This window comes from Diospyros lotus, chromosome 6 (assembly GCF_014633365.1).
Source record: "Diospyros lotus cultivar Yz01 chromosome 6, ASM1463336v1, whole genome shotgun sequence".
NCBI classification, from domain to species: Eukaryota; Viridiplantae; Streptophyta; class Magnoliopsida; order Ericales; family Ebenaceae; genus Diospyros; species Diospyros lotus.
The window spans coordinates 8,541,905-8,665,063 of record NC_068343.1 but is presented as its reverse complement, the minus strand read 5'-3'; the positions used below and the strand labels follow the sequence as shown (position 1 = coordinate 8,665,063).

The window sequence follows — 123,159 nt, the reverse complement described above, 5'->3', positions numbered from 1 at the left end:
GATGACAAACAAGGAAGCGGTCGATGGAGCACAAGTAGTGATGGTTAACAACAGCAACGGCGATGGCAACAGCTATAATGGTTAGAAACCCTAGTTATGGAAGATGACAAAGGAGTATAGATACAACAAGTAAGATCTGTCAAAAACTGATGATTTAATCTAACAGCTCTAATATCAGTTTGCTAAGATTTAAAATCAAAAACAAATAACTCAAACCATCAAACATAAACAATACAAAATTTTACGTAAAAAAACCTAAATTAAAAAAATTTATTAGTAAAAAAAATAAAATATCACTATGATAATATTACTATTACAATAGTAATATAGCTACTACTAATTCTAGGGTATTGGATATGTATTTATAAATTCACTCATTTATAGATATATACAAAAAAATATTAAATAAATCTACATTTTAATAAAAAGATTTAATAACAAAAAAAATAAATTTTCACTTATAAATATATCCTAATCACAATTAAATTTGACATCCCAATCACAGTCAAATTTAAATATCTAATCATAGAAAAATTGAAGTTTCAAATGACAATTATCACATTTTGCAGGTCATCTAAAAAAACAGTGCAACCAATACCCCCAAAGAGTGGATAAATTAGTATAACGTGGTAACACAAATTGATAAAATCCTTCCAATATGGAAGCCCGTGTAGAAGTGGACTAGTCCAATTTGTATCAACAGCAAAAGCTTCCTGTCATGTCCCTAAAAGTAATGGAATGTAAATATTGTAATAAAAATATAATAAAGAAGTAATCTTATAATAGATTTATAATAATTGTTGGGATATAGTTTAGCAAATGATTAAAAGCACATGAGAGCATGTGCTAGGTTGTTAGAAGGCAACTATGCATATATACGATTGTTGTAATGGGTTTGTTTCTTTATTTAAGAATTAATGAATTGAATCTGATTTATCTTGCTCCGAATTCTCTCACATTTCTTGATCTTCATCTCCTTCTTTTCTGTTCTTCTAATCCCCTTGACACTTCTTATAATCTCTCCCTCATTCTTTCAAATTCCCCCATAATTTCCTTATGTTCTTGGCCTTAGCAAAATCAAATTCTTCCAATTCTCAAACTGATGCTAGGTTAAGCCATAGGTTCATGACAAATTAGTATTAGAGTCAACGATTCTCGATTGTGATTCTGTCGATTCTAGTAGTGAATTCGGTTCAACCACGTATTGGAGGCAGATCCGAGCCATCAGAATCCTAACGATCGTTATTAAATAGGTGAATTGCGGTGACCCATCGCGATTGGCTGGGAATTGTGGACTGTCAATCCACATGGTGAGATCGAATCCAATCCATTCAGGAGGCAGTGCTGGAGGCGCTTCCTAGCAGCAACTCTGATTGTCAATTCAACAAAAATTATCAAGCGACGTGTGAAGGTGAAGCAGATTCCAGCGAATTTCATGATTATGGCAAATCTGAGTCCTGAAGACGAAGCCAATGGTTGACTCGAGGTTGGAAATTCAGAGGTTGCACAACTTTTGGAAGTGACTTAAAGGACGAGATCTATTTTTCAGATTCAACCGTGACATACGAGGAGATTCTGTCTATCCTAGTGGCTGGATCCAAGTCGTTGCATGGGATAAAGGCAAGCAAACCCCGACAATCTTGGCCGTTGTATCTTAGCAACGGTCCTCAGCCTCCTACAGTGATCGATCCTCAATTCCAGAAAATCCCGTTAGTTGCAACATAGTCGCTCAAGAAGTCGAGCAGCCTAGAGGATTCTAGTGTAAAATTCTGACAGTTAATGTATGAATCTCCGCAGGCACAACAGGAGGCGACTCTTGGTTGGAATTCCGACACTCCTCGGATGATGATTGGGTAAGCGATTTTTCTGGGCTGATGTGAAGCGATTGTCGCCTAGGAATTTTGGGGACTCCTGTCCGAGTCTTGAAGAGGAAGACAACTATTGATTCTCAGGGTTAGATTTTGATGCATGTAGGTGATTGACGACGAATAGGCAATTGCTTCCAATCTGATTTTGAGGGTTATTGGTGGCCAACTCTCTTCAGATTTAATAGAGTCGTTGCTGCTCAAAGTGGAAGGGGCGAAGCGGATTCAACGGATTCTTTTAACTTATCCAGCTCATTGATTGTAGGCGCTTGAGACTATGAATAAAGGGAACAAGAGGTTGATTTAGTCTCGAAATTTGGTTAACTTTGTTTGAAGTAGAGAGGCGAAAAAGAGCAGTATGTATATAGCTCCTTGGTCTTCAAAATATGCTGATTGTGAAAAATCGACTAAGAGGAGCAGTGCACGTAGGAGACCATTGGAGCCTCAATTACAACAGAAGAATGCTTCATTTTCAGTTGGAATGGAGCCTCAATGGCAGCCAAAGAAGGCTGCATTTTCAATTAGCAGCAACAAGGATAAGGAGCAGTGTAGCCGAAAGAATCAAACATAGGGAAAGAAGTTTGAGAATGAGTCTAATTGAATGGACAAAGGAACAAGTAGTAAATTTCATGAAGAGTGCGAGGAATTTGGTCGTATATTCTGCAAGAAATTACAGGAGTTTCGATGATACTGATTAAAAAGTATCATTACAATTTTCTCGCTGAACACTTTGATGATTATCGCAGGAGTTTTAACAAATATAAATTCCTTAAAATAGAGTAGTTGAAGGAGAAATTGAGGAGGTGGAAAGCTGATTCACTGCCTACCTCCAATACGGAGTGGAAGAAGTATACCGGCCTAGGTGGAATGGACAAGAAAGGTGATGATAATGATAGTGTTGGCAGTAATAGCAGCTTTTGCGGGGGTTCGGTACAGGGTGTGTGGGTAAAAGGAGAATTAAAGGAACACATTCGTTCCTTTGGAAAAGAAATTCCTGATGAGGATGTTCCAAATGATACTCATGGAAGGCCAAAACTACAGCTGAATGATACAACTAGCTGGATGATAGAGATAACAAGAGGCAACTAGGAGTTTTTGGAGTTGGAAAAAAATTATCCAATAAGATTGACAAGATAGAAGAAGAATTAATACATCAAAAGACAATTACCAAAAGGTTGCAAGGGGAAAACAGGGAAGTATTGGATCAAGTGACCAACGAAACCAAGGCCAACTTGTTACCCATGGCATCTAATGCATAGACTAAAGGATTAGGTGGTATGTCGAATCAAAATACTATAAGAAATGGAATTGAGAGTGAAGTTCCTAACGATATTGTTCCATTGCCTTTGATTTCAGATAACGTGGAGGGTTCTTTATCAAACGATAAGAGGAAGATAGCACTAGCAAAAGGAACACTTATTGATCCTAAATGATACCATCGTGTTGCTGTCAATTTTGAAGATGATGAAAGGAAGGGAGCATATGTGGTAACCTGTCGAATGGGTGAATTTTGAGATAAACATCATTTGAAGACTTTAGGGTGGCAGGTTTTAGCTGCTACCTACGACAAAAAGCGACTAAATTCATTAAAGGCACTAGCTGTGGACATATTGACGAAATTTGGCATCATGTTGGATCCTCAAACTATAGGTACCAACAATCTTAATTTGGTAGCTATTGCAAACCCAAGAGAAATTGTCTGTTACTCCTTGAAGAAAGGTGCAACCTTGACTACAATAACCATCAATTTTTTTTAGTAGATGAGAACTTAAGAACGACGAAGAAGAGACCTAGAAATAGGAAGAAAGAAAGAAGAATGATCCACATAGAGAAGACTGGAATTAGATGAAGGACAATTGCTACTTGCGACAAGTTCTTGGGGACAAGATCTCTCTCAAGGAGAGGAGAATTGTCATATCCCTAAGAGTATTAGAAGGTCAATATTATAATAGAGATATAATAAAGAAGTAATCTTGTAATATGTTTATAATAATTGTTAGGATATATTTTAACAAGTAGTTAGAAGCACATGGGAGCATGTGCTAGGCTATTAGAATGCAAAAATGCCTATACAAGATTGTTGTAATGGATCTGTTTCTTTATCCAGAAATTAATGAATTGAATCTAATTTCTCTTCCTCTGAATTCTCTCCCCTTTCTTGATCTCCATCTCCTTCTTTTATGTTCTAATCTCTCTTAACACTTCTAATTTCTCCCTCGTTCTTTCAAATTCCCCCCTAATTTCCTTCTATTCTTGGTCTTAGGTGAATTCGACTCTTCCAATTCCTAAATTGATCCTAGGGTAAGCCCTAGGTTCACGACACTTCCCTCCAAAAAGGGGAAAATCAGTTAGTAACATCATACTCAGGGGCATTCTACAGGGAATATATACATAAAACAGAACTACATTATGAAGATGTACAATCCACATATACGTTTACAAAAACGAAAATCAACATAAAAAACACAATTAGTCCATGTCAAATAAATCAAAATTTTTATAGCAACACATCAAAAGGGCGGATAAGGGTTCGTGCAAAATTTAAGCGAGACTCCCAACTTAGACCCACCAGATAACAATTTATGAAACCTTGACCATCAGTAATTTTTTTGCGTAACAATTTATGCTTTTTCCTCTACTTTTTGGGTGACAAGACACTTAATCTACTTTCAAAACGAAAAAATATATAACGCCTTCTCTTCAATGATAAAAATATGTAAATCAAATGCATACATGAGGTGAAATAGAGCGCAACCTAAATAATAGCTCATACGATCTTAAATGCTTATCAAACCTATTCAAAACAGAGACAACTAATGAAAGGCAAAGTAATGCATTAACAATAAATCAACAATCCAAAGAGTTGGTCAGCTAAGAAAGTTTGGACTGTCTGCAATCCCTACAACCCTAAGAATTCCTTCTGATCTGGGAATTGGGGGACAAAAATGATGCACGCATCACCCCATCGTTCTGTCATGCCTTTGAGTTAGGTGCCATGTTAAAGGGACAGCAAAAGGAAGGTTGCTAAAAGGGCAGCCAAAAGAAAGCTATATAAACCAGAAATTAAAAACAAAATAATACATGAATATTTTCACAGATAGCATCAAAATAAATCATGGATAGGCAAAAGTTTATCTAACTTCAAACTCTATAGTCGACGAGTACATAGCTAGAGATGGCAGAAAAGACAGGTTATATGAGAATATTAACTGGTGCAGTAAATACGATAATAATCTAGTCTAATAGCCAGGTCAGACAACGAGGCAACCAAATGGTAATCCAGCTCCAATCAGTATATCAGACTCCAACCTCGTCCTGTCCTTGATACTTCCAACAGTTTACTCTCATGGCATCCAAACACACATCAACATCAAGAGGCTTTGCCATCACCATTATCAGGTGCAGGGTCTAACCCAGGTTTCTTAGTTGGGTTGGAATCTGCTGTACCTGAATTCATGAACACTCGCTTGACTCCTCTTCCCACCACACCAAGATGTGTTACTCCAGCAGCCTCATTTGTATGAGCAGTGGAAACAGTAGGAGATTCCAGATCTCTGCTACTGCTAGCAACACCCAGCTGCGAAGAGCTGATAACTGAAGGAGCATTCTTCTCAATGCTTCTTGCCTTGGCAGACAGCATACCCAGGATATCCGAAAGAATTGATGTTGGGTTAGATGCAAGCTGCTGGAGATCTTCAAGCTGCAAACAGAAAACAAATTAGTACAGCACATTGAGACATTCGGGCTATAATATTTATTAGGAACCTCTGATACACTTGCCTTCTTCTCAAGCTCAAGAGATAGGCCAGTCAGTATTTCAATGTCTGCCTCTTTATCCATGTCAGAACCATTAGACTGGGATCCATTTGAAGACATTTGGACTGCATGGTCGGACACTGAAACAGCTGATGCTCCTGTTGATCCTGTCGAGATCCTTACTTCAGTTGTCAGCCTCTGCACCCTAGACTTGCAAATTGATATAGCCTTTTGACAGTATGGAATGGCTTCCTCAGCTTTTGACCCCATCTCCAAGCACAGGCATATCCTAAAATTTCTGAACCCTTCTGTCAAGGAAGTGCCTAAAAAATGATAAAACCACATAAAATGGTGAACCAATAAATAGAAATGTAAGAACCTGTCAGAACCACTTATGTCATCTTAAAATATAGTTACAATTCACTGAAGGATACAGTTCAGCTATATGTCGACTGTCTGGCTCAACCAGGCGTTCCAAAATGGCTAGTGCTTTCAGGTAATCACTAAGAGAAGTATCAATATCCTCTGCATGAAGCACAACAAAGCATATCTCATTCAGACAAGAGCATTAGGGAAAGAGCAGCATAAGCCATAGAGAATTCATTCAGAAAAAATACCAAGTCAGGGTTCTCAAAAAAATAAATAATGACCTCTTTCCAGAGCAACTTCAGCCAAAGCGGACAAAATGTCCACTTTCTCCATTGTATCACCGGACTGTTTTTCAACGATTGCCCTCGCAACATCCAACATTTTCCATGCCAAATCCAGATCAGATTCATCCTCATCTGCTTCAGCTAGGTCCTCAGCATCACTTTCCTCAGTGTCTTCCTCCTGATCCTTCCCATCGGTAACTATCTCACAATAAACAGAAGGCCAGGCTAAATTAGGAATGGGCCACATAGAATCGTGAATCCTATTAAGACACATTATTCAATCAGTGCTCTATATAAGTATCATAAGAGTCTCTGGTTGACTGGTGCTGGATTCCAGCAATAGTGGAGAGGAATTCATTAACAGACCCAATGAGTACAATATCAAAAACAGACTTAGCTATGCTGTACGGTTTATATAAAGGATGCCACCAGTGCATGAGGCTCCCCACTTTGCAAGGTCAAGAGGGGGTCATTTTTGTAAACAGCCTTACCTTTGCTTTGCAAAGAAACTATTATCACAACTGAAACCTGTCACCTTCCAGTCACAAATGAGCAACCTTACCATTGGCGCTAAGGGTTGCCCTTGAGTCAACAGATTTATATAACTGGGCCAAATTAATGTAAATTAGCTTTCATAGGTACTATGTTCTTCTAGTCCACATGGAGGGGGGGAAAAGAGATCAAGCAAGAAACTCAGTGATCTAATCATCCTGCCTTTTCTACAATAAAAGATGGATAAATCCCTGCCTAAGTTAAACAAGCAGAGTTGTAAGATATAGTATCAATTAAAATAGATCAGGTGGAATAAATAAAACAAATTATCAATATACAGTTATTATTTTTCCACGTCAAAAATAAGTGGTTCATAACTCCCAGTTAATGGTACAAAAAAAATAAAAAAATTAAAGTTGAACAGGAGAGTGCAAATGTCCATCAACAACAGGAGAAGGTATGGAAAAAGAACACTGGCCAAAAAACATAAACATGATCACAAAAGGAAAAGAAAGAAAGTGCAAATGGGCAATATCTCAAAGCATTTGAAAATCAAGTCAGTAGTGGGCCTGAATTGTCATTTATAAACATGACCGGTAATAAAACATAAAAATGTTGTAAAAGAGTCACTAACCATAATCAGTGGCTCCTTCTTGAGGATTTGAACTCCCTTCTTGTTCAGCATTACTAGAAACAGAAGTTGCAAGTGATTCTTCATTTACTGCTTCCTTGAAAGGTCCATCTTTATTGGAGACTTGTTGGGGCTCATTCTCCTTCTTTGGCACAGTGCCAAGTGGATCAGCCTCGTCCTGAGCTTTGTACAGCAGCACACAACCATACTTATAATATGCATTAACACATTCAGGAGCAAGTTCCCCATAGTGAGCAGCCCTGGTTGGGGTAATGGCTAAAAATCAGTCACAATAGGACAAGATGGTAAAAATAATTATCTTCAAGATAGTGGAAGATCAGAAAGAAAAGGAAAAATATCTATAATGGTAAAGGAACTGGGTACAAAAATAGTGACACAAACAACTAAAAAATACACGATACACCTTGCCACACTGGATCAAAAATTGTTCCTGCGTCTCTACATACTGTATATCACATAATTGGAATATATAAAAAGACTAGCAAATTGGCATGCCAGCTGAGCACTGATTCACAACCACATGCTTCTAGGGACTGTGTTTAGGTTGGTGTTGGGTTTTTGCATGGAGAATTATTTCTAGAAGATGAAGAATAGAACCTGTTAGAATGAAGATGAAGTGCGACTGGAATTTTTCTAAGTTAGATTAGTTAACTTAGATGTTATATTATGAGGGATATTTTAGTCCTTGTATAGGCAAAATAGTTAGTCTTGTAATTACCGCCCCTATGGTTTATAAATAGGAGGTGAGGGGACTGAAAGTCGGACATAACAATCATTCTAATTGTTTTCTCTAAATGCAAGTGAGATTGCCGAGAGAGAGAGAGAGAGAGAAAGGATTAGAGGGAAAGTTTGTCTTTGTATTCTCTTGTGTGAGGGCAGTGAACCTGTGTGAGAGAAAAAAGAGAGTTCTTGTAATCTTGTTCAAGCGGTTTCTAGTGGAATTGGCTCTCGAGATCAAGGTTGGATGTAGGATTGCATATTGCAATCCGAACCAGGATAAATCAGCGCCTACGGTTTGGTTTGATTGCTCTTTTACTTTAGTTTCTTTTCTGTTTTTCATTTCCAGTTTTATATAATCTGTTGTGGGTCGATTTCCGGGTGAGGAGTGGAGAGAGATTGGCAAACTAAAGTATTGAATTGAGTTTCTAAGAGCTCCTAATCCTAACAGTTGGGATGAAGTTGAGATGCATTAAAGATGATTAAGCATCAGTACTTCAAGAATTAGATAATAAGTTATCAGCCCTTTTTCAGGGTAATTTGCAACTTTGCAAAACACACACTTCGCTCAAACATTAATATTGTGAAATCAGCCAAAAGATATTCAATCAACATGCAAATAACGGGGGCACTTTATTTTTTGTTCTTTTCTTGAAGAATTCAAAACAAAATTAAAGAAGAAGAAGATATACTGCAACTAGAATGCATATTACTTGGATGAGTTCCACAATCGACAGAAGAAGAAGAAGAAGAAGAAGAAGAAGAAGAAGAAGAAGATATACTGCAACTAGAATGCATATTACTTGGATGAGTTCCACAATCGACATGTTGAACATTGAGCATTAGTCTCTCAAGTGGTGAATTGATATATTCACCTGCATGCATCTTATTCAAGCTTGGAGAACAAAAGAATATGCGTCCGTCACCACTATAATCAATTTTAAAACATTTAATAAGTAAAATGAATACACGGTTCCAGAAGACGAGAGAAGAAACTATCAGGTAGCACCATCTCTGACTCCAATCATAGGCTAACATCTCAACACGGGTGCAGACTAATCTGCTGCCGCAGCCACTGGCAGTTAGCTGAAGCGCTAAAACCCTAAGCCTGCTTAGTCCCGACAAAAACTTCGCTAAAATTAATTTATTGTTAGGGTTTTAACTTCCAGAGCTTAAAATAAGCCAAGGCTGACTAGCGACAGCGAAGGGCCATCAAACCCTCAACTTTTCAAACATCGAAACGAGATGAAAATGATATAGACAAGAATTAAGCAAACCTGATTTCTAGGGCACGGCTGTAACATTCGGCGGCTTCGGCGTAATCGCGCTCCCTACTGGCCTTGGATCCTCTCTCCATCAGTTCCTCCGCAAACTCCAGCGACTTCTCGCGGTCTCCATCTGTCGTAATAGCAGAAGTCTCAAGGCCGTTGTTATTGTTGTTGTCGTTACGAGAAGAGTCGGAGTGGGTGCCTCCCACGACATTCGATTCAATCGTTGCTTCAACAGAAGACTGCCGTTGCTCCTCAACATTTGGTTGCGTGGCTTCTGAACTGGGAGCATCTTCCGCCATTGATGCCTTCAATTGGAACCGATTTGAAATACCCTCGATAAAATGGTTTCTTTCCTCTTCAGGACTTCTTCTTCACTTCAAAAACCCCTCCCCCTCCTCGCGGCGGAAAAAAATTAAAAATAAAAAAAAAAATTGAAGAAATTAAAACGAAATTAGGGATGTCAATGGGCAATGGGCATCTTAAATCGCGTCGTATGGAGTATCAAAAATAAGTCACCAAGGTAGTCAGTATGGTTAGCGTCGCGGAGATAAAGACTCATTCATTAATTACATTTTTAATTTATTTATTCAAAATTATTATTATTATTATTATTAAATTAATATATTTTTTCTTATAAATAAAAATTTCTTTAAAAAAATAACTAAAAACGTTTACAACTTTAAACTAAGAAATTCTTCAAGCCCCAATTAAAGATCACACTAAGAGACCTAATATAAATAATAAAATATATAAAAAAAAATTATATCAAAAGAAATATATAACTATCAAAAAAAAAAATTATCGACGTCACCTCTTAAATATATTAAAAAAAATTTACTTCTATTAATTATGTTAACTTTGTAGTAGTTATGTTAAATAAGTAATTTAATGATTGCATGTGTGAATAATTGAATTAAATTGGCACGTCAAAATTATATATATTAATACCTCAAATTTTTAGAACATAAAGATAAAGTTACATTTTAAAATTTTCTTATTGAACCATTTTTTTAGTTTAGTGTGTTAATATTACCCACGGCCACGGGTCTATGCCCATATTACTCCAATTATGGTCAATTTGAATTTGTGCTTATGTTGGAGGAAAATTCAATGTGTAAAAACTAAAAACTAAGTTTAGAAAATAGGGGTGGGATATTATTACTCCCTGACTCAAATCGGAACCCATACTTATATTATTAACATTTCAGGTTATATTTCAACTTATAGATAAGTTATAAATGATCAAAATATATTTAAAATATTTGCTTGACCTACAAATTTTAATTTTTACAATATTAAATTTCGTTAGATGTTTTAATCTTAATTATAAATATATTTATTTAGATGTTACTATTTATCTTGTTTTAATATTATTTTGGTTATAATAAATATATTTGTGTAATCGTTGAAGATGGATTTAAGGTGAACTTATGGTTCACTGAATGTAGTTTGAACAAGTGATTTAGAGAATGAAATTTGTATAGGTCTCAGAATCTCATAAATATGAGTTTGAGTTTGAGTATGAGATAAAAGATGACACTTTTTTTCACCCCAACTCACCCATTGTTATTTTAAATTAAAATCACTAAAATTAATATCAATTTGAAATGCATTAATATTGCAATCTCTCTCAAGTTTTATCTCTTATGGTGCGTTTGGGAGGGGAAATGGTGTTGGTGTGAACTTGGGTGGGAGAAAGAAGTTGTTTGGTTTGAAAGAAAGGAGACAGGAAGTAGAGCTTGGATTAGACAGAAATGAACACATTCTATTTATTTTCATTTCTAAACATGAGAGAATGAATTGAATTGAATAGAATGGAAATATAATTTTGTTCTGTCCATGATATTCATTTTAATAATTTTTTTAAAATTCAAATATTTGTCTTTAATATCATTTCATTTGATCCAATTTATTTATTGTTTAATTATTTTCCAAAATATTAAAAAATATATATTTTAGATTTCATTTCACTTATTTTAATTTAATTTTATATTTATTTCATATCACGACTAAATCCCTTCCAAATAAAGCATTATTGGAAAAAGGTTCAAATCAACCATCCAACTATTTCAATTAGGTCAACTGAGCTCAAAATTAATTTTTTTGGTTAAATAAACACATATTTTTTATTTATAAACCAAATAAACTCAAATTTTGCTCGACTCTCATGCATGACTTACGCCCGCTAAATACAATGCATAAGGAGGAGGAAAGATTAAGCCCTAAGTGAAAGGTTTATTTGGCCGCATAGGAGTTAAGCAAAAATTGGATCCTCTTGATCATCTGTGAATTCCATTATCTGCTTCTCCAACTCCATCATTTGTTGCTACTTCGAACTCTTAATGCTCTCATATAATTCCCTAAACCTCATAGTCACCCTGGCCAATTCCTTGTACATATTCTCTTTGGAAAAATCCATGTCATCCACCCTACTATGCTTTCTCACAACATTCTTTTGTGTTGTTTTTTGTTTCTCAAAGAGGCCCAAGGCTATGACGAAATATTCGGATTTATCTTCATAGGTTTCGGCCCGGGATTGAAGTACTGTCCAAAAAATACCACCCATTGGCAGCCCATTAAAAGTCGGGCCATAAGCCCTTAATTAGGCCTTTTGGAGGAGAAATGGGCTGAGCCCATTTGCTCAAGGCCTAAGGAAGCCCAAGCCGAGCCCAAGCCCAAGCCAAATGGTCCTTTGCAACCGTGCCCTAGTACCACCATATAAAAGGCATCTTTTCTGTCTTCTTTGTCCTCATTTGGCGGCCTCTCTCTCTCTCTCTTCTTCTCTTTGCTCTCCCGATCCTTTCCTTCGATGGCTGAGATCCGTAAGCTGGTCCTTTCCTTCTTCGGTCAGATCTCATCTTCTTGGAGTGATCTTCCTTTCCTTTGGGAAGCCAATGGTCGGTCGGTGAGTAGCCTCTATTTACTTGGCGCGACAGATCCGTTTGAGGTAAGTTCTCGGATACTGTTCTTCGTCTCATATCTCTGTGATCGTTCTTGTTCCTTGGTGGATCTTGTGGTGAACGTTACCTGTGTGATTTTTGGGAGAAGATTGGTGTACTGGCCGAGAGGGTTTAGGGTTCCGATTTGGGGGTCTTGTGTGGCTTGTCCCTTGTGAGCTTCCGTGAGGCTTGGTGTCCCTATTTTGGTGTTACCTGGGTGGTATAATCTGGACTGACCCAGATCTGAGCCTTGACAAGTTATTTACAGGGAGTTTCTCTTGTTCTATCATGTTCTTGGCTGATTTGTTCGATAACTATTTGGTTTGATTATATATTGCTCTAACCTCTTTTTCTGTTTTGAACATTTATCTTCCGCAACAAATGGTATCAGAGCCTTGTGTGGCTCCTGGGTTGTGCAAAATCAAACCCTAATCGAAAAAAAGCCCTCTGGTTTCTTCGATCAATTTTTTCACGGTAAGTGGTTCTAGGGTTTACTTGAAACTCGAATCGGTTAACTCATATTGCTTTGTGCAGTGAATGATTCGGGGTAAACCAACCCCAGATCCGTGATCATCAGTCCGAGTAGCTTCGCCCTGACCGGCGCGTGCCAGTCTACACTCCGACTGGTAACGGCGCGTGTAGTGATAGACTTTGGCGCGTGAAGGTTGGCAGGCTCGAGAGATCCGACCCTATTTCATTCTAGATCTCTCTCTTGAGATCTAGCTCGGTAAAGTTTGTATCAGCTTTAGTTATTTGTTCTGCTGTTACTGTTCTCAATTTTTTTTTTTTTTGCCGATACGTTCCTAGTGCATTCTGAAAATTTACTGTGTGTGATATCAGTTATTCTTGGCTGTGTGCAAATCTATAATACTGATTACCTTGTAAATCAATCTTCACTACTCTGTTTAGTCCTGATCAGTTCTGCTTTATTAACCTCTTGAGAATTTGCTGCCTGAATTAATTTTAAAACTGTGTGTTTGTATTAAATTTAATTAGGCTGCATATTCTGTGTGAAATTCATATACTTAGTGAGTATGACTACACACTTTGAACTAGGGGTTTTCAATGGGAAGGGGGACTTTTCTATTTGGCAACAAAAAATGAAGGGGATTTTAGTACAACAAAAGGTATCTAAGGCCATAGATGGTAAATACCCTGAAGGTACTAAAGAAGAACAAATACTAGAAGCTGATGAATTGGCATACACTTCAATAATCTTACACCTCTCTGATTCAGTGTTAAGAAAGGTAGGAAAACTTAACACAACTAAAGAGCTATGGAAAAAATTGGAAAAATTATATGTAAAGAAGTCTACACCAAATAAACTCTATTTGTTAGAAAAATTTTTCAGTTTTAAGATTGACCCCTCTAAGGATCTAGATGACAACTTAGATGTCTTCAACAAATTAGTTCAAGATATCACTAATTGTGGTGAAACAGTATCTGAAGAATATAAGGTTGTGATCTTATTAAATGCAATTCCAGATATCTATAAAGAGGAAAAAAATGCCATTAAGTATGGTAGGGATACCTTAACACCTGAAATTGTTATAGATTCTTTAAGAAGTAAAGAAATGGAACTTAAACATGAGAAAAGGCATGGTGAGGTCCATATGATGAGAGGTAGGTCCCAATTTAAAAATCAAGAGGGAGGTAGTAAGAAAAAGGGTAGAAGTAGGTCCAAATCCAAAAACCGAGGAAAGGGGAAAAAGTGCTATGGGTGTGGTAAGATTGGACACTTTATTAAATATTGCTATGCAGAGAAAAATAAAAATAAAGAAAAGGGTAAGGATCAAGAAGAAGCTAATGTAGTAACCTCATATGATCCGAGTGAAGTCTACATGCTCTTAGATTCTGATTCCACTGAAATTAATGTTGCTGCAAAATCATACATGCATGAATGGATCTTAGATTCAGGAGCATCATTTCATGTTACATCACAAAAACATTGGTTTGAAAACTTACATGAATCTGAAGGTGGGCATGCCATAGTATGCAGTAACTTAGCATATAAAATCGTTGGGGTAGGAAACATCTCTGTTAAGTTAGACAATGGCTATGTCTTAAATTTAAAAGATGTTAGATATATACCTGAAATGGCTAGAAATTTAATTTCAGTTGGAGAATTAGAAAAGAGTGGTCTTACTGGAAAAAATGAAAATAGGGTGTTAAAAATGTTTAAAGGATCAATGGTAGTATGTAAAGGGGTAAGGAGAAATGGGATCTATGTATTAAATGCTGAGGTAATTAATAATCTAGGATCTCATATAGCATCAATAAATCCTGATGTCACTATCAAGTGGCACAACAGGTTAGCACATGTAAGTGTTAAAGGGCTTAAGTTGCTAAGTGATAAAGGTGTTTTTGGTAAGGACTTTGTGTCTGATATCCCTTTCTGTGATCATTGTGTCCTAGGAAAACATCATAGGCTATCTTTCTCCTCAAATGTTCATAGAGCCTCTAGAGCCTTAGAATACATTCATTCAGACCTTTGGGGGCCAGCATCAAAACCCACATCAGGTGGTAATAGGTATTTTTTGTCTATGATTGATGATTACTCTAGGCGAGTTTGGGTTCTTCTCTTAAAAGATAAATCAGAAACTTTTAAAAGTTTTAAAAACTGGAAAACTCAAATAGAGAATCAAACTGACAAAAAAATAAAATACCTTAGGACTGATAATGGCTTAGAATTTTGCAATTCTGATTTTGATAACCTATGCAAGGAGTATGGAATTACTAGGCATAGAACAGTTCCCTACACTCCTCAACAGAATGGAGTAGCTGAGAGGATGAATAGGACCCTCTTAGATAAGGTTAGGTGTATGATGATTAGTTCTAATATACCTAAGTCATTATGGGGAGAAGCAGTTATGACTGCATGTTACCTAGTTAATCTTACTCCTTCAGCTACATTAAATGGTGATACCCCTTATGAAAAATGGCATGGAAAATGTGCCAACTACTCAATTCTTAGAACCTTTGGTTGTGCAGCCTTCACTCATCAAAATGAGAGAAAATTAGAGCCAAGAGCTAAGAAATGTGTTTTCTTAGGATATCCTGAGGGAGTCAAAGGGTATAGGCTATGGGATAGAAACCAAAAGGGAATAAGAATTATTATTAGTAAAGATGTCACATTTAATGAATCAGAAATGCCCTGTACAAAGCCTTGTGGTGACAAAATTAATGAGGACAAGAGTCCTCAAGAAGAGTTGAAAAACTCAAGCACCCAAGCCCCTACTAATTCAGATCAGGTGGAGAACACTTCTTCCACCTCTAGTGAAGTAGAAAGTCAAAATCAGCCTGAAGTAAATGAGGAGAGTGAAACAGTAGAAGATTTTCAAAACGACCAGCCATCAGTTTCTGATTACCAACTAGCTAGGGATAGGGAAAGAAGGTCTCATAGGTTACCTCAAAGATTAGCCTCAGATTTTGAATTAGCCTATGCAAGCTATCAAGACCTAGCAGAAAATGAGCCTAACACATATGAGGAAGCCATAAGAAGTAAATACTCAAAAGAATGGACAGAAGCAATGAAAGAGGAGATGAGTTCCCTTAACAAGAACCAAACTTGGGAATTAGTCCCTAAACCTAAGAATAAGTCCATTGTAGGTTGCAAGTGGATTTATAGGGTTAAGGAGGGTACAACTGATAGAGAACCAATAAGGTTTAAGGCTAGATTAGTAGCCAAGGGATTTACACAAAAGGAAGGGGTAGATTATAATGAGATTTTTTCACCAGTTGTTAAGTACACTACCATTCGTGTCATGCTTGCATTAGTTGCATATTTTGATTGGGAACTTGAACAACTAGATGTAAAGACTGCCTTCTTGCACGGTGATTTAGAAGAAAAAATCTTTATGTATCAACCAAAAGGTTTTGAAGACAAAAGAAAGCCTGATTTTGTGTGTTTCTTAAAAAAATCCTTATATGGTTTAAAACAGTCCTCAAGACAATGGTACAAACGTTTTGACTCCTTTGTTAAAACAATTGGTTTTAAAAGAAGTGAGTTTGATCATTGCTTGTATTTTCAGCACAAAAATAATGATGACTGTGTGTTTCTTTTACTTTATGTTGATGATATGCTTCTTATTGGTCCTGATATCAAAAAGATAAATAGCATAAAATCTGCATTAGGTGGAGAATTTGACATGAAAGACCTAGGAATGGCTAAGAGAATCCTAGGTATGGAAATTGAAAGAGACAGGTCAAATTCTATATTATTTTTGCATCAAACAGCATATGTGTTAAAAATTTTAAAAAGATTTGGTATGCATGATAGTAAATCAGTATCATTGCCTTTAGGAAACCATTTCATATTATCTAAAGATAAATCTCCTGATAATGAGGAAGAAAAGGAATATATGAATAGAATCCCTTACTCAAATGCTATAGGTTCTGTCATGTATCTCATGGTATGTACTAGGCCAGACCTAGCCTATGCAGTTAGTACTCTCAGCAGATTTATGACAAACCCAGGTCCCTATCATTGGGAAGCAGTGAAATGGTTATTAAGGTATTTAAGAGGCACCTATAATGTAGGATTAATATATAAGCATAAGTCTAATAATGTGATATTAAAAGGGTTTACTGATTCAGACTATGCTGGTGATAGAGATAATAGGAAGTCCACATCATCCTATGTATTTACTTTGTGTGAATCATGCATTAGTTGGAAGTCTCAACTTCAACATATTGTTGCCCTCTCTACCACCGAGTCTGAATACATTGCTGCTACAGAGGCCATTAAGGAAGCTCTGTGGTTTAAGGGATTGCTAAATGAACTATGTGTTCTTAATGAAAATGTGACTGTTTTCTCTGATAGCCAATCTGCAATTCATTTATGTAAAAATCCTGTTTTTCACGAACGCACCAAACATATAGATGTGAGACTGCATTTTATTCGTGATATCGTATCTCAAAACATAGTTAGATTGGAAAAAGTGCTTTCTGAATATAATCCTGCTGACATGGGAACTAAAATTCTGCCTATGGCTAAATTTAAAAGCTGCCTAGATTTACTTAACATTGGCAAAATTACTTGATAGTTGCTTATGCATCATCTGCATTATGTTGCATCTTGCTGTTCATGTTTCTGTTTGTGTTTGCTGGCCTCTTTGGGAATCAGGTGGAGATTTGTTGTTTTTTGTTTCCCAAAGAGGCCCAAGGCTATGACGAAATATTCGGGTTTATCTTCATAGGTTTCGGCCCGGGATTGAAGTACTGTCCAAAAAATACCACCCATTGGCAGCCCATTAAAAGTCGGGCCATAAGCCCTTAATTAGGCCTTTTGGAGGAGAAATGGGCTGAGCCCATTTGCTCAAGGCCTAAGGAAGCCCAAGCCGAGCCCAAGCCCAAGCCAAATGGCCCTTTGCAACCGTGCCCTAGTACCACCATATAAAAGGCATCTTTTCTGCCTTCTTTGTCCTCATTCGGCGGCCTCTCTCTCTCTCTCTTCTTCTCTTTGCTCTCCCGATCCTTTCCTTCGATGGCTGAGATCCGTAAGCTGGTCCTTTCCTTCTTCGGTCAGATCTCATCTTCTTGGAGTGATCTTCCTTTCCTTTGGGAAGCCAATGGTCGGTCGGTGAGTAGCCTCTATTTACTTGGCGCGACAGATCCGTTTGAGGTAAGTTCTCGGATACTGTTCTTCGTCTCATATCTCTGTGATCGTTCTTGTTCCTTGGTGGATCTTGTGGTGAACGTTACCTGTGTGGTTTTTGGGAGAAGATTGGTGTACTGGCCGAGAGGGTTTAGGGTTCCGATTTGGGGGTCTTGTGTGGCTTGTCCCTTGTGAGCTTCCGTGAGGCTTGGTGTCCCTATTTTGGTGTTATCTGGGTGGTATAATCTGGACTGACCCAGATCTGAGCCTTGACAAGTTATTTACAGGGAGTTTCTCTTGTTCTATCATGTTCTTGGCTGATTTGTTCGATAACTATTTGGTTTGATTATATATTGCTCTAACCTCTTTTTCTGTTTTGAACATTTATCTTCCGCAACATTTTGCCACCATCGAATGAGCTCCCATTGTAGTCACTTGAGTTCATCCTCGAAGAACCACTAGAGTAAACCATGACCTAACAACTAGGGTTTAATTCCGACCTTAATTTGATAATGAAAATAACAGTAGTGAAAGGTTTTTGAAACAAGAGATAGCATATGTCAATTTTTTTGTTTGGCGAGGTGATGGCAAATTTAACGAGAAGATTGAGGTGGAAGTAAAAGGGCCACTTGGAAGGGAATAATTTTCAACTTCTCGAGTTTATACTTATTTTTGAGCATGTCGATGCAATTCTTGCATTGGATGTCAGTCTAGTAGGGCTCGAGGCCATTGTCGCAAACATTGACTACGTCGATGACCTCTTTCAAGTCTTTAATTTTGATAGAAGTTGCCACAATTGAGCTATAGATAATGATCATCTCAAACATCAATCAACATCTAGGTGGCATTCTCACTCCAATAATTATTCTTGTTGTCGCTTACTCTATTATGAGGATGCGAAGCATACGGATGAAGGTGTTATCATGAACTAATCAATATCTCTGCGACAATTATTAAGGTGGTGAAGGTAACACTAGAATCGAAGTTGAGAGAGAGGGGAGAAGAGGAAGGAGATCAGTTGGATGGGAAGAAAGAAACGCAGACCTAGAAAAAAGGAAAGGGTGAAGAGAAAAAAGATGGCCGCACATTTCCTCATCAAAGGGAGGCCAAATGGCAAGTTTTGCGTGCTCATGATTTTGACAAATAAAGTTTATTAGAGAGTTAATAATGCATGCAAATCAATCATGAGAGTCAGACAAAAATAAAGTTTATTTGACATGTAAATAAAAGGTTTGGGCTTATTCAGATAAAATTTTAATTTTGACCACAATTGACCAAATAATTGGATATCGATTGGAACCTTTTTCCAAACATTACTTATTGCCGTAGGCAAGGGTTAGTTTGTAATTTCGTCACTTTACAACCAGACCACCCGTATAAAAGCATAAAACATTATCCGAGAAGATGAGCTAAGAACAGCTGGGCCAATGGCTTCCACAAGTTTGCACGTCCTGGCGCTCCGTCGACTGCACTACGCGCCTCCAATCTCCTCCACGGCGCACCCTCCTAAACCTGCGCAACCTTCGAGCACAACCGCGCTTCCCGGCCGGAGGCAGTGGTTGCTCTTGCTGACGGCGACGACGACGCTGAAGGCGGCGGAGCTGCCGTCGAGGGCGGAGGACATTCCGCTGTTTGGACTCCGGAAGAAGCTGAAGCAGGCGGAGGAGGAAGCCGAGGAGGTGATCAAGGAAGGCATCGAGACGGCGGAGAAGGAGATCCAAGCTGCGGAGAGGGGAATCGAGACGGCGGAGAAGGAAATCGAAACGGCGGTGAGCTTCGGGAGCTTGGCGCAGGCGGTGGCGGTGGCGGCTGCGGAGGCTATCGGACTTGTGATCGCTACTTTGGTTGTGAACAGCATTTTAGGACCCGAAGGTCAGAAATCATGAAGGAATGTAAAAGTAACTGTGGAAGATGATGAATAGAATATCCGCTTTTGATTGAAGAATAAGTTGTAATGGAATGTATGTAAGTCGACAAGTGGGAATTTCGTTTCAATTTTTGATACCATTTCTTCTGCTTGTCAATCGATAACAAATTTCAGGTTCCAACTTCTGCAATATCTTGTCATAAGATGCTCATCTTATCTAACAGACAGGGATTTGAATTTCAAGTTGTTATTTGTGTTGGATTCATTTAAAGAACCCTAAAACTGATATTCTCTTTCTAAATTTATATATAATAATGGATAATAAAATTGAACTCTTTGCAAAAAGAAAAAGAAAAAGAAAATTAATTTGGTGGCATCCCATCTATCTTAACTGACAGCCACAAACATCTAGAAATAAAATCAAGGTTTATAGATGCTAGTGGCGTGGGCAATCCTAGCGGTATTGTGCAATTGTTAAGAGCAGTTGTTTGTCACCAGTTTAAAAGTCTGGAAAATTTTTCTAGAATGTGTTTAATAGTCACGGAATTATTATATTATCTATGTATGTTAAAATAACATTTACCCAATATAAGCAACATCAGAAAGGGGGTCACGCCCCCTCCCCCACCCCTTTACATGTCTGCATTGGATTCGAGACTGCATTGGATTCGAGATGAACAGAAGAACATTTTTGTCAATAATCAATACTATAACTTTACTAAAATTTTATATGATAAAAATTTGAAAGAATCCAAATATGGATTCAATTAAAAAATTTAGACTTGTTTTTGTTTTATTTTTTTCAAAATTTGGGTTCAGCAAAGGAATTTGAGGAGGAACTCAAATTTGGATGGAATCCAGATTTCCTCATCATTTTTTTTCTTCATCTGTTATTGACCCAGCTAGGTCTAAAATTTTTACAAACCCAAACCTGAGTGTGCCATCCAGAAGAAAGAAGAGGAAATTACCACCAACATATTTGCTTATCTTGGTTGGCAATAAGAAAAGGAAATCCAGCCTTTTCTTCATCATTTGATTATTATTGGGTCAATTGCCCTAAGCAGATTTGATGATTTTGGCAGTCTTGTGCATAAGTGGATAATTGGAAGAGGTGATCTGTTACGTGCCATCACCTAAGGAAATTTAGCACATTTATTTTACTCCTTTGATTCTTTTAAATTCAGTTACTCATGGGCCATGTCTTTTCTGTTGTGGCCATATTTTGAGGCCACGTTTGTGTTTTCGGTTGTGACCTTGTTGGGAGGCCACGTTTCCCATCTTTCAGCTTCAGTTATGCATTTTCTTAGGAAGTAGACGCTTGTTTCAGTTATTAAAAAAATTTATAAAAAGGGGAAGAGTAATGAGAACTAGATCATGAAATTTTTCCACCAAAAACTATTCTTTAATTGTTGAATTCACTCTCTTTTTGAGAGCTTCTTCATGTGGAGAACCATTTCTCGACGAGGCAGAGGCCGAGCGAGCGCCCGCCAGTATTGGGCACGTAACATGATCAAATGAAATACAAGGAAACCTGGTTTATTTGTTGGGGAAAATGTCTTCATTATTTGGTTGTAGTTGGGTCAATTATTTGATAGAAATACCATATTCCACATGAGCATCTTTTGAATTTAAAATGAAGAAATAAGGATAAACCAATAAAGTGGTTAGCAAGAAAAAATGAAGGATAAAGTGTTGTCCACCTCAGATTTACATGATATATAGGTTAAATTTATTCTTGTATATCTAAAAGTACGAAAAATCAAATACATTTTGATAACATATTTAGCTGATATCGTCCACTCCATAATCTACCTTAATAAGAGAAAAACTTAATCAGTCAATTACTGAATGCATTTGTTGATCATGATAGTCAAGGGGCATACACAGATAGATATATAATAGGGAGAAAGGGGGTCGCACTTTGTAGCAAATCTTTCTACATCCTCCGGTATATTTCACAAAGAATTATGAAAAAAAATAGAAATAAGAAACACAAAACTGTAACACATCTCTATTTCGATATTCACAAAGAGAGACGAAGCTGAAGAAGAAAGGTTTTTATAGCTCACTTAGCCACATTACCCAGCAAGCTGTTTGCTGAAGGTGAGCTATGTTCGCTTGGCCAAGGGTCCTGCACAGAAACAGGGGAGCTGTCCTTCACCTCCTCCAGTGAAGTCAGAGAATCGGCAGTAGCCCTTTGTGGGACGACCAATCTCCTGCTCCCGACTCCGGCCCCGGCCCCAACCGTCCGAGCAGACATGCCACCGAATGACCTCTCACTTCCATTGTACGGCGATGAGCAAGACGATGCCATGCATATGTTCTCCTCCACGGGTGCCCACCCACTGAGCCTGATCTGTTCTAACTCATCTGCCACTTCCATCATGGAGGGTCTCATCTCCCTGTGGAAAGCAAGGCATCGAAATGCCAGTTCGGCCATCTTGTGAATGGATGAAAGAGTCCAAGCATCTCTAGTTGGCTCAAGCAATGGATCTATTATCTCATCCAGGCGACCCTTTCCAATCCTGTCAATTGCAAGTGCAGCTAAGTTCACCTCAGTGTGAGATCGAGAGAAATCAACCACTTTCATTGCGGTTATGATCTCGACAAGAACGACTCCGAAGCTGTAGACGTCACTTTTATCAGACAGATGGAAATTTTGATGGTACTGAGGATCGACGTAGCCTGGAGTCCCTTGCGGGGCTGTTGAGACGTGGGAATCATCAGGCATGCCAAGCCTTGAAAGGCCAAAATCAGCTACCTTGGAGTTGTAGTTGTAGTCCAAGAGTATGTTACTGGACTTGATATCTCTATGGTATATTGGGGGATTCATGGCAGAGTGGAGATAGGCAATAGCACGAGCAGTTTCGGTGGCAATGGTGAGGCGTATAGTCCATGGAAGGCCTGTACCCCTTTCCCTTTGCAGATGCTGAGATAGAGTTCCATTGGGCATGAATTCGTAGACAAGAATCTGTTCACCATTCTCTATGCAGCAACCTAAGAGGCGGACAAGGTTCGGATGACTCACAGATGACAGGAGCTTGATTTCGTTCATGACTTGTTCTATACCATCAGCATCTCGGTGTCTAATCTTTTTAATAGCCACCCATTCATCACTGTGGAGTTTTCCTGCATAAACGGTACCATAGGCTCCTGTCCCCAACCTTTGTTTCTCCGAGAAGCTATTAGTGGCTCTCTCAATGTCTCTATAGGAAATGAATGGAACACTGGAGCTGCCTGCTGCTTCACAGAGGAGGCGCTTTGCGCTCATTTGGGTTCTTAAAGAACGTGACCGGCGTTGGATGCAGTAGCAGATAAGAGCTAGACCAGCCATCAAAATAGCTCCAACAATAATACCTAAGGAAAGACGGCATAAGTAACAAAAAATTAAATAAATGAAATACAGAGGTCAGTGATGCAAAATGTACAAAAATAACCTGAACTTCTGATGCTGTTATAATACATATTTAGGCACAATCTCCTTGTTTAGCAAATGGAATGGGTTTTTCTGTTTTGAGTTGAGAATGTGAGGACAAATCACATAGAAGAATTTCATAAGCTTAGTAACTCGTTATTAAAACCAACCACAGATTTCTTACTTTGTAACTATAATTGCACTGACAATATTTTAGCTTTTCTCTAGCTGTATTGAAGAGACATGAAATGGAGGAAACAAATTGTAAAACATTTGGTAGCTTGTCAATGTCCATAGTAATCTAGCACTAAAGCTAATGGAATCTCTTAAGTTGAACAAGCAAAAAAAAAATTCTGAAGGACCTCAAAATTCCTACCATGACACCATTTTTACAAGTCACCAATAACATAACTACTGTGTCATAAGAACAGAGGAACAGGGAAACCACTGGGATGACTACCTAAAAAGGGGCTACGCATCTCAACATGGATCAGCAGTAAGGTTAAAAGTACAAACCTATAAATATGAAGAAATTCGTGAGGACAAAAAAAATATATCATTAAAGCTTATTTATGGTTCCATGCATGGTATTTCAAGAGTTGGAATCCTACTACTAGGGGATGCAGAGACATAATGGTTGATATCTTGCCAACAAAGAAGTAGAAACTCACCTGCAATGAGAACACCGACTCTAGTTCTTCCTCCACATTTGCCAGACATGTACCTTGAAGCGCTGCAATGGGGAGCTGCTGATTTGAAAATCAACAGTTAGTGCGGGTGGGGGGAATAAAAGTTGTGGGAAATCAAACTAGACAAAACTTGATAAGGTTGATAGCTGAAATTGAGTTAATTGTCTCTAAATTGCAAGTAAAGGGGGGCATTCTGAGAAAAAGTTTCTAGGCATATAACCTATATTTCCAGCTATTCCACTTCTAACAGTTTGATGTACTTTCATCACCAAATATAACATGCGACTGGATTAAATGTTTAGTTTGTAAAATCAGTAGCCTGATGAATTTACAGTTTATTTTCAAAAATACTATTGTAGAGTGTGGGCTGAGTGTTGGTGCAAGCAGTAGCTTTTCTGTTTGAATGGGAGTCATTTTAGACCGAACAGACATGTATTTTTAGATAAATAATAATTGGTCCTAACAAGATGTTTGCTCTCTCGACTATTTCAAACAATTTTTTTCATATTAGAAATATTATTCAGAATTTCTTCTTCTTTTTTATGCTATGAAGCATTGGCAGAATGTTTCTGCCATTCCTTCCAAGTACAAATGATGTATGATCATTGGATGATTTTGGTAATTGAGGCCACTTAATGGTCTCAACCACAGCCAAAGGAGAATATTATTGTTGATGATAATACACGTTGACCTGTAACTATAAACTCTATCTTTCCTCTGCTCATCTAAAATTAAAAGCAATGTATTCAGCAAAAGTCCGCGCATTTATCACTCCCAATCTACATATTAAGCTCTAGAAGCTTTTGTTTTTACAATTTATATGGAAAGTGAGAATTAAAAAAAGGTAGGATAAGTGCTTCTTCTTTTATTTTTAATTTCCTAAATGGGATAAATTCAAGAATATAGAGTTTATTGGTCAGGTCAAAGGAAGGCTTCTGACAGGCCAATCTCAAAGGATTTAGCTGAAAGAAAGAAATATCAGCCAATCTCAAAGGATTTAACTGAAAAAAAAAAGAAAAAAAATATCATCTAGAGCATGCCCCGCAACAAATTAGATTGGGATATGCAGTCCTCTCAGTGTTATACCGATCAAATTAACCTGTAAACACACTGAGATTTTTGCTCGATTAAACTATCTTGCCTCATCTTGACCAAATCATATTCTAAGCCATCCCACAGGAAATGCACAAGAAACAGGTGGCAGCTGTTTAAAAAGTTGACTCGCCATCTCAAAGAACAAACTTATCTTAACCCTGAAAGAGAGTCAAATGCATAATGGCTTTAACAACTCAGGTGATGCATACCAGTTCAACTCAAGGTTACATAAATAAACCAGACAACCTATCGAATGTCTATTTCTTTCTCTGTTTGCTTTCCCACTCTCTTTTTTTCAATTGTCAGAGAAATAAAATAAACACAAATCAATAAAAGTGCGTCACATGCTTTTATTTTACAAAAACAGTTGCTTTTACAACTCAAAACTTACGACATTTGTCACAAAAATATCTCTTACTGTTCGTCTCAAAACCCGCCCATTTACAAAAAACGCATACTAATATTCATAAAAATGAAACAATAAATCAAGGCAGGCAAGCGTCAGGCCATGGGAAAGTGACGGCGTTATCGCCAATCAACAACTTTGGCCGAGCCAATGGCTGGACCAACTAGGTTCTAATGACCGATATGCCTCTAACAAACAGGGGATTGATACAAAAGCCCCGTTAAAGTTTCATGGCTATTTTGGACATTGGAAATAACGGGATGACGTGGCCTACCAGAATTGGTCAACAGACAGAAATGACCACACAACCGTTGCGTTCCCACTAACCATTTGCGACGAGTCAAAGGCAATTAGGCCATCCACCAAAACAAATATAACTAAACTATTTCATCAAACAAAAAAAGTTTTAGAAACTAAATAAATATTAAGTAATCGAACGTAAAAAAAGATTCCGACCAGATGGACTCACCTTTCCGGCAACCGCCGGCGCCGGCAAGGGCAAGGTTAAACCCGTCTCCCTCGAATCCCGTCTTACACCGGCATCGGAAACCCGGGCGACCGTTCGGAGGCGCCAGTTTTATGCACTCCGCTTGCTGCGAACAATTGCACCTCCCGTGCAACCACCACCCCAGCTCCGCCACCTGAAATTGAAGCGCAACCGCCGGATTCTGATTCGAATTCTTATCAGAGTTATTGCCGGCGTCCATAACGATCGAAGTGAACAAGAATTGACAACCGGTCTGGCTCAGATTCTTGCGAGTCATGAGCTCCGAATTTCCAACCACCGCAGAGTAACATTGGAAGCTCTTGTTCCGTAATCCACAATCGGGCAACCGGAACCGAGCCTCCACCATGCTCGTCGGTATCAAGCAACTTTGATCAGGCGATAAACAGTTCTGAAACATGAAGCTGTTCTGCCAAGTCGGAGCGTAGTTGTCGCCGAAGAATGGATCGATTTCCTCAACGCTCCGGTTGCATTTCGGTGGAAGATTGATCAGTATACTGTCCGTGGTGACATTTTGGACTTGATATCGACCGATGCTGACTTTGCCGCTCTTGCTGCAATTCAGACGGATTGAGCATCCTGCAGAGAACCCGAAGGGGAATGGAACGCGAGTCTGATTCCCTTCATTGGATCCACAGGTTCGAGAGCATTGACCGGACTCATCAGCTTTGGTTGAAGAGGCAACCAAAAGTGCGATGATAAATCCGATAAGTGCCTGACGATGAAGCATCTTCAACTCGAATTGAAGTGGAAGCGAACAAAGCGATCATCACCTCGCTGCAATTGGCGAGAATTGAAGGGAAACGAGATCAGACACGAAACACCTAGAAGAGGATAGTGATTTTTTAAAGATTGGATGAAATTTCTTCCGCCAAGAGAAAAAATAGATTTTTCACATTTATTGGGATAATAAAGGGCGTAGTTGATATGGTTGGGGAGATCATGTAGAGAGAGAGAGAGAGAGAGAGAGAGAAATTGTTGTCTGGTGGAGAATTAATGTGAAGTTGATGCTTACTCTGCAACGGCTCAATGGCTGTAATTGCTCTGTGGAGAGCGCAATTAAGTAGTTGACTGTTGGCACCAAACCCAACGGTCTTCTTCAACCTCTCGCTACACCTGTAAATTAGGGTTTCTACCCTGCACATCCAATACGCTACGCTACTGTAGAGAAGAAGAAGAGAAGCAGATAGGAAAATGAAAAGCAGCGAAAGCCACTGTTTTACAAGCCACTTTCATTCGCGGCCCCGCAAGCGTAACAAAATAGAAAATACGCTGGAGAAAATTGTCATATGCTATTCCTTTTTGTGTGAATGACCTTCCTCCCCCTGTGGCTCTCCAAATTAACAATTCAATCCAATCCAAACCTAAAAAGACGAATCAAATTCAAAGCTGCACTACTTAATTAATTACTGAAAATTTTTTGAATTATTAAAATAAGTAATACGGTAAATAGAACTAGATAGATGTTTTGTTTTTGTAATTAATTAATTAATTAATTGGGAACATAATACGTAAGATGGCACCAAGGCGGTTTCCAAGCAAATTTGGGCCCACTATATATATATATATATATATTTCCTATGCTTTGAGGTTTGAGATCATGGAGATCTGAGATTATTCGGTGATACGTTGGAGACTTTGGGTTCCAACCTCCAAGAGCCAAGAGGAGCACACCTAAGCCACTTGTAGTACAGCCAATGGTAATCATAATGGAATAATAATAATAATAAACATAAAATAACTTATGGACCCTAGATTATAGACCCCTTTTCTTTATTTCTAAGACTTTACAATTATTATCTTTTAATTCGATTGTATCACCGAGGGTGTTTTGATAGTATTTAGGTGGAAAGGAAAGTGTTTTCTAATTTATATGAAAAACAAAAATCATCTCCCCTTAAATGAAATTTTCTATGAAAATGAGTCAAAAATAAGCTTTAATGATTGTACCATGAAATTCAATTCTATGAAAAATATAATGTGTCAAACACCCAAGATGAAATTCAATTCCTTGGATGGAACATTTTTCGTACATTTTTCATGCTATCAAACACACCCTAACTAATATAGTTTACAAATCCTATGTATTAAACAACTATATACAAATTTATATACAATAAATTAACCCTTAAAGTAAACATTTATAATAAAAAAATATTAAATACATGCAAAAATTTATTTCCGAAATAGTTAATGAATTAAACCAAAAGCTCACATTTTTCCGGGTATGGTATAGTTGGACTTCTACTTTTCAAAGGGAATATGAGCCACTTGCCAATAAGCCAGCTTTATTGGCTGACGTATTAGTCCAAATAAATGCTAATAAGCACTGGGCCTGAGGGTAATTTTGTCTTTTACCTTTTGAATCATGACTCCCGTCTCTTTCTCTTCTCGGAATTGTTTGGCAAATATCAAAAATTTGCAGAGTCACACAATTTTATTATTATATTATCAAAATAGGAAAAAAGAGCCTTGCTATGGTATCATATGCTACATCACTTTTGAAGGGTGTAATAATAATAATAATAATAATACAAATACACAAGTTACACAAAATTCTTAATAAATAAAAAAATCACAAATTCAACGTATGTTAAAAAAATGAGAAAATTAAAATAATGACTACAATATTTGAAAATATTATGTTCTAATTTAACAGCAGTTATCACCTTGAATGTTTAAGATATTTTAATAAATATCTTCTAAGAATTATTTAATCCATTATCAGCTCACTTATCTTTAGACTTGGAAAACAAATGCTCAGTGCTCAATCAAAATAATTATTGGGCTATGAGGTTGGAATCAGAGACTCAAAATAAGGTGTAATTTCAACTCAAGATATTTCAGCCTGGAAACAATAATATTATCACTATGCTAATACTAATCTTCACTTTAATTTTACTTAAAAAAAATTAATATTACCGAACACTATCTAATGAGTCTTCATTTGAATTTTTTTTTTTTACTTGCACCAACACCACTAGTATATAATAAAACCAAGCTAGACTAAAATTTTAAAAGGCCGTCTTGAAGTAATAAAAAAATCTATTATAAATTTAATAATAAATGAAATTACTAATATTGTTATGATAGATATGAGTGTAGGCTGGAAATAACAATAATTTCGTAGGAGGATGAAGCAAGAGGAGAAGAGGGACACGGTTTGGAAGTTGGAAAAGTCTGAAGAAAATTCACGCAACCATCCATTTCTACATCCCTTTTGAATTTGGCAGACAGGCAGCACATGCATGGGGCGTCAATGTCATTCCACTCTTTGCCACCCCCCATTAGTTAATGCAGCTCTCCTCCCTGTCTGTCTCACGAACTAAGAAATCGAAAGTAATTTACTATATTTGTAATTTAATAGAAGTTAGTGAGATGGGTGAATTTAGGATTTTTTTTTTTTTAAGTTTTAACTGATTTTATATGTTTTAAGTGGTTAGTCTTATTTAAAGATAAAAAGAAAAAAACAAATGACAAGTGAGAGTGAATTCAGTTTGCATTCCGTGGGCGGTGGTTCAACGACTCCGACTGAACTTTTTTCCCTGTTGACGATGACGATGGCGTTGGCGTGTGCGTGTGTGTGGGTTGGGGGGTAGGGGCCAGGCAGCAGCAACGATCCGCTCGGTTGGCGCTGATCGCAAACAGGGGGATTTATTTAATTGCAGCACGCTTGATGGAAATGTTAATTTTATTATTATCAATTCGACGGTCAAGGAAACAACGTGGTGAAGATGACATTTTCAAATGGAAGGGAGACGTTCAGTTGATCCAAAGCCAATGGGGCCGGACAAAGCAGAATTGTTTGACTTGTCCGGGCGGGGTGAAGATGACGTCTGTGCTTAGATTTTTGCCCAATAGATAAGGCATTATTATCGAACTCGTAAACCGTGCCCCTCTTTGACTAACATAATTAATTCCAAAATCAACGTTTACATACCCAAATAATACTATTTTCACATTTAGCTACCTTATTAATTAATTATTAATATATTTTTTATTTAAATAAAAAATATATTAATAATTAATTAATAAATATTAATATAAATATCATACAAATAACATTATTCTTAAAGTAATTCCCGATTGGTGATTGGTAAATGCCGTGGCATTTTGTTTCTTTTTTATGCATGCACCAGTTGAACAGTTAACAAACTTCAAATCAATGGCCGAGGAGAGGTTATATCCTTTTCTTTTTTATTTTAATTTTAAATAACACCTAATTGCAAATATTTTGTGATGGTTGGTGATGATATTGTGGCCGATCACCCTCTTTTGCCTCTATCAAAATACATGTAATGGAGATAGGGACTCACTCCCTTAATTTATTTCCAACGATCAAGTCAAATTACCGAATTCAGAATCTCATAATTACTTCTTATGCATGAGAAATTAAAAATTCGATCTTTTACCTTATTTTTTTCTCTTTCTTTTATTCTCATGTTGAGATAAGGATCCTGGAGAGATTTTTCGGATCTCTATCCCGTTTTTCCTTGAGTCTTATTGATAAGAATTTCATAATCGTAACTTTTTTCAAAGAGTTCGAGATAGCTCATTGTCTACATGATCTTCGACGGGATGCTTGATCTTGAAGAACTTGGAGAACTCCTTGCCAAGTCACAGGCCAACTAGTGTGGTGATATATATCTATCCCGTGTCCCTCCTAGACCCAAGCAAGATAACGTCGGTAAAGTGCCTTTTTAGTGGAGTGCAATTTTGTTCACCCTCTTTAACGGGGTGAACATCACCCTCACACAAGTGTGAGGGTGAAAAAGCAACGAAACGGTAATTATCTCATTGCATGTCGTTCCGTTACTTTTTTCACCCTCACAAAAAGTGTGAGTGTGATGTTCATCCCATTAAAGGAGATGAACAAAATTGTACTCTTTTTAGTGGACACGTGACACTATTGTCAATGATTACATGCTCTGAGTATTAAAGTAATTATGAAGTCAAGAATATTCCTCTCATCAATTGATTATTATTGAGGGGAACGAAGTGATAGGGGAGAACATGGCAACCAACAATTGAAGATTTTTCATGCAGTGATTACTTTAAATTGAATTTCACACAGCCACAGGCACACGCGTAAATTGACCTAAACGCTCGTCTAGAAGTTTTATATTTTTTGGCCTATTTTAAGTAAGCAGAAAGCTTCATCTGGACTGGATCTGGATGAACACAAAATTTGACCCTAGAAGAACAAACCCATTTTTCCCTTTTAGATCAGCCCTGCCCCTGCCCCTGCCCGGTTCTCTATATCCTATTCATTTGTAATTTTATGTGATTCTTGAACCAACATCGAGCTATACCATAAATATTTGTAAATTTTGCCCCATGTTCCAGTCTTGTTACGTGGAGTGAGTTTTTGTGTAATTATTTATTCAACTTCCTGCTAATCTTGTGATGTTAATTTAGGTTTTGACTTTTTCAAAGAAGAAGAATAATGGTATACTGGGTTACTTCCCAATTCATCTATTATTGATCAAGAGATTTTTTTTGTCAAACATGGTCTATCGGGCCCACTCGTGGACCAGCTCAGTAAAGGCGCATCACGTGTCCTATGATAGGCATACTCTTCCATTGCTTTTCCCTTCCTCGATTTTTTTCTCATTAGCCAATAGGAGCACATTATATGTCCTATGAGAGACGTGCTTCTTCTTTTCCTTCCTTTCTCTCTCATGCGTCAATTATAACCTCATTCAATAGTCCCCCCCCCCCCCCCCCCCCAAGTTGTAAAAATATGAAGAATAAAATCTTATGCTATTATTATATTAATAAATAATATTTTAATTATTGGATTAATTAAAATGCATAATTTCAATTGTATATGCAAGATTTTGATTGCATGAGTAATATTTTGAACGCTGTGATTAAAAATATAAGATTTTAATTATTGAATTAATTAAAAATATAGAATTTCAATTGTATAATGTTTCGTTACATTTTAAATTATTTGAAGTTGAGAATATAAAAAATATTAGAAAGTGAATATAATATCAAATTTTTAGTAAACATATTTAATTGTAATAAGAGTTTTGAATAAATATTTTATTAATATAATAATAACATAAGATTTTATTTTTTATTTTTTTCCTCACATTTCTCCATGTTTTTTCTACTACTTGTGCCTTTTTAGAGAGAGAGAGAGAGATAGAGAGGGGGTGGCGGGAGAAGGGGTGCACCTGCCACAGGACATGTGGCATGCCTTTATTGGCCCGATCCACAAGTAGGCTTGGTGGACTGGTTCAACATAAAAGTAGGCTTGGTGAACTGGTTCAACATAAAATATCTCTTATTGACCTGTCTATTAAAAATTAAGACAAAATTAGGGCGCCTTTGATTGTAATAGTGAAATTTGAATAGAAAAAAATTAAATTTTAGGAAATTAAATTACAGGAAAAATAAATTCCTAAAAATTGAAAGTTTAAGCTATTTGATTGATATAATTTTTTACCTGAAAAATGATGTTATTTTCCATCTTTTAGTGTTTGATTGGTAATATTTTTCATAAAATTTGATTATTTTCTTGGTATTTCGTGTTTGATGGGCATTATTTTTCATGAAAAATGATACATTTTCCATGGAATTCAATGATGAAAATGTATTAAAAAATATTAAATCTTGTAAAAAAAATTAAAATAATAATATATTTTAAATTAATTAAATTATTTTCTCAAAAAATGAAACTACAAAATTAATTTTTTTTGTTTTCCAAAGAAATAATTTATATATAATTTTTGACATATTCACTTTTTATATATTTATATTTATTAATTATTAAATTTTTAACATATTCACTTTTTATACATATGTTATACATATATTTATTTTTATTAAATAATCATCCCCCCGCCAGCCCTCGCTCATCCCAGCGGTTCAACTGCATTTTCTAATTCCCTGAAAAATTCCATCTCTTCTCCCAAGAAATTTGATTTCTTTAATTTGAAGAAAAATGCCCTCACGTGACCATTGCAAAGAAAATGATTTCCCTAGAAAAGAATGACTATCAAACAATGTATAAGTTGAAAATTGGGTGAAAAATTTAACTTTTCCATAAAAAAAAATGACTATCAAACACGTCTTTAGAGTTTGTTATGGCTTATGATGAAACAATCAAAAAATATATTTTTTTTTCTTTTTTATTTAAGAACACTTAAATGATTTGCCTAAATATATGGATTTGCTCTTTGGTTCCCAATTCATCCATTATTGATCGAGAGATTTTATGCAAAACTCAATCTATTAGGTCCACTCATAGACTAACTTAAAAAAGGTGCATCATGCCCGCATGGACAGCTCAGTTGGTCAAGAAGAGGGGTACAAAGTGCTTTTCGTGGTGAATTTTGGACCAAGACCAAGGATCGAGTCTCGCAAGCGACAATGTGGGGTACCTCTCTCCAAAGTGAGGGGGGCTCCTTGTACGCGGTGAGCTCGGGTTTAGTTACTGCGTCCGACTGGGTCACCATGATTAACCTCCTCTCACGTCCTATTGGGTCGGATGTGGGAGACGTCTAGGGTGAGCGATTTTACCTTTTAGACAAAAAAAAACACATCACATGTCTCGTAATAAGTGTACCTTTGCATTGCTTTTCTCTTTCTTAATTTTTTTTGATTGGCCAATACGGGCACATCATATATCTTATGGTAGGAGATGTTTCTTTTTTTCTCACTCTCTCTCATGCAGCAAATATAACCCCATTCAATGGTCCCGTCCCCTTTCCACTCTCAAGTTGTAAAAAAAAAACTCTACAAGTATTCGAAAAATATGAAGAATAAAATCTTATGCTATTATTATATTAATTAATAAATAATATTTTAATTATTGAATTAATTAAAAATGCAGGATTTCAATTGTATATGTAAGATTTTGAACGTTGCGGTTAAAAATTAATGTAAGATTTTGATTGTTAGATTAATTAAAAAATATAGAATTTTAATTGTATGAGGTTTTGTTACGTTTTAAATTATTAGAAGTTGAGAATATAAAAAATATTAAAAAGTGAATATAATATCAAACTTTCAATAACACATATTTAATTATAATAAGAGTTTTGAATAAATATTTTATTAATATAATAATAACATAATATTTTATTCATATTTTTTCCTCACATCTCTTCATGTTTTATCAAGTACTTGTGCCTTTTTAGAGCAAGAGCGAGAGAGAGAGAGAGAAACACTGGGGAGAGGGAAGCAAAGGATGAGAAGAGGCGCACCTGTCACAGGACACGTGGCATGTCTTTATTAGCCCAGTCCACGAGTAGATTTGGTGGATTGGGCTCAACATAAAATCTCTCTTTATTGACCTATCTGTTAATGTTATTGTAAAAAATACAACAATTAAAATTTATAAGACGAAACGTTGGAGCAATAGTAGAGCGAGACGAACAGCCGGCAAGTGTCTGCTTGTGGAAGTATGTGTCAGGTAGCTCTAGTCTTTGATCATTTGATCGAGGTCTAAAATAAGCCCTCAGGAGTATTTTCAGTAGCGGGTTAATCTTTTTGGGAGTAGCCTTTTGTGTGTTCAGAGTACAACTGTGCTCACAATAACATGTTAGAAGGCACACAGAGATTCATCACCCATATATGCTCTTTAATGCTCAAATTAGTACGTGTGAGAAAATAATGCATTAAATAAATAATGTAATTAACGAATATAAAGAGAAACATTTTTCGTCGAGGCTAAGGTTATTTATAGTATTATTTACCAAATATTTGGGATGAACATGCACGCAGTGAGCACCAAAACAATTGTTCTTAGTCTAATTGGGATGGGCTTAAAGGGAATCTCCCTAACCTCAAAGGTTTCGTCTTAAAGATGTTTGTCTCAAGGATCTCACCTTAAAGATTTATCTACAAGGATCTTACATCAATGATTTTTTTCTTAAGGATCTCGTCTTAAGAATCTCACCTTAAAGATTTCACCACAAGAATTTTGAATTAAGGATTTCACTACAAAGATTTTTGTCTTAAGGATTTTTGCCTTAAGAATCTCACGCACGATAATTTTTGCCTTAAGGTTTCGCTTCAAGGATCTTTATCTTAAAGATCTCGCTTTAAAAATTTTGTTGCAATGATTTATAACACAACAATTAAAAATATAAAATACTCAAATTAGAGTTGTTACCGTTTATGATGAGGCAGCCAAAAAGTATATTATTTTTTTTATTTTTTATTTAAGAACACTAAGCGATTGTCAAATGATTTGCCTAAACATTTGGCTCAATTCATTTTCTTAAAATTTCCATTATTTCATTAATGGATAATCTAATCATCAAATTTCATATAAACACATGTAAAGGTGATGATTTAAACTCTTTTCATTTTCTTAAAATTCCAACTTTTTGCTTCAATCCCTCCTAGTCTTTATTATAATATAAAACACTTTCAGAAAAGGAAAACCTAATCTCTTAGTTTGCAGGAGCATTAGCTAAGGTTTTGGTTTGTCTGGTTGTTCTCTCTCAGTCTCTCTCTTTGCTTCTTTTTCATTCTTTTATCTTCATCTTCCTTATCTGCCCATTAAACCATGAAAATGGCAGATTACCAATCATCCGCCTCCTCCCCCCTCTATACCTTTTAGCAATACACACTTCCAATTACCATTTCCCTCTCTCTATATACACCTTCCTTGTCTCTTTGTTGTAAAATTATTTGATTAATGATGGTCTAACGTTTCTATTATGTGCCAATTATGTTAATTAAGTTGTAAATATAATTTCTTGATTGATTATGGTCCAAATATTTTAAACTATTTGATTGAATTGTAAAGTGATAATAAATGCAGGTACTTATTTTATATTTGAGTATAGACATATTATATTTATATCAAATTCTAAAAACTGAAAAAAAAATAAAGAAAATGGCAAAGCGAAAATGGGTTGTATTAATGAAATTTAAAAGGAAAAAAGAAAAACGGAAAATGAGTTGCATTAATGGGGAGAGAGAAGAGCATAAAGTTTTTAAATTTAGGGACATTTTCATTCATTTAAGAGAATTTAAAGTGTCTTGGAATTAATTTATCTTAAAGGGGTGAATACTGAATAGGATAATTTTATTTCATATATATTTATGAGATAAGTTAATCTCAAATTTAACTAATCTCTATTTTGCCTCTTTAAACCGGCTCCGTGAGTGAATATTAGCCATTTTAAAACCAACCAAATAAGGCGTATGTATAACTATTATTATTGTATCCCTCCGCTAGGGAAAAAGATGCAAAACCCTAACCTTAAAACCTCCGCTTTCTTTTAGAGTGAGGGAAGAGATAAGGGTGTTGCAGAAAGCGATGTCGGGAAGAGAAGAAGACAGCGACTCCGACGCTCCCGAAGAATTCACATCGGAGCAGGTTCCCTTTCGGTCTCTCCTCCCCCATTTTTATTTCTTTTAAATCGAAATCAATTTTAAGTATTCAATTGGGTTTGAAATTGATCCCAACTTCGTTCATTACTCTGGATACGAATTCGACATATTTAATCGCAGGGACTCGAGCAAGATGCAGAGATAAGGAAAGTTCAGATGGAAAACAAGGCTAGGTATGCTTTATATCTCTTCCCTTTTCAGGCTTCGTAGACTACAGATCGCAAGGCATTCACTGTACCTCGTTTGGGAATTTCGCATCGTATGATAGCCACGGATTCGATACTAAATGTCAGCTATTTTGTTTTAGTTAATTTAGGGGAAATCCTGTTGAAATACAGGCAATTTTGTGCTTATGCACCTAAAATAACATCTGGATAGCTATGGCCTTGGGTATTGTAGCTCGTTACTTATGAGGTATAGTCTTTATTGTTTTTCATTATTCTTTAGCCAAGTGAATCTATGTTATTGGTATTTTCTGGACTCAATTTTTGGGGTCTCAAACGTAAAAGGGGCTCCCTACATTGTGAGGATTGGGGGAAGCATAGTTGTAATCCTGTTTCGTATCAGATGAAATTCAATACTAAATGTTGGCTACTTTTTTTCAGTTAATATGCTATTCAGTATTGATCAATATCGACATATTGCTAGTATTTGCCAAATGGATTTCTCTAGTCAAGAACAAATTGATATCCCACAAAATCCCACCATCAGATGGATTTGTTCAGCCAACGATAACCAGAAAATCTCACCACCAAATGATTTGTTCCAATTGACAATAAACTAAAAATTCCACAGAGAAATTAGATAAACAAGATCAAAAGCCTAATAAGAAAGCTTACATGTTACCACTCAACTACTAGCTAAATGTGCACCTCTCTCTCTCTCTCCAAGTGAATTCAAAGATTTTGGAAGAAATCAAGTAAATGGATGTATATTAGCTCAGTCAGACATGTGTGGGTTAAGGAAATCTAATTTGATGGTGGTGATGATCTACCTTTGTGCTTCTTGTCAAGAGTATTGGACGGTGAGAAACATAGTTCTGAAAGGCGATAGGTGCATCGAGGCGCAAAGGGTCTTGGAGCCTGAGGCGTGAGGCACACGAGACGAGGCGCACTTTTTAGAAAAAAAACTCAAAATCTTGTAAAATCATAAACAACTATCAAATTATCAATAATAACACATGCATATCATTCAGAATTCATCATCTTCAAATTCTAAACTAACAACATTAAAGTTGATTCATTCATCATGCAAATTCTAAACTAAAACATCATCAATCTCAAAGTCTCAAACTCAAACAAGTACCAATTATCATGCAAAGTTCTAAACAAACACATAAACACTATAAATCCATAATCAATAAAGAAGTTTTAATCAATCACCATCAAGAAGATCATCAACATCAAGGTCAATATCTTTATCATCCCCTTCAATCACCCCTTCATCTTCTTCTTCCTCTCCCAATTCTTCTCCCTTTTTCAAGTCTTCATCATCTTCGGTCTCTGTCTCACTTTCCTCCTCTTCAATCTCCCGAGTTACTCGCTGCTTTGAAGTCGAAGCCGAAGTTGAACTCGATTGTGATTGAGTTTGTTTAATTCTAAATCGATAACTAGGCTCTCCAACTCCTGCAGCTGCAACGACATTACTCCTTGTCAACCCATCCCCAACGTCATCTGGAAAAATAGTTTCATCATTGCTATCATTCTCCTCATCAAGCTTTCCAGTCAACCATTCATTGCTTTCATCAATGTGGGTCAATATGACAGGGTCAATGGTATCACACATTTGATAACGGCGCCTCAATGCTCTATTGTATTTCACAAACACCAAGTCGTTTAAACAAAGTTGATCAAGGTTGTTTCTCCGTTTAGTATGAAGCTGCAACAATTTATGCAAAAACATACTAAGAATAAGTTACACGAAACAAACTAACTACTAATAAAAATTGTAAGTGCTATATGTACAATGCACTTACATTTTCAAACACACTCCAATTACGTTCACACCCAAATGTACTACAAGTCAAGCTAAGAATTTTAATTGCAAAATTTTGCAATGTGGGTGTTAACATTCCATACCCACCATTCAGTTGTCCAATAAAATTCATGGGTTAATTATTATCTATTATCTAGAATGATTATATATATAATGTAATATATATATGTGTGTGTGTGTATACCTGGTGATTTCTCAGCTCTCTTTCTAATAGCCATATAGTTTCTAAAGAACCCATCTGCCTTGTTATACATTGAAAGCTTAGCATTAATTTGGTGTTGAACCTTAACATTTGGATTTAACTTTCTAATGCATTCATATAAGCCAGTCATGATCTCTGGATCTATACGTTCAACCTTGTAGAAATATTATGGATTCAAGTACCAACCAGCAGTGTGTAGGGGGCAATGAAACTAAATATCCCATCGATTATCAATGATCTGAAAAATGGGTGCATATTTCTTTTCATCCCCATTAAAAGAGTTAGCAATCGCTTCTTTGGCCCTATCCATGGCCTCATATATGTATCCCATAGCCGGCTTCTTCTCACCATCCACTAAGCGCGGGACATGCACCAATTGACCGGCCACCTTTAAAGCATATACAACATTGTTCCAAAATAAAGGCATCAAAATCACTTCTACAACCTTTTTAGGCCTCGCTTTGTTTACCCACTTGCTTGTCATCCACTCCTCGGAGGTAAACATCCTTCTAAGGTTGCTTTTCAAACTATGCATCCTGCCCAAAGTGATAAAGACAGTTGCAAATCGTGTTTTTGTAGGCTTGAACAACTCTTTCTTGTCAGTAAACCTTCTAAGCATGTTACTAGACCCGAATGAGTATAGATGTAGCTATTCACCATAATAGGTCTCTCAAATGTCTTCTTCATATTAGGCAACTTGAAAATATCTTCCAACATTAAATACAAGTAGTGCGCTGCACACGGTGTCCAAAACAACGTAGGATATTTTGCCTCCAAAAATCTTTATGTTATTATTTAGAGTGAAATTAACAAGATATTAGTAAATAATAAATATCTAATGAATATTCAAATTGTTCTATTTATAAACATAATACAAATTGCAAAAATGAATTTCATACTTGCTAAAACATTGTTTTAAGCACTATTAGTGACTACTTACACCACATTTCTTATTCTAATCTTTTCCACACATTTTCTTAATAATTGAAACATCTTTTGCCCAGTCTTTGAATAGTTGGAACCATCAACAGACTCCAAAAACATACTTCCTTTAGGAGAATTGACTAAAAGGTTGAACATCCATATTTGGCCCATGCATCTTCGTGATCTTTCATCATTGTACGAGTGGCTTCCACCTCTTGTTTGAGAAGGGGAACCCTGACTTCATGGTAATTAGGCTGCTTCACACTCGGACCATACTAACCAACTGCTTCTATAAAGACTTTAAAACTATCATATGTCACTGCATTGAATGGAATGCCTGCATCATACATCCATCGTGCAAAGCTTCTACAAACTCGAGCTCTTAACCCTTCTTTTAAAAAATCATTCTCACCCAACCTTGTTTGCCTTCCTTTGCTCTTGCTTTTCAACACAGTAACTTCTGGGTCTTTATGAAAAACATCAAGTTGACCCTTTTGTGTTGACCCTTTAACACTACCAGTATCACTTCCACTTCCGATAGATACATGGGGTCTTTTTCTACTTTGTGGCGGGCCTGGTGGCTCCTCATCATCATCATACCCTTCATCAAATTAAAAATCATCATCTAACGGTGTCATATTTCACTCATCCCTATCATTCTTCTTCTTTTGCATGTACTCTCCAATCTCTTGTTTTACTAATGGAGGACATTTTGGACAAGTTTTAGTATTCCTAAAACCACCCACAAGATGATGTTTCGCCCGAAATATGCCACCTGTCGTTACTTTACGACAAAATTTACATGTGGTGGTATTTTTGTCATTAGGATCAGCTTCAAAGTAATTCCATGTTGGGTCAGTTTTGGAAGTTGTCGATGACATTAACTGGGCTACTGCAACACAGTTTCTTCTTCCACAAAATTCTCCAATCAACAAGAAAACAACAACCGTATAAAGAGAGAGCAGCAACCAGCAAGAGAAATTAAGCAAGTAGGCAAGAAATAATCAAATAAAACAAGTAAAGAACTCATGAGAGCATGCTGGAATCGAGAAGAGGGGAGGCTGGAACCGAGAATGGCAGCTAGTTTTAGTGGGCGGCAGGCTGCTTGACAACTTGAAGAGCAGAGGAGAAGAGAGGAGAGGAAGAGAGGAAAAGAGTGTGAGTCGTGAGTTGCAAGCAGAGAAGAAGAGTGTGAGCCATGAGCTACGAGCATAGGAGAAGAGAGGAGAAGAGCGTGAGCCATGAGCTACGAGCAGAGGAGAATAAGTGAGGAGAAGAGCGTGAGCAAAGGAGAAGAGAAGAGAGGAGAGGAAGAGAAGAGGCGGGCGCGACTTGACAGCAACATGGAGAGGAAGATCGGGCCGATCGGCGGCTGACGCTAGAGAAGATGGGAGTTTCCGACGACTGGACAGCTTGAGGAGGGTGTTTCCGGCGGCTCCCAAGGTGTTTCTAGCGGTTGGCTTAAAGGTCGGAAGGAGAGGGAGAAGATGGGAGTGACGTTGGAGGAAGATGGGAGTGTTTTGGCATCTAGCTTGAAGGTTTTATTTAAAACTTGGGCTGCCTAGGTTTTAAATTAAACCTAGGTCATGCCCCGCGCCTCGCCGTGCAAGGCGAGGGCCTCCCAGAAAACATGTCGCCTTGGCCCAGTCTAAGCGCCAAATTGGTGCCTTACGCCTAGGCGCGCCTTTAACATCTATTGTGAGAAAATACTTTGTTTGTGTTTTCTGAAATTAAGTAAATGGTGGAGATATGAAGTTGATGTTTGGATTGGATTGTGGTGTTCCAATACTTGGTTCTCATTGGTGGAGTTGTTTATGATGAATGCAGTGGTTCAAATCGTTCCCATATTGTATACTGTGGTGCTATGTCCATGGACTCAGCAGCTTCAGGTGTTGTACCGGTGTTGACACGACATGACACTGGTACACACATGAGATATGTGTCGGAGCCAGCTATATCAAGTCGGACACAGCTGGCTCCATCCTCCTAATCTCAAAGAAAAACCCAGATCTGGTTTTGAGTGAACAAAGATCTGGATTCATCTGGATTACGGGAACCCAGATCTGGATTTCTTATTTAAATGATTCATATAAAGTTTGAAGGAAAAATACATACTTGAGTTTTGTTGCTCCAGCTTGTGATAGAGACGGACAGATGGAGATGCAGATGAAGAGGTGAGTGTTGCTGCTCCTTCTACTTCTCTTCTTTAGGGTTTGTAATGTTGTATATATCTTTCGCAAGACTTTTCTTACAGTTTAAATATATGTAAATACTTTTAATTGGTTGTGTAATTTCCCATTGATATCGGTAGAAGAAAATAATGAACAGTAGAACAGCTGGACAAATTTTCATTGGGACTTAACAATAGGCAATAGCTACAGTACAATCTTTAGTCTTGTACAGTTGAACTGCTGCAATAATTGTATTCATATTATGACTTGTAACTCTTCACATTCTATTAATATATTTTCTTTACTTTAATTAATTAATATATTTTTTTCACATCTTAAGGCGTTGAGTTAACTACTTTTTTTATTAAGAGAAATGACCAAAACTAAAGAATTGTAAATTTGTAATTGAATATTAAAGAAAGTAAGTGAATATAAACATATTCCATATATTTATTAATAAATCTCATATATATCACATATTTCATATTTTGCCAATGAATCTCATATTTGCATCAATATAACCTATGTCATATCCTCTGGATACATACCCATATCCAACACCCATACCCAAGTCCATGTAACATTGTTATGGTGGGGCCTAGTAAGAAAGGGGCCTATAGTGGTCATGATTTATAATTATTCCATTTTTCTTCTTATGATGTATGTTTTTTTCGGGTTAATAATGTTATTGTTATGTTCCAATCCAAAATGTTTGTTTGGGATAGTCTTGAGAATAATGACGGTTTTATATATTTGTATAATGATATTTTGTATAAAAAAAATTATTATAATTATACATATGTTTTATAATTTAATTTATTATAAGAAACTATGAAAAATGGTTCCCCGTATTGTAGCATACTACTATCATGATTAGCAGAATTAGAAGATAGGAAATAGCAGAAAGCAGTTATAGTTGTTTCAACTACAATTATTACGGTTACAATACTTATAACGAACAACTGCAACTGTAATAAGTTGTTAGTAGAATATGTTACAATTTAACCAATTAATTATTGTGGATAGCCATATATAAGGCTATGCCACTTTGTACAAAAACATTATGAATGAATTGATTTCAAGTTCTCTTATTTTCTCTCTAACCATTCTTTGTTTCTCTCAAATTTTCTCTATATTTTCTCCCTAATTTCTTCCACATCTCTCTTTTTCTTTTTTCTTCCACGATTGTCAACTGGAAACCCTAGATTTGAAACCTAGGGTCCTTACAATTTGGTGTCAGAGCAAGTCCTAGGCCATCAATTCAATGTCTGTTGAAAAATTGCCATAGCTGACGAAACTCGGATGAAGTAGTTCGAGGCACAGTTGCAACAAGTTAATGCGACTGTTTCTGATCTCCAAGCTCAAGTAGATTTGTTGGAATCTAGATCCAACTGAAATCATGATGAGATCCTTGCATTGGACGGGAAATTTGAGACTTCCATGGATGGATTAGCAAGAAGATTGGACGACTTCATGCTTATGTTCTCCAAATTACCTCAGGTGAGTCTTCCAAATGATTTTCCTTCTAAGGAACAAACTGATCCAATTATCCAAGGAAATGGAACAGTTCCTTGGATAGCTGGTTCTTTGGAGTTTGAAATTGAACCTGTGATGGAGCAGTTCCTTGGATAGCTGGTTCTTTGGAGTTTGAAATTGAACCTGTTTGTCACACCCTTGAATTAGGGATGATCGATTTCAGTAATTGCAAGAACGAGATAAAGGGAGAGATAAAACGAGAGAGAGAGAGAATCAAAGGGAGAGGAATTGATCATTCATTCAATCGATACCCTCTCATAATGTCGTAGGTTCCTGTATATAGAACCTCTAGTCAAATCAACAACACTTCTAACTACTTTAATAGCCTAACGAATAGTTGTTTATACAATCACCCCTTCTTGCCTATTAACCAATTGCTTCTTTAGTTAAGACCCTAAAGGTTTACAAGGTTAGTTCCCTTCCCAATTACAATACTGACCCTAGGGTCGTGACAATCCCTACCTGTTCAAACAATCCTTGTCCCCAAGAATTGACAGCGACAGCTATGGTTCAACCAATCTCTACCTTCAATACTTGTTACCTTATTCTCTTCTTCTTGATACCAAGAAGTGTACCAGCATTTGCCTCTGCCTGTTTCGTTGCTGCTTCAACCTTTCCCTCAAATACTTCAGTCTGTATAGACAGTAGCTGTGATTCCTCCTCGAGGATCACCCAGCATTAACCTATTTCCTCATGGGAAACATCTTCTTCTTCTTCCCCATCATAACCCTCCATATACATCAGTTGCCTCTTACATTGATAGTCGGGGCTCTATTTGTCCCCACACCTAAAGCATAACCCTAATTGTCTCCTCTACAATTTCTCCTTCAAGTCGTTGATGAAGCTAGATACCAAGTATTGTTCAGTAAGCCCTGGCTGCACAGTGCACACCGTGGACCTCAATTCCTCAAATCAGGCTTGGTATTCCACTACAATCTCTTCTTGCCTCAATTTACTGAATTCTTCTACAACATCTACCATATTCTTTTCCCCATAGCGCTCACATAGCCCTTTCGAGAAATCTGTCCAACCCCTTTGCAACCCTTCATCTTGGACCCACCCTTGATACCAAGAATCTACCACTTCATTCAAATAGGCAGTTGCTAGGTTGATCTTCTGATCTTTGGAGATCCGGTAGAATTGGAAGAACCTTGCACCTCATTTTCTACCATCGTGGTTTCTTCCCCTCAAACATTGAAATCTCTAACCTTGGCATTGGGACATGGGCATGAGTCCATTGTTGCGGATTCCTCATCTGATCTTCTTGGATTGCAGGCTGATCTTCTTTTTCGAGGATCCCTTGCGTTCTTAATTGATTGCCCTAATACAACAAAATCGGATCAGATGGTTGTCTTTGCGGGACAACTGTAATTGGGGCAGAGAGGATAATAGGGTTAACATATTGTCAATCCTTTACCCTTACTGCGTCACCGTTTCTTAGCATCTTTCGATAGCTTCTCGTTGCTTCTCCATTGTAGCCTGCATCCTTCCATTTCACCAAATCCTCCTAAGTTTAGCGCATGGTATCTTGGGTACTGGACATCCCGAATTCCACTGCCTCCAATCAAATCTCCAATTACCTCAATCTTGTACTTTCTGCCATTTCTCCTTGACCCTCAATCACGTTGGCTCCCACAATTGATTGTTCTTCTCAGTCTGCGTTAGAACAACTATTCCTAGCCCCAATTGAGATCGCTTGTGATTCTGCAATCGTTGAAGCCAACACCTTTTCCTTACCTGATCACTGACCTCAAATTGTAATCGTTGCCACACATGCTCTATGCTTCAATCAAAATCAAACCCTACAACCCAATTGATCCTGGGTTGATCTCAATCAGACGAGTCGGGAGTGGTTTGGGTCGATCTCGCTTAGTCACCCGCTTTTGATTCTAGGCCGAAATTCACCCCCGTGGACTTCCTCTTCTTTGTCTTCAAGTTGCGACCACTAGAATTCAAGATCGGCCCAAATTAAACCCGTTGAACTCTGGGTTCGCTGTTGGATTCTGTCACCTGAATTGTCGGAATCACCACCACAACCAAGAATGTTGGCTCTGATACCACTTTGTCACGCCCTTGAATTAGGGCTGGCCGATTTCAGTAATTGCAAGAACAAGATAGAGGGAGAGAGATAGAAAGTTACAAAGAGAGAGAGAGAATCAAAGGGAGAGGAATTGATCATTCATTCAATCAATCCCTCTCATAATGCCATAGGTTCCTGTATATAAAACCTCTAGCCAAATCAACAACACTTCTAACTACTTTAACAGCTGTTTATACAATCGCCCCTTCTCGCCTATTAACCAACTGCTTCTTTAGTTCGACCCTAACTGTTTACAAGGTCAGTTCCCTTCCCAATTACAATACTAACCCTAGGGTCGTGACACTGCTGTAATTGGAGAAAATATAGTTTAACGAGCTGTAGAAAGAAGGCAAGAAGTACAAGCTGCATCTAATCAGCCTTATTTTCCATTGCCAAAGCTAGACATACCAATGTTTGACTTTCAAAACCCTAGGTGGTGGATTAGGCGATGTCAAAAGCTCTTTACCTTGTATAACATTCTAGATCAGCAGAGAATTACTTTAGTGTCTGCCTATTTGAATGATGTTGCAGATGCTTGGTTTCAAGGATGGATTTGATTTCAAGGGACAAATTTTGTGGAGGATTTTTGTGAAAGGTTTGGTTATAGAAATTGACTGATGTTATAGAAGAATTTAATAAGTTGAGACATGTTAGAACGATTTTGGAATATTAAACTAAATTTGAAGAACTTAAATCACTAATGACCATTACCAACCCCTCTCTTTCAGAAGCATATTTTGTTTTGAGTTTTATAAGTGGTCTTAGTGAACAACTTATGCCAATAGTGAAGATGCTACAACCTGCAACAGTTAAGTAATTATTACAATTACAGTAGTTGTAACAAACTACTGTAACTGTAATAAGTTATTAGTAGAATCTGTTACAATGTAACCAATTAACTACTATGGATAGCCATATATAAGACTATATCACTTTGTACCAAGACATTATGAATGAATTGATTTCAAGTTCTCTCACTTTCTCTCTAACCATTCTTTGTTTCCCTTTATTTTTCTCTTTGTTTTCTCCCTAATTTCTCTCATCTCTCTCTTTCTTTCTTCTTCCATGATTGCCTACTAGAAACCCTCTAAACCTAGGGTCCTAACAACTACTAATGGTATTGACAATTTTGAGGGAAAAATCTCTTTTGTACACAACCTTACCTTGTCTTTGTAGAGAGGTTTTCATAACTTGAATTCCTAGCCTCCATTAATGAATTATATGGCTCAGAATGTTAGGGACAATAAATACTAACATGTGCAAAATGTGAGCGTAATGGTGATGGGGATTCTAGCATGGATGTATTGTTATACAAGGGAAAAAAAGAAGATAAAATAAAAAATGAGATTTTTCATAATAATGTTGGACTAACTCCTATTGAAGATAAATTGCACGAGATATGAAAGAAGATGATTTGGTCATGTAAGAAGAAGACCAATAGATGTTCCTGTGAGGAGAGTGAATAGAATGAGTCTTTAGCAAAAGAGGTGGGGGAAGACCAAAAAAAACTTACTATGAGACTTGTAGGCATGACATGAGTTATAAAGTCCTTTTAGAAAATAAAGTCATAGATAGAAATATTTTGAAATCTGGAATTCATGTAACCCTATCCTATGCAGTAGGATTAAGGATTGATATGTTTTTTTATGTGAAGGGCAGATATGTGATTGTTTTAGGTTATTGCTTGTATGCAACTGCAGTGTGTGTGCATGTGTTTTCCTAGAGTGTTTGACTTAGCTTAAATTTTGGTCAAAGGTAGCTTAAGAGCTTGAAAATTTCTTCTACCTGTTTGGCAAATCATGAAGAGGTTATAAGCTATCCAACAACTTATCTGGTAAGCTGGTACCCTATAGCTTAATTTTTTGGTAGCTTATAAAGCTACATCTAAATAAGATGGTGTTGACTAAGTAAATATCCAAATTACCATCATCAAATAAGTTCTTATTCTAAACACTTTAACAACGTAACAAATAAGCGCATATGATTTAAACTAAGCCAAATGTGCTCATAGCAGTGTTTAAAAAGTGCGTGTAAGCACGCTTTAAGTGCAAAGCAAGAAGCGCAACATGCTTGGGACTTTTTTTTTGTGTGTGTGTGTGAAGCTTAGTGACGTTAGCTGAGCATGATTAAAGTGCGCTTAAGTTGCTTTTACCTGAGGTTCAAAGCGCAAAAAAGTGTGCTTCAAAATACACTTGAGTTTTTTTTATCAAACAATATAAATGTTTAGATTTGTTTAAATTTTTTAATAGTGTGACTATTTATATGGAATCCTTACCCAAAAAAACTATTATCAGATCTTAGAAAGTTACATAAAATTATGTATACATTTGTTAAAAAAAAATGAAGAAAAAGACTCAATTGTATTTACCAAGCAAAAAATATTGAATGAAACATGTAATTAGGGGTTTCTAATTTATTCCTAATTGTTGTAAATTAGAGGTATCGGAAAATCAGTTTGGTTTCATACCTGGTAGGTCAACAATGGAAGCTATATACCTACTGAGGCGCCTAATGGAAAGGTATCGAGATCATCAAAAGGACTTACATATGGTGTTTATAGATCTAGAAAAGGCCTATGATAGGGTCCCTAGAGAAGTATTATGAAGGGTTTTAGAAAAGAAAGGAGTCCAAATAGCCTATATACAAGCCCTTAAGAACATGTATCACAGTGCAGAGACAAGGGTCAGAACATGCTGAGGGGACACTGAACCGTTTAAAATTACAATAGGACTGCATCAAGGTTGTGCACTAAGTCCATACTTATTTGCCTTAGTAATGGGTGAACTCACTAAAGATATCCAGACAGAGGTGCCATGGTGTATGCTATTTGCAGACGACATAGTGTTGGTGGATGAAACAAAAGAATGAGTGAACACTAAACTTGAGTTGTAGAGAAACAATTTAGAATCTAAGGGATTTAAATTAAGTAGAAAGAGAACATAATATATGGAATGTAAATTTAGTAAGAATGCAAGAGTGGAGGATGTTATAATAAAATTGGAGGACCAAATCTTACAAAGAAAAGACCATTTTCGATATTTGGGATCAATGATTCAAAAAAATGGATCAATTCACGAGGATGTCACACATAAAATTAAGGCAGGTTGGCTAAAATGGAGAAATGTATCGGGGGTGTTATGTGATATTCCATTAAAACTAAAAGAAAAATTCTATAGGACAGCTATAAGACCAGTCTTGTTATATGACTCAGAATGTTGAGTAGTCAAATACCAGCATGAGCAAAAGACAAGTGTAGCGGAGATGAGAATGTTAAGATGGATGTGCGGCCATACCAGAAAAGATAAAATTAGAAATGAAGTTATTCGTAATAAGGTAGGAGTAGTTCCAATCGAGGAGAAGATGAGAGATAATAGATTAAGATGGTTTGGTCATGTGAGAAGGAGACCAAGAGACACTCTTGTGAGGAGAGTTGATGAAATGGAACAATTAGTCAAAAAAAGAGGTAGAGGCAGACCCAAGAAGATTTTGGGAGAGACATTAAAATTTGATATGAAGTGTATGGATCTAAATGAAGATATGACAAAAGACAGAAATACATGGAAATCTAGAATTCATGTAGCCGACCCCACATAGTGGGATAAATGCTGGATATGTTGTTTTTGTTGTTGTTGTAAATTAGAGATTGATTGATTGTGGATTGCTATAAATTAGGGGTTGATTAATTGGAAATTATTGTTAATTAAGGATGAATTTTTTTTCCTTTTTCTTCTATTTGATCAAATCATGTTAACGAAATAGAATGGGTTTTTGCGCCAAACTTTTACTAAAAACAAAAGAAGACTCACCAAAATAAAAAATAAAAAAAAGAAGCCTTTGCATATTCAGATCCTCTCAACCAAGATTTCAGCTAGTTTGTCTTCCAAATTCCATCAAGAACATGAACTAACTAGATTGTATCCTTTTTATGTTCCTTATGTGTTTTTGATATGGTTGCATGAACTTGTAAACTGGTATAAAATATAAAAGAAAATTGATATCTCATCTTTTGTTAAATTTGCAGCTTTCATTCTTATTTAGTTTTTTTTTAATGATTGCTTGTCAATAGTTTATATTTTTATGCTTATAAAAGTTTATACTCTTTATTTTATTTATATGACCTTCACTTTGCTTAGGCGTGCTCTTTGCACATAAGCTTTGTAGGCCTTCTGCACTTAAGTGTGCCTAGTGCTTTTCAAAACACTGGCTCTTAGTACATATCTGCATTGACGCCAAAGATGCAAGAAGGGAATACTGATTAGGCATTCTTATAGAGACTGTTCTTGGTATAGAAACAATGTGCACCATATTTCGATTGGAATTTTGTTTACAGAAAATAATAGAAGGCCATGTTTAGTGAGAATTAGAATTTAATTTCTGGGACTAGGAGTTTTGGACTGTTTCTAACGTTGATATTTAAGATTGTCTAATGAGGGGGACTAGGACACTTATTAGAGTTTGATGAAGAGGTCATCTTTGCAACTTAAGGTTACAACCTGCTGAGAACTTTCAATTTATTTTCGGCTCCATTTGTTTCAACTTAAAATGTTTTCCATTGGAAAATAATTTACATATGAAAATATTTTACCCAAAAATTTACCTTTTATCTTATTTTTAGTGCTTGTTTGCATGAAAAATGTATTCCAAAAGGTTATTTTCTATTATTTGACAGAATGAAATATATTTTCCAAATATTAGCTATATCTACACATCTATTCACAAATACATATCTATGTATAGATGTGTATATATGTATTTGCATGTATATTTTTGCATATATATGTATGTATGTATGTATATGTATATTAATGTATTTTTGTATGTGTACATGTATGTATATGTGTGTATGAACACGTAAAGATGTTTTGATGGAAAAATAGTTTATTACTTTTGATGTGAATAGGAAAATAACTTAGGTTGCATTTGGATAGAGGGATTTCAAATGATGTCATTGGAATTTGGAATGGCACCTATGTATATGATTTTAAATTCACTCTGGAGTTCGGTGCAAGTCCAAATGCTTTCAACAAAAGATCATCCTACAATGAATTTGGAATTTCAAAGTCTAAATGATAGGGTTAAATTACCCTATTCAAACACCACCGTACAGAAATTGAATTGGTAAGTCAGTTTCCACCCTTCTGAGGTAAAAATTTTTTGTTATAAAAATATTTTCCATATTTTTTTGTCATCCGAAGAACCATAAAATAGTTGAAACAAATGGAGCCTTCCTTCGACAATTAGCATACATACTAGCATATTTAACAGAATCAATTCTCTTGCCCATGAGTCAAGTTCTAAAGCAAACCACCTCTTCAGTAGCTAGGCTTACACAACCTAGGTGTTGAAGTGATTTGAAACCATAATAATTTGAAAGAGTTCGTGGAAGGAAGGATTAGCTGTTAAATATATTATACTGCTTCTGACTAGTGATGTTTTCCACGACTACATTTCACACTTTTCTGCTTGTGTTACTCTTTGCTAATAGTTTTATTTCTGACCTTTTCTCTTTGCAGGGTAGTTCGTGAAGGGAAAGAGCGCCGAAGACAATGGGCTCAAAAGAAAACACCAAGAAAACCACAAAGTGAAGAAGTTGTCCAAGAGGCGGTAGAAATTGAAACGAACCAAGAACCTCATGACAATAGGGGGATGCTACCAAATGACATTGTCAAAGTGCTTGCAGCTCGGGAAAAGTATGTACCTCTCACTCTCTCTCCACTCCAAACCCCCCCCCCCCCCCCCCAAAAAAAAAGGAAAAATAATTGTCTTGATTAAGAATAAACATTCATATACAGGCAAGTTTTTTTATCAGACTCTGAGGAAGAGAAAGAAAAGAAGACTGAGGAAAAGACCAAGTCAAAAAGGAAAAGAACTAAATATTCTAGGTGAGGAATTACTGCTTTTTTGGTGATGGCTAAATAAACATTTTAAAAACAGCTTTTGGAGTAATTAACTTTCTGTTAATTGTGCTTGCACAGGGTCGAACCTGTTATTTTGAAGGATATACCACCTGCTCCATGCCTGCAGAGCTCCTTGGAGTTTTTAAAAAAAAGGAAAATGCAGGTTCCAAGGTCATCCTCTGTCTTGAACAACTCCAATCAAGCTCTACGCCTGCTTTCTGGTTCTGGCTTGTTAAGTAAAAAATGATAGATTAATCCATAGGTATTTTGGCGAATCCCGAATCTGCTGGATATTCTTTTCTTCTTTTTGACTTTTCTCTGTCTTCATCTTGGTTTTTTTTTTCCCCCTTTGCCTCTTGTTTCTCCTGGTCTCCGGTAGCACAATTTTATGGATGATCAACTAGGGGAGCCTGTATCTGTCAACTGTTCGGCATATGGCTTGCTTATTTGCGTCGGTGTTCCTTTTTGTACTGTCACTACAACAAATGTGTAAGATTATTTATATGGCGTAGAATGCATTGCATTCCTTGATGGCGTGGAATATCTTCTTTTAATTAATTCTATAAACAATGCCCTTTTATTTAATTGGCAAAATTTTGCATTTTGGACCTTAATGATACATGAATGATGATAATACAACTGAATCTTTCACCGAACTTGGCCAGCTCTAGGTAGAAAATTTTCCAGGCTCGCCAGGGCGTACATCCTTGGTCGATCCTTTTCTTGTGAGAAATTAGGTAAGCCAACGAGCAGGTCAATTGCATTTTGCGTTTTGTGTCTTCATTCGTACACCTTTCCTCCTATTCTTGATTTTCGCCTTATTCTATCCTCAGTAGTAAGTTCCACAAAATGGTAATGTTGGAAGTTTACACAGATGGCTTAGTGTCAACAGAAACGGAGATATGCAAGTATATATATTCAGCTTCAACCATTTAAACCAACGCCCGAACGTAGGCAGCCCAATATCTCGTAAGCCATTTTCACAATCGTCAAGCATGGGAACCAACATTCGTGCAGGCGTCATGTGGGTTAAAATATGATGGTTCAGAGTCAAAGTCTAGGATTTCTACTTGGTTTTTTATAAACTAGAATCCGCAGTCATTATTTTTGAGTGTAAATATATATATATATATATATATATACATATAAAGCAAATGTATAGAAATCTATGGGGATGTAATCCTTCTTTTTATGATGAGCAAGGGAATATTCCATTTGATAAGTTGGCTTGGTCTAGGCCATTAATGGTCTCCCAAAAGCCTTTTGTCCCGGCTTCCTTCCTTGAGTCGCTGGTGTGGACATGGCTCGTCATATCGCATCGACCATACATGATTTGGAGAACCAAGTCGCACCGAATAATAGTTGCCTTGGAAACTTCCGCCGCGCGTTTAATTTGTTTCTTGAGGATCACGTCTCTATCCCTTATGATCACACGTTGTTAAGATATCTCACCATTTCTCTATATTACTATATTATTATTATTATTATTACATATGAAACTATATTTGGACCTTCAAGGATTCTCTCGACAGCTCCCTTCCCTCTCCAACCTTTTGATTAATTATTTAATCTTCGCTCCCCTCCCTCTCCAACCTTTTGATTAATTATCTAATCTTCGCCCCCTTCCTTGACCATTTACGTACTTTCGGCTCTCCTTGTGATTAATTTAATTTCTCGTCTTTTTTCTTTCTTTTACTTTTCTTGTTAGTTGTTCCTTCACCACCAGCTAGCACATCATTTCTTCTTCATATCAGAGGAAATTTAGGGGGATGAAGATGATCAAAACTGAAGGAAGAGGCAAAATGATCACAGAAACCAACAGTTCAAAGGGACCAATAAAACTTGGAAACCTATTGCAGTCTGACCCGAATGATACCCATGAAGAACACTCCTTCCGTTTCAGCAATGCTTCTTCTGAACCAGTTCCTTCTAATTTCCATGGACCTGATCCTCTAACAAACCTCTATAGCTCTCCTCCAGACCCGCTCTCATGGCAGCAATTCTCTCCACTTTGGGCACCTCCATGGGACCAAACACCTCCGTCATCAAAGTCTCCATGGTCCTCCCATGTCTCTCAGCCTTGTTCTAACTGTTCTTCCATCAGCCTAATCGGCTCCCTTGTCCGCGAAGAAGGCCACGTATATTCATTAGCCGCTTGTCGTAATCTGTTATACACGGGATCTGACAGCAAGAACATCCGGGTATGGAAGGACCAGGAAGAATTTTCAGGGTTCAAGTCCAACAGTGGCCTGGTTAAAGCCATTGTTATTGCGGGTGAAAGGATCTTCACCGGTCACCAAGATGGCAAAATCCGCTCGTGGAAGGTTTCTTTGAAGAACCCTGGCGTGCACAAACGGGTTGGAACTCTACCAACGTTGAAGGATTACGTGAAAAGCTCCATCAACCCTGGCAATTACGTTGAAGTGAGAAGAAACCGTAATGAGGTCTGGTTCAAACACTTCGACGCCATTTCGAGCCTCAGCTTGAGCGAAGACCGGACCCTCTTGTACTCGGCTTGCTGGGACAAAACGGTGAAGGTTTGGAGGATTTCGAACTCCAAGTGCCTGGAATCGATCAAGGTTCATGACGATGCAGTAAACTCGGTTGTCGCCGGCTTTGATGGATTAGTCTTCACGGGCTCGGCCGATGGAACTGTCAAAGTATGGCGAAGGGAGATGCAAGGCAAGCGGACCAAACACTTCTTCTCGCAGACTCTTCTCAAGCAAGACCCTGCGGTGACTGCATTGGTGATTAACCCATCGGTCGAAGTTCTCTACAGCGGCTCGTCGGACGGGCTCGTCAACTTCTGGGAGCGGGAAAACTTCCTCTCCCATGGCGGCGTCCTGAGAGGCCACAAGCTGGCGGTTCTGTGCTTGGCTGCGGCGGGGAACTTGGTTTTCAGTGGCTCGGCTGACACGAAAATATGCGTGTGGATGAGAGAGCTAGGGGGCGATCATGTGTGCTTGTCTGTGCTGACCGGCCACGGCGGTCCGGTGAAGTGCTTGGCGGTGGAAGAGGACCGGCAAGGAGGGGAGGGTGACCGGTGTTGCATTGTGTACAGTGGCAGCCTCGACAAGTCGGTGAAGATTTGGAGAGTCTCGCCAGAAATGTCAGGGAAAGAAATTTAAATTTAACTTCGTGAATATTTGATTATTAAATTGTGACGATTGGCATTTCCTTGTGCCAGTGGCGGCCCCGACAAGCCGGCGAAGATTGGGAAGTCTCGCCGGAAATGTTGGGCATGGACAGGCAACCACCGGCGGAAGAAGTTTAAGTGTAACAATTGATCGATACAAGATGAAACAAACCCTGATGGAGGGATTATGTAATATTAAGAAAGAAAAAAATTAGGTTGTAAAGGCTTTTAAGTTTTAATTTTTGTTGTATATATTGGTGTACTTCTCATTGATTGTTTGATTGAAAGTGATATTCAAACTTAATTGTAATCTTTAACGTATGAACAAAGATGATTTCCCCTGCGAAATTGTTGGTTGCATGACATGGGGCATGGCATTCAATGAAATGAAATTAACCTGAAATGGGTAGAGGAAGAAGGCTTTTATTAGAGTCGAAAGACAAGTTTCTTTTGGTTTATTCAATTTGACGATCTATGAATGTTGAGATGCATGGCACAATTTTCAACGTTGTCTGCATCAAATCAATGGTTTCACCTAGAAACCCCTTAATTTCCGTTGATGATTGATCCCTTGGTGTTAGTTTATGCAATCATTATCATCGTCAACTGCATCATCGCCACGGAGTAAAACTACAAGAATTCTCCATGTTGATCGTTTTGTTTCCTAGCTATGTATATGTTATGTTAATAGAACGAAGAACACTCTTCAAAATAACGCAGAATTAATATATATATAATAATTAAATGTCTAAAGCTTCCATATTATCCAAATAATCTGCTGTATAATTGACTCTTCATCCAAAGTCTTCTCTTTTAACATCAAGAGATAACTCGGCCACGGCACCGGTAATCAAAAGTCGTACAAGTAGATGAAATGATATTACGATCTTCGGTTGACTATACATCCAATTCGGAATAACAATTCAAAACTTATAAATACATACGTATATTTAAACCAACCAAGAAGTCAAAGTAATTCAGAATCCCGCCAAGCCATTCAATCATCTCCACTTGCAAGAGATTTTTTTTCCATGCAGCCGCCTTTATTTTTTTGCAAGAAAAAATTAAACAGTTATTTCCCCGACTCAAACATGTGATTATAAGGAAACAACTTTATCATTGCTATTAACACTTTCACTCGCTACAAAAAAAGGGTTGAATTTCAAAGGATGAGAAAAAAAAAAAAAACAAGTTTATATCAGCAGCCTTGTAATGAGGATAGACAAGCCCTTCTAGAAATGTAGATATTCTGGCAAAACGATAGCCATATTTAGCTGCTGTTATTCATATAATTGGTGCATCCAGAATTTGGCAACACTTTTTTTACATGTTCAACAAATCTCTCTCTTCTTTGAGGATACTTTCAAGTAAATTTCTGTAATTGAGCTGAGGCTCTGTTCATATAACATCAGTATGTATTGTCTTACTCTTCTTTAAGAATCAAAGCTCTTATCCAGTCTTCCATTGAACATGGTCACATTGATTTCATTCACCACGCCCATAGAAGAAGAAGGAAAAAAAAAAAACTCTCTTATGTACTTGTATCAGTCATCTACCAAAGTATATCGAACTTGCTCCTGTGTGCTCAATAAAATATTTTTACAAGCCCACCCTGACGCCAAGATCTGCTCGTTTAACATGTCAAAATCCTGCTCTGCACATCGCTTGCTACATTCAATCAATTCAAGCCAATGCCGCGGATCAGAATCAGCAATCTCCCATTTACACCTGTTACATAAGTTAGATCTGCGAATATGGCATGCCTACATGGTAACAGATTCATATCAGATGAATTCAATCAGGCATTAGGGTGCAGCAAATTGAGACAAAAGCCAGAGATGGGAGCCAGATGTGACATAATGACTGTTTCTTCACTAAGGTACTAGTTCAATGAAGTGAATTTACATAAACAAAGTCTTCTACCTGCAAGAGACCCATGATGACATCTGCAGTACCAGCCCCCTCCCGCAAACAAAGAACAAGACCTTGCTGTAAATCAACAACGGAAAGAATATGAGGATTCAGATAACATTTTCCTGCAAATGACTACGTTAAGAGTCCAGCCCAAAAGCTTCTTTCATGTACAGATGTACTCACTCGTTGAGTTCCTGCCAATACACTGCCAAAGGTCTCCAAACATATGAAATAGAAGTCCTTGTTATTCAAAGATCTCATAGTCATCATTGACAACCTTGGCAATTGACTTTTTGGATTTAAGCAACCAATCCTTATGGGCCATGATCCTCTGCCTGACACACATCTTGCCATATGTTTATATCTAATTCTGAATAGCTCGTGCAAAAGCACAAGACAGTGTGATGGAAAATTTTAAGGCCTCACCTTTTATCCACAGGAAATCAATACCTTCCTCTTTGCTCACATCTGCAGGAGAGGGGACATAATCCCTCTGAATCCATGTATTTATTATAATCTCTAGCCTATCCTGAATACATGAATTGGAATGGTAAGTTGCCAACTACAGACCATTATAAGGAAAATATGAAAATTCTCTTGATCCTCAATAAAAAGTGTGTTAAGAGAACATGCATGAAAGATAATTTAGTGAGTCACTTCAACTACATACTCAATAGGACAGACAGGTGGGCCTGCACCCCACCCCAAAAATTTGTGGGAGGCCTTTCCTCTTTCACAGGTGAGGGGGCAGGGACGTTGGTGCTTTAGGCAGTTGATAGGATACTGATAATCGAAAGGAACTACAAACTGGAAATTAACAAAATGACAAGAAAACTGGGCATTCGAGAGGCCCTTAACTCTCCCAAGAACTCAATACCAAAATCTCCCCACCCCACCCCACCCCAACCAATAACTTCACCCTCTACATATATCCCTCTCTTCTCCTCAACCGCATTCTGTTACGCACGCTTGTTGGGTTGTTACATAACCCAGCAATTTCCCCACTCTATCCCTTACGCATATGTCTGGCTATTATGCCAGCCAGCCAATTTTACCACTCCACCCTTGCCTCTTCCAATGAACCGGGACCTATCATTATTTCCCCCCCCCCCCAACTTTCACCTTATCCTCAAGGTGAAAAAATGGAAATTGTTGTTGAATCAAAAGGTAAGGCTCCCAAGGTAGCTTCCAATGGGGGTAGCCCCTTCCATTGCATGAACACCTCTAACACATATGATGGGGGTAGAGACCGCTTGTATGCCAGCCCCCCAATCCTTTCCTCCACCTCGTTGATGATCTCCACCTTGTTGCGAACAATCAGTTTCCCTTCTAGGTTGAGAATTTGGTCAACCTCGACCATCAAATGACATCTCTTTTTAATTTTGGAGAAGAGATGGTCTTGTTCATAAACTATAGGTAGTGTATCCAAAGAGCCTATTGGCACCCTAAACATGCTCCACACCTTCAAGTTTCTTAGAGCAACATTAGCCCATCCTCTATAGATAACTTTCATGCCCAAATTCCCATCAATATTTAAGATCTTTGGGTCTATACCATTGGGCTCCACAACAAAATGCAAATTGAGTCCTAGACTTCTAGAAACATGCTGCCCTACCACCATCATGACCTGCTTGGACGAGGCACCCACCCCCTTATGATGGTGAAAATACATGGGGGGCCCTCCATTATCAACCAACCCATTGTAAAATTTCTGATAAACCTAGCTAAGAGTCAAACCAGCTTTCTAGACAACATGGACTGTTGATGGCGCCCCCTTCCTCGACAAGATGCTCTCCTTAGCTATCACCGGATCGACCGTCTGTGGCATTTTAAATGGATCGATTGTCGGTTGCCCTTCTGCCTAGCCGAAAAACTCCCTAACACCATTGTCGACGGCAGCCACTCTGCCTCGCGACACCATGTTCTGCTCAACCGCCAATCCCCCTTCAAGATGCAACTCGTCCGACTTCTCCACCGTGCCTTCCTGCGTGGATCCTAAGTGATTCCTCAGCAGCCCCTTTAACTCTTCCTAGCTTCTCACTCTTGGTCTTCGTTGCTTCCACTTGAATCATGAAAATGCAACACCTTCCAAACACAAGGTTGTTGCATCTAACTTCTCCTCATCAATCATCCCAGCCACTGCAAAGTAATATTCGACTCGGAATATCCAGCTGTCAAGTTCTTTGCCTTCAACGAGCGACATCTCCAGCCTTCTTCCCCGCACTTCCGGCCGCCAATTCCCTCCAATTCCACCCTCGAACTCCCTGCCCATTTCGATTCCAAGTGACCCCTCGAAATTCTGGGTAAATTCCGAAGGACTATCTCCCTTTTTCGCTTTGCTCTTCCTCTTCTGTTCTTGATCCTCCCCTCTTATGGCGTCGACTCCCTTCTACATCCCCTCCATCTTCTCCTCTGTTATGATCCCGAGGATATGATTGTAATTGGGGGAAATCCATAGCGTATAAGTTGTAGAGCTAATTGAAGAAGTTTAGAGGTTAGGTGGAAATAACTAACTCTTGTATAAACAGTTAGCAAGGTTGTTAGAGTAGTTAGTTGATTGTATTTTCTATTATTTCCTTCAATTGTAAGCCTATAAAGAGGCTGGCATAATTAGAGAAAGGTATGATTTGAATAACAATTAAATTCCATTTCCCTCTCTCAATTCTCCTAGCTTTCCCTCGGTTTTCTCTCTTCTCCCACCATTCTTTATGTTCTCCTCTTCTTTACCTCCTTTTCTGCTCTTTCTTCCTCTAATTCTTACCAATTTACTTCCTAAACCCTAGCCAAACCCTAGGATCGTAACATTTGGTATCAGAGCCAATCATTCATCAGCTGTGATTATGGAGACTTTAATAGCTGGATTCATATTCGATTCTTGAAAGGCGGTGATCAAGAAGTTCTTAGCAGTTAGCTAGGGCGATTCAAGCATTTAATTCCGACGAGCCAGGTGATTTCCGTTGCTTCAGGCAAGTACAATTTGGCTTGGAATTGAATCGAAATTAGAGGCGAAGTCGTGCGAAGCAAACATCCACTCGATATTGAAGGCGACATTGGCCAAGATAGTTTCGACAGTGATCGGACTTGAATGTTGAAGGCGACGCTCCTCAGCAAAGAGATCTAGGCATCCGATCCTAATCCTAGCCGCAATCTGGAATTGACGATAAACTCAAGTGTCCTTGATCGAGTCCCAAATCTGGTCGTTGCATGTGACCAAGGTGAGAAGGAAGGCACGACTGAAGTAGACTAAGGCATCAAAGAGAAGCAGATTGGAGCGATCGGAGGCTACAGCGATTGCGATCGAGTCCGAGCAATCTCGAATCCGCTGTGAATCGAATGTGGAACAGGAGGATCGTGATCTACATGCGGCCATAGGTTATTGCTCTCAGTGACGAAGTCAAATCAGGTAAGGAGGAGTTACGCAGCAAAAGTTGTTTCAAAAGCAAGACGATGGACGGTGATTGGGTGGCGACAGTGACTCCAAGAAGATTGCAACAAAAGCTAGTGGTTCTCCAGGCCTTGGACGGTGATCGGGTGAGAGAAAAAGGCATCGAATCCGACGAGAAGGAAGTAGTGATGAGAAGCAAAGCTTTGGGCCATTGAAATCGGAAACCGTCCAGAAGCAGAATTCCGCTAGCGACGATTCTCATGTTGTCAATTTGGAGAAGTCGACTTGAAGGTAGAAAAGATGAACCGGAATTGAGTGGGCTAGGCAATCCAACCCAGCGACCAGTTGCAAGGTGGAATTGAACGCGGATTGGAAGCTGATAGTAGGTTGACTTGAAGGCCGAACAAACTGATCAGATTTCGAAAATTGATTTGGAGGCCATTCAGCAGCAACTAAAAAGATGATTCAGATCTAGGCTACTGCTAGGGCAATGTTTGAAGCGGATTAAGGTTGCTGAATTGGAAGCAGCAATTGCATTGGCTTGGGTTGCTGATGTTTAGTACCGGAATAAATTTCTGAAGAGATCCTTAGAAGCTGAGCAAGAGGTTGTTACAGCAGTGAATTTTCAAGGAATTGGATAGAGGAGATGGCTGATGGACTATGTGCTGCAACAAGGGAAGGGGAGGTCAGGTGGATTGACTTTGCTAAAGATCTGTGTGACCAATTTGGGGAGAAGAACATGATTGATGTGATTGAGGAGTTCAACAAGCTTAAGCAGGAAGGATCAATGACTGAATATCAAGAGAAGTTTGAAGAATTAAGGGCATTGATTTGGAGCCTTCAGCTAGCCTTGTCAGAACATTACTTTGTATCAAGATTCATTAATGGTCTTAACGATGCGTTAAGGCTCAGTGTGAAAATGTTCTGCCCTACTACAGTGGAACAAGCTACGAAGAAAGCGAGGCTACAAGAATTGGCACTAGAAGCCATTTGTAGAAAGCATGGACTGCCACCAGAAAGTTATCGTAAGAGCAGCTCGCAAGTTTGTAAAGAACCATATGTAGCTAAAGGAGCTTTAACGGAAAAATCTGGGCTGGAACTACTTAACGACAATTCTAAGGAAGCTGATACTGAAGTTGTTGAAGGGAAAAATGCAATCGATGAAGACTTAGACCAAAGGCAAAAAACTGAAGGCTGGAGGCAAGAATGATTATGAGGAAGCAGATTCTAAGAGAATGGCTTCCTTGCCTTTAGTTTTGGAAAAGACGGAGGGGTCACAGGTTAAGGTAATTTTAACCGAAGAAAATTCCCCTGTTGTTGTGAATAATTTTAATAACGGGCACTATGATAATATTGCTGCCATGTTACTTGGTCTAGACAAGATTTGGAAGGTGAAGGAAGAGGAGGGTGCTGCCATTTGGTTTGGGAAGGGTGCTTCCATATGGTTTGGGAGCTTTGATATTGTGGAAGAGGAGGTTGCAGCCATCTGGTTCGGGAGATTTGAAATTGGAGAAGGAAGCCTTGATATGGTAATTCTTAGAGTTTACACTCCGTTTGTGCAGGAAAAACAAAAGCAACAGAATGTAAGGGAAGACGGGACAAAGCTTAGAAGTAGAAGGGGCGTCAGGAAAAAAAAGAGAAGAATAAATCAGATTGTTAAGGCCGGTATTGGATGAAGAACAGGTCAACAGCTGTCAATTCTTGGGGACAAGAATTGTTTGAAAGGGTGGGGATTGTCATGACTCCGAGGATATGATTGTAATTGGGGGAAATCCATAGCGTATAAGTTGTAGAGCTAATTGAAGAAGTTTAGAGATTAGGTGAGAATAACTAACTCTTGTATAAATAGTTAGCAAGGCTGTTAGAGTAGTTAGTTGGTTGTATTTTCTATTATTTTCTTCAATTGTAAGCCTATAAAGAGGCTGGCATAGTTAGAGAAATGTATGATTTGAATAACAATTAAATTTCATTTCCCTCTCTCAATTCTCCTAGCTTTCCCTCGATTTTCTCTCTTCTCCCACCATTCTTTCTGTTCTCCTATTCTTTAACTCCTTTTCTGCTCTTTCTTCCTCTATTTCTTACCAATTTACTTCCTAAACCCTAGCCAAACCCTAGGGTCGTAACATCCTCATTAGCCAGCCCATTCACCGCTACTCCCAACTCTTCACCTGTCGCCTTAAGCTTCCCCCAACTCCTCACCTGTCGCCTTCGCTGCTTCTACTGGAACCACGACAGAGCCGCTCCTTCAAAGCATAAGGCTGTTGTCTCCAGCTTCTCCGCATTGGACAGTTAGTTCACAATGAAGTAACGTTCAGCCCTAAAAACCCAGCCATCTGGATCATCTCCCTCGAAGATGGGTATTTCCCAGCGTCTCCCACAGTACTCCTGCCTTCCGACACCATCGATCTAGTCGCCCCCTTCGCCACTTCTCCCTCCAGCTACCGGCGTTCCCTCCCTTGACAAGGGCGAACCCGCAGGTTGGTCTTCCTCATCTCGCTTCCCCTTTCTCTCTCTCTCTCTTGCTGCTCCCGTCTCTCCTCGTTCTTCCTCTCTCATTCCTGCTCTTCCAACCTCGTTCTCATCCAAGCGAACTGTTCCAGCAAGCTCGCTACCTTCTTCCCCACCGATTGAACCACACCCCTCATGGCATCAAGTTCCCGTTGCATGCTTTCCACCCTCCCTTCCATTTTTCCTACTCAATCCGTCAAGTTCACCATTAGGATCGATGATGCTTTGATACCAAATTGATAGGATACTGATAATCGAAAGGAACTACAAGCTAGAAATTAACAAAATGACAAGAAAATTGGGCATTCGAGAGGCTCTTAACTCTCCCAAGAACTCAATACCAACATCTCCCCCCCTAACCAATAACTTCACCCTCTACATGTATCCCTCTCTCCTCCTCAACCGCACTCTGTTACGCATGCTTGCTGGGTTGTTACACAACCCAACAATTTCCCCACTCTATCCCTTACGCACATGGCTGGCTGTTATGCCAGCCAGCCAATTTTACCACTCCACCCCTACCTCTTGGACCTTCTTTGATAAGTCCAATGAACCGGGACCTATCAGCAGTCTGTTGCAGGGCAAAGTTATTACTGACCAATCTTTACCAACAGTTTTGGGAGTAAAACAAGTGTAATGAACAACAAAATCAGTGTAAAAAAAACCAAAGCACAGCTTGACTAACAAACAAGTAAAAGTACAAAAAAAAAGTTATCCAAGGGAAAGGTAAATATCCAAACGTTTCTAGGGGGTATATTGAAAATTTTCAGAGCAATTGCTTAGTGGGGAGAGCAGCAAGAGCTTACCCACAAAATGTTTAACAGACCAACCAAAAAGTTGAGATGCGAAAGGATCACTTGGCAAAACTGGTCAAAAAAGGAGTGGTAGAAGTACAAAAAGTAGTTGCAAGATCTGAGCAAGTACTTCATCATTAAAGCTCTCACACCCCCAACAATATCAATGCTGGTAAGGTTAGTGCAAGAATAAAAAACCAACCTTAGTTAATGTTTGCAGATGAACATGCTTCAACCCTTGATAAATTCCAATGAGGTCAACTGCCGAGAAGATAGGGTACACAATAAAGGGCAAACCTGCTTGCAACCTTTCATATTGTTGAGAAATTAGGGTCAGTTCAAAGTCCTAAGTAAAGCAAAAGTGTCATAGTCACATCAGCACATTGATTATAAGAATTGATTTGAGTCAAGCACTTCTGGGGTCTCTTTGTTTATTTATTTTTATAAGTAAAAACCTTTTGGAAGCTCTGAACACATATTTGTAGAGAGGGCAGTTAAAAACAAAAAGAACTTTTAAGTAATACACATTGAAATGTATGGAAATTTTAAGGCAAGCAGGGCAAAATAATTCTTCAATGTGAAATTGAAGCAAGAAGATATACCATAAGGTCAATTTAGCAGTCACAAATGGCTGGGAAGATCACAGAATATAAACTTCAACAATGACAAAATTGCAATGTCAAATGACTTTAGAAGATGAATATGGAAAGCAAAAACCTTTCATGATTTCTTAACAGAATATTCAAAGCTGCAGCAAGCATGAGACCAAGGTTATCGAAGCACACTGTTTGAATCTGAAACCAAAAACCAAAACAAAGATCATTTCATGTAACATCGAAGCACAATGTAAGAACATGGTATGAGGACCTGCACCTGAGACTTTGCAGAAACTTCACCAAGGTTATCTGCTACTGCAAAGCTTCGATGGACAGCAGTCTGCCATTCAATGTGACAACATTTAGGCTCCACATGACAAGAAATCAACTTTATGATTATCCAACAAATAAAATGCTACCTGAATGTCCAATTCCTTGGAGCAAGAATTTTTTCACATCATAAAGTTACAGCTAAGATCGTTGAGAAATAGCATGTGAAATGAAAGGTGGCAATAAGTATGCTATAAATTTCATGTGTTATTGTCCAGGACTACATTAATAAGTTAGTTGATGTTGGTAACATGTCAAGAAGTAGATGCTTGATGATGAAAAACTGCAGATTAGGCTAATTAACTTCATGATAGAGGAGGAATGACAGCATTACAACATTATGTTTACATGTTCACTTTCTTAAATTTGCACATGGTAATAGAAAAATAAATTTGCATATAGTAGATGCTATAAATTCCATGTATGACTGTAAGAAATATCATGTTGCTTCCCTTTCGAACTGTAGTGATAGAAACACAAAAGCAGCATTAAGAAGATCAAAATACTTACACCAGTTGCTAGATAACATGCTAGACTAATTTGTTTGGCGATGTTGGCTACAGATGCAAGAAGCAGGAAATACTGAGGAAATGCGGGAGTCAGCAACTCAACCCCAATGCTCAAACTGAATAGCACGGATGTTGAAAACCTAACTCTCTACAAAAAGGAGAAAATGAAAAAATTAAGTATTGTTCATTAAAACTCTAGACATGAAATTCAAGGGCACATATTCTGGAATGTCTTACTTTTGCAGTTCTTTCATAGTCATTAATATTTTCAAAACATTGTGCATTTTCCACTATTCTTTTAATAAAGAGCATGTTAGTTTTTCTCCAAAACAGGTAACATAGTTTGGTAACTTGTACTGTATATACAAGGCTATTTTGGTCCAAACTCAAAAATGATGTGGGAAATTAGTAACTGCTGGACATTCCCAAATTCTGTGCACCAGTAATTGCAGATCATGTGTGACCCTCATTTTGGTGGAAGAGAGCACACCTTCAAGTTAGTATCAAAAGCAGATGCTAGGCTAGCAGTGTAGATGCACCTGCTGAGCCTTCCAAGTCCATCTTTCAAAACCCAGTTCAGGGCAGCAGCTGACGGAAGTGAATGAGAGTATCCAATTCCAATTGCTCGAAACATTGCCTAAAACCAATGCATTTGCATATAGTGAGCAGTAGTAGTAATATCCAATTCATCAACAAGAGGACAGAAGAAATTAATAAAAGAAACATAGCACATAGCCTTATCAAATTATCCATTGAAATCATCAGTTTCCAGTGTCTGATCTTAACTTATAAACTACTTAAAACTATCCTCTAGTAATGTAAATGTGTAAGCCATTTACAAGTATTTCATCCATTGAAAAAAAAAATGACAACTCAAGTTCTTTGGCCATAAAAACCCATCCATCATTAATCAAAAAAATAGATTAACATTAACTAGATAATTTCATTTGTGTATATTCCTATTTTTCTGTCAATACATTGTTCATAACTTCATATATTTATTAAAAACAAAAAACGTTCACTAGACAATATTATAGACCATATACTCTAAAAAGTGTCTTATCTTCAGAATTGTAATAACCATCCACTGTTCCACAGCGTATGAATCGTGTAAGCCACGATCAACGATGTAAAAGTTTCCCTATTGCTAAAACTTGTTTTTATGCACACGAATATACAAACATGTACATATCAAGCACACAAATTACCTGGGTGGCAAGAACCTGCAGAGCAGAGCTGAAGACCCTGTGAAAGAACTTCCATTTCACATACTCTAGGTAATTCCAAGTAACCTCTCGGGGAAGAAAAAAGTTCCTCACACCCGAACTACAGAGCCTGAACAATCTTCGGAACCCATCTTCGAAATCCAAACAGAAGGACGACAAAGAAAGAGAATTTCCATCCACAGAAACCAACTTCAACTCACCCCCGTCCCAGTGGTACCGAGATACGCTACCGGACCGACGAATTACAACCGGAAGGGGAGCCGGCGAGGCGGGTTCATGTTCATCTGGTTTTTCGATCCATTCATCTTCGAGTTCGCAGTAGAACGAGGTCTTGAACGAGTTTGAGAGAGTAGAGGGTTTAAGAGAGGTTCTGGATTTGGCGGAACAAAAAGCTTCGCTCGGTTTCCGCAGGAATTGAAAGTATGGTGGAGAAGTGGAAGCAATATACAAGGTGGATTGCATTAGAGAATCGATATCTAAGCTACTGAAAGATGTATATACAAGTACATATGTAAATGCTTTGTGTGTATAAATGTATGTGTTTTCGTATAGATGAAGGGATGAGAGGGCAGAGATGAAGAACAGAACCGCCACTCCCAATCGTATTGATTTGTTTCCTTCTTTTCGCGGAATTTCGGCCGTTTTGAAATCCTAGGGTTTTAAGATGGTACTGTCTTCGGCCGGACGGGGATGGTCCGGTGGGCCCTTTGGGAGTAAACAGTCGCACAAAAGTGAGATTCGTCATGTAACAAATTATGATAAAGTGCATAATAATACTATTTATCGTGAAGTGTTTAGTTAATATTATAAATTTATTTTAAAAAATTATTAAACATTCTTTTATCTTTTTTAATTAAATATTTTTACATAATTTATCACATCACTATTATTTATTTCTATTAAAAATAATAATATTATTTATAATAAAAAATATTATTAATACATTATGAACTACACTTTAAACTACATAATATAATTAAAATGTCTAAAAAAACCTTTCACTCAATGCAGTATATTGAGGCGCATGACTAAAATACTCCTCACTCGAGACGATGAGATGCGAGAGATATTTTTACTATTTATAATACATTGCATAGTTTAAAGTGTAATCCAAAGAGTGTTAATAACATAATCACTCATAAATTTATACCCTAGAAGTGATGTAAAAATATTTACAATTCACGATGAGTTGATTATTTTTGCAAATATATCTACCAAATATGTAACAAATTACATTTTATAGCCACCAAAACATTCTTTACATGCTTGTCTCATATTTTCATAATAGAACAATGCTTAATTTTTTTTAATTAAGTCTATCTAATTCATCCGCAAAACAATATCAACATCAATAAATTCTTAAGAACTATATAACACTCAAACTAAAACTTTGGATCAAGCCAAAGCCTCAAAGAGTTGTTGAGACTTTATATAATTTCACCTGATGAAGACAAAGGGATTTATTTAAATTATGTTAAGGAAGTTAAATCACAAGAACATTTGTTAAAACTAGAAACACTTTTTACATGAATAATTTTTAATATTTATAATTTTAGAAGAATTATTATTAATTCTATGAGTGTCAAAATTGAGGATCAACTTAACATTATCCTTACAACAATAGTTGAATATTCTTTGTAAATGGCGCAATAGGAATAGGTAAAACATTTTTGTATCATGTGTTTGTTGATAACTTTGCAAACCCACCTTCATATTGCAATCACAACAACTCTAGGAATAGCAGACATATGTTTTTTTGGGTCTAAAAATTGTACATTCAAGGTTCAAAATATCATTAAATCTAAAATTAAGGTTTACATGCTTCATTAATAGGCAATTAGATTTCACAAAACTTATTAATCGAGTGGTTATCTTATATGATGAAGTCACCATGACCTATTGTCTTGCATTTGAAACTCTTTATTGAACTTTTGTGAATATTATGGGTATTGATATGCCACTGAGAGAAAATTAATGGTATTTATGGTGATTTCCAATAATACTTTTAGTTGTCCCATAGGATTTTAGGGTAGAATGAATTAATGCATATATAGTAAAATTGACACTATAGATGCATAATATTCAAGTGATAAATATGCGATTAGTGAATATGATAAACAGTTTTTAAAATTTCTCTTTGAGTTGGAGGTGGATTCAAATATATTGTTAAAATTAACAAAATAATGATATCACCAGTAACGTCTATAGTATAAGATGGAAGTCAATCAATTGATCAACTAATTAATAAAATTTATCCAAAAAAAATTCTGTAAATAAAATTTATCAAAATTTAAGACATCATGTTGTTGATGGGTTATTCATGATTTCTATAAGAATAATCAAATCTCGCAATAAAAATGTTGATACGATGAATCGTAGAGTTTTGATTTTTTTTTTTATAATAACAAAACATTTTATTACATTTTTTTAACTTGAAAGCCTTCAAACTTTAAAATTTGTCTAATTAATTATTAATTTTTTAAAAAATTAAGTATGATACCTTTTTTAACTTTGTTTTTTCATGATAGTATCATAATTAATTGTGAAAAGTTTAAGCTGCATTCTTTTTGTTGTTTTCAACCTGTTTTGAGATTTTAATTTTTCAAAACATTAAAAATGAGTTTATTTCATTATTTTCAAAAACATATTTTCATAAATGAAAAAATTTTTGTATAAAAAACACACACCCAGAATGTGGAAACAGAGCACCCTCTACCCCAAATCTCACAAACCCCCATCTCCCATCTCTCTCATATGTCCTATCTTCTCACCAAAACACCCAAATCTCACAAAATGTAGAAAACACGGCACCGCCACCGCCGTCGTTGATTGCACCCGCCATTGACTATGCAAGCCATCGTCGATCACCCACCTTCTCTCCCATTGCATCGTGTCTGACATCACCGCCCCCTCTATTCAATTGTCGAACAGCTAAGCATCGCACCCATCGTCGTCGACCAACAACCCCAACCACTACTGTCGTTCAAATCACAACTCGTGCTTCGCTAATCGTTACTTCCTTATATGATTGATTTCTTACTGTTGTGGCTCCTCATCTTATGTGTTTTGATTTTTGATTTGAATTTTTTTTGTTTTATTTGAATATTAAACTAAATGTGCAATATGATTTTTTTATATTAATTTTCCTTTTTAATGATATTTCTAAGGTTTTGGATTCTTTTTATAATAAATCAATGTTATGTTATTTTGTAATTTATAATTTATAATTATTTTCTGTAGTGTCTCATGTTGTAGATAATTTTAATCTCGAAATTAACATCAAGTTTTAATTTGTAGGCAAAAATAAATTTATCATGGAACTAATAGTTAAATCAAATCGAAAATTACTTTAAAAATACTTTGTAATTTTAATCTATTACATGCGATTAAATTATTAGTTATATTTTGTATTATAGTTTAAAGTCTTTGAATCAAATTTACAATTTATTAATAACTGGTTACAATTTACTTTGAATCAAATTTATTGAATAAAATATAACAAAATAATTTTTAAAATTTTAAAATAATCACGTTTTTTAGTTTTTTATTTTAAAAAATAATTTTTTAAAATGACAAAAAAAACGTATTTTAAAAAATTTCAAAATACACTCAAAACACAAAATTAAAAATAAATTTAAAATTAAAATTAAAATTAAAAATAAATTTAAAATTTAAAATTCAAAATTCAAAACTGAAAAAAAAAAAAGCATCACGTTAGGAATTAGTCAAATAAATTTTAAAATTTAAAAAATGTTTGAACCAAGGCTGGTTACCCCAAAAGATTTGTAGGTCAATGCAATCTTTATCAATAAAAAATTAATTTAACATTGTAATTACGAATAGAATAAATAAAAATTTAAAAACTTAGTAGAATTATTAAACATCACGTTGAGCTTTTAATTTTTAACCCAAACAAATTTATCCAAAAATTGAAAACCAAATTGTTCGAAATTTGCTGCACAAAAAAGACTATTTGCTTTTGATTATAACTCTTAATTTGAAATTAGAGGGGTCTAAAAAGTAAATACATGTATATATACATAATTTTAAATAAAGATTAATCTTTAAAGGGTAGTGTTGGGATTTGGGTGAAAAGAATTGCTTCTATTAGTGACTTCAAAGTCATAAATTTAAGTGAAGAAATAAGATTTAGATTATTTTTTACACAAAACATATAGAGAGATTTTAGAAAATAAAAATAAAAAAAACTCCAAACTCTAAATATGGTGTTTGCTTAAATAATAAAATAATTTTTTACATTTTCCAACAACACAGAATGCAGAACCAACATAATGAATTTCTGTTGGATTCCAACCAAACATGGTGGAAACTGGGAATAGAAGCGATTGGTGATCATCACAAACAAACCAAGAATATGAAACAAACCAACATGGCCGCGCATCAGAATGGAGGGATGAAACACTGCGCGCGCATTTTGTATTTGTATCAATCCATAAGCAGAGTATATTTCCATTTGCCAACGAACTAACGATTGCAGTTCTTCCATAGCAAAACAAATTAAGTCCATGCAAAGTGAGTTTAATTCAACAGCTAATCCAGATAATAGTTGCTTGAAAATTGTAATCTACACCAGAAGTTAGAACAATTCAAGATATCAGGCCAAAGGGCTTGGTGTCGGAGCAAAGCAGCTTCTGCTTCCCTTGCCTCGAACTCACCTTCGCCTTCCCTTTAGACCGGACAATTAGCACCTGTATTTCTCTGCGAAGGCATCTTCGCCCGTTAAACAGGAACTCAAATATGCACTTGTCATCGTATCCTATACCGTTCTCCTCCCAAAAGCTCCTCCAACCCTTCACAAAAGACATTCGGCCATCCTTGCGAAAATCAACTTTCACAGGCCACAACTTCCCATTCTGATTGCGAAGGATCATATCTGGCTTTATTCTGATGCTATGTTCAATTATCAATTGTCTGGGGATGATCTGTCATCAACGTCAATGCAAATAATCATCAGTAAGCACAAAACAAGGAACAGGTGTGAACCTAATTCACATTATGGATACGCAGAAATGAACAAAAATCAAAATGGCAATGGTTATCTTAAGTCTGTACGGGTTACAGTTAGATTTGCGGAAAGCAAATATTACTCACAATCGAGTTCGAACAAGTACTTATGTCTAGAAAAAGGTAGCTTCCGCAATTTTAAATCATATCACTGAGATCATTACAAAGGAAAAGTTCTAGTACAACAATCAGATTGCAGGTGCAAGAGAGAAGCAAATATCAGACTGCAGGTGCAAGGCATAAACAAACTCCAAGATTAACTCTTTCTTCAACTTCAATAGATATAGCTCCATGCAATAACTTTTGTTCTTCAAGAAAAATAATATTTTAAAGGAGATGAATATGCACTCTGAAGCAGGTCAAAATGCAAATGCTGCCCTTTGCTTAAACATTTAAACATCTGGAGATCAGAGCAGGAGAAGGGTAGGAACATCTTAGGGCATTACCAAGGGAAACTAATTAGCATTTACTTGGCACAAACTTTATATTCAGTTTTTCCTTCGTTATGTTTATAGATGAATTGAGTATCAAGCTATGGTCTACATCAAATGTTTTTTTCCTTCCCGTGTCGGTGCAATAAATATTAAATTTTAGAAGTTTGAACAGAAACTCAATGTTCTAACTAGACACTCTATAGACAGCAGCACCTGGAGCATGCAGTTTCAACTTGTGCTACTTTGGAATGTGAATGTGTTGGCACATGACCGTTGTAACTAGACAATCCACCAAAATACATCAAATTGTGAAAAGCAATTACTTGGGAGGGACTAAAAGGCTCTCCCACAAGGAGGGAATTGGCATAACCTTCAACATTTAACATTTAACTTCAGAATTTTCAGCTTCCAACCAAGATTAGTTGTCGAGATGCACTAAATAGTAAATATTTTATAATAAAAAGATCAATGGCTCACTAGAAGATTAGGTGTTTTAGGATGGACAGAGGCAATAAAATGAGGATTTTCGGGCACGGCAAACTGCAATGCATCAGATGCCCGGCTTCCATCGCTAGTCCTTGAAGAAGCAATTGTCCTTGACTCACATCGACCTCTCAGGCCTGCATCTGTAAATTTGGTATGTAAAGACTTAAAAGAATTGACAAGAAAAACAAAAATGGATAAATTTACCTAAATAAAACAACTCACATCTAAATCTTTTACATTGTTTAGATCCTCCCATGCCAACTCCTGGACACATATGCTTGCACCTACCAGTGGGCTTGGGACAAATGTGCTCTTCTTCCGACTGTTCTTCAGTGTTGATCTCTGGTTTCACGTCTTCATTTACTAAAGTTTCTTCTTTCATGCATCCGTTATTCCCATATATTTTGACATCAAATAAGGAATTTCCATCGTATCTAAATACTAAGAAGTTCCCATGCTCTAGAAAATGATCACTAGCAAATCTTTGCCATCCATTTTTAAGAAACACCCCATTTTCTGCTTCTTCGACCTCCACGTGCCAAAGTCTTCCACTGAGATCTTTAAGTATGGCATTATTTGGTATGGATCCATTAAAGTGCTTGACAAAAGCTGGTGGCACACGCTGCAGATTCAATGCATACTTGAGTAATGAGACCCCCCAAAAAGAAACTCAGAAGCAAAGGATTAGCAAAAATCTAGGACCCTTTTCTCTTTGAACCAAATAGTGCCCGAATTAGTTAATGAGGAAATGTGTGAAAGAATAATTGAAGAAACAAGAAAAACACAGGTCTTACTTGTTAAGATTTTGGGACTAATGCAAAAAATTGTCGAATAGGTTTGTTTTTCTCATAGTCAAACAACCGAATTGACTGGATTCCTAATGAATTAGGATATTGAGGATTTGGAATAATTAATTGAGTAAATATTTGTTCATTCTACGATCAAAAGGATAATTGTGAATTCAGGGGCCTAAGAGGATAGTTATTATTATTGTTTTTTTCCCGATAACTAACAACAGGATAGTGAAATTGGACGGATGCAATTCATAAAGAACAACTGATGAATACGCAACTTGCACTCTTGGTGCCCTCGAACAGGAATTAGCATCCGAGTGTAAAAATTATTAAAACCAGATGCCTTCGGTTAATTAAACCCTGGATTAAAGAGTGTTTATTTCCCTATTATCCTCGAAGTCAATAACACAGGTTCAAGGAATAAGGAAACAACAGTCTTCCTCGCTTTGGGAAAACAAGAACTTTTAATTGTATCTATCGTGTTTATTTCCTACTCTTCTTTCGGGATTTTCCTCCCGTTTCCTGGCAACCAAACAGAGAACACCAGCTACAGCAATCGCTGGTTTTCCCGAAACCGGCTTAAAACTAAAACAATGCATAAACAACATAAATGACAAAGCATGATCGACGAAGAATATTACCAACATTCGAGAGCTTTGGAAAGGAAGATACACTTTAAAGAACTCTTTCCCGTCATGTTCCGCCATTCCCCCCCTCATTGGAGACTTTGGTGTGGAAGAGGTTGAAATCAGGGTTTGGTGGAGAGAGAGAGAGAGAGGTGGCTGACAGAATATTTGATTTAATCCTGGTACGATTCGTCTTCACTTTTCAATCAAGAAAACGGCTGTCTCGGATTTGCATGGAGGATTGGGAACCAGCCAAGCCGTACGGATTCTGCCTCCAAAGTCTGAACCTTGTAATGGTAACCAGACGGACGTCTTCTACCAAAGGAGGGCGATCGCGGAAATATTTGCTTCCAAATTTAAAACGGAAAAATAGTTCCTTTTTTTTTTTTCTACATAAATTATGGGCCTATTAACTCAATGTCAATAAGTTCGAGAGCTTAGAATTTTTGGTTTAGTGTGAGGGTAAATAGGTCTTTGAAATTTTCAAGTCCTGGATTTGATTATTCTAAAGTGTAGGATTTGTTTGAACTTATTATTAGATTAATTTGTTTTTGTATTAATTATTATATTTAATTTATACTTAATACTTGATAATATTTAAATTTAAAATCTCTATCTTTGATCAACTATGATATGTGTTGCTATTAGGAAACTCTCAAAACAGGTCTATATATATATATTTTTTAACTCTATAATGACATATTATTTAAAATAAAGTATTTTTATTATTCGAGTTTGAATTTTAAGTTGATATTTCTTTTATATATTATTTTTTAAATATGTTGTAGACAAATTTATTATAAATCAAAAGAAATGAGAAAAAGTAAAAAAGCAAAAGATTCACTATTTTATTTGAAAAAATAAAAAATTTAAAGCTTTTTTTTTTTATTTTCTGATGGATTTTTTTTGTAAAAAAAATTAATTTATAATTTTTGAATGAAAAGTTGGTCTGTAAATTTAAAATTTATAGTGTTATGTAATTGTTATAGTCATAAAAGTTTAAGTATGTATTTAATAAAAATTAAAAATTATTATATAATTAATACACAGAACAAATTAAAATTGTTAATAATTTAACTAATGAAAATAATAATACTTCCAAAATAAGAACGAAATCAATAAAGCAAAACTAATATGTTGTGACTTACTATGATGCTTTTGATTTTTGAGAAAAAAATGAAAAAGTAAGAAATTACGATGTTTTATTAAAAGGAATGTTGACCACATATTCTTAAATATTATATTTTTATAAAAGTTTTATAATAATTAAATGTATTTAATATTTTAAAATAAAAGTGTGGTATAAATAAAAAATATTTTAATTAATCATTTTTTAGACAACGATTGGTAGTTGTGGTTTTATTTTTATATTTTTTTAAGAAAAAATTTAAACAAAGGTTAAAATTTGTAAAATGATAAAATTAAATACTTTATACTCTTAAAGTTGTGAGATCAGAGTTTGGTAATTGAAATTATTTTTTATTTTTTAAATAAAAATATAAAAGATATTTTAAAAATTGACCTTAATGACATGACCTCTATGCTAATATAATAGTATAAATAGATAATATAAAAATATAATATATAATACAAAAAATATATCATAAACATACAAAAATCTTGATATAATAATTATATAATATATATTATATATTATATTCTTTTCTCTAAAATGTTAATTAATCACGTTAAATTTTATGAAATAATTTAATTAAAAATTTTACAGAATAACTAAAATATTTTTATATTTAAGATCATTCTCCTATTTTCTCATTATTCTTTGTTTCTTTTCTCAAATCTCTATTCTATTTCTTTATTTATTTTATCCATCTTCTCTATTTTTTTTTATCTTTTTTATTTTATCTTTCACTCTAAATCTATAATAGTGGAAGTTGATTATAGTGACAACAACAACAGGGCATATAGTCAAGGCAGCAATGATAGACACTATTTATTGCATCGATGATAATGGTAGGCATATATTCTCTTTTCTATAATTTTGTTTCTTTTTTCTTTTGAATTTAAATTTATGTTTGTTATTTATGTCAAACCTAGATATGAGTTTGAGATGAATAATTTTACTCTATCTCTATTTATTTTTATTTTTTTTATTTCTTACTCACTCTCTTTGAACTCAAATTTAAATTTAAAATAAAATATTTTATCATCTCTTAGATTTTCTCTTATTTTTTTTTATATTCTTTTATTTCTCCATCTCAAACCCAAACATAGATATAGATTTCTAAATGAAGTTTTTCATTAACTTTCTTTCACTTTCTTTTATTTTTTTAATTATTTTTTTTCTATTCTTCAAACTTAAATTTAATTTAAAAAAAAAAATGTTTTGACGAGACTAAATCACAAAAATGAGTTATAATATAACTTATTTTATATTTTTTTATTTTTAATACTAGGAAAGAGAAAAAATAATAAAAGATAAATGAATTATTTTATATTTTAATAATACAAATATTTATTATTATTATTATTTTAAATATTAAAAAAATTCTTAGCCGTGAAACCTCAGTACAATATTTGCATTTTTCTCCGGAATCATTGTCAAGGAACGTGTGTCCCGACCAGTTTAACGGTTAAACCCTAGTCATCGGAAAGCAACCGTAGCTAAACCCTCATAGCTTCTGTGTCCTGTCCAATGCGCTACTTCCTGTCCACTCTCCACAGCCACCACCGGCGTCTCTGCCCCCCTTCCACCGCCCTCCAGTTCCTCCAATCCGCCCGATACCGGCCTCAGAAACCCCAGCCGCCGCCATCCCCTCCCAAACCCCCTAAGCCCCCACAAAAACCACAAACCTTCACTCTCCACGACACCACCTGGGAAGACCCCTACAGCTGGATGTCAAGCCTCAATGACAAGGTCGCGATGCGCCACATGGACCTCTACATGGAGCAAGAAGAGAAGTACACGGAGGCCGTCATGTCCGATACCGAGCGCCTCCAGTCCAAACTCCAATCGGAAATGGGGTCCCGCTTGGCCTCTAATCTCTCCACCCCTCCCCTCCTCTGGGGCCCCTGGTACCCAATTCATGCCATAATTTCCTTTCTAAAGCAATAACCGATTTCAATTTTGCTTTTGTTGTTGCTCATTGGAAGCAAATTGAGTGCTTTCTTAGTATGAATTGCACATACTTTAGGTCAAAATCTGAATATCTATTTTTACTATTTGGAGGCGGTATTGGTCGCCGCAGGTTGTATTACAGGCGGGTGGAGGAGGGGAAGCAGTATCCGGTCTTGTGTCGTAGATTGGCGAGCTTACACGAGGAGTTTGTATCGAACAAGTCTCCTTCTGCTGGATTTGATTTTACTTCCGGGAAGAGAATTGAGCAGAAGCTGATTGATTACAATCAAGAAGCTGAAAGATTCGGAGGTACTGCCTTTTTCTGTTTGGATTGGGTTTCAGGTTTTCTTTTCTTTTTTTTGGTTTGTTTGTTGTCTTCTTTTTATTTTTATTTTTTTGGTTTTATTTGATAACTATTTTTATCTATAGGTTATGCTTATGAGGAATTGTCGGAAGTGTCACCAGATCACCGTTATCTGGCGTACACCATGTATGACAAGGACAACGATTACTTCAAACTATCTGTAAGAGATTTGAATTTTGGTTCTCTATGTAGCAAGCCTCAAGCAGACCGCGTTTCCAATTTGGCCTGGGCAAAGGGGGGTCGGGCATTGGTTTATGTTGTAACCAATCACAAGAAGAGGCCATGCCGGTCTGTAGTTGTCAGATTTTATGATTTATTTTATATTCTACATAGTCTAGATGCAAATAAGTTTGAGCTGATGTTATTTTCTTCTTGATAGGATCTATTGTAGCATGCTTGGATCAGATGAAGAAGATGTATTGCTTTTAGAAGAACCTACAGAAAATGTTCATGTGAATGTAAGGCACACAAAAGATTTCTGCTTTGTGACTGTAAATACATTCTCTACTACGTCTTCTAAGGTATCAACAATTCCTAGTCATTCTTTTGTGAACCTACTTTATCTGTAATTTGTAGAAGAATTATGTTTGTGGTTGTTTTATAGGTCTTTTTGATAAATGCATCTGATCCTTTGTCTGGCCTGACACTTGTATGGGAGTGTGCGGGACTGGCTCACTGCATTGTGGAGCACCATCAAGGATATCTTTACCTTTTTACAGACGCTGCCAAGGAGGGCCAACCTGTCGATCACCATTATCTCCTTCATAGTCCTGTCAATATTTCTGGGCCTAGAAAATGGGAGGCAAGTGCATTAGCATGTTGAGAAATTTGCATACCTAAATGTAGTCTATACACTTCTCTTAAGATGTTCATGTTTAACTTTTTTACTAATGTTGATACTTGAGGTGCAGGATTTTCTTGCCCTGTCTGAAACTGTTACTCTCACTAAAATGTTATTACTTTCAGTGACCATCTAGCTTCTCTCAACATCTACAGAGTGTATTTATTGATGACCAAGAATTGATCATTGAGGACGTTGATTTCTGTGAGACACACTTGGCAGTCATCATAAGGGAAGGTTGGAAGTTCAAACTATGTTCACTTGCTCTACCCCTGCCTGCTAAAGAGGTAATAAAATGATCCACAAAACAGGCTTTTGAAACTAATGTAGTGGTATCAACTATGCCCTAATGACTCCATGTCATGACTATTTTATGTTTGTTAAGAATAATATACATTTTGCTATTGCCCTTTTAATTAGTGTTCTTTTTGTGAATGTCTTCTTTGCATTTATTTGTTTGCAAGTGTAAAGATTTAGAATCACGGTTCCAATTGATTTTAGGGAATGATCCAATCGATTTAGTTGCTGCTAGTGCTGGACAATAGGAATGGTCCTTTAAAGTTTTTGTATTCAAACATGTAAGATGAATGCTAAATCACAGGTTAATGACTAAACTGCCTCTTGGCTATGAGAATTTGGCAATTAAGATGAAGTAACATGTAGTATTGATATATTTTGTTTCAAACTTAGCACTTAGGATGAAGTAACAAAATGTAATATTGATTTTTTTTTTTGGTTTCGAACTAATCATCGGTGAGGTTAATCATCCTTTTAAGTTGTGTAATTTCTTATAGTTCCATTTGACAAGTGGAAATTTTGTTACTAGAACTGCTGGCAGCGGATAATACGTATATTAGAGGTTTTCACTGCAAGACATTTATGTCTCATGAAGAGCTAATATTATATGACCATACTGAACTTTAACTTCTTTATTCAAATGCATCATTGTACGAATTATTCAGTGTTAACTGTGATTTTGATTCTACAGGCTATCAACTGCACACAAGTAGATATCCCATCCATTAAATGGTTTCCAGTCTAAGAAGGAATATAATATGCCAGTTCTGTTGTGTTTCCTAGAAATATGGCATCATCTACTTCTATATTATGAGATTGCTTGGATGTGTGGAGTTTCTTGTTTGTGTTACTTGAGATATAGTGGGACAGTGAAGCTTATACTGCATTTATTTTATTTTTGGCATAAAGGATATTGGAAGACAGATGCAATGATGTTCCATGGAAAGCCCTTGTGCCTCTTTTATGAAATTTCACCACCGCCACCACCATCATCAATTGCACCTTATCCTAAGCAAGTTAGGGTTAGTGGCATGGCATTCATAATGTCAATAGTCACATTGCCAATAAAAATCTATGAAAAAGAACAATGTGGCAAAATTTTATATTGAATGCCCTTCTTGACACAATCCTCTAGTGCAGGAATGATGAGATGAAGTTCCAACACAATCTTCATATGAAAATGTTTTGTGAAATGTTGGTGAATGAAGATAATTAATATGGTTGTATTTCATCACATGATTGATATTGGGAAACCAACCTGTACAACATGGAAACACGACTCTATTTTAGGAAATTTGATTAGTTAAAATAAGAGATGACTTGAGTTTGTGGAGTGGCTAAGTTGAAGCAAATTTTCTGAATTCATTCAGTATTATGATCCTTCAAGCATAGGCTATATTTTTGCATTGATGTCTCTATCCTAAATTTTAATATTTTTTAACTGTGATCCAATGTTGTAGATTTTGGCAGTTGCAACTGGCAAGTAAGTCCTATTCTTGAATTCAAATTTATCCTTTTAAAATTGGTGGAGAGCTTGAGATCTTGATTAAAAGAGGTTTGATTTGATGTGATTTCGTGTCCTTGGAAAATCTGTATGTGTGAGATATGTCAGTCCAAATCTTGGGGTCATTTGATTGAAAATCCAATTGATGTGTTCAAAAATCTTTTCCTCCTCTAAGATTTCTAAGGCCATAGATAGAAATGGATGTAAAGCTAGAATTCATGCAGCCGACCCCTCATAACGCGATAAAGGCTTGGTATGTTGTAGATTTCTAAGATTAAAAGTTGAATCTTTTCTTAAAGATAAAACTTATATCAGTTTATCACTCATGCAAAATGTTCAAGTTCTATCGTCTCCAACTGCTTAAGCAACTCTCCAATTAGTTGATAATGCAATAAAGCAATGGATCAGAAAGTCCCATGCTCAAATCTTACTGCTTGACTATGATAATTGAGCTTCATGCCTGTATTCTATCTCATGAAGGAAAGAGCATGTTCAACTTTCTTGAGAATACATTAAACTACTTTTACAACTTAAAAGTTTTCGATGAGCTTGATATATTAACTTGGTATTGGAGTGGAGAAGTTTTGAGTTTGCACCTTAGGTCCTCAACAGTTTATTCCTCATTTTTTGCTCATTCACGGAAGAGAGTCGGTACCCTAGCCACTGGCCTAGAAGCTTATGTCTTTGAGAAAACTAATTATTTGACTTCATTTTTTATTTTATTTTTTTGATAGGGGAAACTAATTATTTGACAGTCATGTCTGACTTACAATTTTACTTTATATCTTTCTTCCCAAGTTAAGTTTCTCATGATGAATCAACTTTTTTTTTTTTGGGTGGCATCTTGTTTGGATATTGGTTAACTTGTTGGTTTGTCTAGAGTGTGATCATGCGCTGCACTTATACTCATCATCTAAATTTTCTGGTGTCAGGGAGCAGTTTATCTGAAAGAGCTGAATCCACATTTTTTGCCTCTTCCAAAATATGTTTCGCAAATCTCATCTGGACCTAGCTATGACTACTATTCAACAACCATGCGCTTTACGATATCATCGCCTGTGGTATGTAAATCACTCATAAATTTTCCTTTTCAACAGTGTTTGATCAATAGATCTCCATTTGGCAGTCATCACTTTTTAGATTTATGCTTGCATAAATTCACCTGTACAAATAACATATCTACATGGACAGGCATCTACACTAATATTAAGAGCTGTGGCCCTTTCCTCTATCATTCAACTATTTCCTCCAAAGCACAGACCTGGTCTGGTTGAACCTTTCTTCTCCCATACCACCCCCTTGTTTGGGCAAGCTCACAATTGAAGAGAAATTCTTTGAACAATAGTCTTTCAAAGATGCCTGGTTGTCCTATTTTAGTAATTTTATTTATTTACTTTTTTGGCACTCTACTTTAATTTAAGATCAGTACATGACAGTTTATTATCAATACTATTCAAGTTTTAACATACCAATATGAATGCAGAACACATAAAAATAGGCAGAGGTTGTATTTTGTGTGGTGGTTGGAATATTTTGTTATGCTGTATGAATATATTGTTTATGCAGCATATATGCGTAAAAGATGGAAGTAAAATGCTGAATAAAAAATAAAACCGATTGTAAAAATAAAACAGGACAGAGGTGGTATTTCCATTTTCTTGACAAGGGCAGGTAATACAGAGGTTGTAACATTTCCATCAATGTATTAAACTATAGACTCGTTCTTATTTCTTCATGTTTGATTTTTTTATTTGGTTGGTTATACTTAATGATGTTTTTAGGTGCACATAGTGTACCTAACATGGATTTAAATCCTGATGTTATAATTTGGAGGGCAATGATGCCTTGATTTTATTAATCATTGTTAAATAGAAAACGTCTTCATTTATTTGCTATTATTATATGTGGGAAAGAATACTTTTCTATATTGTATTGTGGAATGGTACACTAGGTATTTATTACAAGTGTGGATCCCGTTTTAGGTAACCAATCCCAAATAATTAAGGATTAGTGAACTCAATCAAGGAAGAAAAATAAGGGAAAAAATACCAGTAAGGAAACATAATTTATCCTAATAAAAAGGAAACTCTAGAAATAAGGAAATAGAGATATTCTAGGAAGGAGACAATTACATGAGAGATTTCTAGATTTCTAACTCTCTCCCTCAAGTAGGGGTGTGCGCGGTGCGATTTGGCCAATCTGAACCATTTTCAGTATGCGTTGGTGCGGTTTTTCGACCAAACCAGTCTGGTTTGAGTGCAGCCAAACCGCACCAAACCACACCACATTTGCGGTCTAGTTCGGTGCGGTTTACCGCGGTTTGAAAATCTAGTACAAGTGAGCCTTAAAACCACTAAAAATGCTACTTAAAAATGGTAAATAAAAACACAAATATTGGTAAATAAAGACAATCAAAGGTAAATAAATAGGAGCAGAAAATAAAGACAAAACAGTATAATTCAACATACAACATTTCAACATTAAAAGCAGAAAATAACCTGTTTAGCAATGAATTATGCAATTAACCTGTCTAGAAAATAAACAAATTATCAAATTAATCTGTTTAGCAATGAATTATGAATTATGCAATCAAATTAACCTATTTGGGGGTGACTTTTATAATAATAATATTTTTTTAATGTTTTCTTGGGCGGTTCGGTTTAAAACTGAATCGCCAACTGTACAAACCGCGAACCGCGCGTTTTGTACAGTGTCCAAACCATTTTCGACCGCAAAAATAAAAAACCGACCGATTCGGTCTGGTTCGGTTTGGTCTAGCTGGTTTCCGCGGTGCACCGATTTTTTTGAACACCCCTACCCTCAAGTTGGTGAGTGGATATCATCCATTCCCAATTTGTTGATAATCTCTTGAAATCTATACACTGATAGTTCCTTGGTTAATACATCAGTTAGTTTGTCATTAGTTAGAGTGTAAAGAGTACTAATCAATCCACAATCAAATTTTTCCTTTATGAAGTGCATGTCTACTTCAATATGTTTGGTTTGATTATGTTGAACTGGATTGTGAGCAATATGGATGGTGACTTCTTATCACAATAAAGTCTCATAGTCACTTCTTGCTTAACTTTGAGATCTTCAACAATGATCTTGGAACATAGAAGTTTGCATACTCCATTTGCTATTGCTCTAAATTCAGCTTACACACTAGGTCTATCGACCACACTTTATTTCTTACTTCTCCAAGTTACTACTAAGTTCTCTGTCAGAGAAGTGCAATAACCTAATGTGGACCTTCTATCCATGAGAGACATAGGATAATCAACATCAGTATTGGCTTCAATAGCCAACTTGGTACCTTATTTATGATACATCATAAGCCCGAATAATGGCTCGCTCCTTTTACATCCTTGGGATGTCTGCTAAGTGCTAAATAAGTAAATCCCTAGGCTTGGCTCAACCTTCTAATCTTTCTTTCATTGACTACTAGGGAAGGGAAACTAAGTTGTAGTTGTAGTTGGTAGTTCGAGTTCAGGATGGATGAGTGGCACATGGCTATGCATTGACAAGCAACAAGAAAGGAAGAAAGAAATGTTTTCTCACTTCTTTTCTATACCGATTGAAATTTGAAACTCTTGTGTGTGAGACATGGTAAAAAATGTCTTTTCAGCGTTTTGTGGCTTTCGTTTTCCTTGGAGATGCCTTAAGATAATGGAGGATTCTCAAGACCGCTTTCATATGTTCTTCTCTAGGATCATGCATGAATTGACTTACCACTCTAACTGCATAAGCTATGTCCAGCCTTATATGGGATAGATATATAAGTCTACCCACTAGTCTCTAATATCTTCCTTTATCGATCGCACTACTCTCTCCCGTTCCAATTATTTTGTAGTCTGGTTCGATAAGAGTACTTTCTACCTTGCTATCGAGACTTTCAGTTTCTTTGAGGAGATCCAAATGTACTTTCTTTGACATATAAAGATGCCCTTAGAATAGACCACCTCAATATTATGAAAGTATTTGAGCTTGCCAAGGATTTTGATCTCAAATTCATGGGCTAGACACTTCTTGAGGGACTTCTATTCAACTTTATCATCCCCAATTACAATTATATCATCAATGTACACCAAAAGGGCAATAACCATACCTTGACTTGAATGCTTAATAAACAATGTGTTGTCTCCCCTACTTTGCTTGTAGCCCATTCCAAGCATTGCTTTTGTAAATCTTGCAAACCAGGCTCTTGGGGATTGTTTGAGACCATATAAAGCCTTTCTTAGTCTACACACTTGTTAGCTCCAAAGTTCTTGTCAAAACCTGGTGGAGGCTCCATAAAAACCTCCTCTTCTAGCTCCTTGTGTAAGAATGCCTTCTTTCCATTGAATTGCTGCAAACACCAACTAAAATTAGCTACAAGGGAGAGTAATACTCGTACCATATTCATTTTTGCTGCTGGCACAAACATCTTTTGGTAATCAACTCCATGAGTTTGAGTGTACCCTTTAGTGACCAGCCTTGCCTTATATCTTTCAAAGGTTCCATCTGCCTTATACTTGAGGATGTAGACCTATTTGCATCCAACTGGTTTCTTCCCCACAAGTAAAATCTCAACTTACCACATGTTATTCTTCTTTAGTGCATCCATCACCCCTTTCATAGCTTGTACCCAATCCTTACTCTCTAAGGCCTTGCTTATTGAGTTGGGAATGGCAACAGAATCAAGAGCAATGATAAAGGCTTTGTGTTGAGGTGCTAGGTTGTGAAGTGAAACAAACTAGGAGATGGGATGATGGGTACATTTCCTGCTAGCTTTTCTCAATGCAATAGGTAAATCTAAATCACAAAATTCAGATTCATCAACAAAAGAAGTACATTGAGTGATTTCATTACCTGATACCAGTTTAGTTCCTTGGATTTGTGATGGTTTTGGATTGGACTTCAACCTCCTTGAGTAAACTGTCACGACTAGCTTGTTTTTTTTATTTCTATTTTTACTTATTTTGTTGAAGTAGTTAGTTATTGCTTTTATTATTTGATTATTCTTAGTTATGGAGTAGTGGGGAGGTAGTTGAGTAATTAAAGGAGCAATTACTAGTAGTGGAGGAGTGATAACTGCTCTATAGAATTGTGGGCTGCTTATATATAACATCCATAACCCTCATGGCCAGTTATCATTGTATGAATTATGAAGAATTTATTGAAGTGTCTCATTTTCCTCTATTGTTGTCTTTGATTTTCCCCTACTTCTGTCAGTCTCCCTCATTCAGTTTGTTTTACTTGATATTCTGTCTGTTTTCCCCTCAATTCTTGCTATTTCTCCCCCAATTACCAATTCTATCTCCAAAGAAAACATCAGTTAGGGCTAGGGTTCTGACATTTGGTATCAGAGCAGCAGTTTCTCAGCTGTAATTTAGGGTTCCTACCAGTTGATTTCAATTAGAACAAGGTGGTTATTGCCGCAGTGATACACTGTAAATTTTGAAGAATTTGGATTGACAGATGGCCAAAGGAACTCTGGAGAGACTACAATCGTTGGAGGAAGTATTCATGGAAGAAATCAATAAAAAGTTGGACGAACTCATGATCTTGATAGCCAAAAGGTATCAGGTTAGTCTTCTAGCGGAATTATTTTCTAGGGAGTATTCTGATTCTAATATTCAGCAAAATAGTCCAGTTCCTGTGACTGTTAGGGAACCACTACTGCCAGGAAATGACTTGATTCCGCAAGTCAACTTCCATGAGGATATGTGGCAGGAGATGACCTAGCACCCTAGAAGGAACCCTATTGGTAAGATATGTGGCAGTTAACACTGCCTCACCCGAAAAGAATTTAAGCATAGGATGTTGGTGTAAGAGAGCCCTAGTGACATTTAGGAGATGCCTCATCTTTCTTTTAGCAACTCCATTTTGCTGAAGAAGAATTCATGAATAATCCCCTTTTGTTGGAAAAATTGATTTAAATGATAGTTAAAGTAGTCCCTTGCATTATCAGTTCTATTCCTTTTAATTGACACTCTAAATTGGGTGAAAATCATGTTATGAAATGATGGGAGGATGTTACTAAGGGATGCTTTATCTTTCAATAAATAAACCGAAGTCATTCTAGTACAATCATCAACAAAAGAGACAAACCACTTAGCCTTAGAACAGTTAGGAATTTTAGAAGGCCCCACACATCAGAATGCACAAAAAAGAAGGGAAATAAAGAGAGTTTATTATTGATAGTATAGGGAACTCTATGATATTTAGACAATTCACACACCTCACAGTATAATTCATTAATATTCAAACCAAAAAACAGACTTGGAAACATTGTCTTTAATAAAGTGAAATGAGGATGTCCTAGTTTAAGATGCTGAAGCCATACATTATTTCGGGCAGAGGTTGATTGGGAAGAACAGGCTAGAGTGGGCTGACCTCCTGCAGGTAATTTAGAGGCCTTTTGGAAGTAGTACAGCCCTTTATTCGCTTTAGCAACACCAATCTTCCTCCCAATGGCCAGATCCTGAAACACACAACAATTAAGATCTTGGGTAAGTTTGTGCACTAAAAGAAGATTGGTAGATAGGTTAGGCACATAGAGAACATGTTGTATTTGAAAATCAAGATTTAAAACACACTTTTCCTTACCCAATTATAGGAACAGATTGGCCATTAGCAACTGTAATTTTTCTGGAGCTATTTATGGGTTCATAGGACTCAAAAGATTTTAGGTTAGGTGTCATATGGTCAGTAGCTCCATAATCCAATATCCATAGCATAGTTCATTCCTAGTAGTTTTAGAGGTAATTGAGATTTCAGAATTAAAACGCATACCTGCTTGAGCTAGAGAAGAGGATTCCCCTTGGAAAGTTTTAAGAAAGGTTTTCAACTTACTTATCTCCTCTTCATTAACTCCCCCAGGTCTAGGATGACAGCAGGCTCACTCTTTTCAGCAGATTCTTCTGCTTCTTTAGCTGACAAGTAAACTCTTGTGGAGTTCTTAGGTGGCAGGTTCTTGAATCCCCCCATTTTGCTTAATACAACCTCCTTACCATGCAGTTTGAAACACGTCTCTCTCTTGTGTCTTGGCTTCTTGCAATAGGAATACCATACTCCTCCTATGTTTTGTTTAGGAACAACCCGATCCTTTCCTTGAAACATTTTTGACCATGCACCCTGCATCTTAGTAGAAATCATAGCAGGACCTTCCAAATGATGGTCATTAAACATGGCTGTCCTCCTATGTTTCTCACTTCGAACTATAAAATAGACTTCATTCAAAAATGACATTTTTTCATGACTAAGAACCTGTCCCCTGACCTGATCAAATTCAGGATTAAGACCAGTAAAAAAAATTACTATTCTCTCTTTCTAGCATAGAGGTTAGAATAATAGTATCTTCACTACATAGCATCTTGATAATGGCCTAACTCAAGCCAAAAAAAATTCATTTTATTATAATAATCAGTCATAGACAATAATCCTTGTTTTGTGCTACTGATTTTAGTCTTAATTTCATAAATAACCGAGGCATCTTATATCTTTGAGTAAGTCCTCTTGACAGTCTCCCAAATGTCTTTAGCTGTAGATAGGAACATGTAGTTTTTGCTCACCTCGGGTTACATCGAACTCCACAATCATGACATCAACATTGAGTCTTCTATATCCTAGGCAGAAAACGTAGGATTCATGGCTTTAGGGGCTGGTCCAATGAGGTGAGAAATCTTCCCTCTACCCTTAAAAAAGTTCTCACTAGTTGAGACCATTGAAGGTAGTCACCTCCATCCAACCGGTATGAATGGTGCATACTGGGTAGCTCATTGGAAGAAGAACTTTTGGTTGATGGCTCTATTGGTATTGCTTCTCTTGTTGACATAGGAGAAGCAGTTTCTGAGATCTAGGACATTGTATGGAATGATGAAAAGAAAAAGGTGAAGTGAGAAGCAATCGGATTATAGCGGCAATGAAGGCCAGAAGAGAATGAGTCTTCTTTAGGCATCAATTGGCTCTGATACCATGTTGAATTAGGTACAGAAATATGAAGGAAGAATAAGACTCTTATAAATTCTCTTATTGAGTATTGATGCAAAGATACATTCCCTATTAATAGGGAAGAAGATTACAGAATAAGGAAATTACAGAAAAGGAAAACTTGCTGTACACTATACAAGAAAATAGGAAAGATGTAAATACAAGGATAGGAAATTACTAAAGCTGAAATACTTTATAAACTTGGAAGATAATATCGATCTTGATTAGGAAGGTCAGCCCAAGATGTTATCTTCCAATCTCCTTTGGGAATCAATCAAATCATCGGAAAAATTGTAGAAGGTTGGTTATGGCTGTTCAGGAAGAATAGAGAAGAAAGGTGCTGGGTGATGGAATCCCAAAATCGATTCACTGAAACTGAATGCAAATAGTCCGATTACAAGAAGAACTGGGCGTTCGAGAGGCCCTTCACTCTCCCAAAACTCAATACAAGAAGAAGATATCCCCTCTTTCATTTCCCCCCCTTACATATCCTTCCCCTTCTCCTTCCCAACTGAATTCTGTTACATGCGCTTGCTGGGTTGTTACACAACCCAGCAATTTCCCTTCCCTGCCCTTACGCAACATGGCTGGCATAACATCCAATTTACCCCCTTGCCCCTACCCCCTGCCCCTTGGACCTTCTTTGGTAAGTTAAGAAAACTGGGGGCCTATCATTACTCCCCCCCCCAACTTTCACCTTGTCCTCAAGGTGGAAAAAAGGAAATTGCTGTTGGATTAAGTGGTAAGGTTCCCAAGTAGCTTCCAATGGGGGTAGCCCTTTCCATTGTATGAGCACCTCGAACTCTTGAAAGTTCTTTCCGGATCTTGATCGCACTCCCAGCACTATCTCTGGTTCCACCAGCATCTCAAGGTCTTCAGTAAACTGTTGAGGAAGCTCCACATTAGCTTCCAATGCCCCTCTTGCCTCCCGTAGATGTGATACATGAAATACTGGGTGAATTGGACAATGAGATGGAAGTTTTAGCTTATAAGCTACTGGACCTACTTCCTTCTCAATTTGAAATGGACCATAATAGCGGGCAACCAGCTTTTCATTTGCACGGGCAGCCAACGATTTTTGTCGATAAGGCCTTAACTTCAAATAAACCCAATCCCCCTCCTTGTACTTTACCTCCCTTCTTTTCAGATCTACCCTCTTCTTTATCACAGCTTGTGCTCTCATCAGTTGGGTCTTCAATTCCTCAAGAATTAAGTCTCTCTCAACCAGCTGTTGTTCCACCATTGAAACAGGGGTGGTTCCCTTCTCAAACCTCAATAAGTGTGGTGGTTCTCGCCCATACACTGCTTGAAATGGAGTAATCTTGGCAGCAGTGTGGTAGGAGGTGTTATACCATAATTCAGCCCAAGGTAGCCATATGTACCAAGCTTTCGGTTTTGAGGAAGCAAAACAACGAAGGTAGGTTTCTAAAGTTCGGTTAAGTACCTCAGTTTGCCCATCCGTTTGAGGGTGATAGACTGTGCTTCTGTTGAGTTTGGTACCTTGTAGTCGAAACATCTCCTCCCAAAATTTGCTCATGAAAATTTTGTCTCTATCCGATACTATGGACCTTGGAATTCCATGAAGTCTCACCACTTCTTTAATAAAAATTCCAGCCACCTCCCCAGCTGTAAACGAGTGCTTAAGCCCAATGAAATGCCCGTACTTACTAAGTCTATCCACCACCACCAAAATGGAATCCATCTTGCCCGACTTCGGCAACCCTTCAATGAAGTCTATAGCAATGTCGTCCCAAATTTGGGTTGGGATTGGGAGAGGCTGCAAGAGTCCCCCGGGGGCTAAAGCCATATACTTATTTTGTTGGCAAACCGAGCAATCTCTTACGTATTTGTGTATTTCCTTCTTCATTCCCTGCCAACAAACATTTGCTGCTACTCTCTTGTAGGTTTTTAGGAATCCAGAGTGTCCCCCTATGCTGCCATCATGCCCCTTATGAAGTAACAATGGAATGAGAGTGGAGCCCTTGGGTAAGTACAGCCTACCCTTGTAAAGGAGAAAACTGTCCACTAGCTGGAAGTTAGGGTGTGAATTAGAATCAACCTGAAGCTCCCGAATAAGTTTTTGCAGTCTTACACCAGCCTTCAATTCATTGGCTAACTTATCCATTTGGACCACTTTAGGCACTGTTAAGGCCATTATTAGTGCTGGGTGACAGATCCTAGATAACCCATCAGCAGCCTTGTTTTCCAATCCGGGCCGATATTGTATCTTAAATTGAAACCCCAACAATTTCACCATCCATTTCAAGTATTCCGGACTCACTACCTGCTGTTCCATTAAGTATTTGAGACTCTTTTGATCTGTTCGTACTACAAACTTCCGCCCTAACAAGTAATGTCTCCATTTTTGGACAGCAAACACTATGGCCATTAATTCCCTCTCGGAAACAGATTTTTTTCTCCCCAACTGATTGAAAGCATGACTGAAATAAGCAATAGGCCTTTGCTCTTGCATTAATACAGCCCCCATACCTTGTCCCGATGCATCAGCCTCAATAACGAAGGGCTTCCCAAAGTCCGGTAAGGCTAAGACGGGTAGGGATACCATTTTAGCCTTAAGTTGTTGGAAGACCTGCTCGGCTGCCTCGTCCCAAAAGAAGTTATTCTTCTTCAACCTATCCGTTAGTGGCCTTGCTAACCTGCCATAATCCCGCACAAATCGTCTATAATACCCCGTAAGGCCAAGGATGGTGGCTCTGATACCACACGGGAAAGAATGCTTTTCTGTATTGTATTGTATTGTGGAACAGTAAACTAGGTATTTATTACAAGTGTGGATCCTGGTTTAGGCAACTAATCCCAAATAATTAAGGTTTAATCAACTCAATCAATGAAGAAAAATAAGGGGAACAATACTCATAAGGAAACATAATCTTATCCTAATAAAAAGGAAACTCTAGAAATAAGAAAATAGCAAAATTCTAGAAAGGAAACAATTATAGGAGAGATTTCTGGATTTCTAACATTGTATGAGCTGTTTTGTTCATCACTCTGGTGAAAAATAAAAACTTATACATTGGTAAATTGCACTGTAAGACAGCAATAGAATTTAATAAAAAAAATGAAAATTTGCATCTCAACTTAGAGATTGAATCAACATGGTTCTTCAGTTGTTGGAATAAATGTATTTCACATCCAATCAGGCATAGTTTCATGGAGCTATTGAACTATTGGAACTTAGAAACAACCTCACATGTTTCTGTTTATAATGAATAGATGATATCCATGTTGGCAGAGATATTTGCACGATCAGACTTCCATTTGATCCGTCACTTTTGGATGGATTATTCAAATCAAAACTTTTTCTCAATGACCGATTACAACTTTCTGAATGTGGTTTTTATTATCTTGGTTTAGTGTATATGGAAATGTGGCCAAGAACTAAACATTATGCCCAGTACATAAGTTTGCCAAGAATTTAATATAATTTGTCCTGTCACTCGCTAGTACCTTGCATTGTGCATATATCATCATTTTCAACAATGATTTAGTTTCAGGGTAGCATTAAACCATTTTAAACAATCTGATTTTTTTTTCCTGCTTTTACTTACCTAAAATTGTCTTAAATATTTCTATTTGCAGATGCCTGATGCCATAGTTGATTATGACTTGTCAAATGGCAAGTGGAAGATCATTCAGCAGCAGAATCTGCTGCATGACCGAACACGAATTTTATACGGAAGATCATCTTCTGCTAGCAGTGCTGAAATATCACCAATGTCCCAGAGTCCAGGTTCTACAAATGAAGTCAGTTTTGAAGATGACCACTTGTGGAATGACCTTTCAGAGTTTTATGCTTGTGAACACTACAATGTCTCTTCATATGATGGGGCTACTGTTCCTTTGACAATTGTTTATTCTCGCACGAGGAAGAAAGTGGCTCAGAATCCTGGATTACTTCATGGGCATGGAGCTTATGGCGAATTGCTTGACAAGCGGTGGCGAAGTGAATTAAAGAGTCTTCTTGATTGTGGATGGGTGATTGCATATGCTGATGTCAGGTTTGTTTAACATGAAGTAAATAGGTTGTTGAAGATTCCAAAGCATAAATTGGTCAATTACGGTAAATTGCATCCCCACCTAGTAGGATTAAGGCTTGGTGTGTTGTTGTCCTTGTTTTAGTAAATTAAGTGGTCTTTTCCAGGGGTGGAGGTGGTGGTGGTAGAAAGTGGCATCATGATGGAAGGCGGACGATGAAACATAATTCAGTTCGTGATTATATTTCCTGCGCTAAATTCCTGGTTGAGAAGGAAATTGTGCAAGAAAATAAGCTTGCTGGCTGGGGATACAGTGCTGGTGGACTCTTGGTTGCTTCAGCCATTAATCTTTATCCAAATTTATTCCGTGCTGCAATTTTAAAGGTATATGTGAAATTCTGAACCAGTTTTGATTCTTTTCTTTTTTCTTTTTTGCTAATTTGACAGTTTTGATTCTTTTGAATGTCTGTTAGTTACCAAATTTGTCCATTTCAATGTTCTGTGTAAATGTGATCTCTCGGATATGTTAATATCATTGAAGAATCTTCTTTACATGTAATCCTTCTATTATCTCTGTGATTCTAAATTTATTGAAGTCAATAACATGAGAAGACTTTAAATATTCTTGGCTGTGAGAATCTTTGTGGCGTCTTTAGCTTTAATCTTATATGCTTCATTCCTCTTTGGCATTTTTTGTTATCCTTACTTGTGTTTGTTTCTGCTTTAGGTTCCATTTTTAGATCCAAGTAACACGCTTCTGAATCCCATTTTACCAGTTACACCTGCTGACTATGAAGAATTTGGATACCCTGGAGATGTTGAAGATTTTTGGGCTATACAAAATTATTCACCTTATGATAATATTAAGAAGGATGTTCTCTATCCAGCTGTCATGGTTTGTTCATCGTTTAATACACGGTAACTTTATATGTTTGCCATATTTCATCTGTTAAGGTTATAGTTTGTGGCTCATGGGTAGACAATGGAGGCTGTTGTCTATCCACTTCTCTTGGATAAGTCATCTTTGAATATGCATTACTTGCCTAGATTTTTCATATTTTCATCTGTTTAGAATTATAGTTTGTGGAAATCATAGGTAGAGAAAGACCGGTTTGCATTGGCTATTAGAACCTTTTGCTATCAGGTTGGAATCCAAATGATAGCATTACCCTTTTTTAATGATTGACAAATGACCGATGTAAATCTCCCATGCCATACTGGTCGGGTGCCATATTTGTCTGGTCCAACTTGGATTGACAGAACATATCATCACAATCCCTTAACCCACTAGCTTGGTCAGGTACAGGTACATGGATCCTAGGCTATAAAATTTCTAGCAGCATGATTAATTAATAAACAATATTTCCCACTGTTCTTTATGGACTGTTTTCTTTCAAAATGGTGCCAAATAAACATCTTAGTTTGTATCTATCTTGCAGGTTTGGAGTTTGGGAAGCGGCAAAATGGGTCGCGCGAGTACGTGAGCGTTCTATTTATGATCCCAAACGCCCTATATTACTTAATTTAACTGTAGACATAGTGGAGGAGAACAGATATTTGCAGTGCAAGGAGTCAGCTTTAGAGGCTGCGTTCCTTATCAAGGTGATGGATTTCTGATGTTCTTTGTGGATCCATACCTGTCCGCGTCAATTATTCTCTGCTGTACAAGGAAGATTGCAAAAGGGAATGTGCATCTTTGGAAGTTCTAAGGTTTTATATATGAATCTAACTACACTTCTAAGCCATTCCCCGTCCTTGTTGAGGGGTATGTTTTTTCTTAAGCAGCATAATTTAAGCGGGTTACTGAGAGGCTGAAGTTTGTAGCTGTCAGTTGCTTTCTTTCTTCTGTTGAAATGTGCGGGTTCATTATTTGTACATATCCATGTATCTTATTTAAGTGGGTTCATTATTTGCTGCATCTTATGTTGACCTTGAAGCAGCCATCCCGTGTTTTAACAATTTTCCTCTTTTGAGTTCAATTTAATGTTGAGAAGCTCCGTGTAATATTTTTTTATGCACTTGCTTTTGTCGTATAAGATAGCCAGTGCTAAGTGGTTCAAGTTTGTCAAACGTATCACCGTCACCAATCTCCACTTAAGCCCCCTTTATTGGAGAGCTCCCCCACTAAGGTTTGTAAATCGGCTTTTACAGAACATAGCTCTATTTTCCCTTTAGCTTTATGCTGTATTTTTTGAGATAGAAAGAAAGACCCTGCACGTGAAATTCAAAGGCTGGCTTTATATTATGATGGCTAGGTTTCTTGTTTTGTTCTTTACTAGGAAAAAAAAGCTCTGCTCATCATCGTAGTCCACAAAGAATAGCATCGTGAGGTTTTCATTCTCTACCCAACTTTACTGGGAAGGACCCACCAAAAGGCAGAATCCACAGAACACAGATAGGATAGCAGAACAATAATAAAGCTTTTTGCCTTTAAACAAAGCCCAAAAGTAGTGAAGGGGTTTCACAGGAGACGCAGACTTCTTTCCTCCTCCCCTCGCTGTGGGTGAAAAGACAGGCAGAATCCCCGAGTCCTAAGTTTTCTCGGTGCACACCTTAAATAGGTACAGTGAGTGGAAGTTCTCATCGATAGCCAAAAAATAAGTGAAAAGACTGAGACTCCAAAATAAGCTAAGCTTGCAGCAGTGATTCTATTGCACCTCCATTTGAAATATATATAACAAGCAAAAGCATGTGAAAATAATCTGGCACTTGCACAAAAGCACAAAAAAAAAACAAGTTGGCACAGAGCATTAACAGATTATGGAAGTGCCAATTCCACTATTCAGTTCCTGCAGAATGATACAAATTTCTAAAGTCAAACACTCTACAAGAACTCCAAAAGGTGAAGAAAAACCCAAGCAACTAAAACATGAATGAACAAATTCACCCCTTTGCAGCAAAGTCACAAGGAGGAGCAAAGTACTCCTGCACATTGACAAAAGTAATGTCTCCTCTCTTTGCAACATAAGATGTTCCGCTTCATAGGGTATTCATCCCAACGCAATTCTGCTGTGCAAATCCATACTTGTTCCAAATAGAACCGTATGGCACTGCGAGTTGCTTTTAGCCCGGCACCTCTGTATCCTCTCCAACGGTTGGAAGTTCACCCTCTTTCATGAAAGAGGGATTAAGAAACTTTGCTACAAAGGCCCACAACTTGTAAACATCATCGAAGTTGGTCAGAAAGCCAAGAGAAGCTGTGACAACCTCCACACGAATGAACCCATTTTTTCCATCATCACGGCCACTTTCCATCGGCCTGCACAGTGCAGTATCTTCAAGATTGAAAGAGCCACGCTGCTGCCTTGGGCTATCTAAAATTCGTATGTGAGAAAGAATACCAACACCAAGGGAGATTCCATTTGCCTCAGCCAGTTTCTGCACAATTTCAGGATTGATTAGGCCCCGGTTTCTATCTCTCACGTTGAAAGCCACGGCAGCACCCCTTTCATATTTGATCTTAGGACCATAGATGTGAACAAGAGGCACAGATTGACTCCCATCGGAAGCAGGTAAACGTAATTGCAGCAATGAGGTCACAAGCCAGTTGATCAAGAACCGCAACCGAAGAGTTGTCTTGTTGAGACCTAACATGTTTATGTGATCAAGATGCCTGCATACTATCTCAGGTTCCCTTCTATCCGAGTCTAGTCCATCACCATATTCTCCATCGCTTAAGTACTCTTCATTATCCAAGCTGGTGGCAGATAACTCTCCAGGCTCCAATGTATGTGTCAACTGTTCTTTGTGGTGATCTTCCATACTAAAGGATACTCTTCTTCCCCTACTACTAGGCTGTTCAAGCTCTTCTATACCAAAAAATCTACCACCAGCAAATCTACCATATTCCCTCCTTCCCAACAATCTAAACTCACCTTCTGTTTCTCTTCTTATAGCACTCTCTTTGGCCTCTGGGCATATCTCAGATGTTGAGCCATTCTCCAGGCAAGATGACTTGTTGAGATTGGATCCGTTTGCCCTGGAATACTTGCTGCTTTGAGATTCCTCCTGAATTTCTTGATCACGGTGGTAACCTGAACCCTTACCACCATTTTGTGAATAGGGTTTTGATTCTGTTAATTGTTCTTCTTCAGGAACCTCTTTAAGGCGGTCCAGATCTTGTGACACTGACAGAATAGCAGCATCAAATGATAGCACATGGTGGTCCTCATGAGAATCTGGATGTAGCTCTTTGTCATATATTGGGCTGTTAGATATCTTTGAGGATGGTATAGGAGAAAGCCGCTTGTTCTTCCCAGTAAACCAAAAGGGCGGTGAGGGAGAAGCTAACTTCTGTTTGTTCAACTGGCCATTGTTTCCCAATGGACTCTGACCTAGATCAATCCATAATGAGTTATCTGATGATTCATCTTCACTGAAAACAGGACTCTTCATTACCTCCCCAACCGAAATACTCTCAGTTTCTTCAAATATTGTGCTTGCCCCATCTCTGTCAGAGCTGTTATCCTGATCCATCTCTGTCTCAAAGACGTCCCTTACCTGAGCTGAAGTGAATGCACCAGAAAAGGCAGGCAACTGCGCTCCTGGGCGAGCTTCAGATGATAGTTCACCATTCCCACCAGCTTCATCATCTTCACCCAATCCAGGTATACCATCAACTGAGTCACTGAGATACAAGGGGAAAACAGGGGTTATTTTCACTATACCCGAGCCAGTCTGCCCAGACTGATTCTGAAGGCATCCCATCACTGATTTCTTAATGAGAAGGCAGCCAAATCCAGTTGGATCAAATCCAAATACCCTGTAAAATGATGTAATAATGAAGTCTGGTCTGAATAAGGATAATCCAAGAGAGTCCATGTCTTTGGGACCTAATGACCCAGCATCAAGCAAGACATGCCAATTGTTCTGCTGTGCCAGTGCCATCCACTGGTATGAATACTTGGCGCCAGTGACCCTAGACTGAACAGGGAACACAAAGAGACCAACTGCCGAATCCTTCTTCCTCCTTTTTTTGTTTGAAATCTGTTTTCTCAGGCCAGTTGAACATAATTTAAGGGTTGGCCATTTAAACCAAGCACTATATACTTTTGCACCTTTCTCTTTGGCAGCCTGAGCCATCCAATTCACAGACTGGCTCTCATGATCGAACATGGTTAACAATTTCTTATTTGTATGAAAAGGATATGATTCAGCAAGCAATTTAAAAGCTGACCCTCGGCTTACAGTGAAAACGAGGCCATATTCATTCTCAGGGATGTTCAGATAATCCATTATCCTAGTCTTTATATCATGTTCCACAGTGCCTTTCTCAGCACCTCCATATAAAGCATGATTGCTCAAATTTGCAGTAATCTCAGATAAGCTAAATGTGGAGGATTCCCAATAATGAACCGTCTGAAGGAAAGAAAACAACCCAAATCCGCAGTAGTCCAGGCATACCTTAGGGTTTGACCCTGACAACTGGGCATACTCATCCACCCTCAGCTGATCGATCTTCTCTGAAGATCGGTATTTTGGGTACATCGTCAGGAACTTCGAGAATGATTCGTGATGATCAGGAATCGAGTCCTCAGAATCAAAGGTGCGCTCGGCAGCAAGAGCAGTAGCTCTGAGGAATTCCTTCTGGGCATTGAGACGGGCAAGCGATCGGGATCTCCCCAAGCCATCGTCTTGATTTGCAGCTGATTCAGAATCCATGTCCTGTGATTTAACAAGTGACCCATCTTCAGATGCTTCCTCAAGAGCTTCCCTGAGCTTGTGCTCCTGCAATTTCCTGAGAACTGATGGATTTCTCTTGATTTCTTCGGTTGAATGGTTAGACCCATCTTTTCTTCTGCTCTTTTTGTCCATGATCAGAGCGGCACAGTGAGATATTGGCTTCCATAGTGAAAGATGCATTGAAGCCTATCTGTATAATCGATATCAGAGAGAACCCAGAAAGAATAACCAGCTTTAGGCTAAAGCCTTTAGCTCCACAAATACGGCAGCAGGTGTTGCTTACCCATCTAAATCCCCAAAACTTTTCATTTCAAACCCTATTCCAAAAAGCAAGAGGAATCAATCTAAAAGCTCAGCCAGAATCAAAGCTTTGCTTTAGAAAATCGAAGACCCTGACTCAAGGCGGGTTTAGCCCTGTAACACTTGGCTTTATTCAAGCCTTCAAAGTCACGAAACAAGAATTGAGTCAGAACGGAATTTCAACTGATCTATGGCCAGATCAATTGGAAACCCTAGATTTAACCTTGTTGGAAATACGGACAGCGAAGAATCAATTCGGACTAAGACAACACAGTTGGAACTCGGAAATGTAAGGAGCCAAAACGACAAACCCACCACAGATTTTAGGGCTCAATCAGTGGAATCCATTGACCCACTGGACCACTTAAACCCGCAAAAGAAGAACATATCGAGGAGAGGAGAAACTACAAACCGGTAGAAATTCACGAAGCGAGATTCATGAAATCGCAAGCCTCAAAGATATGGACAGCCCAGACTTCAGCATCGATCGAATTGCGATAACCCAATATACAGATGAAACCAGAGCCTCAAACTCTAGAATCCAAAACCCAGATCCCCAAAAGACTGGAAAAGAACAGGCAGCAGAAAAAAACACTCCCAGTAAACGTAGCTCCGCAATGGGTGTCGAAGAACAAGAAGACCGCCTTTGTATCAAAACCACCTGATAGAGCTTCAACACCCCCCTCTCTCTCTCTCTCTCTACTTTTCTGCAACTCAATTAAAAGCAAACCCCCCGCATCAAATGCTCATTTACTTCAGTCGTGAGTCCTCAACATTACCCTCTTCCTGATTACCTTTGTTTTTTTTTTTTTTTTTCAGTCATCTCTCCCTTTCTCTGTCTCTCTCTCTCTCATTGACCCTACCTGGCTGGCTAAATCCCTCCACAATCCTCCACACCAACCTGCCTTAACACACAGTGAGACATGACATTGACTTTCCCAAACCAATCAGCCCTGCTGTGTTGTTTTCTAGTGGTACGAGTTTACTATTACTTCTACTTCTTTAATTTAATTCCCGATTAAACTATTCTCTGTTGTGCTCGTCAGGACCCACTACAAAGGCCTTTCTCTCCCTCCCACCATGACAGCTGAAAGTCAAATAATCTGCTGGTTTGCAAAAGCTGTAATCTGTCCGCCTCCAATCTCCATTTGCCAATGACCTACTATTCAATTCAATTTCAAGGGATTTGTAAAATCCACAGATTTCTCACTTGTACTCCCTTCATTATCTTTGGCAATTGGATTCAGCCGTAAACATAAAAACCCAGTTCTTAACCGACACTTTTGGAGAATACATAATAAATCAACATTTTAATTTTTGATACCCATTGCAGACCTTTTTATGACACATCTAAAGTATGGATATGTACTACTGACTTCATTTCTTGTTGACCTGCATTTAAAAAAAAGCAATTATTGATCATCTATCTATACATAAGAACCAATTTTATCACTGCTCAATGGGTTTATATAACATATATCGTTTCTTTTAATTTAATAATCTTTCAATGCAGGCAGCCTGAAGTTAAGTTAATCAACTTTTTTCACATCTAATCAGAACTTGCCTGAGGCAGTTGGTTGAATAATAATAATAATAATATAATATAAATATAAATAGAGCCCTAGCTCTGGCCCAGACAAGACCAAGAAAACTAAAATAATTCTATTCATCTCCAAAACGCGAATAAGAGATTATAACTGAAACAAAAAATCAAATGAATTTCTCGAAAAAATAAAAAATAAAATTGGCAAGTTGGGTGTCAAGTGTCCCATTCTTTAGTTTCTAAATATTAAATAGCATTTAGTCAACCTACATCGCTGCGTAGGCTTCTTTATTAACTTAATTGCAAACACGACGCTGCGTCTGTATATTTTTAATGGATTTGGTTGGTCTAGATCTGTTCACAATTTCTGTATTTTTATCTCTAATTTTTGTTACCAAAAACTTCACATTAAAGATATCCGAATCCCAACCCAGCCAGTTTCCTTGTTTCAAAGATTCTTTCTACAGCCAGACACATGTCCATATTTCCAATATGAAAATAAACCAAACTCACCTAAGCCATAATAATAATAATGTAAAAAAGGGAAGATGAAAATTGAGAAAAATGCAAAACATTGGATTCCCTTTTCCTGGATGGCCGAGCTTCGGCCGCAGGCAGCCCCTATCCCTATAATCTGCCCCCCCTTAAAGTAAAAGCCAAAAAGGGCCATTTGACCCCCAATTTGGGAATGCTCAATTAAAATTTAAAAATGACCCAATAACTTCAGCATCAACCATATTGACTTCAACCTTTTGAAGGTGAAATAGAATCCAATAAAAGTCTGCAAAGAGATAAGAGGAATGTTCTTCGTAACCATGGGCTAGTAGGCCTAGTCAATCGCGTGCCCGACATGTTTAATTTCTGAAAATTACGTTCCTGCGAACCTTAAGTTTTCCTTTATGAGCTGGAAGACATTTGTCTTAGGCTTAATGTCAAATTCCAAAATATGTTCTCTCTTTTTCTAATATATGGGTGTTAATCAATAGTATCACACGATCACACACACCTATATAATTAATGGATGATTATTTTATTTTTTTTAGTCTCTAACACATAAGTGGAATAATCGGATGAGTAATATACTAGTGTTAATTCAATGAATTACGAATTTAATCTTTGTCCTGTTCAAGAATTAAATGCCTAATTTGTGATTTATCTCCCTCGATATAATTGGAGGCACAAACACTAGATATCAGACAAAAATAATTATCTCAAATGACAAATTTTGAATTTCACTATAGACTTTGTTTGTTTATTATGTAAAATATTACTTTTTCATCTTATTTTTTGGGTTTTACTTGTATTTAAAGTCTTGGAAAAAAATAAAATCTACCCCCAAGTACTAGTTTCACATTTATGCCAAAAAAATATTTTATATATGAAATAACATATTTTACATGGTGCTGAAAAATAAAAAGAAATTAAATGTAAACACTAAAAGAATGACATATTACCTTGTTAATTGGAAAACCAGAAATAAATTATAAAAAAATGAAAAAATATTTATAATAATAATAATAATAATAATAATAATAATTGTTGATATTCTCACAACAGTTTGGCCAAGTCAATGTTTTACAGAGAATATATTCTAAGGATTCCAGTTTCCTTCAAGACATTAAATTGTGCTTTTATAAATGTATTTGGAAGTCTCTTGATCGTGACAAAATTGATGAAGAACAATGATGATGATCCACGTTAACATCTTTGCTTTGCCTTGCTAGGCCCTGACTCTAACTGCTTCTGCTTGGTGATAAAATTATCAACTCAAAACAAAAAAGAAAACATTTGAATCGGCGAAGGATTTTTCCCGAATATATTAAAAGTGGAAAGGAGTATATTTCAAGGGCTCGTCTGATTTCTCTATCGTTTATTGGTTGCTTCTCTAAGGCATTGTCTGTACTTGTTTCAATTGAAAAACTAAGTCAAAAACAATTATGATTGGATTTCAAAATTGCTGGGTCTGTCTGGGTGGGTGTTGGAATTCCAAAGCTGTGTAGTCTAAATTAAAAAGCCCATCTCTAGTAGTTTGCCTCCTCCAAAAGGCCTAGAGACATAAATGACAGTTTGCTTTTCACCTTTCCAAAAGCCACTCCATCTCCGATTTCAAGTCCAAAGCCCCTTTCGATTTTGTGATCAGAGCTCAGAGCTCCTCATAACATAACATTGCTTCAAATCAAAAGAAAAGAACATTTCTGGCGATTTGTGATGATGAGGATTCATTTTTGTCTGTCCACCCTTCTAGTTCTTCTCTTCTACTATGATGATTGACCAGTCAATTACTTCTACTTCTGAATTGACCATACTACCCTACATAGATTACAAATTAGTTTCCTAAAATTGATTTTAATCTTAAAAAAGATAAAAATATTTTCCTTTCATCATTCAGGTGTCCTTGGTGCACGTGATCTCTTCATGAAACCTTATTATTATTTTACAAAAATACAAATTTTTATAATTTGAAATTGTAATACATGATTGTCTAATAATATAATGACGTAGATTTAAATAAATAAAAAAAAATTACCAAACTAGAGAATAATTGTCAAACTAGAGAGTAGGGGACCGCCGACATTAATTAATGGGTGGCTGTTGCCACCTTTTTTTTTTTTTTTTTTAGGCTTTAGCTCTGCGGCTTTGTTTTTTAACCATCATTAGCATTCCCTTCCACTTGGATTTATATTATATTGGCTTCTAGCTCTGAGTGCCTTTTGCTGAGTAAAGAAGTTCCATATTTTGCAGAAATTCAGCGAAATCATTTAGATAGACGGGCTACCTTTCTCCGATCACATCTTGCACTCATAACCGTGCGGAAAACTCTGGAACCAAGTGAGTTTTGAACAAACGGGTTAAGCAATGTAACAGTTCCGAAAAAGCCAGATTCTGCATATTTTTCTAGATTGCGATGATGCTCGAGGCATATCCTCAAGACACAATAAGACCTACAAAACATTGCCTCGCAACAACTAGCACTTCTGCTGGATCGACAAAATAGCTAAAAAATTGATTCATGCAGATGAAAACCAATGCACTTCAGCTAAGAAACAGAAAATGGTCAACCTTCCTGCAATATTTTCATGCTTGGACTGAAGGAGCTAACTAGATTCAGGCCAACTTAATTTGCTTCAGTTTTTCATCGTACACTTTGTACAGCCTGCTTTAACAATCAAGTCTCCTTGTTCACCCCCAATCAACTCTTCATCATGCACATTGCCTCTACGACGCCTCTGCCTTAGCCTACCAGCAATGCTATCTGGGGCTGGTTCAGGGAGACGGGGAGACTTTCTTTTTAACTTTGGGGTTCTTTCCTCTGCAACATTGTTGTCACTATGTTTGTTTTCGTCAAACTTGCCATCAAGCTTGCTCTCTGATTTGTCATCTTCAGGTTCAGGCTTTGATAATGCTTTATGGTAATCACAAGATACGGTGTTGACTGCATCATACTTGTTTGGCTCTTGGGTAACTGCTGATGCAATATTACTGTAGTGTTCGGTCTCTGAAATATGTGTTTCCTCGCATGTTTCACCTTTAAACTCGTCATCAGCTCTTGGGTAACTACTGACGTTTCCATGCAAATTTCCTGCCAGACTCTGCCTTAGTATACCAGCAATACTATATGTGGCTGGTTCAGGGACAAGAGGAGATTTTCTTTTTGACTTTGGGGTGCTTTCCACTCCAACCATGCGGTCACCATGTTTGTTCTCTTCCTCATCTTCGAGCATATTATCTGTTTTGTCATCCTCAGATTCAGGCTTTGACAATGCCATGAGATAATCACAGGATGCAGTGTTGAGTTGCATCTTGTTGGGCTCTTGGGTGGCTGCTGATGCAATATTGCTAGCATCATGTTTTGTCTCTGAAAAATGGGTTTCCTCCCATTTTTCACCTTTGAACTCGTCATCGGCTGCCTTCTTTTCTTCATATCCATGAGTTACAACTCCATGATGATAATCACTGGATACAGGGGACCCCTTCTCCTCTGATGGTGGTTCCATATCAGAGAAGGCTAGTGACCTTTTTGCAGAAACCGGAATGTTAGTTCCGGGAGTTTTATCCGGATCAGTCTGTGATCGTCGGGTCTGGATGAGATAATGTGCAACTGACTTGAAGCCTAGTTGAGAAATCTGAAAGTTGCAGAGGCGATCTTAGCTCTAGTTCCACCCAAGAAAATATTCAAAATTGAAAATCCTACACTAGGACTGACTGCTGACATTACCTTCTTATACAGAGCGCCAGTGGGAGCCCATCCTTTTGCTGTCCGGCACAAACTGCAATTACAAATTCCTCTACATACAGGACAAATCCAGTTGGGATTCTGCTTTGCTTCAAGAACATGCTCCCCATATCTGCAAAAATGAACTCATGATAGTGATTATGAATTCATGCAGCTATCAGGTGGCCAGGGATGTTAATTCAGAGCTAGTGCAAGTGATCCTTTTGAAGATTTTCTTAGATGAACACTCCAAAATCAAGAAAGTTAAAGACTTCCAGAATGAGTAAGCAACAGACATTCTGTTTTATGCAGACATGTACTTCACATAGCTATGAAGAACAAAAGCTGTGTATGTTACTAAAGTCCAAACAGAATCTGCAACTAAGAATATGTGATTTCAATGATCTAGACCACATAAATACCAAATTAAATTCCATACCACGTAAGGCATTCAAACGAAGCATGAATCAAAGCTTTCAATTAAGAGCTGGATAGCATGCCATTTTTCTTATCTGTATGGTATATAGCATTACTAGTGCATTTCAGTATATCATTTTGAATTTGTAGCTGTATATAATATATAGAACACCTTTTATGACTTAAAATAACCAAAATTTTTATTGGCATGTTATAAAGCTTATTATAAACTAAAAAAGTTGACAAAAAGATACAAAAATTGGCATGAATATTGAGATATGCCATTGTGTTGATTCCTTGAGACATTGCATTATCATTATCTGGACAATTTTTTATATTAGTGAATTTTTAAAAAGTTTGTTACATCATTACATAAAATGATTAAATTGTTTCTTATCTACAATGTTTATAAAGTTTGCAAACTGCACGTGCGGTAAGAAATTATTAAATTAAATAATGCATTTATTATTACATTATCAAAAATTCCTATGAGTCTATGACTCAAATTTATATTGCTTTTTTTTTTTGGCAGGGTATGTTCTAGTCATACATTACTTAATGCTAGGCATGCTATTTACCAGGCTATGAGCTTGGTCCTTATTTTTACCATTCAAGTGAACAAATAATCTGTTCAAATCTAGGCATTGTGATCTTTGACCTCATAAATTTTAATTTATTATTGTTGTTATTTTTGTATTAGACTGAGAATATTAGTTGATCTCACTAGCAAACCGAGTTATTCAATTTTGTTTGTATAATTTCAAGGTTATTTATTCTTCGGATGGATTATCTTTTATGGAATTCCTTGGTATGTAGACTGTCATAAATCCATTTTGTATCGGTCAGTTCCATCAGGGATCTTAAAAGCTTGCTGTGTTTTTTCTTCATTTTAAGCTCTCAGTCACTAGTAGCCTCACAACTCAAAAGTCTAAAAACCTTAAATCCCAATTTCAAGTCTCAAAATCCCATATCACTAGATCAGAATATGCAAATTTTGTTAAGAATTTTCTTTATTTTTGTGTATCAGTTGTTTATTTTTTGGTATTTTGTTTTGTTTTTTGCTTCTATGTATCTTAATATTTGTTCTACTTAGTATCTAGGAAGTACTTGTTTTTTTCTTCACATCTAAGTTTTTATTTTTTTCCGTATTCGATTATCTAATTTTTTTCCTCTATATCTGTTTTGCAATTTGTTTATATTGTCTTCCACTGGTTCAAATTTAATTTTTCACAAGAAAATAATTGATAATATCTCATTGATACTCGATATTGGTTTAGATGTAATTGTTTATATTGTTTTATAATCCATTATTAACTTAATTTACCAACAATCAAGAACAACCAGAAGCCTAATCCCACTAGATGGGGTCAGTTACATGAATTTTAGATATATCCTCTGCAAGGCTATTATAGCCTATGTCATCTCTCACTAAGGGTTTCTATCAAGATTTCATTGATTTTCCTCTCTTTTACTATAAATTTTCTCCAATTCATCCACTCACCTCGCAAGTGCTTCTTTGCACATGTCCAAGCTATCTAATTGTGACTCCCTCATCTTATCTTCAATAGGCATCACTCCAATCTTATTATGTAAGATCTCACTTCTTATACTATCTTTTCTTGTATCACCACATATCTATTGTAACATTCTCATCTCAGCCATACTCATATTTTGTACATGTTGGTGCTTACCTATCCAACATTTTGAGCCATACAACAAAGATAGTCTTCTAGGTATTTGATAATAATTTTAGCTTTAAAGGAATTTTACGATTGCATGAAATGTTCGATGCACATATCCACTTTAACTATCCCACCTTTATTAAATAGTGTTTAAAAATACTCCTATCTTTACTTGATTGCTCCCTCATTTATTAATGCCTTTTGATTTTCAAGCTTTCTTCAATATTGTACGTATGCTTGTAGAAAGCTCACTTCATTTTGATGTTTTTCTTGGACCTCTTCATTCCATCACCAAGATTCTTTTGGTTTAGAGTTTTTTCCTTTGAGTCTCCTATGACCATTGATAAGTGTCTTTTATACACTTATTTTGGTCTATAAACTTAGTATTTATATATTCAACGAGCATGATTTCTACTTGATTTGGTTCTATATGTGGTTATGTAGATGTGGAGCATGTGTTGAAGACAATTGGAGCAAAAAGTGATGATGTTGTTGCATTTTTTGAGCTAAACTGGGCATTAAAGTCAAGGTCAAAGATCCACTCGGGGTTGAGGTTGATGAGGTCGCAAAGTACTGGAAGAATGACGTCATTGGTGAAGTGTTGAAAATCAAGGAGAAACGACTCACGGTGTTATCACGCAAAGCATACCGTGATAGAGTAGTAGCTGTTGAAACTTTCTGTGGCTCACGGCCTTACCGCGGAAAACATTCCGAGGTAAGGCCATGGTTGAAGATGTATTCTATGGCTCACGACCTTATCGCGAAAAGCATTCAGTGGTAGGCCCGTGACAGGATTTACATTATGTGGTTCACGACCTTATCGCGGAAAACATTCTGTGGTAAGGCCGTGGTAGGGCTCAAAGCCTTACAGAAACAATAATATGGGCCCGTTTTCTTCCAAATCAAAGGGGAATGGACTCTTCCAAGGCGAAGGATGTTCAAAACCTAATGGAGACCTATAAAAGAGGGATTTTTGGTGATTAAAAGGGAGTTTTGAGGTGGCTGGAACGAAAGGGAGTTGTGGAGGAAGGAAGCAGATTTTGGAGGAATAAAAGCTTTAGTTGTATCTTTTCTATTCTTTCTTCTCTTCCACATCATGAACTCCGTTTTCATTCTTTCATTGTTTGAAACTATGTTAGGCTAAGTACCTTGTGGCTAGGGTGATTGATAAAACCTAGTTCAATAATGGTTTAATTAAAAGTATTCGAGTTTTATCATATTCTTGTATTTCAGGTTGATCGTTACAATGCACTAATTCTGTTTTGATGCTTGGCCGCCATTAAAACATGTTTGTGATTTATATATTGCTTTCGAGAGATTCAATATGGATTAGCACTTGATAATAAACGACATAAGGTTCAACAATAGGTAGAGATACCGTTATGCCTTGTAAAATCTTATTTAGATGATCATTGTGGATAAATGCATGTTTGTATATTTGCAGATTAATTAGAGATAATTAATCTCATATGTAAACATAGATTCGATTGACTATCGAGAGAGGTTTTTGATTAACTTAGAATCATCGATTTTCAGCCCAAAACAAGAATTATAAAACCTGATCACTGGAAGATTGAACCAATTGAAGAACTACGGTGGATTCATGAACCCTAGTGCATTAGATTTCTGTATTCAAAAACCTAAAGAATTATTGTGTTTTTCATTTAGTGAGTTAGTTTTAGTTAATATAAAACTTCCAGTGAGTATTCTTTTAATTGCGTTTGGCTTATTAAAGTTAATAGTGGTTAAAGTAGGGGCCAAAAGCTAATCCTCGTGGGAACGATACTTTATTCATCATTATATTACTTGTTACGATTTCGTTCACTTACGAGAAAGAATACGCGAACAATCATTTTAATCATATTTCAAATAGTAGTGGCGGCAATCTCAATTCACATTTAGTTAGCCTCACCTTCTATAGTCCAACCTTTTTCTGCCACATACTTTTTTCCTTAAAAATAACTTATTTTTCACCTTTCATATCCCACCATCAAATTCTCGGGGTTCATCATTGTATATCATTTTTCCTTCTCCATTTATTGATATGAACATCAAGGACCATAACAAAACCATTATCTTACTAGGTACAGTATTGACAACTATACTTGAAGATACTGGTTGAATATAAAATACTATTATGGGCTATGAATTATATTCTTGATTGTTTTAAGATTTCATCTTTAATGGGCTAAGGCTTAAGGCTCATAATTGGTCTCATCCCTAATTGGAATGAGATAAAAGTGAACTGTTAAATAACCTTACATTTAATAAGGGTTTTAATAAGTATTGGTGTACTTAGTTATATTATATAAGGGTATAATTATAAATTGTACAAACATGATGCTGTTAGTACAACTGCAAACAAGACACCACCAAGTGGTACCCAACATTCCACAATTATGTTCCAGTTTAAAAGGAACATTATATATTTTCATAAGATTAGAGCACCTAGAGGAGGAGCAATCACATTGGAGGTTGGTCATTGACAAGGTAGAGGTGGACTGGGAGGAAACCCCTGTATGCTGAGGGATGGAGATTGTATGCGGAGGGGATAGTGGGAAACCCCCTCTCATGATTTGGGTTAAAAAGTCATTGAGGTTCAAAGAGGTTGGTTAGAAAAGCCCTTTTTTTCAGAAGAGGAGGTTGTGGGGATGGTACTGTTAGGCCCCCGGTTTTGCATACTTACTCTAGGCGTCACAAGCAGCTGAGGGGAGTTGGAAGTACAGTTAGAGGAAGCTTCGACCAGCATGTGCGCGAGGGATAGGATAGATATTTGGCTGGTTTGTGTAACAAACCAGCAGACACGTCTGCATAACCAAATACGGTTATGCAGGAGAGAGAGGGGAATAACAGCATATAAAAGGGGTAGGAAGAGAGGTAGAGGGGGGTGAAGAATTTGGAGTAATTGTGGGAGAGTTCTGGGCCTCTCGAACGCCCAGTTGCTGCTGTACTTACTTTTATTTTCTGTAATTCCAATTCTGAAATACAATTCAATCCATTTCATCCATTGGAGATCCTTCCCATCGGTTGGATTCCATCATTTTGGTATCAGAGCATCTTCGATCATCATGGTAAACTTAACCGAGAGAGTGGGGGACCTGGAGGGGAAGGTTGACACGATGAGGGGAGAGATTCAAACCATAAATCGGAACGTAGCCGAGATGCTGGAGCAGTTCGCTATCATGAGCACAAGGTGGGACGAACAGGAACGGGAGCGGAAGGCTAAGGCTCATGGGAACGACTGGCCACCGGATTTGACCCCAGATTCCGAAATGACACCAGGGGGGGGTATGAGTCACAGAATGGAAGGAAGCATGAACGCTGCATGGCGACCGGAGGGGAGAGGTAGGCGACTGGAAATGCCTACCTTCGAAGGAGACAATCCAGACGACTGGATTTTCAGGGCGGAAAGATACTTTACGGTCAACCAGTTGTCGGAGGACGAGAAGATCGAGTCAGCCGCATTGTGCTTCGAGGCAGGGGCCCTCGCTTGGTTCCAGTGGGAGTCTAGGCGCAGGGGGATCCGCAGCTGGGAAGGGCTCAAGCAAGGAATTCTTAACCGATTCCGCCCAACTCAAGAAGGGTCGCTGGAAGAGAGGTTCCTAGCTCTGCGACAAGAAGGTACGGTTAAGGAGTATAGACTGATGTTTGAGACGTTGGCGGTACCTGTGTCGGACGTCTCTGAGGCGTTTTTGGAAGGACATTTCATCAACGGTCTTAAGCCTGAAATTAAGGCTGAGATCAGGGTACTTCAACCCAGGGGGTTGGATCGGGTCATGCTAATGGCGCAATGTATTGAGGATAAAAATGCAGCCATCCTAACCTGCAGTAGGGGGTTCGGACCAGCGGGAAGTAAATTTCCCACCTACTCTACTTCCAACTCCGTTAGAATCTCTCCCACTCAATCCAGAAGCCCGACTCCTTATTCGAGAGTCTCGAATCAGGCGAGCAGTAAGCTACCAGTGGCCGAGAGTGGTAGTAGTGCTTCCTTTAAATGACTCAGCGAGGCTGAGTGGAAAGCCAAGAGGGAGAAGGGATTGTGTTTCCGTTGTGATGAGAAGTACTCGATTGGTCACAGATGCAAGAACAAGGAACTGCACGTTATGATGATTTATGATGAAGAGAAAGAGAGGGAAGGATCCGAACGGGGAACCACAGAAGTGAGGGAAGAAGAGGAAGGAGAGGATGTATGCCAAGGCAGCGAAATCATTGAACTCTCCATGAATTCGGTGGTTGGATTAACAACACCGCAGACCATGAAGCTACAAGGTGTTATAGAAGGGCAACCAGTGGTAGTTCTGATTGACGGGGGGGGGGGGGGGGCGACGCACAACTTCATAGCGACAGAGTTGGTTCAACAATTGGGGTTGCCGCGAACAGAAACGACTGGTTATGGTGTTATCATGGGAATCGGGATGGCAGTACAAGGGACCGGTATTTGCAAGGGGGTAAAGTTGCATCTACAAAACTTGCAAATAGTGGAAGATTTTCTACCTCTGGAGCTGGGTAGCTCAGATGTAATTCTTGGGATGAAGTGGTTGGCTGCGGTGGGAAAGATGAGAGTGGATTGGAAAGCCTTGACTATGAAGTTCCAGGTGGGGGGATTGGCCGTGACCTTGCAGGGAGATCCTAGCTTGAGCAAAAGCTTGGTATCCCTGAAAGCGATGATGAGGGCTTTCAAGGAGAATGGAGAAGGAATGTTGCTTGAGTTGGGAACAATGGCAGCTGATTACAGTGACAGTACGGTCGAGGTCCCACCGTTCCTTAAGAAGGTGTTAGCTGAGTTTGAGGAGGTATTCTCAGCACCTAAAGGGCTGCCTCCTTCCCGAAAGAAGGATCATGCCATCAACCTGCTACCAGGCACCATTCCGGTTAGTGTGCGGCCCTATCGTTATCCTTATCTACAGAAAAACGAGATTGAGAAGATGGTAGGAGAGATGCTAGCAGCAGGGATCATACAACCCAGTTCCAGCCCTTTTTCTAGTCCGGTTCTGCTGGTCAAGAAGAAGGATGGAGGGTGGCGGTTCTGTGTGGATTATTGGGCATTGAATAAGGTGACAGTGGCCGACAAATTTCCAATTCCAGTGATTGAAGAGTTGCTGGATGAGCTTCATGGGGCCAAAGTCTTCTCCAAACTCGACCTTAAGTCCGGGTATCACCAAATTCGCGTCAAGGCTGAGGATATTCCAAAGACAGCATTTCGGACACATGAAGGCCATTACGAATTCCTCGTAATGCCCTTTGGATTGACTAACGCGCCAGCCACGTTTTAGTCACTAATGAATGATATCTTCAGAGAACAGATGAGGCGTTTCGTGCTAGTTTTCTTTGATGACATCTTGGTTTTTAGCAAAGATTTTGAACATAATGCACAACACTTGTGCTCGGTTCTGGAGGTATTGGCAGCTAACCATTTGTTCGCGAATAAGAAGAAGTGTTCATTCGGACAACTGGAAATTGAGTACCTGGGTCATATTATATCGCAAGAAGGAGTCTCGGCTGATTATAGCAAGGTAAAAGCCATGCTGGAGTGGCCCTCCCCTGCCACATTGAAGGAGTTGCGAGGTTTTCTTGGTCTCACCGGATACTACAGGCGTTTTGTTAAAGATTATGGCAAGATAGCATGGCCACTCACGGACAGACTTAGGAAGGGTAATTTCTTTTGGGATGAGGCTGCTGAGCAAGCCTTCCAACAGCTCAAAGCTGCCATGGTGTCACTGCCGGTGTTAGCTTTGCCGAATTTTGACAAGCCATTTGAGGTGGAGACGGGTGCTTCTGGACATGGCATGGGGGCAGTATTAATGCAGGACCATCGACCTATTGCATACTTCAGTCAGGCGTTTAATCAGCTAGGAAGGAGGAAATCAGTGTATGAGAGGGAACTTATGGCTATCGTATTTGCGGTGCAAAAGTGGAGACACTACCTTTTGGGACAGAAATTTGTGGTCAGGACAGATCAAAAAAGTCTCAAGTTCTTGATGGAACAAAGATTGGTGAGTCCAGAATATCAAAAGTGGATGGTTAAGTTAATGGGGTTTCAGTTTGAAATCCAATATAGACCTGGGTTAGAGAATAAAGCAGCTGATGGGTTGTCCCGCATCAGCCACTCTGCTGCCCTCCTCGCTTTAACCGTTCCTCAGATTCTCCAACTAGATCAGCTAGCTAAGGAGATAGCTGACAATGAAGGGCTGCAAAAGGTGGTCAAGGATCTCCAGCGGGATCCTACTTCCAGACCCCATTTTCAGTTGGTGGATGGTTTTCTCTTCTACAAGGGGAGGCTATATCTACCGAAGGGTTCTTCTCTCATCCCATTGCTCTTACATGAGGGTCATGATGGGAATGTTGGGGGGCACTCGGGATTCTTGAAGACTTACAAGAGGATTGCGGCAAGTGTATATTGGCTGGGAATGAAGAGGGACATTCACAGGTATGTAAGCCACTGTGCGATTTGCCAGCAAAACAAAGTTCTGGCACTCAAGCCAGGAGGGCTTTTGCAACCCCTTCCGATCCCAAATCAAATTTGGGAAGACCTTGCAATGGACTTTATCGAAGGCTTACCCAGGTCAGGAAAAATAGATTCGATTTTAGTGGAGGTTGATAGACTCAGCAAGTATGGCCATTTTGTGGGGCTGAAACACCCTTATTCTGCTGGAGAAGTGGCAGGAGTCTTCATCAAGGAGATTGTAAGGCTTCATGGTCTACCACGGTCCATTGTATCTGATCGGGATAAGATCTTCATGAGCAAATTCTGGGATGAACTGTTTCGGCTCCAAGGCACCAGGCTCCTACGTAGCACAGCTTACCATCCACAAACGGATGGTCAAACGGAGGTGCTGAATAGGACATTGGAGACATACCTGCGTTGCTTTGCTTCTTCCAAGCCTAAATCTTGGTTTGTGTGGCTACCGTGGGCGGAATTGTGGTACAATACTTCATACCACACAGCCTCTAGAACTACACCTTTCCAGGCCGTCTATGGGCGTGAACCGCCAGCAATACTTAAAGTTGAAAGGGGCTCCACACCGGTTTCAGTAGTGGAACAACAGCTTGTCGAGAGAGACCACATTCTGGAGGAACTGAAGGCACAGCTACAAAGAGCTCAAGCTATCATGAAGAAGGGGGCTGATATGAAGAGAAGAGCAGTGAAGTTTGAAGTAGGGGACTTAGTTTACCTAAAACTAATTCCCTATCGTCGAAAGTGATTGGCTGGTCGTACTAATGAGAAATTGGCTCCTAGATTTTATGGTCCGTTTGAGGTGGAGAGGGAGGTTGGACCTGTGGCTTACAGGTTAAAGTTACCTTCATCTTGCAGCATTCACCCAGTATTTCATGTATCCCAGCTGCGAGAAGCCAAGGGGGCATTGCAAGCCGCGGTGGATATTCCCAATCAGTTAAGTGCGGAGCTAGAGATGCTGGTTGAACCGGAGGCAGTGTTGGGAGTCAGACCAGGTAAAGGAAATAATGTGGGAGGTTTTGACGTTCTGCTGCAATGGAAGGGGTTACCACCATTGGACGCCACTTGGGAGCCTTTCAACCTCATTCAACAGCAGTTTCCTGGTTTTCACCTTGAGGACAAGGTGAAAGTTGGGGGAGGGAGTGATGTTAGGCCCCCGGTTTTGCATACTTACTCTAGGCGTCACAAGCAGCTGAGGGGAGTTGGAAGTACAGCTGGAGGAAGCTTCGACCAGCATGTGCGCGAGGGATAGGATAGATATTTGGCTGGTTTGTGTAACAAACCAGCAGACACGCCTGCATAACCAAATACGGTTATGCAGGAGAGAGAGGGGAATAACAGCATATAAAAGGGGTAGGAAGAGAGGTAGAGGGGGGTGAAGAATTTGGAGTAATTGTAGGAGAGTTCTGGGCCTCTCGAACGCCCAGTTGCTGCTGTACTTACTTTTATTTTCTGTAATTCTAATTCTGAAATACAATTCAATCCATTTCATCCATTGGAGATCCTTCCCATCGGTTGGATTCCATCAGGTACATAGTATGAAAGCAAAAAAGGACTTGGCCTAAACCTCAGGAAAGAAAGAAGGGATGGAGGAATTGAATAACTTTAGATTCTATATAAAGTCTTGTCCATGATCCTTAAGAAAGAAGATGGGGTGTGATTTTAGAATCCTAAAATGCATTCATTGGAGGCAAGTTGATTCTATGTTGCCTTTTGTAGCCAATGAGTGTGTTGTTTCTAGTCCTAGGTTGAAGCATTGTGTTCCAGGGCTTTTATGTAAGTTTGATACAATAAAAAGGCTTATGATCATATTTACAAGGGTTTTCTACTGCATATGGTGGATAAGATGGTCTGACATGAGAGAGAGAGAAGATTTAATATTGTTTCAATTTTTTTTGGTTTTCCATGCTTATCATTGCAATGCCAGACATTTTTTTTTTTTTTTTCAATAGCTCAACAGGCTCAAGACAAGCAATCCCTTATTATTGTTCTTATTCATTTTGGCCATAAACACTAAGTTTGCACAAAAAGTGAATTTGCTAGGGTAAAGAGAGATTGGGATACCTGGGTCTTATCTTGTTCATCAATGGATTGCTTTACAAAACTGCTTTGGATAGGGAACTTTGAGCACTAAGGTGTGTTATGTTATACTTTGAAGCCATTTCTGACTCACATTATTTTGTCAAAAGTAGATTGTTCCAATGGAAGAGGTAAGAAGTATTTATGGTTTAACTACTTCATTGAATTGTCATGTGTATAATGGGTACGTATGGGAGCTGGAAAAATTAGAGACGAAACTTGCCTCTTAGGGAAATGCAGTTGTTCTCTAAGATTCATGCTTATTGAGAAAACTTGTAATTATAATACCCTTTTGATTACAAATTGACAGTAAGTAAAGTGCTGGTTCACAAGGAGTACTAGGACTAATAGGGATAGCCCTTGGAGGGCCATTATGCATGGGCAAGATGAGTTTGTTATCGGTACTCTTTTAAGTGGGTAAGGCTACTAGAGTTAGATTTGACTGGATATTTGGTGCAAACCACTCCATGTCACTCCCTAATTTGTTTCATTTGAACTACAAGAAGTCATAGTGGGTGAGAGCTTCACTCTTTGCATAACACCACGAGTTCTCACCCAAAAGTGCTAGTTGAAGGTGACTTATAGGATCAAGACCAAGTAATATATCCAAGACCTCCATAATAAACTAAAGATGTGGGTCTGAGTCATGTCAAACTCTTCTCCTTTAATTCCTAGTGTTGTCACCAGGCCAGCCAGAAATCTCATAACTCAACCTAACCCAAGTTGATTAAAAATACTTTCTTGACTTGCACCCACTCAACAATGGTCTTGGGTTGGATCTAATATTACTTGTAGGCCCTCAAGTCCTCACCAAAAAATTCTAACCGAAGACAACTATTGGATTCGTGGAACGAAGTAATATATACAAAACATCCCTAATGGACTATCAATGTAAAATTGGATAACAACAAATTCCCATTCTTCAATTCTTGGTATCCTTGCCACATAGAACAATCTCAAATCTCATTCTAATGCAAGCTGAATTGAAAGCACTTTCCTATCTTGCACCAATTCGATAGTGGTCTTGAATTGCCATTGATACCACTTATAACACCACAGATCCTCACCCAAAGTGAAGGTGACTTGTGGGCTCACAATATCAAGTAATGTATGTTCATACAAGTCCCCAACTCCCTCATTTCTTACACTGTCTACAAGGAAAAGATTGTGATAGATGTGCTTAATGATGAGATTGTGGCATCATCTCATGGTGGTTATCATAGATTTTTCATCAAGAGGAAAGATCATCTAGATTTAGATGCTACTTAGATTACTTATGGTGATTTTCAAGTCTTGGATCCTGAGCACTTAGAGTGGCACTTACAGTCCAACTCATCAAATATTCTTGTTAAGGATGAGCAGATTCATAATTTTCTCATCCATTGGGTGAATCCTCCAGATTGAACAAGCAAATCTACAAAACTCAAGAACAAATTGATGTAGAACAGAAAAGCAGATTTTAGGAATTACTATTGTTGATTTTATTTCTTTTGTTTATTTCCTATTTTAGTTTGTGTTTGAATTTCTTTTGTTTCCATTAGTTAGTAGAATCCAAATTAGATGTGGTTTGTTAGGAGGGAGCATGGTAGTAGAGGCCCTTGAGGGTATTGAGAATTCTATGGCCTTTTTTAAAAGGGGGCCATCCCCCCCCCCCCCCCCCCCCCCCCAGCCCCCATGTGAACTAGAGTCAATAGTCATTTAATTGATGCATCTTTTGGATGATTTTTATGTTCGTGTAGCATTCTAGATCTTGGTTTTCTATATTCTTATGGTCTTGGCTTTCTAGGCCTCTTTTAAGTTGATTTTCTTTCTATTATGTAATGTTCCTTGACACAACAACTACATAGCAAACCTTAATCCCACTATGTGCATTCGCTACATGACCTCTAGCTTGCCTTTTTTATGTAATATTACTTATTGAAAAAATTATAAATAAAAATTGGCAGGAAAATGTGGTGAGACAACAAAGTTGATAAATTATAGAAACCATGATAAACAATCACACATAGACTTATAATAATGCTACCTTCATCTAATTTGAAACATTTACTTTAAGGTGATAATGCACTAGCAGAAGAAAAACTTTCATGCCAATGAAGAATGGAAGATTAAGGTACTTCACAACATACATACCTCATATACAAACAATCTCCACAGAATTGTCCTTGGACCATGTCACATTTACTGCAGCATGTACGATGACCAAGGGTTTTCTGCCTGTAAAAAAGCAAGGGCATTTCAGGGACGCTAAAAGTTTAATAACTAAGTCAGTCCCAAGCAAAAGGAAATGAGGGACATAATAAAAAATATAACATAAACTAGAAAGCTATGGAGTCAAATGACTCAGCACTGAGAAACAGAAACTATTACAAAGAAAGGTAAATATAAAATGACAGAAAGGGGCAAAGAAAGAACATTGTCATAATCCTTTTACGTTTCACTTTTAAGACAAATACATGCTCAAAATCAGTTCAGAGATATCAAAATGGAGAATCTAGGAATACTAAGAGAACAGATGAGGTAGCTTATGGAAAAGTAAAAAATAATAATAACGATGAAGAGACTCAACCTTGAACAGATTTCCAATGTTCTGAAATTATAGTTACAGAAGTGAGTGAAAGTACAAATAATTTGAAACCTCCAAGCCTAACGAGTTGCTGCTATTACAGAATAAGATCCAACAAACAAAAGGTATACATGCTCACGCCAGGTCTTGTAATGAAACTATGAAAGGATTTTCTTTTTTAAGTTCTCTCATGAATTTGTATGGATTTTGGAAGAAAAATCAAACCTGCATTGGTGACAAGTCTTTCCCTGGACTGGATCATAGATCCTCTTCCCATCCTGTCCATAACCGTCCACAAAAAGAGCCCAACTCATGTTGGTGCTACCCAACAGCTTTTCATGTTCATCTGTGTAAACCTCTGGCATTGGACCCTCTTTTAGAAAATTAAGCTCGACTTTAGAAGATGCGTCCTTCTTTGAGGAAGAAACTTCACAGTAGGTTACTGGTGGGGTATTCTGCAACCTAAAAGTATATGACAACAATGCAGGGACGGGAAATACAGAGAAACCAATCAGTTTAAACCATAGAATACAAAACACCTAAACACTTGTGAACTTACCAAATTCACCTAGCCATATAATCCAAACATATTAATTCAAATGACCATTTTGAAACTATACACTCCTTCTATTAGTCCAAATTATAAAAACTTGAAAAAATACCCAAATCTCATCTTCCCTTCTCAAAAACATAAACGTAGGACACCATTAATTCTAGAAAGACCAATTCTTAGGCCAATAAAACGACGAAGCCCATTAAGCACCAAGGAAGCTAAATACCCTAATCCAACAACTATCAAAATATCATTTCCTTGCACACGATTTCAAACGAAAAGCAACCAAGACTTGCCACCAACACCAATGAAGACCAGAAAAATGTTAGTGGCATAAAGCAACTCCACGATGGGGGGGGGCGCTAAAACAAGGGAAAGAATCCTACCTGGAAGAGCGGCGCCGAGGCTCGGAAGGCGGCAACGGAGAGGCAGGATTTTTGCAACTGGAGGACTTGTAGTTGTTCTTGCGGGGAGGCTTGACGGACTTGAGTTTTAGGGAGAGGTCGAACAGGCCGAGCTGTTGCATCCTGACGAGGTTCTCTTTGATCCTCTCTTCTCGCAACTGTTCGTAGCTTGATAATTTCCGAGCCTCGTTGCCTTGGGCGGCTCCGCCATCGCCGCCGATTTGGTGGCAGTGGTCGTCATGGCTTGCGGGGGTGGCTTCTAGGGTTGGAGCTCCGTTCGAGATGGCTTCCATTCCTGGCCTTCTCTGTTCACTCTCAAACGGTCGGATTGAAAGTGGGAACCCAACTAGGATTTAATAACCCGTAGGGGCGTCGAAAGATGAGCTGATGGGCGGGAATTGGTGCACGGTTGCCCTCAACTGACAATAATACCCTTCCCTGCCCTGATTTATAATTGGGTAGATTGCCCGTAAATTTCACGTGATTTTAAATTAAATGGTTAAAAAATAGATTTGGAAGCTATCGTGACACCGTTTTAAATAAATTTTAATTAAAAAAATCAGTAAATTAAATTAAAATAAAAAAGAAAAAATTACAAAAAATAAAATACTAAAACACATCTAATTAACCGCTGAACCTAGTAAGTAGTAATGACTGATAGATATATCTAATTTCTTCAATTTTTAATACATCAATTTAATCTTCTAAATCTAATTTTTGGACCCTAGTAGGATCAATTTATTGTCAAACACTGGGTGTATGGATCCCATTGGATCTATATATACATCAAAAATAAAATATAATATATAACATATAATTGTGACCGAAATTTAAATTTGACTAAGATTAGGACTCATAATTTGATCGTGATTATGATTTCGAATTTGAATATAATTATTATATTATTAAATTTGATTTTATGTTATATTTATCTCATCTAGAGGAATATCCTCATACATCATATTCTGATCAGGATATGATTTCATATATTCATCTATAGATGATTTTAGATCTATAAATAGGTGTTCAATATTTTTGGAATTAGTGACAGTTATATCACTTTTATATTACCTATATTTGGTTAGTGATATTTTGTTCTTTCTGCCCATAATTTTTTTTTCTCAATTTGGGTTTTTCACGTAAATTATATGTTCGTGTGTGATTGATTAGTTTGATTGTGGTTTGTTGTCGATCAAATTTCATAACAAACTAGCATCGGAGCCATTGGATCAAACCATCAACATTTGGTAGATCTCAACTATTGGATCTGCATCATTATTTGCATTAGTTGGTTTCAAGTTGGCTAGCATGTTCAACCCTCACCACCGCTGCACGTTTACCTCCTCCTTCATCACTGACGACCTCGCCTTCACTATTGACCGCCCTTGCCCTCACCGTTACTTCAGATTTGGTCAGCCCAGAGTTAACCCATTAGGCCACATCTGACTAGCCAATCTGCCAACCCATATCCAGATCTATTTTTGCCCAGATCACTTACTTTATTTGGGGTTATTTGATATTTATATTGACTACCCTGAAGTATGATATTCCATTATTGTATCGAAATATTTGATTCTCACAATAGCAGATTAAGATACGTGCAATTTTGGACAAATATATTTATATGAATGTGGAGTTATCAAGACAGATTTATATTGATAAATGCAGAGTTATTAAGATTAACAAAGATATGTTAAGGCTGATATATGATTATGCTTTAAATGCGACTGAAGATATCCACTACATGAGCTTTGTGTGGTATTTCATGTGGTGCAATTTTGGTTAGTATTTATCAAAAGATTAATTCTCTATGAATTTGTTGGAAGAATGAATTTTGAATAATTCCATATTTGAATTTTGTGTTGTTGTAACTCGAAAACTATAACAATATAATTTGTAGTGTAGGAAAGCTAGAGTCGAGGCAGAGCAAGGTGGACAGATGGCAGGAGTTTACCAGTGGAGTTGCGTGTTGGGTAGCTTTGGTCCCCAATATCTTAGTCGGGGTTGTAGATGGTTTCTTGAGGGCACATTCGGTATCGCTCGGGATTGACCTCCTGTGTGTTTGGGGCATATCTGCTATCACAAGAACAAGTTAGAATGCACACGGGAATTCCTCACCCCGCGTATGCCATCCGATGTTTAAGCTAGTACGTGTAGGAAAGCTATGCAATAAGTAAAGTGATAGCACTATCATTAAACATAAACTAGTCGTACCTTACCCGATAAGATAGGGTTGATCACGGTACTGTTATAGGGAACCGAGGATGTATCTGCACGTTAGTAGCATGCAAACGGGCTTAAGAAGAATCCCCTCCCGAAGGGTCGGACAACCTAAGAGGTCTTCCGGGAGAAGGTAAGCCTCACAGCGGGATACCGAAGTAGGGATTCGGCCCTTAAAAGACCTACCCGAGCATAGCTTCTGGTTGGGCGAAGAGGTTGCTAGACATTGCCCACTTGGACATATGTACCGCCCATGGGAGACTATTGTGGCACGTGGCACTGTGTGTATGCCCAAGTGGGCAATGTCTAGCAACCTCTTCGCCCAGCTCGAAGCTGTGCTCGAGTAGGTCCCTTAAGGGCCGAGACCTTATTTCGGTATCCCGCTGTGAGGCTCACCTTCTCCCGAAAGACCTCTTAGGTTGTCTGGCCTTCTAGGAGAGGATTCTTCCTAAGATCGTTTGCATGCTACTAACGTGCAAATACATCATCGATTCCATGTAACAGTACCGTGATCAACCCTATCTTACCGAGTAAGGTATGCCATCTCCTCGAGAGGGGCTAGCAAGAGAGAGATATGTTAATGAGAGCTGCAGAGGGACCAAGCAGTTAAGAGAGAAGCAACGAACTAGGGCCTTGTCGCAAGGGAGATCAAGTTGCTGCTAAGAGAATAAACAGGGCCTGCAGAGAGATTTGCCACGGCCACTGAGATGTGGCCTTGCCTTGCCGAGATAAGTATCGCTGCCGAGAAGCGGCCTTCCTTCCCAAGAGAAATCGGCTCCTCTCCGAGAGAGGGTTGGTTTCTTATCGAGAGAGAGAAGAAAATGAAGAGAGAGAGCTTCTGGAAGCTACTGCCCATTTGCTTATTTGCCTATTTCCTTTTATACACCCTTGGTCTATTCTTTTATTATACTTTCATCCCCCTTTAAGTTTGGTCATTTGTACTTTGGCCCTCATATTAGCTTTTTCGCCATATAATCGCGGTTTCTTCTTGGGAAACATGTCCCAACTCAAGACCATTTTTGGGATTCGCCTGTTTTGGGCTATTGACCAAAATATCCCTAGGTGTCCAATTACGAAAATACCCCTAGGTGGACGTTCAGGAATTCTATGGCACAACACATGTTAAGGTGGGACTTGTTACAATTGTGATCGAAAATTCAAATTTAATTGAGATTGTGACTCATAATTTGACCATGATTATGACTTTGAATTTGACTGTGATTATGATGTTGTTAAATTCGATTTTATGTAAGATTTATCTCATCTAGAGGAATATTCTCATGCATCATTTTATGATCAGGATATGATTTCTATGTTCATCTATAGATGAGTTTAGGTCTATAAATAGATGTCTAATATTTTTGAATTAGTGTTAACCATATCATTTTTATATTACTGATATTTTGTTAATGATATTTTATTATTTTTTCCCGTGATTTTTTTCAATTTGAGTTTTTCACGTAAATTATATGTTTGTGTGTGGTTGATTGGTTTGATTGTGATTTGTTATCAGTCCAATTTCATAAGAATAACAGTTACTAATTGCTTACTGAAGATACTATTACCTATTTAATATATATGTTTAAATTTTTATATACTTTTGTAATTAAAAATGTAAATGTTTCTTTATATTTATATATGTTTTGAGAAAACATATTTATTTATAAATTTGTAGTTTATATTGAACATAGATAGTTTTTTTTGCTGTCGAATTCAAAAATATGGTTCTTTATATTTATATTTTTATATATTAATTTTAGAAAAAAGATTAATTTTAAAAAGGGTAAAATAATAATTTAATCTCTTTAAATAGTTGTAATTTTTAAAACTTGAGGAATGGTTTTTGTAATAAAATCTTACACCAAAGATGATGTACTATAATTTATTCTAATTCTTATGTATTTATTTTCCATATCTGCTTTTATTTTTTTTTTGTTTACTTTTATTTTTGTTAAAAATAAAAATTAAACATTGCATTTAATAATGTTATAGTTTTTGATATTTTCGAAACAAAAATGAAAACAATGTTTGGTAAAAAAAATGTTATTTTCTTTACCAAATTAATTATTATTTATAAATTATTTTATTTTGAAAAAAATACTAATCCACTATAAAAACGGCTGGCTGGTCAATGGTCAGCCGAGTTTATGAATGGTGACTAGTTAATAAGCAAATATAACTTTCCAAATATATTTTTTTCTCTTTAAAAAAAATTGGAAAAAAAACTTAAAAATAACAATTGTTGTTTTCGAGAAAATGGGTTTAAGTTTAAATTAAGAAAAAGACTTAACTGTCTATTGGAAGAAGAAATCCACAAGTGCATTGAGTCATCAAATAATTGATACCAAATGAGGACATCAGTCATTAAACGATTGAAATTGAGTGACCAAATGACATCATCTGAGAGTCTCTCTCAATGCTTTCGAAAGATCCTCTTTAAAATTCATACATCATTCGACCGTTACTATTTGAGAGACTCTAACGGGCCACTTAGACTCAAAAGCCTATCTCCTAACCATGCAAAAAACTCTTTTAAAAGATTACAAATCTCAAGAGACTTAACCTCCAAACACTACTCACACGAAATTATGAAGGACAAAATCAATCATATTTTTAAGATACTCACCTACAAATCTATGAAAGAGCCCAAGATGCTTGCCAGAGATTGTGGATCTGTCTCCATCTATTAGTCTTCTTCTTCTTATAAATAAGAGATTCCTCATTTAGTAAATGTATGCTCATAACTTCGCTCAAACTATAATACTACTTGCCTTTTCCATTCTAGACTTTTGACACGAGACTAATTTAGCATCAAAGGGTTCGCACGAGAGACTTACTCACACCCCTAACTAGTTTCTTAGGGTTGCAATTGAACCTAGGCGCGTCATGCTTTACTAAGCCCAAGCTCAGCTTGACAAGCTAGTTCTCGACAAGCTAGTATCTAGGCTCATCGAGCCTTAATGCTCGACTTAGGCTTGATTCATTAATAGCTTGGGCTCAAGCTCGACACGAATGTGTGTTGCATGTGTGAGCAATGGAAAAGAAAGAAGAAAATGGGTAACAATGGGTGACAACAGTGGATAGTGCTTCAGAGAGACAATGATGAGTAGCATTAGGTGAAGACAAGGGGTGTATGGCAACAAGCGGTGATAGTGGACGACAACAACGTAGCAAGCATGTATGCAACGATGACAAGAAAAGACAACGCATAGCAGTAAAAGACATTATGCAATAGCGAAAGGCGACAGCTAGCAGTGGTTTATCCTTAGATGGAGGCTTGCAATGACATTTGGAATGGGAGTTAGTTAGCCGAAAAAGAAAGAAGGGACTATCAAATGAAAGGAAAAGAGGATAAGTCGATGGACGACAACTACTAGCTAGAGAAAAATGAGAGATGAGCCGTAGAAGAAGAGGAGATGGAGATGTAAGCGAAAAAATGGGAAGAGGAAGCAAATGTGATTGCTAGGGTTTGCTTCGGTCTCCCCCAACCCCACCTACCATTTTATATGTCAGCAAAAAGTTTTGTTTCGCCTTGCCGGCGACTTGATCCTCCTAAGGCAAAAATGCTGCCCGTTGCTTTTCTCAACAATTTTCTATCTTTTATGCAAATTATTTTCCTTGTTTAATATAATATAATATTTTAATGTATTATTTGTTGGATGGAATAAACGGAGGCAATGGGCAAAAAGTTTCTTTTCTTATTCAATTTAAAGTTCAATAATTTATATTAAATAATATATTATAAAATTATAAATAAATTTATTAATATATTTATAAACTAGATTGTTCACGAATTATTCACAAACTTCTAATTAAACATATTTACATATTTTTAATCAAAACTATTAGTATTTACAAGTTTCTAAGGCAATATGTTCATGAATTTTAACAAGTTAAGTTTTATTAAGTTCAATGTTGGTTCGTTTATAAATCAACATTTAAAATTAAGTTCAAACTTAATTTGTTTATCTTAACAAACGAACTTTTATTGAGTTGAACACTGACCCACTCACAAATGATTTGGCTCATTTGCGACCTTATTCGAATGTTACATCTAAGATACTTTACCGTTGCAAACAAATTTATTATTATATTTTTTCCACAACAAAATCAAATAAACCCTTAACTAGTGGTTACTGATTACATT

The 123,159-nt window shown here is 37.4% G+C and overlaps 10 protein-coding genes across 19 annotated transcripts; 4 read left to right on the top strand and 6 right to left on the bottom strand.

Moving 5' to 3' along the window:
* Positions 1-4,886: 4,886 nt before the first annotated feature.
* LOC127804986 (uncharacterized) lies at positions 4,887-9,844 on the bottom strand. 2 transcript variants are annotated; one of them, XM_052342129.1, is made up of 6 exons: positions 9,413-9,844; positions 7,401-7,657; positions 6,272-6,472; positions 6,039-6,146; positions 5,646-5,944; positions 4,887-5,565 (listed from the first exon to the last, which is right to left on the bottom strand). In XM_052342129.1, the coding sequence occupies exons 1-6, from the start codon at positions 9,703-9,705 to the stop codon at positions 5,236-5,238; spliced, it is 1,488 nt and encodes a 495-aa protein (XP_052198089.1). In that variant the 5' UTR covers positions 9,706-9,844; the 3' UTR covers positions 4,887-5,235. The 2 variants fall into 2 exon arrangements, with proteins under 2 accessions (XP_052198089.1, XP_052198090.1); XM_052342130.1 differs by having other exon boundaries at positions 5,646-5,919; positions 6,056-6,146; positions 9,413-9,842.
* Positions 9,845-19,335: 9,491 nt separating this feature from the next.
* Positions 19,336-19,948, top strand: LOC127803285 (uncharacterized). The gene has a single exon (XM_052339398.1). It carries the CDS (start codon positions 19,369-19,371, stop codon positions 19,825-19,827), a length of 459 nt encoding a protein of 152 aa, XP_052195358.1. The 5' UTR covers positions 19,336-19,368; the 3' UTR covers positions 19,828-19,948.
* Positions 19,949-21,617: 1,669 nt separating this feature from the next.
* On the bottom strand, positions 21,618-27,194 carry LOC127804149 (wall-associated receptor kinase-like 14). Of its 3 annotated transcripts, none has more exons than XM_052340935.1 (4): positions 26,934-27,194; positions 25,883-26,742; positions 23,895-23,972; positions 21,618-23,165 (listed from the first exon to the last, which is right to left on the bottom strand). In XM_052340935.1, the coding sequence occupies exons 2-4, from the start codon at positions 26,646-26,648 to the stop codon at positions 21,874-21,876; spliced, it is 2,136 nt and encodes a 711-aa protein (XP_052196895.1). In that variant the 5' UTR covers positions 26,649-26,742; positions 26,934-27,194; the 3' UTR covers positions 21,618-21,873. The 3 variants fall into 3 exon arrangements, with proteins under 3 accessions (XP_052196895.1, XP_052196894.1, XP_052196896.1); XM_052340934.1 differs by having other exon boundaries at positions 25,883-26,695; positions 26,934-27,193; XM_052340936.1 differs by having other exon boundaries at positions 23,895-23,969; positions 25,883-26,695; positions 26,934-27,191.
* Positions 27,195-36,100: 8,906 nt separating this feature from the next.
* On the top strand, positions 36,101-51,611 carry LOC127804102 (uncharacterized). The gene is made up of 5 exons (XM_052340834.1): positions 36,101-36,266; positions 36,401-36,453; positions 50,702-50,878; positions 50,981-51,070; positions 51,164-51,611. Exons 1-5 carry the CDS (start codon positions 36,207-36,209, stop codon positions 51,330-51,332), a joined length of 549 nt encoding a protein of 182 aa, XP_052196794.1. The 5' UTR covers positions 36,101-36,206; the 3' UTR covers positions 51,333-51,611.
* Positions 51,612-52,493: 882 nt separating this feature from the next.
* LOC127804207 (protein JINGUBANG-like) lies at positions 52,494-54,584 on the top strand. Its single transcript, XM_052341017.1, has one exon. It carries the CDS (start codon positions 52,855-52,857, stop codon positions 54,211-54,213), a length of 1,359 nt encoding a protein of 452 aa, XP_052196977.1. The 5' UTR covers positions 52,494-52,854; the 3' UTR covers positions 54,214-54,584.
* Positions 54,585-55,466: 882 nt separating this feature from the next.
* On the bottom strand, positions 55,467-66,206 carry LOC127804644 (protein root UVB sensitive 4). Of its 3 annotated transcripts, none has more exons than XM_052341541.1 (10): positions 65,466-66,204; positions 64,748-64,894; positions 64,259-64,405; positions 63,696-63,758; positions 63,540-63,616; positions 63,025-63,130; positions 56,562-56,664; positions 56,319-56,470; positions 56,145-56,210; positions 55,467-55,984 (listed from the first exon to the last, which is right to left on the bottom strand). In XM_052341541.1, exons 1-10 carry the CDS (start codon positions 65,943-65,945, stop codon positions 55,766-55,768), a joined length of 1,560 nt encoding a protein of 519 aa, XP_052197501.1. In that variant the 5' UTR covers positions 65,946-66,204; the 3' UTR covers positions 55,467-55,765. The 3 variants fall into 3 exon arrangements, with proteins under 3 accessions (XP_052197501.1, XP_052197503.1, XP_052197502.1); XM_052341543.1 differs by having other exon boundaries at positions 64,797-64,894; positions 65,466-65,672; XM_052341542.1 differs by having other exon boundaries at positions 55,804-55,949; positions 65,466-66,206.
* Positions 66,207-69,794: 3,588 nt separating this feature from the next.
* LOC127803266 (putative B3 domain-containing protein At5g66980) lies at positions 69,795-73,169 on the bottom strand. Of its 2 annotated transcripts, none has more exons than XM_052339366.1 (4): positions 72,864-73,169; positions 71,651-72,050; positions 71,420-71,562; positions 69,795-70,426 (listed from the first exon to the last, which is right to left on the bottom strand). In XM_052339366.1, the coding sequence occupies exons 1-4, from the start codon at positions 72,939-72,941 to the stop codon at positions 70,091-70,093; spliced, it is 957 nt and encodes a 318-aa protein (XP_052195326.1). In that variant the 5' UTR covers positions 72,942-73,169; the 3' UTR covers positions 69,795-70,090. The 2 variants fall into 2 exon arrangements, with proteins under 2 accessions (XP_052195326.1, XP_052195325.1); XM_052339365.1 differs by having other exon boundaries at positions 69,799-70,426; positions 71,420-71,568.
* Positions 73,170-75,397: 2,228 nt separating this feature from the next.
* On the top strand, positions 75,398-92,817 carry LOC127804246 (uncharacterized). 4 transcript variants are annotated; one of them, XM_052341072.1, is made up of 11 exons: positions 75,398-75,881; positions 76,055-76,233; positions 76,354-76,576; positions 76,668-76,746; positions 76,893-77,090; positions 77,285-77,416; positions 79,863-79,991; positions 90,505-90,923; positions 91,067-91,283; positions 91,627-91,817; positions 92,339-92,817. In XM_052341072.1, the coding sequence occupies exons 1-11, from the start codon at positions 75,502-75,504 to the stop codon at positions 92,514-92,516; spliced, it is 2,325 nt and encodes a 774-aa protein (XP_052197032.1). In that variant the 5' UTR covers positions 75,398-75,501; the 3' UTR covers positions 92,517-92,817. The 4 variants fall into 4 exon arrangements, with proteins under 4 accessions (XP_052197032.1, XP_052197031.1, XP_052197033.1 ...); XM_052341071.1 differs by having other exon boundaries at positions 76,668-76,809; positions 76,947-77,090; XM_052341073.1 differs by having other exon boundaries at positions 76,668-76,809; positions 91,676-91,817.
* A 706-nt stretch (positions 92,818-93,523) lies between these two features.
* Positions 93,524-97,803, bottom strand: LOC127804101 (uncharacterized). The gene is made up of 2 exons (XM_052340832.1): positions 97,294-97,803; positions 93,524-96,898 (listed from the first exon to the last, which is right to left on the bottom strand). The coding sequence occupies exon 2, from the start codon at positions 96,759-96,761 to the stop codon at positions 93,963-93,965; it is 2,799 nt and encodes a 932-aa protein (XP_052196792.1). The 5' UTR covers positions 96,762-96,898; positions 97,294-97,803; the 3' UTR covers positions 93,524-93,962.
* A 3,375-nt stretch (positions 97,804-101,178) lies between these two features.
* LOC127804891 (uncharacterized) lies at positions 101,179-117,151 on the bottom strand. The gene is made up of 5 exons (XM_052341981.1): positions 116,775-117,151; positions 116,061-116,297; positions 115,403-115,486; positions 102,641-102,770; positions 101,179-102,548 (listed from the first exon to the last, which is right to left on the bottom strand). The coding sequence occupies exons 1-5, from the start codon at positions 117,083-117,085 to the stop codon at positions 101,550-101,552; spliced, it is 1,761 nt and encodes a 586-aa protein (XP_052197941.1). The 5' UTR covers positions 117,086-117,151; the 3' UTR covers positions 101,179-101,549.
* Between the last annotated feature and the right edge of the window lie 6,008 nt (positions 117,152-123,159).

Coding starts and splice junctions, on each gene's coding strand:
- LOC127804986 (XM_052342129.1), bottom strand. CDS start 9,705: ATGGCGGAAGATGCTCCCAGTTCAGAAGCCACGCAACCAAATGTTGAG. Junction 7,658..9,412: donor AGCCGTGCCCTAGAAATCAG/GTTTGCTTAATT, acceptor TACCCCAACCAG/GGCTGCTCACTATGGGGAAC. Junction 5,566..5,645: donor CTCTTGAGCTTGAGAAGAAG/GCAAGTGTATCA, acceptor TTCTGTTTGCAG/CTTGAAGATCTCCAGCAGCT.
- LOC127803285 (XM_052339398.1), top strand. CDS start 19,369: ATGGCTTCCACAAGTTTGCACGTCCTGGCGCTCCGTCGACTGCACTAC.
- LOC127804149 (XM_052340935.1), bottom strand. CDS start 26,648: ATGCTTCATCGTCAGGCACTTATCGGATTTATCATCGCACTTTTGGTT. Junction 23,973..25,882: donor CGCCGGCGGTTGCCGGAAAG/GTGAGTCCATCT, acceptor TTTTCAAATCAG/CAGCTCCCCATTGCAGCGCT. Junction 23,166..23,894: donor AGTCGGTGTTCTCATTGCAG/GTGAGTTTCTAC, acceptor GTCTTTCCTTAG/GTATTATTGTTGGAGCTATT.
- LOC127804102 (XM_052340834.1), top strand. CDS start 36,207: ATGTCGGGAAGAGAAGAAGACAGCGACTCCGACGCTCCCGAAGAATTC. Junction 36,454..50,701: donor CAGATGGAAAACAAGGCTAG/GTATGCTTTATA, acceptor TTCTCTTTGCAG/GGTAGTTCGTGAAGGGAAAG. Junction 51,071..51,163: donor AAAAGAACTAAATATTCTAG/GTGAGGAATTAC, acceptor GTGCTTGCACAG/GGTCGAACCTGTTATTTTGA.
- LOC127804207 (XM_052341017.1), top strand. CDS start 52,855: ATGAAGATGATCAAAACTGAAGGAAGAGGCAAAATGATCACAGAAACC.
- LOC127804644 (XM_052341541.1), bottom strand. CDS start 65,945: ATGCAATCCACCTTGTATATTGCTTCCACTTCTCCACCATACTTTCAA. Junction 63,131..63,539: donor CTGTTAAGAAATCATGAAAG/GTTTTTGCTTTC, acceptor ACAATATGAAAG/GTTGCAAGCAGGTTTGCCCT. Junction 56,665..63,024: donor ATCTGCAAACATTAACTAAG/GTTGGTTTTTTA, acceptor TCATGTATTCAG/GATAGGCTAGAGATTATAAT.
- LOC127803266 (XM_052339365.1), bottom strand. CDS start 72,941: ATGAGGGGGGGAATGGCGGAACATGACGGGAAAGAGTTCTTTAAAGTG. Junction 71,569..71,650: donor ACAATGTAAAAGATTTAGAT/GTGAGTTGTTTT, acceptor CCAAATTTACAG/ATGCAGGCCTGAGAGGTCGA. Junction 70,427..71,419: donor CTAAAACACCTAATCTTCTA/GTGAGCCATTGA, acceptor CGTTGATGACAG/ATCATCCCCAGACAATTGAT.
- LOC127804246 (XM_052341069.1), top strand. CDS start 75,502: ATGCGCTACTTCCTGTCCACTCTCCACAGCCACCACCGGCGTCTCTGC. Junction 90,924..91,066: donor ATTGCATATGCTGATGTCAG/GTTTGTTTAACA, acceptor GGTCTTTTCCAG/GGGTGGAGGTGGTGGTGGTA. Junction 91,284..91,626: donor TCCGTGCTGCAATTTTAAAG/GTATATGTGAAA, acceptor TTTCTGCTTTAG/GTTCCATTTTTAGATCCAAG.
- LOC127804101 (XM_052340832.1), bottom strand. CDS start 96,761: ATGCATCTTTCACTATGGAAGCCAATATCTCACTGTGCCGCTCTGATC.
- LOC127804891 (XM_052341981.1), bottom strand. CDS start 117,085: ATGGAAGCCATCTCGAACGGAGCTCCAACCCTAGAAGCCACCCCCGCA. Junction 115,487..116,060: donor AAGACTTGTCACCAATGCAG/GTTTGATTTTTC, acceptor GCTTTTTTACAG/GCAGAAAACCCTTGGTCATC. Junction 102,771..115,402: donor GGAGATTGTTTGTATATGAG/GTATGTATGTTG, acceptor TCATTTTTGCAG/ATATGGGGAGCATGTTCTTG.